General features: G+C 42.3%; 4 protein-coding genes and 1 long non-coding RNA gene across 10 annotated transcripts in view; 2 read left to right on the top strand and 3 right to left on the bottom strand.

The window, feature by feature from the left end:
* Window positions 1-7,889, top strand: part of LOC109907409 (uncharacterized aarF domain-containing protein kinase 5-like) — an 8,363-nt gene extending 474 nt beyond the window's left edge. For 2 of the 3 annotated variants that reach the window (XM_020505350.2, XM_020505351.2), the window contains exons 2-15: window positions 1,308-1,387; window positions 1,586-1,723; window positions 1,835-1,910; window positions 2,228-2,428; window positions 3,210-3,350; window positions 3,503-3,616; window positions 3,769-3,900; window positions 4,154-4,237; window positions 4,324-4,405; window positions 4,569-4,647; window positions 4,786-4,877; window positions 5,017-5,269; window positions 5,405-5,521; window positions 7,042-7,889. In XM_020505350.2, coding sequence (XP_020360939.1) covers window positions 1,308-1,387; window positions 1,586-1,723; window positions 1,835-1,910; window positions 2,228-2,428; window positions 3,210-3,350; window positions 3,503-3,616; window positions 3,769-3,900; window positions 4,154-4,237; window positions 4,324-4,405; window positions 4,569-4,647; window positions 4,786-4,877; window positions 5,017-5,269; window positions 5,405-5,521; window positions 7,042-7,144 — 1,692 coding nt within the window. In that variant the 3' untranslated portion in view covers window positions 7,145-7,889. The remainder of the gene's footprint in view (window positions 1-1,307; window positions 1,388-1,585; window positions 1,724-1,834; window positions 1,911-2,227; window positions 2,429-3,209; window positions 3,351-3,502; window positions 3,617-3,768; window positions 3,901-4,153; window positions 4,238-4,323; window positions 4,406-4,568; window positions 4,648-4,785; window positions 4,878-5,016; window positions 5,270-5,404; window positions 5,522-7,041) is intronic. The other variant, XM_020505352.2, reaches the window with a different exon arrangement.
* A 1,574-nt stretch (window positions 7,890-9,463) lies between these two features.
* Window positions 9,464-26,215, bottom strand: LOC109907408 (cleavage and polyadenylation specificity factor subunit 1). Of its 2 annotated transcripts, none has more exons than XM_020505349.2 (35): window positions 25,959-26,215; window positions 25,422-25,584; window positions 25,248-25,275; window positions 24,835-24,968; window positions 24,557-24,637; window positions 24,337-24,485; window positions 23,920-24,066; window positions 23,569-23,708; window positions 23,357-23,467; window positions 22,297-22,390; window positions 22,004-22,091; window positions 21,638-21,790; window positions 20,904-20,955; window positions 19,237-19,331; window positions 19,056-19,130; window positions 18,764-18,844; window positions 17,994-18,230; window positions 17,649-17,790; window positions 17,315-17,493; window positions 17,001-17,143; window positions 16,620-16,812; window positions 16,115-16,321; window positions 15,898-15,987; window positions 15,646-15,801; window positions 13,835-14,195; window positions 13,626-13,710; window positions 13,333-13,474; window positions 12,967-13,119; window positions 12,549-12,725; window positions 11,458-11,524; window positions 11,317-11,364; window positions 10,963-11,118; window positions 10,627-10,756; window positions 10,307-10,445; window positions 9,464-10,154 (listed from the first exon to the last, which is right to left on the bottom strand). In XM_020505349.2, the coding sequence occupies exons 2-35, from the start codon at window positions 25,563-25,565 to the stop codon at window positions 10,107-10,109; spliced, it is 4,425 nt and encodes a 1,474-aa protein (XP_020360938.1). In that variant the 5' UTR covers window positions 25,566-25,584; window positions 25,959-26,215; the 3' UTR covers window positions 9,464-10,106. The 2 variants fall into 2 exon arrangements, with proteins under 2 accessions (XP_020360938.1, XP_020360937.1); XM_020505348.2 differs by having other exon boundaries at window positions 26,037-26,215.
* A 1,958-nt stretch (window positions 26,216-28,173) lies between these two features.
* On the bottom strand, window positions 28,174-44,935 carry LOC109907405 (protein mono-ADP-ribosyltransferase PARP10). The gene is made up of 12 exons (XM_020505344.2): window positions 44,241-44,935; window positions 42,419-42,594; window positions 41,957-42,199; window positions 40,286-40,516; window positions 37,499-38,556; window positions 37,001-37,216; window positions 33,636-33,762; window positions 32,760-33,423; window positions 31,877-32,286; window positions 31,549-31,682; window positions 31,277-31,451; window positions 28,174-31,054 (listed from the first exon to the last, which is right to left on the bottom strand). Exons 2-12 carry the CDS (start codon window positions 42,591-42,593, stop codon window positions 30,756-30,758), a joined length of 3,732 nt encoding a protein of 1,243 aa, XP_020360933.1. The 5' UTR covers window position 42,594; window positions 44,241-44,935; the 3' UTR covers window positions 28,174-30,755.
* Window positions 44,936-49,372: 4,437 nt separating this feature from the next.
* Window positions 49,373-93,493, bottom strand: LOC109907403 (CMP-N-acetylneuraminate-beta-galactosamide-alpha-2,3-sialyltransferase 1-like). Of its 3 annotated transcripts, XM_020505343.2 has the most exons (9): window positions 93,212-93,493; window positions 83,928-84,007; window positions 73,688-73,889; window positions 73,066-73,569; window positions 68,948-69,141; window positions 55,963-56,142; window positions 54,259-54,304; window positions 53,916-54,035; window positions 49,373-53,093 (listed from the first exon to the last, which is right to left on the bottom strand). In XM_020505343.2, exons 4-9 carry the CDS (start codon window positions 73,354-73,356, stop codon window positions 52,920-52,922), a joined length of 1,005 nt encoding a protein of 334 aa, XP_020360932.1. In that variant the 5' UTR covers window positions 73,357-73,569; window positions 73,688-73,889; window positions 83,928-84,007; window positions 93,212-93,493; the 3' UTR covers window positions 49,373-52,919. The 3 variants fall into 3 exon arrangements, with proteins under 3 accessions (XP_020360932.1, XP_031649351.1, XP_020360931.1); XM_031793491.1 differs by having other exon boundaries at window positions 73,066-73,889; XM_020505342.2 differs by lacking the exon at window positions 83,928-84,007 and having other exon boundaries at window positions 73,066-73,889.
* LOC116354381 (uncharacterized) lies at window positions 59,542-61,321 on the top strand. Its single transcript, XR_004203573.1, has 2 exons — window positions 59,542-60,086; window positions 60,954-61,321. It is a non-coding gene; the product is annotated as an uncharacterized LOC116354381 (long non-coding RNA).
* Window positions 93,494-144,179: the final 50,686 nt, after the last annotated feature.

Genomic DNA, 144,179 nt, shown 5'->3' with positions numbered 1-144,179 from the left:
TTCCATGAACTACTCTCTCTGACTCCCAGGAAATGAGCGTGGACACACAACGTTAAATTCCCCTGATGCAATGTATAACCGCCATACTAAAATCAGAGCTCGATTTACAATCTCGCTAAAAGACAGTGTGATGTGCCCTAATTTTGAGATTATGGTTTACCCTCCATTATTTATAAGTTGTCACGTGTTTTGTTCAATGCCATGGAAAGTGTGTGTGTGTGTGTGTGGCTCTCTCATTAGGCAGGATTAGGTGGCTGCCTATGGCGGCAGCTTTTTCTGAGCTACACTGACCAAGACGCATCTCTAGCAAGACCTGAAACCTCACATAATTCTGCCCCACAACAATGTCCATTTCTCTCAACCAGTGGCATATGAGATTTTTTTAGGTGAGCGCTGATGCGCCCTGTGATAAGAAGTGGCCACTTTGTCAGAGTCAGGGATGCAAAATATGTATCTTGTCCATTCCCAGTGTGCCTCTCCAGGGTGCTTGTTGGAGAGTAGAAGCACTCCACTGACATTCCTTTATTAAACATAATGTAACACAAATCATGGAGCAGATATAGCATATGGTAGAAAGAGTGAGGCCTTTAATGTAGCCTACAGGGTTTAGGAAAAAATGTAATGAAACTTTTAACATCATGCAGGTTTCTCTGATCAAATAGCCTAACCTAAATGGCGCCTGATCAAATTTAAAAAAATGTGCTAACACGTAAAAAAAAAAAAAAAAAAAGGTCAAAGTAAAATGGACACTCAGGCTACTCACAACTGCTGTCCATGAGTTTCATCCTGTGGGCTAAATGGTCATGATCAGTGGTTTCAAGTTTGTATCAGAAAGATGTGGTTTCAAGTTTGTATCAGAAAGATGTGGTTTCAAGTTTGTATCCGTACATTTTTTTACGAGCTGATCATAGCGGAAAAAAGGGTTGTCTGCAATTTATTTTTGTCTCGTCTAGGGCGGCAGAACGGCCAGGACCGGCCCTGGTGTGTGTGTGTGTGGTCAGGGCCCTGACATAGAGCCTCTATTTATACATCTATTAGTCTGGAAACAGTTTGTCCTGTGAGAGACTGTTAAGAACAACAACAGTGTGTTCTAGCCTATGGAGAGTGACCTTGATGCAGTCCACACCACCAGTCTACATGTTGTTCAACTTAACCTCATAACATGAAGATTTTTTGTTTTTCTCTAGTTTTCTAGGGATGAAGGTCTTTCTCAACAAGTCTACTGTAACTGGCAAAAACAGTGGATTAGTTTAAAGTTGATGCTTCAAAGTGACACTGATTGTGGTGGTGTTTTCATCTTTCTGTAGTTAAGGTTGTGTCATTTGGCCCTGCTGGGAAGATGTCCCCGTCCACAGCTACAACTGTACAGATCCTTCAGCTCACAAAGGTACTTAAACTAACTAGAATGGTCCATCTCCTGTTTCTATAGTGTGAGTCAGCTTGATGTACAAGTACACCCCTGGACAGGACACCGAACTATACATGCTGTTACTTAAATACTAACCTTCTAGGCAGCAACTGCAAGATTGGTGAAGACATGAGCATTTCAGCAACACTGTATGCTGTGCACATTTCTTTCCGTCAGGCCAAGGAAGAGTCTAGGGTTGTTCTGGAAGATGTTTTTGGGTGTTCCCGTGGTGGTGGGAGTCCAGTACGCCCTTGTGGAACCTAGAGAGAGACGGAAGATGAAGATCTTGGTGAAGGGAGTCGGTCGCTTCTGTAGGTGGGTCCCATCATAACAATAATATCACCATCCTTTTTGTATGTGATCAAATGTTTTGAATAATTTCCTTTTGGAGTTACACTCAATCCATGTCTCTCTCTGTCTCTACAGGTCTATATATGTAGGACTCTATATCTCAGTAGATTATTGGTGGACCTCCAATGTGATGTTACGTGGTTTGGACAAGGTAAGTTTGACAGAAATATTGGGTGCGTTCCTCTGCCCAGGCATCGCTGAAGCATTCCAGATATTACAATGGCTAGATACGTAAAATACCTATCAGCTAACCACATATGTTATAGCAATCTGGTGCCTGACCGCATAGTCTAAGACGTGGCACGAAACCATTGGTTGACGCATGCAACGTCTGAGCAGGGCAACGGGACCATTATGAATTGTGACAGGTCTATCTGTGTATGTCTGCTAAACAGTGGCGTGAGTCTGCAACGATCTCAGTAGTTCAGTCAGGACACTCACGTCATCTTCCCCTCCCTGTTTTGCCAGAGCAGCCCATCGTTTGTGGCAGGGATGTCATTGTGCCATCAGAGGGCAGCAGATGGCATGGTGGAGGGAGCGGTGCAGAACGGGGGGATATACGTTAAACTGGGACAGGGCCTGTGTGCTTTCAACCACCTGCTGCCTCCTGAGTACGTCAAGACACTGCAGGTCCTGGAGGATAAGGCTCTCAACAGGAGATGCAAGGAGGTGAGACCTGCAGTACTTTGTCTTGTCAAACATTGAAGAACAGTTAATGCTCGGCATCTGACCGTAAGGTGCTACAGAGGGTAGTGCTTACGGCCCAGTACATCACTGGGACCAAGCTTCCTGCCATCCAGGACCTATATACTAGGCAGTGTCAGAGGAAAGCCCCAATAATTGTCAGACTCCAGTCACCCAAGTCATAGACTGTGTTCTCTCTGCTACCACACGGCAAGCGGTACCGGAGCGCCAAGTCTAGGGCTAAAAGGCTCCTTAACAGCTTCTACCACTCAAGCCATAAGACTGCTGAACAATTAATCAAATGGCCACCCGTACAATTTAAATTGACACCACCCTCCATTTGTTTTTTACACTACTATTCCCTGTTTATTATCTATGCATAGTCACTTCACCCCTATCTACATGTACAAATGACTGACTAACCTGTATCCCCGCACATTTACTCTACTGGTACCCCCTGTATATAGCCTCTTTGTTACTTATTATTTTTGACTTAACTCTTTCTTGAACTGCACGGTTGGTTAAGGGCTTGTAAGTAAGCATTTCACAGTAAGGTATGCACCTGTTGTATTCAGTGCATGTGACAAATAGTTTGATGAAGCAATACGATACAAGATGCTGTAGTGAAAGTGATGAAGCCATGCTTGTAGTTTTGTCACAGCTTTCAATGCCTCTTCACCATTCGTAGTGTGAGGCTAGAACAAGCCATTTTATAATGAAAAGTGTTGAACATTCTTCCATTAAATTACCTGGTATATTCTACCAGGTAGATGCTCTGTTCATAGAGGACTTCAACACGACTCCAGACAAGATGTTTAAGAAGTTTGAGTATGAGCCCATCGCAGCAGCCAGTCTGGCCCAGGTCCACAAGGCAGAGCTGCAGGACGGGACTCCTGTTGCTGTCAAAGTGGGTTCAGGTTAACTATACTACACATTCAGCCACAGAATTAAAAGTATACTGTGCTTGATTTACACTATTAAATAGGGGTCACCTCACCTGGTTAAACCAGGCTAGGTGTATCTCTCCTGATTCTGAATAGTAACAACTCTCTTCTCCAGGTGCAGTACATAGACCTCAGGGATCGGTTCGACGGTGACATCAGGACTCTGGAGATCCTACTGGACGTTATAAAGTTCATGCACCCCAGCTTCGGCTTCAGATGGGTCCTCAAGGTAAGGGCTCAAACTTGTCTGCCAACCTGGTCAAAAACGGTATTTTATTTTATAGGACATTTATCAGATAATACCTGCAGAGCATGATTAGAGACAGCCCTAGACATGGTCCCCTAAACTAACCTAATGCTGGCATTCTCTGACGATTTTAGGACTTGAAGGGGACATTAGCTCAGGAGCTGGACTTTGAGAATGAGGCCAGGAACTCTGAGAGATGTGCAGAGGAACTGAAACACTTCAAATTTGTCGTCGTGCCAAAGGTGTACTGGGACCAAACCAGCAAGGTGAGAGACGGAACTACGTAGTCACTGCTGTAAATCACGATGGCTGCATTCAGGCAGCCCAATTTCTTTTCCTTTTTTTGTCTCTTTTGACCAATCACATCGACTCTTTTTTTCTGATCTGATTGGTCAAAATACCAATTAGTAATTAAAAAAAAATCATTATTGTATTGGGCTGCCTGTCTAAACACAGCCTTTGATACCTTTTTGACCACTTGTTTTATTGTACTGTAATAAACAAAACATTTTCCTTTAGAGAGTGTTGACTGCAGAGTTCTGTGAAGGCTGCAAAATAAACAATTTGGAAGAAATCAAAAGACAAGGACTTAGCTTGAGAGATGTAAGTGCCTACCGTGACACAATAACCTTTGTCTATTATCATTAGTACTCCGATGAATGTAGAAACCGTTTTCTCTGGCTTTTCAGACTGCTGACAAGCTGATCCGTACATTTGCAGAGCAGATATTTTACACTGGCTTCATCCACGCTGACCCTCACCCTGGCAATGGTAGGGTTCAGTTTCTACTGAACTCTTAACATGCTCATTTATTAATTTGTGTAACTTGCACCAGGGCATTGGTTCACGTTGATAATAAATAACTACAGTACAACAATATTTGCTTAAAATGACTTGATGACCTTGAATGCATGTTATCTGTACCATGTCACAGTGCTTGTGAGAAGAGGTCCAGACAAGAAGGCAGAGCTGGTACTGTTGGATCACGGCCTATATGAATACCTCAGTGAAATGTAAGGGTCATAATATGCCATTTAGCAGACACTTTTATCCAACGCAACTCACAGTAGTGTGGATACATTTTAGATCCTGCATGTTTTAATGGTACAACTTGTATGTTTTACTATCAACTCTAACCTTTGACTCTGTAGTGACAGGGTAGCGCTGTGTAAACTGTGGAGGTCCATAGTCCTGAGAGACGATGCTGCCATGAAGAGGTACTCCAACAGCCTGGGGGTCAAAGGTGAGAGGACCGCTGTCATTTAGGCTTAATAAAGTGATTTTATTTCAAGCGAATTCCTTCATTTAAACTGAAGTCATATGCCTTGAACAAATCCAGTCTCACAACAAAGACCTGCTTACAATATCCTGTATCCTATCAGACTACTTCATCTTCTCTGAGATGCTGCTGCAACGGCCAATCAATATGCGGGAATTGGGCCTGTCCAACATCCTGAGTCGTGAGGAGACAACCTATATGAGGGACATGGCTGTCAATCACTTTGACAACATCATGGTTGTGCTCAAGTCCATGCCACGCCCCATGCTGCTGGTGTTCAGGAACATCAACACTGTCCGCAGCATCAACATCACACTGGGAGCTCCTGTAGACCGATACTGTGTCATGGCTAAGAGGTTAGTAGCAGCAGCAACAACATCAGGCTGGGGGCTCCGGTAGACCGATACTGTGTCATGGCTAAGAGGTGAACAGACGAGTGTTTCACATAGCAGTAGTTGTAGATGCTTACTAACCTGTTGTCCTGTCTCCAGCGCTGTGCAATGTTGGGGGCGGCTCCAGGCAGAGAGGCCGGGTGTCCTTCCAAGGTTCAGGGTGTTGCGATGGGTGCGGGCCACCTGGGAGAGCCTCAAGTTCGAGTGTGCCCTGAGGTAACGAATTATCCTCAACACTATACCCTCAGTAACCACATTTCCATCCACAGTTTAAGGCAATTAAAGTCATACAGTATAAAAAATCTAATAAATTACGACAGCTGTGATTGGAATTGGACGCTTCGGTGCAATTTTAGAAATGCCGACAGATAATTTGTTAGTTCGAAGTGGTGGGATCTTTGTCGATAACATTTATTACGCGAGAAATGGCAGTGGAAACACCTTTATGCGAAAATACTGATAACCATATCGAAGTCAACTTTGGAGTCACGCGATATGGTGTGTGTGTGTGGTCTGCCCACTACGACTCGGGGAAAGCATGACATTTATTAGGCTACAGATGAAATAATTTATGACCTTCACAGGGTGGGTAAATAGAGGGTCCTTTTCTGGTGACATGATCGATGCTTGACTGCCGTTTGACAAATGCAAAAATTCTCGCACTTATCCATAAATCTCATGTAGACTAGCCTAACCACTATGAGCTCTAGTGTCAAGACCAGTGTAGGAACATTTGCTATTTAAACACCATTTGTGACAACGCGATGGAAACACATTGAACTTGAGATTTTTATTTATTCGGTACATGAAAACTGAAGTGGAAAAAGTACATTGTGTGCAATACATCACATACTGAAAAGGTATCAGCAACAAGTCAGTTTGGAAACACCACCGGTAGGTAAACACTTTTTTAATTTGGATTATTGAATACTTGCATGAAAATCTGTTGCCAATTTGATGGAAACATAGCTAGTGGCCAGTTTTCGGTACCAGGTCTTGACCCTCCCACCGTACCTGCCTCCAGATCACCATGTATTCTTTTGGGTATGGAAACGTTTCATAATTGGTATCAAGGGACTTAACGTTCCCTACACCACCACTAACAGCCTGTTCCGTTAACACCAGGCATGATGAGGTTGAGTCATGCTGCTTACTGCCGGTAGCATAACGCAACAGGGATTCGTCAGACCAGGTAATTGTCCAGTGTTGGTGATCGCGTGCCCACTGCAGCCACCGCTTGTTTTTAGCTGATAGGCATCAAACCCGGTGTGGGAGTCTGCTGCAATAGCCCATCCTTTACAAGAACCAACCATTCGTGTGTTCCAAGATGCCGTTCTGCACACCACTGTTGTGCCATTATTTGCCCGTTTTGTGGTCCATCTGTTGGGAACTGTCATGTGTGCGAAGCCCAGGAGGCCGACCGTTTCGGAAGATACTGGAACCAACGAACAAACCAGGCTCAGTCGCTTGTTTTGTCAATTCTAATGTTCAAACAGTAACTGGATGCTTGTCTGTCTGCATTATATACCAAGCCATGGCCACATGCCTGTCTGTAGGCGCTAACCATTTCTGGGAAAGGGGTGGTGCACCTAAATAAACTGGCCAGTGTATAGCAGTAGACCCGGCTGGGTAGGTCTTGCTAAAAACATTCCCAAAAATACATAATTTGGCATTTTTAGTTCCTATAAAATTGCCTACATTTCTTACCATTAACTTCAATCATTATATCTTCCCAGGTCTGAGATGGCGATGATGAGTCTGACAAGATCCCTGCTGTCTTTGTTGTCTTACTTCAACCTCATATCGCTGGACGAGGAAGTTTACCAATACCTGAAGTAGAGGCCAACAGCCCATACCTCAGCTGCATACCTGATACTAGTGACTCCTGTTTCAAGCTCAAGAAATGCAACCCGTTTGACAGGACATGATAGTTGTCAAATGGATAGATGTGCTTCCAAAATGGTGCTATGCATTTCCCACGTCTACAGATTTTATGATGTAGAATTGTCTTAATCAGTCAGGACAGAAAACGCAGTAAACACAGCTCCAAGCCAAGGACTTGACTCACCAGCAGTCATTTCATCGAGGAGCACTGTCTCAGTGCTGCCAAGGAATATGTGAACTGACATGACATTAACACTATTTTATTAAACACAGAGCCATTTAATATTTGACCTTTCTTTCACTGAGGTTGAATTTGATGGCAGTATGTGATTCCTGCTGTGACCAGTCAAGATTGTGCCTTCATTGACTGAGTCTTATTAATAGCCCGTTTAGGCACTGAGCACATTCAGGCCTTTCAACCCTCCTGTTGTGTTCATTTCATGTTCGTTTCGTGTTCCCGGTCCAAAATGACCACCCCATTATAAATCCATGAAAAGATCTAAGAAGTTGAACTTCCATTTATGGCCTGTAGGCCTCATTGAACTGAGCTCATTTGAGTAAAAAAAAAAATGTGTGGATTATAACATACTTGGATGAAACGGTGCTGTTTAACAAGGACTCTCTCCTCACCAGTGTCATGATCAAGAGCCTCAGTATATACACTGCTCAAAAAAAATAAAGGGAACACTAAAATAACACATCCTAGATCTGAATGAATGAAATTCTTATTAAATACTCTTTACATAGTTGAATGTGAATGACCTCCCTACAACGCCTGGGCATGCTCCTGATGAGGTGGCGGATGGTCTCTGAGGGATCTCCTCCCAGACCTGGACTAAAGCATTCCGCCAACTCCTGGACAGTCTGTGGTGCAACGTGGCGTTGGTGGATGGAGCGAGACATAATGTCCCAGATGTGCTCAATTGGATTCAGGTCTGGGGAACGGGCGGGCCAGTCCATAGCATCAATGCCTTCCTCTTGCAGTAACTGCTGACACACTCCAGCCACATGAGGTCTAGCATTAGGAGGAATCCAGGGCCAACCGCACCAGCATATGGTCTCACAAGGGGTCTGAGGATCTCATCTCAGTACCTAATGGCAGTCAGGCTACCTATGGCGAGCACATGGAGGGCTGTGCGGACCCCCAAAGAAATGCCACCCCACACCATGACTGACCCACCGCCAAACCGGTCATGCTGGAGGATGTTGCAGGCAGCAGAACGTTCTCCACGGCGTCTCCAGACTGTCACATCTGTCACGTGCTTAGTGTGAACCTGCTTTCATCTGTGAAGAGCACAGGGCGCCAGTGGCGAATTTGCCAATCTTGGTGTTCTCTGGCAAATGAAAAACGTCCTGCACGGTGTTGGGCTGTAAGCACAACCCCCACCTGTGGACGTCGGGCCCTCATACCACCCTTGTGGAGTCTGTTTCTGACCGTTTGAGCAGACACATGCACATTTGTGGCCTGCTGGAGGTCATTTTGCAGGGCTCTGGCAGTGCTCCACCTGCTCCTCCTTGCACAAAGGTGGAGGTAGCGGTCCTGCTGCTGGGTTGTTGCCCTCCTACGGCCTCCTTCACATCTCCTGATGTACTGGCCTGTCTCCTGGTAGCGCCTCCATGCTCTGGACACTATGCTGACAGACACAGCAAACCTTCTTGCCACAGCTCGCATTGATGTGCCATCCTGGATGAGCTGCACTACCTGAGCCACTTGTGTGGGTTGTAGACTCCGTCTCATGCTACCACTAGAGTGAAAGTACTACCAGCATTCAAAAGTGACCAAAACATCAGCCAGGAAGCATAGGAACTGAGAAGTGGTCTGTGGTCACCACCTGCAGAACCACTCCTTTATTGGGGGTGTCTTGCTAATTGCCTATAATTTCCACCTGTTGTCTATTCCATTTGCACAAACATCATGTGGAATTTGTCAATCAGTGTTGCTTCCTAAGTGGACAGTTTGATTTCACAGAAGTGTGATTGACTTGGAGTTACATTGTTGTTTCAGTGTTCCCTCAATTTTTTTGAGCAGTGTAGTTTGGTCATTGAGCTGCCACAATGTGTGCGCAAGGCCTCAAAAGCATCATATACCAGAACTGCGAGAAAAGGTCTATATATTGAAAAAATGTTGCGATTATGAGAACACCAACAGGTGTGGAAGCCAAGTGCTCAAACACACATGCATGTGGGGGTCTGGCAGAGGAAGTGTGTCCATCTGAATGGGCATGTGCCTGAACTCCATTTTATACCCATTCATTTCTGACCGGTAACACCACAGATGTAAAAACTAATGTATTTTGTGTGGACAAAGTCATGGAACCTTAAGACAGAGAACTTGTAAATGGGTCCAATTTGACCGGAACACAGCAGGGCGGGTTAACCTTATGTTGCATTACCCGGATAATAGCACATATAGATTCTGAGATTACTAAACTACATACCTGCAGTGATAGTCATTAATTTTCATAATTTCAAGGAAATATTGGGTGCATTGCTCAATATAATGTATAAAATGCTGCAAAACTCCAAAAACAAGTGCATGATACTGCTGAATAAATATAAAAGGTAAGAGTTTGTCAAAGTACCCCCCCCCTGGATTTCTTTGGCACCTGTGTAAATTATGTCCATCACAGATTTGTGAGTTACATGTGCGGATCTCAAATTATTGAGCCTAAAAGACCAAGATGGTTATAACATTTTATAAAGACCCATACAATTCAGAATTTATCATATTTTGTTGAAAAAATATTCTAAGAAACATGATTAAACACCTTTATGACTGAACAAAATTGACTAAACACAAGCTTACGTTTCCATAGAGAAAATAGATACCAAAAAGCCTCCTTTTCATTTAATATAAAAAAATGGGTGAAGACCCTGGGTCTCACATGCTGAGGGGGTGTGGTCAAGGATGCTGCTCTCAGAAATGAGCAGTCACCCTGTCAACTTCAAGAAGATCATCCAAGACCTAAAATGGACACAGAGGGATACTTTATTCAAATATCTCAACTAATAGTTATTTGCTCCAAGTTGATATGGACTGTAGATTGGATTTCGCTGCATTGGCTTGCATAGCTAGTTTTGTCAGAGAACGAGGCCAAAGGGACTAATAATACTCACTATATCAGAGGTGGTGCCAATCTTCTTGGCCAACTCACTACGCTCCATGGTGCTGAGGTACAGGTATTTGTTGAGTAGCTCTCCATCCAGAATGTTCCGCACCGCGTTCTGGAGCTGCCGCCGGTCAGCATGCAACATCCTGGTGGAACGAGATCCAAAAACTGGCATTAGTCTTTACCCAAAGTGTCAAATTTCTAAAAAGCCACTTAATGTTGCCTCAAAGCCTAAAAAGTATTTAAGTGTTGCCAACTCAAGATTTTATGGGGAAAATACTGATAACCCAACCAAAAAAACTTCAGTGACCTTGTGTGGCAAGTTACCTGAATGCCTTGGGGTTTAATCCTGCGTGGTGTGGCAGCATTGTGGTAAGAGCGTTTTGCAACATCAGCAATCTGCGGTAGGTCTTCTCCTGCATGGGCAGCAGCAGCCCAAGGCCTCCATCTAGAGTTGCTGGAGGGAGGGAAGAGGATTAGTTACTGCTGAAGCACCTGGAAATCCTCTTATTAGCTACTAACACCATGTTGATCCTTCTGAGAGCAACATACCAAGAGGAGAATTTGATCACATATACTGAAGGAAGATATCAGACAGCTCTTTATTCACATTCCCTACTCCTACCCTGTATCTGTCAATACAAAGTCAAAGTTGTGTCCTACCAAACCATGTGATGTGCTTGTTGTCCCAGGCCAGGGTCTTTTTGGTGGCTGTGTCCAGTGCCCCTCGACAGGGCATCCTCCAGAAGGCGTTGACATGAGCTCCCACGTTAAAGTCTGCCCTCCTCAGCAGACGCATGCCTCCGAAACTCTCCTTAGCTTCAGCAGGGCGCAAAGTAACACTTCCGTGATCATGACACGGTGGAACAGCAGTTTTGTCATCACACATGACCTCTGTCTTTATTTGATATTCGGGTGTTTGTGGGATAAGCATTACAACATTTGTGGTTAACTTGAGTATTCAATATTCTCCATGTTTGTAGGAGAAGTATTACCAATGTTTACGGTATAACTCACCTTCAGGTAGATACATGTACACCGACAGATTCTGGTCTCGGTCCGACACTGAAACGTAGAGAAAACAGGTTTACTTTGAGAGGACTAGGCTCTAGCCTGGTACAGCGTTCTCCTGATTAGCTACCAAAGTTATAACCTTACCCAGGAATCCCAGCTGGTTGTTATCCACCATAAACTCTACGCTGTAGACCTCCAGAGGCTTGGCGTCCTGGGGAACCAAACACCGAAACAAAACCATTAAGACAGGGCTCCCCAATTGCAATTTTCCTTGAGTGGAAGGTCGGGTGGCCAGAACATAAGTTGTACACTACAAATTGACCGCTAGAATCCCAAACAGATATAGTATGACAATAACACAATTTGAAACCTTGATTACATTGGAATACGATCACATATGCCTCTCCATTTACATGTGGGAATACATTTCCCAAAATAAAACTGACCTCATTTCCTGGTGATTTTACAGTCTTATGTACAAGAACTACAATTATATACATACACACACTGAACAAAAACATAAAACGCAACATGTAAAAAGTGTTGGTCCCATTTTTCATGAGCTGAAATAAAAGACCCCAGAAATGTTCCATTTGCACAAAAAGCTTATTTCTCTCAAATTCTGTGTACAAATTTCTTTACATCCCTGTTAGTGAGCATTTATCCTTTTCCAAGATAATCCAGCCACCTGACAGGTGTGGCATAACAAGAAGCTGATTAAACAGCATGATCATTGTGCTGGGGGAAAAAGGCCATGCTAAAATGTACAGTTGCGTCACAACGCCGCAGATGTCTCAAATTTTGAGGGAGCGTCCACCAGAGCTGTTGCCAGATAATTGTATGTTCATTTCTCTACCATAAACTGCCTCCAATGTCATTTTAAAGAATTTGGCAGTACATCCAACCGGTCTCACAACCGCAAAACACTGACATGAAGATCGAACAAGAACGAGCCTGATCATTTAAACATCCCCCCCAGCACAGCTCTCTAGAAGATAAACTCAACACAAGACACCCTGGGATCCAACAGGGGAACACAGGGGGGAAAAAACATAGTACTTTCTTTCATTCATGAACAGAAACACTCATCTGGGATGTACAGTTAAATCCATAAACAACAAACTAACATGGAACAAAACCCCTCAGGGAATGACAAATCAGAAGAGACTAAATCACATGTTACTTGAACACAGTACTTTGAAGTTGACGAAAAAAAGAAAAAAAAGCTGTCTTACCCTGCTAATTAGCGACAACGTCTTACTCTCAGGCTGGTATCTGAGCAGAGAGATGCTCTTCATGACATCAGCTGCCAGGATAAAGTTCTTGATGCTAAACATCTGGTGGATGTAGAGCTGGGTGTCGATGAAGGCCATGCCTGTCAGGTCGTTGTCCTTCAGGCTCCACAGAAAGATCTAGACGGAGAGAGGGATAGATAGACACGGTGAGCACAACCAGGACTGTGTGTCAGGGATACAGGAGAGATGGTTGACATACTCATAATAAATGGCTAATTCAATAATATATTCAACTGCAACATGTTGGCCACACAATGAAAACAATGTCAATCGGAACAGAATTATATTGAGAGGTGGGTGGGAAAATGCATCTAGACTGAGACATCTGTAGTGGTATAATCAGAGGTGAGTCTGTCACCTTCTGTCCGATGGCAGAGACCAAGTATCCACTGCAGTGACACAGAGCTGTGACCGGTCCCTTCTGCTCCTTCTCATACAGAACCTTGAATTTGTTCTTCGTAAGGGGCTGACCCGGTTCCGGGACCACCTCAATCACATCCAGGATCAGGATCTGGACACAACAGTAGAGAGAGAAATAAGTCCAAACTAAAATCCACATCATGATTTCAAAAGGCATCATCTGTCTGTCGGTCCTGAGTTTCCTGACCCAACTAGGAGAAACTCTGGACCCCTGCTCTAGACTATAACTTAGAGCATAGAACTTGGGGCCTAAAAAAGGTATTCCTGGCTCTAGTCAGTAGTCACAGAAGTGTTGGTGACTCACCCGGCCCCTACAGGTGACCTCCTCCCCCTGCATGAGACAAGTCCCGGCAGCTACGTATCCCTTCAGCCCAGACACGGTCTCCTGACTCCTCAACGCCACAGTCTTCATACAAGTCACATGTTCCCACTCCTCCAGGTCAATCCTGACCAATATCACATAGGGGAGGGAGGTCAGAACAGACACCCAACTACTGTGGCGTAGATGCTTCAATATAAATATGCATCAGATCTATAATGAATATGCCTCATGTTAGAGGCTATGCTCCAGATAGCTGCAGTAGCTACAGTTATTACCGTGTGTTAGGGATGGCCTCCCAGCTGACAGGAGATATGAGCTGAATGGAGAAATTCTCCTGCTGAGGAGGAATGTAGCGTTCGTCTGAGGAGAACACAGCACCAAGGAATTTTAATGGTGGAAGAATGAATGAAAGAACGGAGAAATAAACCAATGAGAACGTGAAGCGCATGTCATGGAGACAGTCTAATGCATATACTGGTCCCACCTCTGTCTATGGTCTCAAACTCCTTCTCCTCTCCGGTCATTCTGGGGATGCGAGTGCAGGGGTCCTTTACGCTGGTGCACACTGCATACACCTTGGACTCTACATGGTAGGACACATAGTGAACCGTGCACCTCAGAGGAATCTTCCTGACAGGCCAGGGGGCGTCATACGACAGGTACGTGGGTAGAACACTGATCCTCAGCTCGCCCTGCTTGTTGAAGTAGAGGAAACCTTTAGGGCAGTTGATGTTGTGGAAGGGGGAGAAGGACTCGATTGGTCCGTCAATCGTCATGGGGTGGAGCCTCATCGCCCCCCGTGATGTCACCAGCATCCAGTGAGGGGAGGGGCCACAGATGAACACCTGACACACAAACCAGAAAACGACACATGAGTACACACAGAACTACAGTAGATATGAAGTCTGCGTGCACAGCAGTACCTCTCCAAGATTTATCTTGCCCCTGGCCTGGTTACCCATGATGTACAGTGCTTTCGGAAAGTATTCAAACCCCTAGACTTTTTTGTTGTTATGTTACAGCCTTATTCTAAAGTTGATTAAATAGCCCCCCCCCCAAAAAAAAAGAATCAATCTACACACAATACCCCATAATGAAAAGGAAAAAACAGGTTTAGACATTTTTGCAAAATTATTAAAAATAAGAACATCAAATATCACATTTACATAAGTATTCAGAACCTCAGTACTTTGTTGAAGCTCCTTTGGCAGAGATCACAGCCTAAAGTCTTCTTGGGTATGACGCTACAAGCTTGGCACACCTGTATTTTAGAAGTTTCTTCCATTCTTCTCTGCAGATCCTCTCAAGCGCTGTCAAGTTGGATGAGGAGCGTCCCTGCACAGCTATTTTCAGGTTTCTCCAGATGTTCGATCGGGTTCAAGTCAGGGCTCTGGCTGAGCCACTCAAGGACATTGAGACTTGTCCTGAAGCCACTCCTGTGTTGTCTTGGCTGTGTGCTTAGGGTCATTGTCCTGTTGGAAGGTGAACCTTCACCCCAGTCTGAGGTCCTAAGTGCTCTGGACCAGGTTTTCATCAAGGATCTCTCTGTACTTTGCTCCGTTCATCTTTGCCACGATCCACGGTCCATGCCGCTGAAAAACATCTGGAAAGTTCTCCCATCTCCACAGAGGAACTCTGGAGCTCTGTCAGAGTGATCATCGGGTTCTTGTTCACCTCCCTGACCAAGGCTCTTCTCCCCGATAGCTCAGTTTAGCTGGGCGGCCAGCTCTAGGAAGAGTCATAGTGGTTCCAAACTTCTTCCATTTAAGAATGATGGAAGCCACTGTGTTCTTGGGGACCTTCAATGCTGCATAACTTTTTTGGTACCCTTCCTCAGATATGTGCCTTGACACAATCCTGTCTTGGAGCACTACGGACAATTCCTTCAACCTCATGGATTGGTTTTTGCTCTGACATACACTGTCAACCTTATATAGACAGGTGGGTGCCTTTCCAAATGATGTCCAACTGAATTGTCCACAGGTGAACTCCAATCAAGTTGTAGAAATGGAAACAGGATGCAGGGGAGCTCAATTTGAAATCTCATAGCAAGGGATGGGAATACTTACGTAAATAAGGCATCTGTTTTTAATTTTTTATACATTTGCAAACATTTCTAAAAACCTGTTTTTGCTTTATTATTAGGTAGTGTGTGTAGATTTATGAGGAAAACATTTAATTTAATTCATTTCAGAATAAGGCTGTAACGCAACTAAATGTGGGAAAAGGGAAGGGGTCTGAATACTTTCCGAATGCACGGTGTATATATAGTCTTGTAGGAAAATAACCTCTTACCCCAGAGTAGCCTGAGATATCCTCAAAGTATCTGAACCTGGCCACGCGACCTTTGACCACCGTTGGCCCCTCCTCGCTGAGACCAGCCTGACCCTCCGCCTTCTTGTCTTTCTTCACCTTCGACTTCTTCTCCCGGAAGTTGATGTTGTGGGGCATCTGAGACGAGACAGGAGAACAGTTAGAAGACATAAATCATCAGTGTTGAATGGGAGTATTAGGACTCGGCTTGTCCAATGGCCTTGCTCTTCTTACCTTCTTGAAGCGGACCTTCAGGTTGCTCTGAGCCTGCTGCTGGTCATATGGGAATGCTTCATAGATCAGAAGCTCCTGTTCAACATGGACCTGGGAAAGAAACAGAACATAGAGCCAGATATATCTAAAGCAATTTCCCAAATTTGAATCAATGAAGCACCACTGCGACACATTCTGGTGTTGTCATTCCACTTTAATACCGGTACTGAAAACTCACCAGCAGGTAGGGTCTGCAGTGGTTGTTGCCGAGCGACACCAGGGCCACCTCTTTGACCAATGGGATCTCTCCCTGTCGTGTCACTTCCTCCTTTTTCCCCTCCCCCTGGGCTGCTGATTGGCCGGCGGAGCTGTCAACCAACACTCTCTGGCCAACAGGGAAGTTCTTGACCAGGAACACCAGTCTCCAGTCAGGTAGCTGGTAGATCTAGAGAACAGGAGGAAGTTGTTTTACTATAGCTCTACTGTGTAGAAAAAGTTCACCTGTCGGTTGTGGTGTCACTCATTACTATGGCCACTGAGTTCCTGTGAATTTCTGAGCATAAGACTAAAGTTCCCAGGTTTATATCCAACCTCTAAACAGCACCATAGTATAAATGTTGTCTTTTACCACAGTTAACCTCTTACCAAATGTGTAAATTATGTAACCTCAATGATTACAATACAATGTGTATTGATACGGCTATTGTTAATATGATGCTGATAAACTAGACATCGATCCTGACCTCCATGACGCCGTTCTCGCGGACCATCATGCACCAGTGTGTAGGTTCAGCTCGTCCCGACCTCCCCTCGGAGCCCCCACCCAGGGCCCCAGAGGAGAGGCGGTAGCCGGGGTGGGACTCGTCCTTGGTGGGGGTGATGCCTGCTGGGTTACAGTCTCCATACAACATCTCCTCCTCATCATCCACTGTGTTACTAAAGAAGAGACACGGGAGAGAGGTTGACTAATAAACACTGAGGTGAGACAGTGCCTTCACTGACTACGAGACCTCCCCCCATATAATGTCCAAGGGGAAAGTTGGTATTGCTCTCATTCTTCAGTTCAAAACAATATACTTTATTCAAAAACATCCTACCTGAGGTCCTATATGATTGCCTCTTACCTGAGGTCCTGTAGAATGGTCTCGGTCTCCGATAGGCTCTTGAACATGCTGTCTTGATCCTCAGTGTGACAGGTCTGCTTGTTCTCGGTGGTGAACATCCCGCTGACGTCACGGAACGCACACAGCGTGATCACACGGGGTTGCTGTAGGGGAGAGAGAGTCACCGGTCTGACAATCCGATTTTTTCACTCATTCATCCATCGGGTTGTGTTGTAATACTGCCTGGCTTAGTTGTGCAGTGCAGGATATGACCGTGACTGGGCCAGGCTGTAGTGTAATGTGTTGTGTTACGTAGTGTCGTATCAGTGACTCACAGCAGCTATCTGTGGTTTCTGCAGGGCCAGGCGGTGGGTCTTGCCCATGTAGGAGTCGGTCTTCAGGACGAACATGGTGACCACTCCATCTGCCGTCATGATGACCACATAGGGGTCCGCTACGGAGCACTGCACTATGGGAGAACCCAGGTCCACCGGGATGAAGTGCAGCTGGGTCACTGGAAGGAACATCAAATCAAAAGTATTTCCAAAGCCCCTTTAGCTGTCACAAAGTGCTTGACAGTCAGTGAAAGAGAGGATGAGTGACGGGTAGGGACACAGAGGATCATGGATTATTTTCTTATTTTATTGAAAGACGGACAGATCTCGCTACCTCCTTCCAGTAGCCGTATACCCATGGGGGAGACCTGGATGATGTATTTGTTGTCTCCGATGTTCCCAGCGAACACAGTGGGCCCCTGGGTGGCGAAACCACTGGTGTCCAGCTCCATGATCTCCTGGCCCGTCTGCAGGATCTAGAGAACCACACAGGAGGGGTTCCAGTTACCTTCAATAGACCTCAATCATTACCCTTAATCAACATTACACACTCAATCTAAACATGCTGGAGCTAGGGAAGGAAAAAGCTCCCTGTCAGACTGCTGTGTAGAGCGGAGTGTGTCTAGGGGTGCAGTGTGTACTGTACTGTGTAGAGATGTGGTGGGAGGTGTGGGTGTACCATGGTGGAGTCCTCTCTGCTGAGAATCAGAAAGCCATGCTTTTTCTTATCGTCCTCCACTGGCGCAGGCACCGTCTTCTCCTCTTCTTCCTCCTCAGGGGTCTCACCTTCTCCCTCAGCTGCAGGGGGCTTGTCTTTCTCTTTGACTTTCTCCTTGACCTCATTGGAGATGACAGTCCACATGTCATGGCAACCAGGCAGCTCAAAGGTGGTGACCACCTGGGGCCGGATGCTTCTCTGGGAGGGGCCAGGACAAAAACGATCATCAATTATCAATAACAGAACAATGACCCCTAGGAGTAAGTGACCACCTGGGGACTGATGCTCCTCTGGGAGGGGCAAGGGGCCACACAAAACAGTCATCAATAACCACAGAACTATGGTCAGAGGGAACAACTGAATCATCCACTCTCAAAGCTGACACTGAAAATGGGTTTTTTCTTCTTCAAAATGTTTTTTTAAAATCAGTGCAGTAATTTGTATGTCTTCACAATGTTCTTTCCATGAATAAGTGTGTCTGAGTGGTTTATAAGCTGCTCCATTAATCTCTGAGGCAGCAGCCCTGGTAAACCCAGAGTGGTTATTCTCTGTAGCACCGTCACTGAACCTGAGGTAGACAGGCCTCGCCACCACAGGTCTTAGAACAGTGCATCCACAAGCATGCACTTGCACAGAAACACAAAAGACAGGCAGAGTAGAGTACTAACCAGGCCGAGTAGAGTATTAACCAGGCAGAGTAGAGTATTAACCAAGCAGAGTAGAGTATTTACCTGAAGCACAGACAGACCTCCGTTCTTCCCAAAGCCAGAACACACCACTATCTCCAGGTCAGGTTCTGGGTTGGTCTGGAACTGTGGACACAGAAATACCAGACACAGTGCTTAATGTGTTTTACTGTTTACATAGCAACAGCTTGAGAAAATACCTTGGTAGTGGTATTAGATATTGATCAGCGCTTTCACAAATAGAACACAGCCATGATGGACCGGAAAGACTCTTAAAAAAGGTTAGAAACCTCTTTTGCGAGGGTGATCTGGAATGAAAGTTAAAGTGTTTAAGTACCTCTTCAGAGAGGAAAGCTGGCTCCCCCATGGACGCACCAGCACAAGGTCCGATGTTCAGTATGCTGTCACACACCTGGAGGCAAACATACCAAAACCATAATGTAAAGACTACAATAACCAAGACTAGAGTATGAATAATTAAGTGATGAAGCGTCAACTGGGGTAACAAGGGGTCCTACCTCAAAGGAGTAGGTGGCCAACTGTGTGCCAGATGCCGCCTCGCTCCCGTACACCTCAATTTCATCCACCTCATCAGGCAGTTGGTTCTTACCAGCTGGATACGGGACATGGGAGGAAACGCGTCGTTCATAAATAGAAGAACATTATTATAGATCACCTTATCACCTTAGTTAGTTCCATACATACGGTGCCATCGGAAAGTATTCAGAGCCCTTGACTTGTTCCACTTTGTTACGTTATAGCCTTATTCTAAAATGGATTAAATTAAAATTAAAAATAATCTTCAGTCTACACACAATACCCCAAAATGACAAAGCAAAAGCAGATTATTAGAGATTTTAGCAAATGTATTAAAACTGAAAAAACAGAAATACCTTATTTACATAAGTATTCAGACCCTTTTCCATGAGACTCGAAATTGATCTCAGGTACGTCCCGTTCCCATTGATCATCCTTGAGATGTTTCTACAACTTGGAGTCCACCTGTGGTAAATTCAATTGATTGGACATGATTTGGAAAGGCACAGACCTGTCTCGATTAGGTCCCACAGTTGACAGTGCGTGTCAGAGCAAAAACCAAGCCATGAGGTCGAAGGAATTGTCCGTAGAGCTCCGAAACAGGATTGTGTTGAGGCACAGATCTGGGGATGGGTACCAAAAAATGTAGGCAGCGTTGAATGTCCCCAAAAATACATTGGCCTCCATCACTCTTCAATGGAAGAAGTTTGCAACCACCAAGACTCTTCCTAGAGCTGGACAAACTGAACAATCAGGGGAGAAAGGCCCTGGTCAGGGAGATGACCAAGAACCCAATGGTCGCTCTAGAATTCCTCTGTGGAGATGGGAGAACCTTCCAGAAGGACAACCATCTCTGTACCACTCCACCAATCAGGCATTTATGGTAGAGAGGCCAGATGGAAGCCACTCCTCAATAAGCCACTCCTCAATAAAAGACACATGACATCCTGCACCTAAAGGCTCTCAGACCATGAGAAATAAGATTATCTGGTCTGATGAAACCAATATTGAATTCTTTGGCGTCACGTCTGGAGGAAACCTGGCACCATCCCTACGGTGAAGCATGGTGGTGGCAGCATCATGCCCTCAGACTGGGGCGAAAGTTCACCTTCCAACAGGACAATGACCCTAAGCACATAGCCAAGACAACACAGGAATGGCTTCGAGACAAGTCTTTGAATGTCCATTAGTGGTCCAGCCAGAGCCCGGACTTGAACCCAATCAAACATCTCTGTAGAGACATGAAAATCGCTGTGCAGCGACGCTCCCCATCTGACCTGACAGTGGTTGAGAGGATTTGCAGAGAAGAATGGGAGAAACTTCCCAAATACAGTGTGCCAAGCTTGTAGCGTCATACCCAAGAAGACTGGAGGCTGTAATCGCTGCTTCAACAAAGTACTGAGTCTGAATATTTATATAAATGTGATACGTCAGTTATTTATTTTTAATAAATTACCAAAAATGTCTAAAAACCTATTTTTGCTTTGTCATTATGGGGCATTGTGTCTAGATTGATGAGGTATTTTAGAATAAGTCTGTAACCTAACGAAATGTGGAAAAGGTCAAGGGGTGTGAATACTTTCCGAAGGCACTGTATGTAAAGGGTAATATGCAAGACAAAACCAAGACATTGTAATACACCAAATACCTGTCAACTTGGTAGAGGAATCACCCCTCTTCTTTTTACTAGGAGGTTCCTCCTGGAATTATCATCAAGGTCATTATGTATTTTATATCAGAATACACACAGAGGAATGTCTATCAGCAATTCATTTAGCATTTCTATTTACAAAATGGACAATGGGCAGCAGGTAGCCTGGCGGTAGGAGCGTTGGGCCAGCTACAGAAGACGCTAGTTCGAATACCCGAGCCGACAAGGTGAAGAACCTGTTGATGTGCTCTTGAGCAAGGCACTTAACCCTAATTTGCTCTAGGGGCGCTTTACTACTATGGTTGACCCTGTAAAACACCACATTTCACTGCACCTATCTGCTGTATGTGACAATAAAACACTTTTTTCAGGGGTGAACTATAACATGCGACATCATCACATATCATGTGTCATATTTCCACATCTGCTTGTCAAAAAACAGTCACAACACCAGTTGAAGTGCTGAAAATGTGTTTATAGGTGGAACACGAGCACAGAAGCTACTCAAGGACAACGACTGCTACTTGTTTTTGAAACCATGAAAGAATCCTCTTTTGGCGACATCAACATCCATTTACAACTGGCTACATTTTGATGCTCAATCTGATCAATTACGCCTCAACTAATCTATGGAATCTTTACATTTTTGACAGAATCACACACAGCAATATGCCACAAGGACCAGACAGAGGAGCATATATACATATGAACTCAAACCCAAACCAACTCACCTGCTTCTCCTCATCGGTCTCCTCTTCCTTCTCTTTGTCCTCCTCCACAGGTGGTTTCTCTGGATTCTCCTGGTACTTCTCTGTGTATTTCAGCAAGAGGCTGTTTCCCAGCCGGGACCCCAGGAACAGATACCCAGGCTCCATTGTCATCATCTGGGAGGGGAGGGGGGGCTGCTGTCAGCACATATTATCTGTGTGTGTGTGTGTGTGTGTGTGTGTGTGTGTGTGTGTGTGTGTGTGTGTGTGTGTGTGTGTGTGTGTGTAATGCGTCTGGAACGGCATCTGTCCATAATACTTACACCGGTCCTCATAGTAAACTCATGCTGCCACACACCCCCACCCCCACACACACTGTATGCTACTTACACAGGTGGTGAGAACGCTGGCAGCAGCCTTGTCTAAGTGGAAGGCCCGGACACTCCTCATGCCATCAGTGATCAGGGTCAACACATAGCTGAGGAGAGGGGACAGGCACACAGTCAAAGCATGACTCTTACAAGGTCATGAATACAAAGCCGTTCCAGCTGTAGTTATTTCTACTACGCCACACCGGCTGGAGGGCACAAAACATCGCTTTAACAAGGTCTAATTAAGCATTTACGGCAAATAAATACACACAGCTAATAAATCCCAACACAACTGTTCTGTGCTCTACTCACATCTCTCCTCCTTTCAGAGAGATGACCATCTTGTCAGAGCCGATGAAGGAGGACTGGGAACAATCTAGAGTGATCTTCACCTCCTCCTGTATACCTGAAACACCAACACACAGCCTTATTAGAAGACAAAGGCTCATACATGCTTCCGACACGTTATGAAGCTTTATACCTGCAGGTATATTGCAGCGTAAGCACGACTCCAACACCATCATTAGGTTTGCTTGACGACATAACCTTGGTAGGCCTTATCACCATCAACGATTAGACAGCCTATAGGGATGTCCGAGACCTAGCAGAGAAAGGAGGGCCGAACACGCCCCCATTCACATCGACGGGGCTGTAGTGGAGCCAGTGGAGAGCTTCAACTTCCTTGGTGTCCACATCACCAACAATCTATCACGGTCTATTCAACGCCTATTCCCCCTCGGGAGACTGAAAAGATTTGGCATGGTCCCTCAGATCCTCAAAAAGTTCTACAGCTGCACCTTCGAGAGCATCCTGACCAGTTATATCACCGCCTGGTATGGCAACTACTCCAAAAGTATTTAACAGCTTCTACCCCCAAGCCATAAGACTGCTGAACAATTAATCAAATGGCCACCTGGACTCTTTGCATTGACCCCCTATTAGCATTTTTTTTTTAACATTATTTTAACACTGCTGCTACTCATCTATGCATAGCCACTTTACCCCTACCTACATGTACATATTACCTCAATTACCTCAACTAACCTGTTCCTCCGCACATTGACTCAGTACCGGTATACCCTGTATATAGCCTCGTTATTGTTATTTTGTATAAAAAATCATTTTGTTTTTTTACTTTATTCAGAAAAATATTTTCTTAAAACTGCATTGTTAGTTAAGGGCTTGTAAGTAAGCATTTCACGGTAAGCATTTCACCTGTTGTATTCGGCGCACGACAAATACAATTTGATTCGACCAAATGACTTTCCTAGGCAAGGTATACATTTCTTAGAAATATTAACTAGGCTGCTTTGCTTTCTATGTGGAGCGAGCTTGAGAACAATGTGTACCCCTGTCCTCAGTCAGTACATACGCAGGGGGAAGGCGGTGGTCCCTGTGGTCTGTGTGTTGAGTGACACGCCATATGGAGGAACACTCTGGTTGAGGTATAACAGGGAGTTGACAGCAAACACCACCACACCACCTAGAAACACAACAGGAATACATTCATATTCTAAACTGATCACACAAGTCTCCATGTGTACCGCTGAACACACAGTATGAACCCAGTGAGCGAGGGATTACCAATGGGCTTGGGCACAGCCATGACCTGTGTGCAGTCAAAGGGCAGGTTGCTGAGGGACCAGATGACAGGATGAACCTTCTGCATGATGTTGAGAGAGATGGCTACGATACTGCAGGTGTCCTGTCTCACTGCTACACGCCTGGAGGAGGGGGACATGGTCAGTCTAGAGTTACACACCACAATATTACCAGTCATAAACGGGTCTGAAAAAGACATAGCTAAGTTCCTGGAAGGGCGGGATAAGTTCCTAGCCTTCTTCATGTTAAGTCGTCAGCAGACTTTTGTTTCGGGGGGAGGACTCCTTAGACAGACGGAACAGAGGAGGACAGGTGCTGTTGTGGTGTACTAACCCAGGCCACGTCTGGTTGGGCTCATACAGGATGAGCAATGTGGGCTCATAATAACCGTGAAGGAACTTCATATCTACGATGTTCAGAAGCTTCTCATCCAACTCACGGACATCTATGATGTAGCTGGGAAGAAAGCTCGACTTGGGCCTGCATGTGTGGTAAAAGAAAAAACACGAGGCTGATGATAAATCGTCAAATCCAAAACCCATCAAAAAACGTATTACAACTCAAGTGTTTATTTGATAATAAAAGTGATTTTATTTGATAATAACCTACATGCATTGCTATAGGTATCCTAAATATCACTACAAGATGCTATGGATTGTAGGACTGTAAAAAAAGAAATGTGGCAAATGTTACTGAAGGGACTATCCTAGCGAAATAAATCAAACGATGAAATTCAGTATGCCTACATACCCTTCCACTACTCCCTCCTGTTCGTCAGTAAGTGTGTCCTTTCTGAATGGCAGCACCACCAGCTGAGTTCCATACACCAGCATCACAGCACAGCGGTTCTCTGGGTCCACACGAACCATGGGGATGTGCAGGTTCTGGACAAACCCATCCTAGAGATAGAACAATTATAGATTAAGATACAACTTTGGATGTTTTTCGAGCACAGTTCATTTCCTCTTACCCTCAGCTCTGGCTCCTCAAAGAAGTGAAGTGAGAGAGTCTTCAGATCATGTGTTCCTGGATCATACTCCACCACTGACAGCTGGAGTAAACACAACCAGGACATTGTAAACAGCAGTCAGAGACATTTTATAGGCTAGACTGCTTGCACCTACTACATATAGCTACTGACACATGATCAATTGATATTGAAATAATAAAGTAGGTCAAAGTAACCTGGAATATGAAAGCTTTGAGTTTAGGATTCTGTAAAACAATCAATTGAGACGTCTCAGGTACCTTAGCATCTTTGAAGCTAAGCAGGAGAGCGTCTCTGTTGGCTCCTACTAGCTGAACAGAGGCCATGGACATGACGTTACCGAACAAGGAGAAACAAGCCACCTGCTCCAACTTCTCCTTACGACTCTTGACATCTGCAGAGGACAAGGAAGAGATCAAGGAAGTGTCAAATAAGAAATCAGGTGTCGGAGATGGTCTGAAATGTTGACACGTGCATGTCTAAGGAAGGCTGACAACATCATAATAATAGCATACAGTCAGTGGTTCACTAGTCATTCTAAACAGACAGGTTTGCATCCCACAGTGTTGCAGCATAGTGGAACTGTTGCCCAGCCCATAGGTCTCGGATTTCCACCAGACTAGCTCTTCTCTCATCAGAATGTTGCTAGAGTGCAAGGCAGTTTTGGACATACCTGGTGATTTGTCTGTCTTTGAGGCATTCTGAAATATGAAGAGGAAAATGTGAACATCAACTGGATTTCAAGAATAAAAATATGCCCACGACAGGTAGTTACAATCTTTGTCATTGTACTTTTTAAATCAGTGATCGAGAAATGAAAGATGAACATAGCTAAAGGTTCCTTCACCTCCACATCGTGGATGATCCTGTAGACGTAAAGCTGAGACGTTCCAGCGACGACCAGGTTTCTCTCCACGTTGGAGATGAAGTTACAGTAGACAGAGAACTCGATGGCGGTGGGGGAGTGGGCTTGGCGGTATACGGCATACATCCTGCAAGCCCCTCAGCACCTTAACGTTACAGCAAGGATCAGTTATTAGCATATGCTCGATGTTTATCTGGACAAGCATTTATTAGAAGACACGTCTATGGGTATTGCACCAGTAACGTTACTACTTAGCATGCTATACTAAATAGCTACGTTGATACTTTGTAACGTTACACTGTGGATCAACATATTGGGTGTCAGGCTTGAATACAATCCAGGTAGGGATGATTGTTAGCGTTTCAGGAACGAAGCACGTCTTCTACTTGCTGTTACTTTATTTGGGAGAATACTAGCTACAGTATCTTTCCGATGAGTTAGGCATTTAGATATGTAGCTAAATATTTGTTTTTAAATAACGTAGGTCAGCTAGGTAATTAGCATATCCGTTTGTCTTACTTGCTAATTAATGCTCCACTCGCGTCTGTTAGCTACCTTAGCTTCAAGGTGTTCCAGTATTTTATCACATAAACCTACCGATCATGAATAAGCTACGATAGTTTCCAGTTAGAGTCTTGCCTTTCACTTTTATTACAGCATAATTCATACGCTCCAATTTCTAAAAAATAACTGGCTTTAGTTATTTTTCATTCAATCATTTCCCAGACATCCATTCCACCAACGTGAGCAGCTAAACTGAATTCGGCAAGAACTAACGACCACACAACACTAGTTCCTATCTTTATAGAAAAATGTGTGTACGGTTTGAAATCTCACCATGTGTGCATTGCAGTTGTGTACATAAATATGACAGGACACGTTTAATTGAACACAAAGCTTCAATTACAGCCACCTTTTTACTAAATAAAAAGTAAATGTAAACACCATGTCTCAGAGGGAATACAATAAATATAAAACGTAATTTTTTTTATTTCACCTTTATTTAATTAACCAGGTAGGCAAGTTGAGAACAAGTTCTCATTTACAATTGCGACCTGGCCAAGATAAAGCTAAGGCAACATGATAAGTAAAGTAACTATTTGGCTTCGCCAGACATATTACCAGTTAAATGCATACATTTCACAAGTAACATTCCATGTCACACCACTGGAGGTCCGTTGTTAAACTGATTATAAACAAACTATACTGGAAACAATATGGTTCCAAACTATTACATTCATCTAATTCGCATGCATTACAATCATATTATTGATATGGATACGAATGAGCATTTGTAATCATTGTACAGTAGGAGGCTGCTATAGTGTTGTCTTAGAAATAAACAGTAGCGTCGTAAACACACAAGTTACAAAAATTCGATTAAGACGCATATTACGTGCCAACACCAGAGGAGCTGCTGTTCGGAGGATATAGTGGCATGGGTGTTCTTATGCATCCTGTTTCCATTGATCATCCTTGGAGATGTTTCTACAATTTGATTGGAGTCCACCTGTGGTAAATTCAATTGACTGGGCATGATTTGGAAAGGCACACACACACACACACCTGTCTATATAAAAAGGCCCCACAATTGACAGTGTACACTACCGTTCAAAAGTTTGGGGTCACTTAGAAATGTCCTTGTTTTCCATGAAAACATACATGAAATGAGTTGCAAAATGAATAGGAAATGTAGTTGACAAGGTTATAAACAATGATTTTTAATTGAAATAGTGTCCTTCAAACTTTGCTTTCGTCAAAGAATCCGGCATTTGCAGCAATTATAGCCTGGCAGACCTTTGGCATTCTAGTTGTCAATTTGTTAAGGTAATCTGAAGAGATTTCAACACATGCTTGCTGAAGCACCTCCCACAAATGAGATTGGCTTGATGGTCACTTCTTACGGTCAAGCTGCTCCCACAACAGCTCAATAGGGTTGAGATCCAGTGACTGTTCTGGCCACTCCATCATACACAGAATACCAGCTGACTGCTTCTTCCCTAAATAGTTATTGCATAGTTTGGAGCTGTGCTTTAGGTCATTGTCCTGTTGGCGTAGGCAAAATGGAGTGATAGCCTTCCTTCTTCAAGATGCCTTTTACCCTGTACAAATCTCCCACTTTACCACCACCAAAGCACCCCCAGACCATAACATTGCCTGCACCATGCTTGACAGATGGCGTCTATCACTCCTCCAGAATCTTTTCTGTGTCTCACAAATGTTCTTCTTTGTGAGCCGAACACCTCAAACTTAGATTTGTCTGTCCATAACCCTTTTTTTCCAATCTTCCTCTGTCCAGTGTGTTCTTTTGCCCATCTTCATCTATTATTGGCCAGTCTGAGATATTGCTTTTTCTTTGCAACTCTGCCTAGAAGGCCAGCATCCCGGAGTCGCCTCTTCACTGTTGACGTTGTGACTGGTGTTTTGCTGGCACTATTTAATTAAGCTGCTATTTGTGGACTTGCGAGGGGTCGTTCTCAAATTAGACACTAATGTACTTGTCCTCTTGCTCAGTAGTGCACCGGGGCATTCCACTCTTTCTATTCTGGTTAGAGCCAGTTTGAGCTATACTGTGAAGGGAGTAGTACACAGCGTTGTACGAGATCTTCCCTAGTCTTGGCAAATTCTCTCATGGAATAGCCTGACGAGTTTCAGAAGAAAATTATTTGTTTCTAGCCATTTTGAGCCTGTAATCGAACCTACAAATGCTGATGCTCCAGATACTCAACAAGTATAAAGGCAGACAGTTTTTTGCTTCTTTAATGAGGACAGTTTTCAGCTGTGCTAACATAATTGCAAAAGGGTTTTCTAATGATCAATTAGCCTGAACCTGTATTAGCTAATACAACGTGGCATTGGAACACAGGAGTGATGGTTGCTGATAATGGGCCTCTATACGCCTACGTAGATATTCCATTAAAAATCAGTAGTTTCCATCTACAATAGTCATTTACAACATGAACAATGTCTACACTGTATTTCTAATCAATTTGATGTTATTTTAATGCACTTTTGTTGCTTTTCTTTAAAAACAAGGACATTTCTAAGTGACCCCAAACTTTTGAATGGTAGTGTATGTCAGAGCAAAAACCAAGCCATGAGGTTGAAGGAATTGTCCGTAGAGCTCTGAGACTGGATAGTGTTGAGGCACAGATCTGGGGAAGTGTACCAAAACATTTCTACAGCATTTAAGGTCCCCAAGAAATTTGGAAGCACCAAGACTCTTCCTAGAGCTGGCCGTCCAGCCAAACTGAGCAATCGGGGGACAAGGCCTTGGTCAGGGAGGTACCCGAGACCCCAATGGTCACGGACAGAGCTCCAGAGTTCCTCCATGGTGATGGGAGAACCTTCCAGAAGGACAACCATTTCTGCAGCACTCAACCAATCAGGCTTTTATGGTAAAGTGGCCAGACGGAAGCCACTCCTCAGTAAAAAGCACGACAGCCCGCTTGTAGTTTGCCAAAAGGCAGATAAAAGACACTCATACCATGAGAAAGAAGATTCTCTGGTCTGATGAAACCAAGATTGAATTCTTTGGCCTGAATGCCAAGCATCACTTCTGGAGGAAATCTGGCACCATCTCTATGGTGAAGCATGGTCGTGGCAGCATCATGCTGTGGGGATGTTTCTCAGTGGAACGGACTGGTAGACTAGTCAGGATCGAGGGAAAGATGAACATAGCAAAGTAGAGAGAGATTCTTGACAAAAACCTGCTCCAGAGCACTCAGGACCTCAGACTGGGGCGAAGGTTCATCTTCCAACAGGACAACGACCCTAAGCACACAGCCAAGACAACGCAGGAGCGGCTTCAGGACAAGTCTCAATGTCCTTGAGTGGCCCAGCCAGAGCCCAATCGAGAGACCTGAAAACAGCTGTGCAGTGACACTCCCCATCCAACCCGACAGAGCTTGAGAAGATCTGCAGAGAAGAATGGGAGAAACCTCCCAAATACAGGGGTGCCAAGCTTGTACCATCATACCCAAGAAGACTCAAGGCTGTAATCGCTGCCAAAGGAGCTTCAACAAAGTACTGAGTAAAGTGTCTGAATACTTAAAAAAAAAAATGTAAATCACATTCACATATTTTTAAATACATTTGTATAAAAAAAAAAGTCTAAACCTGTTTTGCTTTGTCAATAAAGGGGTATTGTGTGTAGACTGAGTGGGATTGTTTTTATTTTATCCATTTTAGAATAAGACTGTAACTTAACAAAATGTGGAAAAAGGGTCTGAATACTTTCCGAATGCACTGGATATTGGCTCGACTTAAGTCTCTGGCCTAACAACATCCGTGTCAATATATCCGCCAAATACCTGCTTCTTGGGCATTATCACAAACACAATACACAGTATATTCTCAGAAAGCTTTTTCAAATTGAATTCCCATTAATCAGTCAAGAGCATCCGGACTGGTTGCATCACTGCCTGGTATGGCAACAGCTCGGCTGTTGGACCGCAAGGCAGACCAGACCGCAACTGGGCGGGTGTTGGACTAGTTACCGGAAGGTTGCGAGTTCAAACCCCAGAGGTGACAAGGTACAAATCTGTCGTTCTGCCCCTGAACAGGCAGTTAACCCACTGTTCCTAGGCCGTCATTGAAAATAAGAATTTGTTCTTAACTGACTTGCCTGGTTAAATAAATCAAATAAAAACGCAAGGCAGTACATAGGGTAGTGCATACGGCCCAGTACATCACTGGAGCCAAGCTTCCTGCCATCCAGGACCTCTATACCAGGCAGTGTCAGAGGAAGGCCCTAAAAATTGTCAAAGACTCCAGTCACCCTAGTCATAGACTGTTCTCTGCTACCGCAGAGCAAGCGGTACCGGAGCGCCAATCTAGGTCCAAGAGGCTTCTAAACAGCTTCTACCCCCAAGCCATAACACTCTTGAACATCTAATCAATTGGCTATCCAGACTATTTGCATTGCCCCCCCCCCCCCTTTTACGCTGCTGCTACTCTCTTTTTATTATCTATGCATAGTCACTTGAATAGCTCTACCTACATGGACATATTACCTCCATTACCCTGACTAACCGGTGCCCCCGCACATTGACTCTGTACCGGTACCCCCTGTATATAGCCTCGCTATTGTTATTTTAATGCTGCTCTTTGACTACTTTTATTTCTTATTCTTTTTGTGTGTTTGTTTTTTTAAGACTGCATTGTTGGTTAAGTGCTTGTAAGCATTTCACTGTTGTATTCGACGCACGTGACAAATAATTTTTTTATTTGAATCCTCTTTTCTCAATACGGAGAAAACCAACAAATAAAACACTGACCAAACAGTTTTTTGGATATCAATCAACTCCCACTCCCTCAGCGGTGAATCTTCTGACATGTGATGAGATACTCAGGGTAAGCCTGTGTGTCGTTGAAGATCACAAACAGAGAGGGGTTGTCCGTCTTATCTGCCACGCTGTCGTATCGGAGGGGTATGTCAGAGCTCTCCTTCAGAGGAGCCGTCTTCATGGAGTGACTGCCTTGAGTGAAGTCCCCAGTCAGCACCTTGGTCACAAACACAAACTTGTGTCCGTCTGCGTTGGGGGGAGAATATTGATCCTGGATGGACAGGGCCGAGTTCACAGCAAAGTAGACCCCCTGACCGTACACAGTGGCTGCAGAGAAAAACCACAACGAGAGACCAAATTATTACAGAAAGAGATACAATAGGCCAAATTAGTAAAGTAGAACACCTGACAGTACACAGTGGCTGCAGAGAACAGCATATACAAAAGAGGCCACATTACTACAACAGTCTACATCTTCTACAATGAAAATAATGATGAAATGAAAACGCTGATGAACTAGAGCCTTTTTTTTATATTAGAAGGCCTCACCATTCTTTCCACAGAAGCTTCTATTGAAGCCATGAACACAGATCTCTTTCACGCTGGTCTCGCTTGTGCCGTGGTACAGAGTCCGCTCCACTTCTGGGTCAGTGGTACTCTGATTTATACTAGCCTTCTTCAGTCTGTACTGGTTGTACAGGAGCCTATTCATCAGCTTCTCAACCTGGGAAATAAGATTAACAGAGCAATGGACTCCGACATCACTGATACAATACGAAGTTAATGGTTAGCTGCTGTAGACGTCGATAGATACCACATACCTTAATGATTCGGATTTCGTTGTGGAACTCCTGTATGGAGTCGTAGAAGTCTTTTACAACATCCCGGAACTCATCAGAATCCTTGTTCATTCTGGACGCTTCAGGCAGGTTGGACAGTAGACTGTAGTCCTCATCTGAAAAACAGAAACATATCGCAACAACATAAGTGCAATATAGCTTGAAGGAAAACGGTGCAACATTAAATAGCTTTGTTAATATTAAAATAACAGGGATATTGCATCAGTAAAGAAATAGCATCTCACAACTGTAATTATTATCCCCCCCCCATAACAATAAGCTCAAATACAGTATTTGCTAAGGTCTTTACCTCGCATCTCCGAGTACACGTCATCGGAGCTCAGCATCTTCCTGGAGATGGTGACGGACTTCCCAGAGGCCACGTTGTACTCCTGCATCTTCTCAAAGTCGATGATGTGCGGCAGGTTGTTGAGCAGGATGTCGATCTTTTCCTGCCTCATCTTCCAGGCGTTCTCCATGAACACTGTCGCCTCCGGAGCGTACGGCGTCTCCGTCCCTGACGACGCCGGGTCGTGCCACACCCATTGCACTGTCCGCAGGATGTCAGCGTCTGACGTCGTTGTGGAGATCCTCCTTAGCAGCAGCTTCATGTCCGGCATCGCACCGGTAACAAAGTCCTTGAACCCGGAGATGATTGCCGTAGTTCCCTGGATGGTGACCTCCACGGCGTGTTTCCTCTTGATGAGGTCCAGACACCACCTGATTGGTTGATTTAATTGACAATGAAACAATTCAAAAAGTGGTGGGCACCAATATTGAAAATTCCATATGATATTGTTTAATATCGATATGAGCAAGGCATATCGTAAGAGGTGTATTCTTCCTGTTAACCTACACTATTCTGTAAAAAGCATACATGACTGCTTCTGCATGCACAAAACCCTCTCACAGTTACCATGCCTGCTGATGGGCCATCAACTGCCGATGGGCTTCCCATCGTATTCAAATTGGTTAGGTAGGTTTTATGCTACAATAATATTCACACCTGGCCCAATGGGCAATCTGCAAGCAGTTGTCTGAACTTTACAAAAAAGTTAACAATCACACTGTTGCAAAGTATTTTATATAAACCAATATGATATTGAACTCAAAATCGGGAAAAAATGCGACTGAATTCAATATAGATTTTCCACAAATAAAATACATAGTACACTGTACACACACACACGTACCTGTGAAACGGAGACAGGCTCCTCAGGCTGCGGTGCACTAGCTTCTCCTTATGCTGTTTATTACTGACCCTCTTGTTCAGGGCAATGTCCACTCTGACCAGGTCACAACTGTAGCCTGCGTACACAAAGATTGTTGCCGAGTTGGCTGACTGAATGGCCTCCTGCAGAGATACCTGGACAGCCTGATCGAGGTGGGAGCGAGCAGTAGAGAGGGAACCGGTAGGCATGGCACCGCCATCATCCCGAGTCATCTTCGTCATCTTCCTGGACAGCTCTAGAACCTTCTGCAGCTCCTCCTCCTCGTCAGCCAGGGACCTCTTGGTGGTCTCCATAGAGTACTGGATGGCCAGGGACATCTGCGCCTCCTCCTCCAGGGTAGTGGAGAGTTGCATGGCCCGGGACATCTCTCCATCCTGAGTCACCACAGGAGCAGTAGCACCCACATCGTCACTATCCCCTCCCTCCACCAGGGGCAGTGGAGCCTCTTCCTCCACCTCAACGTTAGCGCTGTCCCTGTCTGGGCCCTGGTCAGAGCTCGGGGCCATGGGTTTCTCGGCCGGAAACAGATCCTCCTCCATGTCAGTGGTTCCGGTCAAACCGGAGAGGCCAGAGTCCACCGTCTCATCTATGGCTGAGAACAGCCTCTTTGCCTCCTCTATATGACCTGGGATCAGTACGTAGGTTTTCAGTGAGGAATTGCAAAACAACAATCCCAATAGAATAACTACCTTCTCTGAACATTATTCTGGCCACCATGCTTCCATATGCTCTATAGAGTCCAGGATGGGTTACTGTGCATCACTGTGACAAATGTTGTAAAAAGGAATTTACAAAAACATTTGATTGATATGAGAAGAGTAAAATTAAAGTATGCACCTCTGTCTAAAGCTGAGAGGCTGTTGGAAGTCTGGATAGTGCGAGTCAGAACTGATGTTGAGGCCTGTAAGGAACTTCTCTGGAAGCTCTGATGGGACGTCATATTCCACGCAGCCTCAAAGATGTCCTGTAGAGAGATGACAAAACTAGAATACACAACATACATACCAGAATACAGTGCAGTCGGAAAGTATTCAGACCACTTGACTTTTTCCACATTGTAACGTAATAGACATTTTTTCCCCCTCTCATCAAATCGACACAATACCTCATAATGACAAAGCAAAAACAGGTTTTAAAAAACGTAAATACTTTGAAGGAACTTTGGCAGCATTTACAGCCTTCTTGAGCATGACGCTTGGTACACCTGTGTTTGGGGAGTTTATCCCATTTTTCTCTGCAGATCCTCTCAAGCTCTGTCAAGTTGGATGAGGAGCGTCCCTGCACAGCTATTTTCAGGTTTCTCCAGAGATGTTTGATCGAGTTAAAGTCCAGGCTCTGGCTAGGCCACTCAAGGACATTCAGAGACTTGTCCCCTAGCAACTCCTGCATTGTCTTGGCTGTGTGCTTAGGGTCGTTGTCCTGTTGGAAGGTGAACCGTCACCCCAGTCTGAGGTCCTGAGTGCTCTGGAGCAGGTTTTCGTCAAGTGTACTTCACTCCTGACTAGTCTCCCAGTGCTAGGCTTCCTCTAGATGTGACACTTGGCATTCAGGCCAAATAGTTCAATCTTGGATTAATCAGAACAGATAATATTGTTTTTCATGGTCTGGGAGTCTTTAGGTGCCTTTTGGCAAATTCCAAGCTGGCTGTCATGTGCCTTTTACTGAGTGGCGGCTTCAGTCTGGCCACTCTGCCATAAAGGCCTGATTGGTGAGGTGCTGCATAGATGGTTGTCCTTCTGGAAGGTTCTCCCATCTCCAGAGGAACTCTGTCAGAGTGACCATTGGGTTCTTAGTCACCTCCCTGACCAAAGCCGGGTGGCCAGCTCTAGGAAGAGTCTTGGTGGTTCCAAACTTCCATTTAAGAATGATGGCCATTGTGTTCTTGGGGGGCCTCCAATGTTGGTACCCTTCCCCAGGTCTGTACCTCGACACAATCCTGTCTCAGAGCTCTACGGTCAATTCCTTCGACCTCAAATCTTGGTGTTTGCTCTAACATGCACTGTCAACTGTGGAACAGAGGGCCTCCCGGGTGGTGCAGTAGCTGTGCCACCAGAGACTCTGGGTTCCCGCCCAGGCTCTGTCGTAACCGGCCGCGACCGGGAGGTCCGTGGGCGACGCACAATTGGGCGCGGTGCGCGCTAACCAAGGTTGCCTGGTGCACGGTGTTTCCTCCGACACATTGGTGTGGCTGGCTTCCGGGTTGAATAGCGCTGTGTTAAGAAGCAGTGCGGCTTGGTTGGGTTGTGTATCGGAGGACGCATGACTTTCAACCTTCGTCTCTCCCGAGCCTGTACGGGAGTTGTAGCGATGAGACAAGATAGTAGCTACTAAACAATTGGATACCACGAAATTGGGGAGAAAAAGGGGTAAAATAAAATATAAAATAAAAACAACTGCGGGACCATGTATAGACAGGTGTGTCCAAATCGTGTCCAACCAATTTAATTTACCACAGGTGGACCCCAATCAAGTTGTAGAAACATCAAGGACGATCAATGGAAACAGGATGCACCTGAGCTCAATTTCAAGTCTCAAAGCAAAGGGTTTGAATACTTATGTAAATAAGTTTATTTGGGGGGAGAAAAATTCTATAAAAACATGTTTTCGCTTTGTCATTATGTGTAGATTGATGAGGAAAAATATATATTTGATCCATTTCAGAATAAGGTTGTAACGTAACAAACTGCGTAAAACGTCAAGGGGTCTGAATACTTTCCGAATGAACTAATACATATGTCTCTGAAATACACCATAGGCTTAAAGAGATTCTCCAGTACTTATACCTTTTAGCCGGTAGTTCTCAAAGTAGCACTCATGACCCAAAATTGATCCTCAAAAATGGTTTAGTATGTCATATATCCACCACGTTATTGCTCTCTGTGCATCTTGCTATTTGTCACTCAAAATGGCAATGGACTGAAGCTCATTGGCTAGGACTCGAATTGCTAGGGGTGCTGGCCCGCGTGGGGGAAAATGACTCAGCAGTTTCTGGAAAAACAGGCCCTTTCAAAGTAGGGATTTTGTGGCTAACTGAGGTAAGACACTAATTCTGTTCATACAATGAACAAAAATATACAAGCGTTGGTCGCATGTTTCATGAGGTGAAATAAAAGATCCAAGAAATGTTCCGTACGCACAAACAGCTTATTTCTCAAATAGGTTTACTTCCCTCTTAGTAACCTGACTGCAGCTCGGCGTCATAACCGACTTCAGTGGGCAAATGCTCACCTTCGATGGCCACTGGCGTGCTGGAGAAGTGTGCTCTTCGTTGATTAATACCCAGTTCAACTGTACCGGGCAGATGGCAGACAGCATGCATGGTGTCGTGTGGGCAAATGGATGTCAATGTTGTGAACAGAGTGCCCTATGGTGGTGGGGTTATGGTATGGGCAGGCACAAGCTACAGACAACGAACACAATTGCATTTTAGCGATGGCAATTTCAATGCACAGAGATACTGTGTTGAGATCCTGAGATCCATTGTCGTACCATTCATCCGCCGCCGTCACCACATGTTTCAGCATGATAATGCACGGCACCCATGTTGTAAGGATTTGTACACAATTCCTGGAAGCTGAAAATGTCCCAGTTCTTCCATTGCCTGCATACTCACCAGACATGTACCCCATTGAGCATGTTTGGGATGCTCTGGAGCGACGTGTACGACAGTGTGTTCCAGTTCCCGCCAATATCCAGCAACTTCGTACATCCAATGAAGAGAAGTGGGACAACATTCCACAGGCCATGATCAACTCTATGCGAAGGAGATGTGTCGCACTGCATGACCAACAGATGCATATCTGTATTCCCAGTCATGTGAAGTCCATACACAAGGGCCTGATGAAGTTATTTTAATTACGGAGTTACAATTCATATAAAATCTGTCAAAAATCATAGAAATTGTTGCATGTTGTGTTCATATTTTTGTCCAGTGTAGATTACGCATGTATCAACTACACATCTAGCTCAAAGCGGAAGGTTTAAAGAAATACTTAGTAGTTACAAAAGTTCCAGAGCATGTCTTTAACCATACTTATCCCAATAAAAAAAACTTTAAAGAATCTATCAAATGTAGAGGAACAAATCCATGGCACAGAAAACAAATCCCTGTCTCTGTGCAGATTGTAATTTGGCTACCATATTCACTAGTTAATTAGTAATGATACAGTCTATATTAATGTCTTTATCATTGAGCCAACTACCTCGTTGTCCAGGGGTTCCCAGTGCACCTTCTCCATGTTTATGTAGACCTGGAACTTAGTCTGCATCTCCCTGAGGATGCTGGTCCCCTCCCCCTCCTGGATGAGGAACCGCGCCACGCCCGTCTGTTTCACCGTGATGGTTCTGGTCTCGGTGGACAACACCACGCCCCTCAGAACCTCATCGGCCATTTGACATGCCGCAGCATTGCCTTGGATCTACCAATCACAGTCACATGGATGATTAAAAGGAGGTGGAAGGTTTATAAGGCCATTTACCAAGACATCTGATACCCTTTTCACGATAGCATGCACATTTTAGCCGTACTATACTGGCTGAGATTTTCTTTTCACATTGTCCTCTCCAGCATGTGTAACCAGTATAGATCAGCTTGACTCGGGAGAGTGAAAAGGGTATGAGAGAATTACAGCATATACTGTGTTGAATTTATATAATACAATGCATGCTTTTATGATTTTTCTAAAAAGTAAAACACCTACTCTGAGTCCACAGACGCCATGTGCGTCTAGAGGGAAGATAGACACCTGGTTCATATCAGCCAGTAGCTGATGATGGTGGGTCTGGATGTACTTCAACATGCCTGGCTCCATAGAGATGATAGCCTCCATTTCAATGGGTGTACTGAGGAACTCCACTATCTTAGCCTGCTTGTCCTCCTCCAACCCTCTCAGAGTCAGGACATCTATCTGTCCTCTTTCGGACACCTTAGCTGAGCAAAGAGTCAGAGACTGGAGGAAGCCAGTCCACTCCTGGGCATACAGCATACACTCGTACGCTCTGTCCACAGGGATACTGAAGTCAGACAGCAGAGTCTTCAACATGCTACATGCCTGGCTCACCAAGCTGGGAGACAGAGACGTTACCATGACGACACAGTCCGACACGGTGTACATGGACGGCAGCCCGTTTTCTTTCAATGTCTGTAGCAGCCTGTCCTTTACTTCCTGTTTGGCCAGGAAGTGGGCCTTTTCTGGGTCAAAGGTGAAATGAGCCTGGGCCACGCCCCCAAGGAACTCCAACACAGCGTTCTTCAACTGCTCCAGCGTTGGCCGGTCAGGCCCGGCCATGTGGACCCCGTCCTCCCTGATCTGGACGCTACAGCCTTGGTGGGCCAGCTGGAGGCTCTGGGGCAGGGGACTGGCCTGGAGCAGGGTGAGTTTCACCGGGTCTGGGACGGAAATGTGGCTAGACATGGGCTCTGGGGTCGAAATTAGGTCACCCATGCCTCCCTGGGCTGCTGCTGCCTGGGACACTGGGGGGGACAGAGGGGGGACCAGAGGCTCAGAGGTAGCCTTGTGAGAGGACTGAGAACGGTCACTGGTACTGTCTGCAGGGAGAGAATCAGTCTGTGATTGACCACCACTGTCTGTCTGCTGTGTGTTCGTTGTGCTACCATCTGATGTTCCATTCACAGAGGTCAGGGGAGAGGTCAGGGGTGAGGAGGAGCTGTCCTCTGATTGGAGGAAGGAGAAGTAAGGCCTGACCATCAGATCTGTCTCCTCCAGTTTATGTGATTGTTTAAGGACACGTTCCACTGCTGTTAGATGCAATAACAAGGAAGGGAATAAAATGCATTCAACAGCTGCATAGAATTTGCATGCTTTATAACCCGGCTTTATAGCTTTTATGTTGCATTGACATACACTACCAGTCACAAGTTTTAGAACACCTACTCATTCAAGGGATTATTTTTTTTTTTTTTTTTTTTTTACATTGTAGAATAATAGTGAAGACATAAAAACTATGAAATAACACATATGGAATGATGTAGTAACCCAAAGTGTTAAATCAAAATATATTTGATATTTGATATTCTTCAAATAGCCACCCTTCACTTTGATGACAGCTTTCCACTCTTGGCATTCCTCAAACAGCTTCACCTGGAATGCTTTTTTTCTTGAAGTAGTTCCCACGTATGCTGAGCACTTGTTGGCTGTTTTTCCTTCACTCTGCGGTCCGACTCATCCCAAACCATCTCAATTTGGTTGAGGTCAGGGTAATGTGGAAGCCAGATCAACTGATGCAGCACTCCATCACTCTCCTTTTGGTAAAATAGCCCTTACACAGCCTGGAGGTGTGTTGGGTCATCTTCCGATTGAAAAACAAATTATAGTCCCACCAAGCGCAAACCAGATGGGATGGAGTATCGCTGCAGAATGCAGTGGGAACTACACATGCAGAGATCATCCGTTCACCTACTCTGCGTCTCACAAAGACACGGCGGTTGGAACCAAGAATCTCCAATTTGGACTCCAGACCAAAGGACAAATGTCCACCTGTCTAATGTCTATTGCTAGTGTTTCTTGTCCCAATCAAGTCTCTTCTTATTGGTGTCCTTTAGTAGTGGTTTCTTTGCAGCAATTCGACAATGAAGGCCTGATTCACATAGTCTCTAAACAGTTGATGTGGAGATGTGTCTGTTACTTGAACCCTGTGAAGCATTTATTTGGGCTGCAATTTCTGAGGCTGGTAACTCCAATGAATTTATCCTCTGCAGCAAAGATAACTCTGGGTCATCCTTTCCTGTGGAGGTCCTCATGAGAGCTAGTTTCATCATGGCGCTTGATGGTTTTTGCGACTGCACTTGAAGAAACTTTCAAAGTTCTTAACATTTTCCAGACTGACTGACCTTCATGTCTTGAAGTAATGATGGATTGTCGTTTCTCTTTGTTTATTTGAGCTGTTCTTGCCATAATATGGACTTGGTCTTTTACCAAATAGGGCCATCTTCTGTATACCCCCCCCTACCTTGTCACTACACAACTGATTGGCTCAAACACATTAAGGAAAGGAATTCCACAACTTTTAACAAGGCACACCTGTTAATTGAAATGCATTCCAGGTGACTACCTCATGAAGCTGGTTGAGAGAATGCCAAGAGTGTGCAAAGCTGTCATCAAGGCATAGGGTGGCTATTTGAAGAATCTCAGATATATTTTTATTTGTTGTACACGTCTTTGGTCACTAAATGATTCCATATGTGTTATTCCATAGTTGTGATGTCTTCACTATTATTATTCACTATTATTCTACAATAAATAGTAAAAAGTAAAAATAAAGAAAAACCCTTGAAAGAGTGGGTGTTCTAAAGCATTTGACCGGTAGTTACAAAATCTAACATATTTACTTTAAAAACAGATACAACAGCTAAAATGTAACCGCTTGTACACAAACAGATGAAGCCCTTATGGATGACGTCCTTAATAACTTACATCCAAACAAACATTCGGTAGAGATACAGTACATAAAAACATTTCTAAACCTACAGTCAAAGTCCAGGAAGGAGACCCTGGCAACCCCCTCTGACATCATGGTGACCTCCTTAACTTCAAGGCGCCCGCCCCGTTGGCTCTCCAGGTACAGAGTAAGCATGTCTGCTGTGATGCTGGGGTGCACGTTCTCCATTAGGATGGAGTCAGTTTGATCGATCTGTTCCAGAGTGATCTGCGCTCCATCCAGAGGCTTCTTAGAGATCTTTGAGCAAAGCTTCTGGAAGTCTGTGCATGCAAAATAAGGAAGAATTCACAAATTAACTATATTGTAAGCAAAAGCATAGCCAATTATAATTACAAATATATTGTATTGTTTCCCCAAATCATGAGCCGTCCTCAATTACTTAAAATCTACGGTTTGATTGTGATGATACTTAACTTTTATCCAAAAGGGGGGGGGGGGCTCAACTCCCCTGAATGAGATGTGCTTGTGACTCTGTGGTCGAGCAACTAGTCTCTCCTTGAGTAACAGGGGGCGTGGCTTGTTGTGTTCAACAGCATTAAGCAGCAGCAGAAGGGAGAGATGACAGAACTATAGAAAACGAACAATATAAAACGCCGGAGTTGTGGATCACATTTAACAAACCAAACCTTGAAATTCCATTATGGAAGGTAAAGTAAAAACTCTAACCGGTCTTTGCATCAATACCGGTATTTTGTCAAATATGGTATACCGCTGAGCCCTAGTTGCGTTTTTATATTTGTTCAGTATACTTCCATAAAAATGTTTGAACTGGTATCCGGGGGACCTTCAAATGAGTCTTGTAAGTACTGTGGTCATCCTATAGCAACACAACTGACATGTAGCCCAAAATGTTCGGACACTAGAGACAGAAGTTGGCAGATCAGCAGTACCGACTTCAGACAAGTCCCTCTTGTGTTGGAGAGGGGTCATAATAGTTTGTAGGTCAAACCGTTCGGACGCTAGAGAGAATTTTGGGAGAAGACCAATTTTCTGGATGTCTCATGCTATTTTTGGGTCTCTCCCTGCACATGGCTACATGCATCTTTCACTTTGATCTCAAAACAAGCGCGTCTACGCATACTGTAAACACAGTCCAGTTCAAAGTGAATGGCACAGATCCATATATGGCAATGGTTTATTTGCATATAGGCCTACTGCAGTTCTGATTAGTTGTGTCGCACCGGTCTGTGTAATGTTCAGGCTGAGTCGTGCGTGTCAATACAATCCTACTCAGATGCGTTCTGCCTACAAGATCTCTTGCATAGTTAGTTTTGTTTCGATATGTTGCATTGAAAGTGGATAATTCAACCGCGTTAATTCGATCACAATTGACACAGTAAAAGGGAAACGTTTATTGCGTTAACTAAGGGGGAAAACTCTAGAAAGTTTAGTGCTACTCTGGCACGGGCTGATATTTCTTCTGCATGGCAGTTCCGGTGAGCTGCGTGCCTGCCGCAGCTTAGATGGAACATTGGTCTCATGGTCTAACAAACACCGCTCTGGCTCTGTCATCTTTAACCGCAAATGTGGAAGTGTGACATCGGTGGATGCGGTGGATTGAGGCTCACCCAATGAAAATAAACATCTCTCTAGATTAAACTGGCAGATTTTTATGGAGATACATTTATGCTAATTAGATTTCCGCAGGACTGCGGGAAATTGACTCTAGGGGATTCATTCTTAATAGGAAAACCCCAAACCTTTATTGAAGGCCTGATGGAAGTGTACTAGGACCAGGTCCCTGCCAGGAGAGGGGTATAGAGTGTAGTCGTGCATGTCCATCCCCATCATGTTCTCTACATACAGCTCCACCAGCTCCTGACAGCTGGATGGGTTAACCCCCCGCAGCAGCAGCCTCCGTGGATCCTTACACGCAGGCTTCCTCACGGTCATCTCAGCATTGCTCAGGACATGTGCTCTTTTAGACAGGACCCTTGATGCAACTGTCAATCAAACAAAGACATAATCAGCATGCCATGGATGAATATTTTTTGGGTGCAATATCATCATGTATTTGTGGACCACAGGATGCCTAGTTGTTGCTAAGACATCAGACTTCAGATAAAGGAAATCTGATTATGATGTGTAGGTTCATAATGTGAAACGTATTGGCCTTAAACATATCAGATCCCAATAATTACACTGACTGAATGCATTCTTACCCTCCGCCTCTTCAAACAGCAGTAAGGCGCGGCTCCCTTCCAGCTTCACAGACACCAGATTACCTCCCCCAGAACGACGCTTGTTCTCAAAGTACAAATACAACAGCTCATCCTCCACCTCCTCTGGTACTCCCAGCACCTCCACTGTCCGGTTCTCTTGGCTTTCAGCAGACATCCTGACATACAGGCACAGGAATAATCAATGGGATTATAAGTATAAGTATAAGGTGTAAGTACACACACATCTACAAATGTATGTGGACACACATTCAAATTAATGGATTCAGCCATTTCAGCCACACCCGTTGCTGACAGGTGTATAAAATCGAGCACACAGTCATGCAATCTCCATAGACAACCATTGGCAGTAGAATGACCTTACTGAAGAGCTCAGTGACTTTCAACGTTTCCATGGCCGAGCAGCAGCACACAAGCCTAAAATCATCATGCACAATGCCAAGCATCAGCTGGAGTGGTGTAATACAAATATCAAAATAAGCTTCAAATGTAGTCCTCATCTACAATACGCTTCGTAAGAGACTGTACTTTATCAAAATGCTGGGATCTTTTATTGTACAATACTGACTGTTTTACAAATCTTTCATTGAGAATATTTAAACTTTTTGCATTGTTTGATGGTTTGGCATCAGCCAGTAAGGTACTTGGAGTCAGACAGGATTGGATGAGTCAGACATGCTTGGAGCTCAGCAAGGCTCACAAAATAATTTTAGACCCAAGCCACCCCCTGTACCCAGACTTGAACTACTCCCCTCTTGGGTGCAGTGAAAGGGCACCCCCCCCAGCAGGAAAGACAGAACTAGACAATTTGCACCAGGTGTGATATCCCTCCTAAACAGCTCAGTCAAATGAACTCAGTAAGGCCAGCAGGCTAGTCTCTTTTATTGGTACGTAAACATGAATTTTGTATAGTCAATTTGTCATCTACTGCATTTAAAGGCTACTTTATGTAAATTACCCCCTTTCTACCGACATGGTCTCATCGCTGCAACTGTCCAATGGGCTCAGCGGAGGCTTCCTCCGAAACATCACCACCTAACCGCACTCCTTAACACCCGCCAGCTTACATTGGTTCAGCTGGCTTTCAGGTTGTCAGAGAAAACACCATTCAACTGGTGACCGGCACCCGGCCCACCTCAAGAAGTAGCTAGAGCGCGATGAGCTAAGTAAAGCCCCACTGGCCAAACCCAGACAACGCTGGGCCAATTGTGCGCCGTTCTACGGGACTCCCAGCCACAGCCGGTTGTGGCACAGCCCGAGAATGAACCTGGGTCTGGAGTAATGCCTCTAGCACTGAGATGCAGTGTCTTAGACCACTGCACCACTCGGAAGGCCCTAAAGGCTACTTTACTTTCACCCACTCCATATTAATGCCCATGATTTTGGAATGAGATGTTCAACGAGCAGGTGTCCACATACTTTTGGTTATGTAGTGTATGTAATGTATCATAGCCAGCACAGACAGGGCTAGTATGGACACACCTACAGCCAGGTGTGTATTGATTGTGTAATGTGCATTGATCACTAAATGTATCCTACTTGGCTACAAAAGTCAGGAGTTAAGTTGACTTAAATACAAATAAAACAAATACATTGCTGAATATAATAGAATGTGGTGGATTTTATGAACATTAGTCACTCATTTTCGATGAAATATAAACAAACTATCCACGGCGCACAACATCGCAAGTAGCACAAAGAGCAAATGGCACAATTACATAAAGGACTAATAACTCTCGCTGGGTATATGAATTTGCCCTTAGCTTTGAAACACCTTTATTCGCAGTTTAAAGGAAAAACGTACCTGGAATACAAGCATTCTCAGATCACGACGCACAGAAATGGCTTCATTGGCGATTTCTTCTTCTTTGGGATTGGGTTGGCGGATCGCATACAATTTAAGGTGCATACACTGCCACCTACTGTACTGGATTGCGAAGCCAGACACAGCCTACATACATTACATTCTCTTAATTTTTCCCGTTCCTCGAAGGTGAAAGAGACTTGACACCACTTCCCTCCCCCCAATACACCACCCAAACCCCATCCAGCCTCTCCAACCCTTTCACACAATATCTCCCGATCTACATCATACAGTTCACAAAATATCAGCACATGCTCCACCATTTCCTCCTCTAAACACTCCACAGACCTGTTTCATGTCTCCCTACCATCCACAACATGGCATTCAAACCTGTGTTCTCAGCCCGTAGTCTACTCCACCCAACTTCCTCTTCTACATCCCATACACCCAACCTCTTCCTTTAATGACCAGAGCACACAATAAAATTGCCTCCCCTTACTACTAATATCCCACTCCATTTGCCAAAGATTAAGCCCTTTTGCCCTGATCAAGGACTTCACTTCCCTGCGGCCCAGCGGGACCTGAATATCTAACAACTTCTTCTTCTTCTATGATATCATGGTGGTCCGCAAACAATGGTTTAAGTGCATGCCGCCACCTACTGCTCTGGAATGTACGATCAATCACGATCTGCCCAATTCTGTACTAGCATAAAGAAAAGTATTAAGTTATCTAAACCAAATAAATCCTTAACTTCTACCAAACCCTCCCCCCTCCCCACAAAACCCCTCCACTACCCCATTAAACATATATATCATGCTGAAACACTGCGCCCTTAGGATTGTTCAGCATGTCAATAACCATTTATCAGTAACATTTACCTGTTACCCCCATCTGTTTTACCGCCTCCACAATAACCTTCAACCTGGCATTTCTGCTTTCCTCAACCCGAGTCGTATTGATAACCTTACCAATAAACATCATGACTGATCCCGTATCTCTGAGTCTCTAGCATCTCTAGATCTCTTGATAACCTTACCAATAAAAGCTATGAAGTCAACTTCATTCATTATCAAAGTCCTTTGACACCGCACATTCACGAGCACAAGATTTCTGAACTGGGCCTCCACACTGCCAGGACCATCAGAAGCACCAGCCCAGACAGTAGGTCCACTTACTACAGGTACATCCATGTAAGCTCCATCAGTCCACACGGTAGTTCCATCAATCTATTTTATGGCCTCTGCATTCGATACATCATGACTGATCCCGTATCTCTGAGCCTCTAGCATCTCTCTGTACATGGCATCCAACAAATGCTGCACTTATGTTCTGCCCCATAATTACAGCACTTAACCTTCACATTATTTCCACATTCACCGTAACCATGTGCCCCTCCACACTTGGCACACATTTTCTTTCTTTTACACTGAGCAGCTACATGTCCCATTCTTTGTCATTTAAAACACCACAGTGCACATGGGACAAATTCTCTAACATTGAAACTAAGGAATCCTATCTGTGCTTTTCCCAGCAAGACTTTCTCAAACCTCAGCATCACTGATAAGCTTTCACGATTTTGATCAACCTTTAGGCTTAAATCACTCTGCCTTCCTTCACATTTTCTTTAATATCATCTGTGGACATACATATTGGGACCCCAGTGGGACTCCCCTCAACCTAGCATAAGCACCAGGGACAGACATGGCTTTTAATCTTCTTCCCATTAAGCTTTTCCATTTTAAAAATCTTATCTTGTTGAGCCTGGCAGCCACATAATATTAACAATCAACCATTTCCAATGAGCCGAGCTAATTTCACTTCACCTGCATCTTTCTCTACGACATTAGTTAGTCTGATAGGGTGTAAGTGAGGCCCTGTGGTCTCATCAAACACTATCACCACTTTCCACTCCAATACATTATTACTCTTGCTTCCTACCTTGGCTCTCTTCATGATTTCTTTACTAGACGCTCCACTGCTTTCTGTACCATGATCTCTCTTCTTCCTGTGTCTTGTCACTACCGACCATTCCGGTCCTTGATCAGAACTAACATCCGTATTGTTTGCATTCCAGCACAACTGTTTCTTCAAACGCTTTCTCCATTTCCTCCACACTACACGCCGCCAATGCCCCGCTTCCGTGCTACCGTCTTTGCCATTGAGCAATCATATCTACCCTCTCTCCCACACACACTCTCAGGACCTTTGAATGTATCCTATCCCGGAGTTTTGGCTGCCGATCCATATACAAAGCACCCATAATCCAAAAATGACCTGATCAATACGTGGTACATATACAACAGTGTTTGTCTAACTGACCCCCAATCACCTTACTACACTTAATATGCTCAACATGTCTCTTCGATTTAATCCTCTCATCAAACCACATACCTAAATACTTAAACTCAGACACCCTACCTATATCCTGACTGTATATTTTCAGCATAACATCTTTAACCGTCCTGCTAGAATACACCATAAAGCAGGACTTGGCCACAGACATCCTAAACCCCCATGTGAGAGACCAATCTTCCACAACTCCTACAGCTTCTTCCTCATCACATATTTCACATTCCCACTTCTTTTCTACCCCATTGACAATTCTGACCCCAACATGACTCGATCGAACAGGAAGTCCATGATCCAGTTATGCAGACGTCCCCCAATGCCTAATGCACTCAACTTGATCAACAACCCTTCCCTCCAAATGGTATCGTAAACTTTCTCAATGTCAAAATACACGACACTCATCACCTCTTTGGCTATCTCTGTACTATCTCTGTACTAACTGTCACCAGGGCCTTCATGGCTCTACTGAACCCACTCTGTGCCACACTCATCACACCCCTAGCTTCCAAGAGATACATCCTCCTATTCACCACTGGCAACTTCCTGGTTGTTCTTCATGTGCACCAGGTAGTGGTGCTTCTGCGTCAGCTACAGGATTTATGCATTACATTTTCAGTAGCAAGGCCACTTGAATAAGCAGGCCTAATTAGTCAGAATATCCTAATGGGTTTGACTAAATATGCACATTTTCATGGAACAGGAGGTCATGTGGAGGGGGAGAGAGTCAGAGGACACTTATGATCCTAGCGAGGTCATTTAGTAAGTTTGTTCATGATTGTAATGTAGTCCTACACTATCACTTGTAGCCTAATGTATGTATCCATACATGTTTATAGCTTCAACAAGAGAGACTCAGGGGAACAAAGATGATATTCTCATTATGATCTTGTAAAGCAGAACCATTGGCAAATAAAACAGTTTATCCATTATCCACTAGGTGACAGTGTCCTCTAATGTACTGTTACATGACCTGTGTGTGTGTGTGTGTGCATAAAAAAATGTGGAGCATGTTATCATCACTGATATTCAATTCATTGACCATCAATAATTATACTCCTGGTCTCCTTTTTTAAACAAACACATCTTTATTAAAATTAAACATGTTACATGGTCTCAAAACTTGCAAAATAAATTATGGAAAGATCTCAATTGCATACTCATGTCCTCTCTCCGCATCTCTTCTCAAAACCCATTGGAGGAGAAAGCCAGAGGGGAAGGACCTCTGGCTTTCTTATCCAATGGGTTTTGAGAAGGAAACAAGAAGCGAGGACGTGAGGAGTATGCAATTGAGATCTTTCCCACGGCTCAAAACCATTTATGTGTGTATGTGTGGAGCAATAAAAATATCCATTGACTGGCAGAGTTGTCTCAAGGCACATAACACAGAAATACTGTTAAAAGTCATAATGTCCCAAAACATAAATAAATCACAAAAGCATCCTTCAGCTTATCTCATGATACTTTAAATACAATAATGCAGGAATATCAATTATCTTACCATGCCATTTCTCCTGTGAGAATTTTCTTTGCCGGCTAAAAGGTTCAATGAAAATAAACAAGAGAAAGAAATCTCAAATGTATTTAAAATGTATGAATGAGTGCAATAGCATAAGATTCAAGCACCCCATGTAAAATAAAAAGTTGAGTGGTTCTGAATCTGACTGTCTTTAATGATATCACATTTAATAAACTTCAAACAAATATTCCCCTCAGTGCTAGGTCACTACAGTTTCCCATCATCGTTAAAGGTCTGATGCATCTCTCTGTGTCAGAGCCCAACTAGTAGAGCTGTATTTGGAGAAGTCCCTAAACATCTGAGAAACCTGTAATAAAACATAAAACATTTGGTCATGAGTTACTGCAGAGCCTTGATGAGCAGCAACTTGTAACACTGTACATGTTAAATCATTTATCAAAGAATATTGCACTGATTCCTCTCAAGAAGATCATAGGCACTTTGGATCTGTTTAACTAGTAATATGAATATCACGGATAAGGCACTTAATTTAAAATGGACACATTATCATTAGTCAGTCATTTAGTCCTTCTACTTTGTAGAATGATACACGGTACGATCCACCAGACATTGGTTATTTGAGCAGCAAAGATACCTTGACAATAAAGCAGATACTGGTTGTTGCACTATTCCCTCATAGGACGGCCATTCAGTCAATGCCACACCCGGTGGCCAATTAAGATGGGAATACTGTATATACTTTAGAAGGGTAGCTCAATACAGAGATGACAGACGCTCCCACCAGCAGCAATCTGGAGACATTTGCCTCGGCCAGGGCTGCAGTGAGGCAATGAGCTAGAGACCGCTCTCATCCTCATGATCATTGGACCTGACTTCCCAGACAGGTGTCTGTGGTCTCAAGGAGGTGGAGGGGTGAGGGTGGGAGGGGTAAGGGGAGAAGTCAAGTTTTGGTTTTGGATCAACACATTACAGAAGGTCACTTCATTGGAAAAACACACTTCTGTTTTCTGGGTTTACTTCTACATATAAATCATGAGGTGGCTAAATGTGAATATTGTGAAATGTGAATGTGAAAATTGTTTTGTTTCAGTCATCTGTATGAGTCAACCAGCATCAGCTCTGTATCAAAACCATACCCACATCACAAAATGTAAATGTGGAAAATTGGGTAATATATGGTTGAGATGTTGCTCAATGAGATTACAACCTAAATTCACTCTCAAAAAGAAAGCAGAAACGTTGTTGAATTCCCAGTGTGTTATCACTATGCTTTCAACCATCTAAAAGCACAGCCAAATTCCAATGGAAAAACAATGTCTGGTTTTTGGTTGAGTGGTCAGCTACAGTGCTTTCAGAAAGTATTCACACCCCTTGACTATTTCCACATTTTGTTGTGTTACGTGGGATTAAAATGGATTTAATTGTCATTTTTTTGTAAACGACCTATACATAATACTCTGTAATGTCAAAGTGGAAGAAAATGTCTAATATTTTTTTGAATTAATGGAAAATAAATCACTAATATATTTTCATTACATAAATATTCAACCCAGATGTGAGTCTTTCTGGGTAAGTCTCTTAAATTGCTGCAAATCTGGAGCATACAATATTTGTCCATTATTCTTAAAACAATTCTTCAAGCTCTGTCAAGTTGGTTGTTGATCATTGCTGGATAGCCATTTAAGTGTTGCCATGGATTTTCAAGACGATTTAGGTCAAAACTAACTAGGCCACTCAGGAACATTCAATGTTGTCTTGGTAAGTAACTCCAGTGTATATTTGGCCTTGCGTTTTAGGTTATTGTCCTGCTGAAAGGTAGATTTGTCTCCCAGTGTCTGTTGGAAAGCAGACTGAACCAGGTTTTCCTCTAGGACTTTGCCTGCGCATAGCTCTATTTCTTTGATTTTTATCCTAAAAAACTCTGAAGTCCTTGCCGATGAAAGCCTACCCATAACATGATGCGGGCACCATCCTGCTTGAAAATATGAGTGGTACTCAGTGATGTACTGTGTTAGATTTTCCCAAACATAATGCTTTGTATTGAGGACAGAAAAATGTATGTCCTTGCCACATTTTTTTGCAGTATTATTTTGATGCTTTATTGCTAACAGGATGCCTGCGTTTGAGTACGTGTATTCTGTACAGCAGGGATCATCGACAACATTCAGCTGCAGGCCTGGTCAGGGGGTCAGGGGGCCTGAACATAATTACAAATAATTTGGAGATTGCAAATTGGCCGTAAGAAGACCCAAACGGATATATTTGACTAAAACATAATCAATTCAAACCTTGCTTCCATTTGTAGACGATCACATCTCTCTATTATGTTTATTTTTTAAATTTATTTTACCTTTATTTAACTAGGCAAGTCAGTTAAGAACAAATTCTTATTTTCAATGACGGCCTAGGAACAGTGGGTTAACTGCCTGTATGTGTGTGAACACTTTCAAAAATATTTCCAAAATTAAAATCACTTGGAGCTGATTAGCTTATTTATTTTTTATTTACTTGGGAGGGGCAAATAAAATCAGCTGCGAGCCAAAACATTCATATTAAACAACATTATTGCACACAGTGATAGTCCATGCAACGTATGTGACTTGTTAAGCACATTTTTAGTCCTGAAGTTATTTAGCCTTGCCACAACAAAAGAGTTGATCACTTATTGACTCAAGACATTTCAGCTTTTCATTTTTTTTTTTATACATTTCTAAAAACATAATTCCACTTTGCCGTTATGGGGTATTGTGTGTAGATCAGTGACACAAAATATAAATCATTTTAAATTCAGGCTGTAACAACAAAATGTGGAAAAAGGTTGTGGGTGAATACTCTCTGAAAGGCACTGTAAATGTGTATCACTGCACCGAAGACCATTTCATAGCACAACAAATGGGAATACAATGTCAGATATTTTGTTTATTTATACAACTTAATGTGTTATCCCTGTTCTTCTTCTAATAGCACAACCAAATAACATGGATTGCAGTTGAGAATATATTACATTAATAGTACATGGTGCAAGTGATCAATGCCGTTTATTATAGACATTCATTATAAAAATTGTGAAGATCTCCACAGACCTGTGATCTTGAACATGCACTCTTTAATTGCTAAGACATTTATAGTTACATTAGCGTCAAAATGTGGCTATGGATGTGTTACCCATTTGAATAAATACTGTTCCATTAGTCTGTAAGTTAGCCTTACCTTTAGGCTACTGTATTACAAAAGTAACAGTGAATTGTGTTTGGTTGATAACACAACAAATAACCAGCATTTAAAGAAGATTAATCTACTGCTTGAATAGTTTAATATGTCCCACTGACTTAGTCGAGCTTTAATTCCATTAATAATTGTTATGCTGTCTGAGGCACTGCATCGCAGTGCTAGAGGCTTCACTACAGACCTGGGTTCGATCCTAGGCTGTATCACAACCGACCATGATTGGGAGTCCCATAGGGCGGCACATAATTGGCCCAGTGTCGTCCGGGTTAAGGGAGGGTTTGGCCGTGGGGCTTTACTTGGCTCATCTGGCTCTAGCGACTCCTTGTGGCGGGCCGGGCGCTTGCAGGCTGACCTCGGTCGTCAGTTGAACAGTGTTTCCTCCAACACATGGATGCGGCTGGCTTCCGGGTTAAGCGACTGGGTGTTATGAAGCACTGTTTGGCGGGTCATGTTTCAGAGGACGCATGACTCGAACTTCGCCTCCTGAGTCCATTGGGGAGTTGCAGCGATGAGACAAGATCGAATGAGAAAGAGGTGGCAAAATACCCCCCCAAAAAGTAAAAAAAAATCTAATAGTAATCAAGATGTTGGATTTACTTCTCCAACTCGACCAAAAATCAAACTTAAAGAATAGGACAAAATCAAATCAAACTGTAAATGGAATTTAAATGAAGTTGGATTTAGTCCTATTCTTTAACTTAGATTTTTGGTTAAGATGGAGACATGAATCCAACATATACAGTACATTATTAACTTTTAGATTACATTTAAAATCAACCAAAGCTTTAAACCCTATGCCTATATGTATTGTCTATTTTTAGTTGAATCCTGGGTTGAATTGAAACAATAGGCCTAAATAGCATCATTGATGGTATATGAATAATAAAGTATGGTTCCATTTAATTTGCTTTGTTAAACCTACCCCTTGGAATGACTTCCGATAGCAAAAGTGAATCTATTTAGCTTGTACATTTTTACATTTTAGTCATTTAGTAGACGCTGTTATCCAGAGCGACTTAGTTAGTGCACTCATCTTAAGATAGCTAGGTGGAACAACCACATATCACAGGCAGAGTAAGTACATTTATCCTCAATGAAGTAGCTATCAGCAAAGTCAGAGCTAGTAAGGGGGAACAAAGTAAAGTGTTTTGTTTGGGGGGGGGGGGGGGGTGTTGTCAGTGACATATCAAAGCTAAGCAGGGTTGGGCTGGGTTAAAACCCAGGATGGGAGACCAAAGGAATAGCTATAGATTGCTGTAGAATTTTCCAGAAGGAGGTGCTGCCCAGCTATAGTTTTTTTTTCCTGATAGTGGATATAACATTGAATATCTGACATTGTTTCAAAAGGTACAAATTCAACATATTTTATACAAGCTTTGTCTATGTTGAACATTGGTTACAATGATGACAAAATCCTGTGGTTGAAATTTCACCCTCAAAACAACAGTTGATTACTTTTTGCAAATCCAATGAATTTTACACAGATTCCACGTCACAATACGTTGACAAATTACGTTGAAACAATGTTGATTCAACCAGTTTATGCCCAGTGGTTAACCTCTGAGTCGACAGAATGTCATTCAAGAGGCTTGATGGTCTCAGGCCAGTAACATCTCCAGACATCAGAAGCCTTTGAAAATCTTGATCTTGTGTTTGTCAGCCAGAAGCAGGGTAACGTTGTACTCATAGTCAGCATCATGCACCCCGGTGTGGCGGAATGCGCCTCCCTGGTGATTCTCTTCCCAGTAGTGGTGCCAGTTCCCGTACTGATCCGCTCCGAACCCGTACACACTCACCTAAATGATACAACACACCATTATACAGAGGTACTCGTCCGCCCCGGAATTGGCCATCATGGTGCCAGACTGTTCTATGTGACTTATATGCTTTGGCCTAATGCCATGTACCACAGAACTGATGAGGTGGAGTGTTGCTGTACTGATTGATGCGTTGATATGATGTTCTGGTACTCTGACACATACAGTTGACTTTGTAGAGCTAATTTCTCCAGTTGCAGGTTTTTTTCGAGAAACTTACAAAACATGCCTATTGATGATGCTTTAACTCTAGATGACAGTATGCAGATACTAGAAAAACGTCCTTATACAGTAGGATTTATTAGGATTTATTTTTCTTCTCTTCTAAATGACTCAGTTGACCTCTATGTAACAACTACAGGACATTGGGATGCCGTCTGCATCACTTGGGGCAACTGTAGAGTTTTTCTAGAGTCAACCTCTTTCAGGTTCTAGAGAACACCTTTTTTTCTAAGAGTGTAGCACATGGTAATTGCCTGCATTTCACACCTCCCGTGTAGATGCAGATAATAAGCAGAACACTCAGCGCTCTGCCCCTCTTTCCCACCCAAAATGTGTTTGTTTGTAGAGCAGTGGCGGGTGGATAACACAGTGCTGCACAGCGTGTGGCCATTTCGCAGACGCAAGGGGTTACTTCATTTCCATCAGCGGTTACATTTTTTGGGCACTTGGGACACTTTTTCCGGCTTTAAACTCTGTAAAACCTCAGTGTGAACCCAACGCATGCTGTGCAGTCACAGAACACTCTCATAATGTACAGAACTTTGTCAGACAGACACAAAAGGAAGTGGGTGGGCTCACCTTATCACAGATATGAATGGAAAACAATAGGCTGAGGAAGCCAGTGGAGGGATACCGGCCATGACTCTCCAGCCATGCGTCATAGACATATTTAAAGAAGGTCGGGCTGTATATCAACACCTGCAAAACATAACAACAGCTTTGACCTTGTGACAAGTGAAAAGAATTCAAATCTTGAACGTTATCAATCAATGAACCAGCCAACCAATCACTAGCTCTTCAAAATCTGCATTATATTGTCTCCAGGTAAGGTAAACTAAAGCAGATTAACCCATAGGGCTTTGGTCAAAAGTAATACTCTACTTTAGGGCGCCATTTTGGAAGCAGCCAAGGGTTCACTCACCCTGTTCTTGTTTGCCTTAATCCTGGACTGGACAGGAATGTACGTGCTGCAAGAAACAAAAGACGACATAATATAAGAAATATCAAAGTATTATCACAGATAAAAGGGGAAACCAAAGAACCTTTGGTACTGTCAGTTTAAACCACCATCGTTGATCAAATTCACCTTATTTCTGACAGAGGCGGCGCCATCTTTGTTTACTTTGTGGTGGCCATCCGGTTGGCTATCAGCATTGGCTAACATTAGCCATACTGACTATGAGCTCCTCACGACAAACTAGTAGCCTATACCGGTAATACGTTCAGTAAAAGGCTGTCACGTCTGGAAAAGAAACCCCGATTTCAGGTTAGAAAATATATGTTACAGTTCACAGTGTATTTGTGATACTGATACTGTTTTGGTTAGTGTTTTGATACTTGTTTTTTTATGTTTGTGTTGGTATAGTAACAGTTTGCAAACAAAGTCATTCTCACATGATTTATGTTTTTACAGATGATCACAGTGACAGATACAGATGCAAACAGCAGAGGCTTGTTTCCCATCAAGGTCAAGGGTCATACGCTATTGTGATGTGTGAGGTCATATAACCAATATTGATTTGGGAATGATTTGATTTGTACTACAGGTATGCTATTCATACAATCTACCCACCGGTAGGGTAGACTGTATGAAAAGAAAAGCTGCACAGTCTAGGTCAGATTAAATAAGTGCAATAGATAAAGTTTCGACAGCTATGCTGCCTTCATCAGGATTCAAGCTGTGCTGTGATATAACTATAGCGCTAATAATTATTGACAATCTGACCCATAACGTTATTAGGCTACAGTTCAACCCTGATCCTCAGGGCTGGACTGGGACCAGAAATCAGCCCTGGCATTTCTACCACACTGGCCCATTTTTTTCTTTGAGGCCCCCAAACCAGTCCATTTTTCCCCCTCGATGGCCCACACTGGCCCAGTTCTTACTTGAGGCCCCCATTATTACAGCGATAAGGATAATTTTGTGCAGAAAACACAAGTTAGACAGGCCCACTGGGCAAAGAATGGGCCAGGCCACCCCTGCTGATACTCAAGGTGCCAGTAAAGATTCCTACAGGCAGCTAAGCACTTCCACAACCTCCTCACTCTCCTCCTCCCCTTCCTCTTCCTCCTAACATCCCACTCATCCTCAGCAGTCATTAGATCATTAACACAGGAACGTCACCATAAGGATGTAACTGTCAAAAGCTTTCCAGCTGAAGCCATATTTATGACCCAGTTGAAGGACTGTGTTACATATCCACACACTAAGAATCCACATGCTTAGAAGCTTAACTTGTGGAAATAATGAGATGATTAATTGAGATGATTCATGTAATGTGTAATAATTGTCTAACACAGAGCTTGAGAACATCGGCCTTGTGGTGCTGGAAGAGGTCTATATCAGTACGTGCCAACATGTGGATACTTGTGGTTATGACAAACAGCCCTGAAGGAGGCACCGGGTGCACTTCTACAAAGACTGTTTACACAGCATAAAGGATACCAGACCTCACGGGATGAGAACGTAGTTTGCGGTTTCATCTTTCCATTCATTACAAACAATTCCACAGGCATCCACTACAGTTCGCATTGAAGGTTTCGCTAAGGTGCACTTACTATACTTTCTTAGGTGAACTTGATGAACGTGTAGTGACTGTGTGGCGCGTGGTCATTGATCACTCACTGTTTGATGGAGCCTGTAGTCAAGGCGCTGGTGATCCACTGAAGGTCCAGAGTCTTAAAGGGGATGAGCAGAAGACTGGTGGTGTTGTCCAGATCTATGGCGCTCTCTGGGTACATGACGTGATGGGTGGTCCGGCTCCCAACATCCTCCTCATAGCCAGAGGTAGGAGCCATGTTCATTCTGCAGGAGCAGGGTTACCGTTAGAGTCAAAGTGGGTTGTCCTGCATTATAACAACTGGGTGGTTTTGAGCCCTGAATGCTGATTGGCTGACAGCCGTGGTTTATCGTACCGCATACCAGGGGTATGACAAAACAGGTATTTTGTATTGCTCTAATTACATTGGTAACCAGTTTATAATAGCAATAAGGCAATATACCATGGCTAAGGGCTGTACCTAAGAACAGCCCTCAGCCATGTACCCCACACCCCTCTGTGCCTTATAACTTAAATATAACAAATGGATGACAATGCTTTCACATACTAATCAACATATCTGCTTTGTTGAAGGTGGGATGCCAGGAGGTACAAAACTGGAATTTGTATCTAAATGACATTTCTGTCATTTGGAACTTGAATGTGGTGATGAACCAGCGGCTTACTGTATATCCTCAACATCAGGCTCTGGGATTAACCGTCTTCATGACATTCCTGTAAATATCTACTGAATACCTACATCCTAGTAGTGCCATGGTATGTGACAGTTTGTGGAATTCCTGCTTCTCCACATCATACAGTTAATATTTGCGGACGACACAACAGTGGTAGGCTTGATTACCAACAACGACGAGACGGCCTACAGGGAGGAGGTGAGGGCCCTCGGAGTGTGGTGTCAGGAAAATAACCTCACACTCAACGTCAACAAAACTAAGGAGATGATTGTGGACTTCAGGAAACAGCAGAGGGAACACCCCCCTATCCACATTGATGGAACAGTAGTGGAGAGGGTAGTAAGTTCTAAGTTCCTCGGCGTACACATCACAGACAAACTGAATTGGTCCACCCACACAGACAGCATCGTGAAGAAGGCGCAGCGGCGCCTCTTCAACCTCAGGAGGCTGAAGAAATTCGGCTTGTCACCAAAAGCACTCACAAACATCTACAGATGCACAATCGAGAGCATCCTGTCGGGCTGTATCACCGCCTGGTACGGCAACTGCTCCGCCCACAACCATAAGGCTCTCCAGAGGGTAGTGAGGTCTGCACAACGCATCACCGGGGGCAAACTACCTGCCCTACTGGACACCTACACCACCCGATGTCACAGGAAGGCCATAAAGATCATCAAGGACAACAACCACCCGAGCCACTGCCTGTTCACCCCGCTATCATCCAGAAGGCGAGGTCAGTACAGGTGCATCAAAGCTGGGACCGAGAGACTGAAAAACAGCTTCTATCTCAAGGCCATCAGACTGTTAAACAGTCACCACTAACATTGAGTGGCTGCTGCCAACACACTGACTCAACTCCAGCCACTTTAATAATGGGAATTGATGGGAAATGATGTAAAATATATCACTAGCCACTTTAAACAATGCTACCTAATATAATGTTTACATACCCTACATTATTCATCTCATATGTATATGTATATACTGTACTCTATATCATCTACTGCATCTTTATGTAATACATGTATCACTAGCCACTTTAACTATGCCACTTTGTTTACATACTCATCTCATATGTATATACTGCACTCAATACCATCTACTGTATCTTGCCTATGCCGCTCTGTACCATCACTCACTCATATATCTTTATGTACATATTCTTTATCCCCTTACACTTGTGTCTATAAGGTAGTAGTTTTGGAATTGTTAGCTAGATTACTTGTTGGTTATTACTGCATTGTCGGAACTAGAAGCACAAGCATTTCGCTACACTCGCATTAACATCTGCTAACCATGTGTATGTGACAAATAACATTTGATTTGATTTGATATTTGTGTCCCAGTTACAGTGAGTGCATTGAAGGGAAAGCTATAGCTGTGATTCTGCCTGTTTAATTAATATAGTTAGTTCGTTCTTCCAAGGGGAGATCTTTGTGTGTGTGTGTGTGTGTGTGTGTGTGTGAGTTAAGTGAGTGTGGGGTGAGCAGTATAATCAATTTCAGCCAAGGACTTCCCTCCTAATTCACACACTGATAGTTGGTCTGGCTCCTCATTGAAAAACATAGCGCAGAAATCCAATCTAAAACTGGGCTTTTCACTCACAGATGTGAGGTGCATAGCTATCACTACATCTGTTGGGCTCTAGGATCCAACCTAATGAAGTTACTTGCCGAGGCTTTACCCCATCATACACGGATCAGAAGTTGATTGATGTTTAATCCACCGCTGATCCAACGCTGTAAGCGTCTTATACTCCAGACAAGCTAATTATGTTTGAATAAAAGAACCCGGTGCATCTTTGACACCTGTGATATAGCAGCTCTCATAGAACCAGAATAAATAGGCTCTTTTTTTTTTTTAAGTGTGAGGGGTTTTGCCAGTAAATATTTATCATTACATGAAAGGGGATGGGTTCTATAAATTGACATTACCTTGGGCTATGCGCTTGGTAGTGGGTCAATGCTGTCAGTGTCTTATTATCCAGACAAGCTAATCATGTTTTAATCAAATATCCCGGTGCTTCCTTGACACCTGTGATATACCAGCTCTCATAGAACCAGAATAAATAGGTTTTTAACAAAAAAAAACAAAAAAAAGAGTTATGGATTTTGCTGGTAAATATTTATTTTCATTACATGGAACGGGATGGGTACTATAATTTTGAAGCAGAGCACATACAACATGTTTTTCATTTGCAGAGTCGGGTCTGGCAATCGAGCGTTCATCTAAGTCACTGGAGTAGCAGCACACGGGCTCCGTCCTAAATGGCACGGTATTACCTTTATAGGGCACTACTTTTAACCAGGGTCCACAGGGGATGCAGGATGATATGAACTGTACATAATTCCTGTGCTTGTAAGCCTGTACTGCAGAGAAGGATTGTGTTAAAAGAAAAGCAATAAGTCTTGCGTCTCTTGTCCCAGTCTCTGCGTAATTAAATCAGCAAGCATGCTGCTCCACAGCATGGGATGTTGTAGAAGATAAGTGCAGTCATACAGCTTTACATTGAGGAACATTTGTACAGAACTGCTGGTGAGTGGAGAAAAACCATACATTTACATTTGAGTTCATATCCAGCGTGACTTACAGGAGCAATTAGGGTTAAGTGCATTGCTCATCAACATATTTTTCACCTAGTCAGCACAGAGATTCGTACCAGCAACCTTTTGGTTACTGGCCCAACTTTCTTAACCGCTAGGCTACCTGCCGCCCGGAGATGTACCAGAGAGCTCATCTCCTGTTTTTCCATGCTTCTGTGACAGCATGGCCAGCACCATTGAGGGCTATCTCCATTTTAAAGTAGTCAATGGGTACCTTCGAGAAGATACAGTGTGTTGCATTATGGGGATAAAAACTGCGCCTACACATCAACTGCATGAACTTTACAAATACCTTGTAAGCAAAGGTAATGCAGTTTTTATTTAGTCGCCTTCAAGTCGCTGTAGTTGCTTCTCACAAACTGTACCATGCAGCCATTACCTGCATTGTGGGATGCACTATTTGTCAACCAATCATTAGGCTGCTTTTGGTTGACCCAAGCGAAAATGGCCAAAGAAGTGACAAACAGGAACCAACATTGCCGTGATTCTAAAGCTACAGGGGACACAAATGAAAGTGATATTTGCGTCCTCTGTCTAACCAAATTAATTGTAGCCTACACACGTTATGTTTTCAGTTCGTGAGTGTGTGTGATATAGTATTGAGGGCTTGCAGTTGATGTATGACACCGCCGGGCGGCCATGTTGGAAGACCACTTCATTACTTCTTCTGACAACAACAGCCGAGTTTCTGCCTCAAACTGCATGATAGCAGTGCCTAAAACTAGTTGATTCATCACCAAGGTCATTTTCTGTGGATATATTTACAGATTCCCCGCAATCATGAAACAACATTGATGACACCAATGAAAGAAGACTCGAGAACTGTCAGAAATCAAGTAAACCTTTTTGCCTGTCAAGACCTGAACCCAGACAGCTGTCAGTACAGGGTCTGCTATGATCATTTCATAACTGGTAAGTCAAGTCTGGTTGATTTTGAGTTTAGTTTATCTGTTAACACCTGCGAAACAGGTGTTAACACTAAATTAGCTAGCTAGATTGTAGTCTAGCTATTAGCATATGTCGAGCTATTTTTTTCACCATAAAATGGAACCTTTATAACAAATGACTGCATGCCCACGATCATCGCATCTGCAGACTAATGTAAGCCTACTGTTCCTAATGTGATGAGCAGATTGGAAAGTGATAATTTTGGCTATTAATAAGCGCGCAGTGACAGAGGTTTATAGGCTATATCAAAGAGATTTCTTTCCTTTGCACAGGAAAAATGTGGCCTTCGATAAACATTTGATGCAATTCTACTACACTTTATATGAATGGAGACATTAGCAGAATATTTTTTTAATACGATGGTAGCCTGGTCCTACTCTACTGACACTGACAACAAATCAATAAAAAACGACCTTGTCTTGAATGCAACCATGTAATCTAGAATATGACATTAATTTGACAAAAACTGGATCCCTTCTAGCCATGACCATGAAAAAAGGCGAGGTGCAAATTATACAATATGACATCCATATAGTCTGGGGTACAAAACTCATATGATAACTCATTGATCATTTGTTGAGAGCTTTATTCATAAAGAGGGAAAATGTATGGACATTACAGCATAGGACAAAGGCCTCCATAGGATAGGTCAACCTGCTGTGTTGACTATTGGTTGTTCCAGCCCAACAATAGATTTAATCTTTATATGACACTAAAACACCTGAATGAGTTAAACAACCAAACGATGAAGAGCCCCGATGGTATAAGTGACTTAAAGAAGTGCTATTCTAACATCAGGGGTGCTTTTCATTTGTTTATGTACTGCTGTAGGTTCAACCAGCTGACCTCTGTCAAGACACCCACGTCGACTGGATTCCCAACGTGAAGATGAGCAATGCTGCAGCAGCATCAGTTTCTACAATCTAGCTATACTTTGTCCCTTTTCAGGTATGAAAGGAGACATTCCTTAGTCATACGAGATGGTTGTCATATGCTGTGCTTTGGTCAATCAATGATTCTGTTGTGCAATTTGAGCAGAGAACACCTTGCCGTCCTGACAAAAGTGCCCCCTTAAACCATATGAATATATTAAATGTAATTTGGAACGTGTAAAATACTTCTGTTTATGATATTGTAAACATACTGTAGATAATACGCTATAATGCTGTCTGGGTGAAATTAAAAGTATTGTCATCTCTGCTTTGCCTAGCCCCATTGAATAAAAACTGTTTCTTATAGGCCAACTATTATTCTTTATTTTACCATTTAAACACATTTGGCAAAGACAAACGTAATTGTTGTGGTAGTCTTAGGCAAACCATCTTCATTGTCAACAGTAGCCCGACTAAGTGACACTCAGACCTTCTGGGATAAAAGTATCTGGCATTGAACTTGGTGGTAGTAGTTGTTTGTATGTTTGAAGAGAAGGACCCCCATTATCTCCTGTTTCCAGACATTTCATCACCTAGATTACAAGGGTTGGGTTTGCACTAAACAATTTCATGTCAGCACAAGGCATGTACAAAAGTCTAGTATGTAAAAAATATATATATATATTTCACCTTTATTTAAGGTAGGCTAGTTGAGAACAAGTTCTCATTTGCAACTGCGACCTGGCCAAGATAAAGCATAGCAGTGTGAACAGTCAACAACACAGAGTTACACATGGAGTAAACAATAAACAAGTCAATAACATAGTAGAAAAAAAAGAATCTATATACATTGTGTGCAAAAGGCATTAGGCAATAAATAGGCCATAGGAGTGAATAATTACAATTTAGCAGATTAACACTGGAGTGATAAATGATCAGATGAACATGTGCAGGTAGAGATACTGGTGTGCAAAAGAGCAGAAAAGTAAATAAAATAAAAACAGTATGGGGATGAGGTATGTAAATTGGGTGGGCAATATACCGATGGACTATGTACAGCTGCAGCGATCGGTTAGCTGCTCAGATAGCAGATGTTTAAAGTTGACGAGGGAGATAAAAGTCTCCAACTTCAGAGATTTTTGTCATTTGTTCCAGTCGCAGGCAGCAGAGAACTGGAAGGAAAGGCGGCCAAATGAGGTTTTGGCTTTAGGGATGATCAGTGAGATACACCTGCTGGAGCGCGTGCTACAGGTGGGTGTTGCCATCGTGACCAGTGAACTGAGATAAGGCGGAGCTTTACCTAGCATAGACTTGTAGATGACCTGGATAATGATTAGCCTCATACTTTGTCTACTGTTATTGTTTTTAAATTGAGAACCTAGAGCTTAACAATGTGTAAACAATGTGTGAGTTAAGCTATTCTCTGCTTCAGATGCACATTGTCAAGGAGTCTTTTGCAAATGCCCATAAGGCTAATGCGATCATACTGTAGGCCAGTTTACAATTAAAACAAGTTTAAACACTAAACTTCAACACTATCTCATATTATTTCAAAGTGTACACGTAAGCTAACTCATATGTAAAAGGTTAGACATTTTTGTAACAAGTAGGCTATTATTACTAAAGCATAATTTCAGGTGAACAAAAGAAAGTCCATATCAGATCTGGCCAATCTCGCTCCACTGATCCGTGATCTAATGGGGAGCAGACTTCTGTTCGAGCCAAGCAATAGCACACTTGATTATTAACTCATTCATTTTGATACATTAAAAATCAGGTGTGTTAGTGCTGGGCTGGAACAGAAACCTGCACGCCCAGCAGAGTTGGCCTGCTCCAGTTGTAATAGGTTAAAACATTGTGTGTGACTTTTGAACTGTATTTCTGTTCACAACATGTGCTAACATAGGTACACATATAATCCATGGTATACAAGGATGTACCCTTATTCTCTTGGGACATTCACTGGGACCTCTTCATCTGCAGACAGAGTTTCACAGCTCTCTGTACCTGAGAACAGAAAACATTCTAAAGAAACAGGCTGCATTATACTCAAATTAGACAGCACTGAATATTATGTTACTATATCTCTCTGTCCTACGTTTTTCCTCGCTATTGACTAGAAATGGAGAATATTTTCAAAAATGTCCTCCCGCAAAAGGTATCTTCCCTATCCAGAGTAGCCTACTCTCCCTTCTCTGACAGCTTGAATTGATAGCTAATCTTTCACCCTCTTCCATGTCTGTTAGCTAGCTACAAATGAATTTAGTTAAAACGATAAATACATCAAGATAGCTAGCTAATTAGCTAATATGACGTTAGCAAGCTGGTGATATTTAATTCACTGAGCTAGCTATACAGTTAGCTAAATAGCGAACATTACATTAGCAGCTAATTTGAGTCCGCCTGCACACTTAAGTTTCTGTAGCAAGCTAGCTAAAAACAACCATTTTCAAAAAATATTTACTTACTTGAATAGGTTCTCACACTGCCGTTTTCTGGGTCCTTAGAAAAACAAAATAATGGGCAATCTTCCCAAAGTTTCCGATGGTAGCAAAATTCAGCCAGCTATGTTTGGAGAATTGGAGAACTTAGTGTCAACTGCATTTATTTTCAGCAAACTTAACATGTGCAAATATTTGTATGAACATAACAAGATTCAACAACTGAGACATAAACTGAACAAGTTCCACAGACATGTGACTAACACAAATGGAATAATGTGTCCCTGAACAAAGATAGGGTCAAAATCAAAAGTAACAGTCAGTACCTGGTGTGGCCACCAGCTGCATTAAGTACTGCAGTGCATCTCCTCCTCATGGACTGCACCAGATTTGCCAGTTCTTGCTGTGAGATGTTACCACATTCTTCCACCAAGGCACCACCAAGTTCCTGGACATTTCTGGAGGGAATGGCCCTAGCCCTCAACCTCCAATCCAACAGGTCCCAGACGTCCTCAATGGGATTGAGATCCGAGCTCTTCGCTGGCCATGGCATAACACTGACATTCCTGTCTTGCAGGAAATCACGCAAAGAACAAGCAGTATGGGTCGTGGCATTGTCATGCTGGAGGGTCATGTCAGGATGAGCCTAAAGGAAGGGTACCACATGAGGGAGGAGGATGTATTCCCTGTAATGCACAGCATTGAGATGAACTGCAATGACAACAAGCTCAGACCGATGATGCTGTGACACACCGCCCCAGACCATGACGGATCCTCCACCTCCAAATCGATCCCGCTCCAGAGTACAGGCCTCGGTGTAATGCTCATTCCTTCGACGATAAACGTGAATCTGACCATCACCCCTGGTGAGACAAAACCGCGACTTGTCAGTGAAGACCACTTTTTGCCAGTCCTGTCTGGTCCAGCGACAGCGGGTTTGTGCCCACAGGCGATGTTGTTGCCGGTGATGTCTGGTGAGGACCTGCCTTACAACAGGCCTACAAGCCCTCAGTCCAGCCTCTCTCAGCCTATTGCGGACAGTCTGAGCACTGATGGAGGGATTGTGCATTCCTGGTGTAACTCGGGGCAGTTGTTGTTGCCATCTTGTACCTGTCCTGCAGGTGTGATGTTCAGATGTACCAATCCTGTGCAGATGTTGTTACACATGGTCTGCCACTGCGAGGACGATCAGCTGTCTGTACTGTCTCCCTGTAGCGCTGTCTTAGGCGTCTCACAGTACGGACATTGCAATTTATTGCCCTAGCCACATCTGCAGTCCTTATGCCTACTTGCAGCATGCCTAAGGCACGTTCATGCAGATGAGCAGATGAGCATCTTTCTTTTTGTGTTTTTCAGAGTCAGTAGAAAGGCCTCTTTAGTGTCCTAAATGTTCATAACTTTTACCTTAATTGCCTACCATCTGTAAGCTGTTAGTGTCTTAACGACTGTTCCGCAGGTGCATGTTCATTAATTGTTTATGGTTCATTGAAGAAGCATGAGAAACAGTGTTTAACCCCTTTTACAATGATCTGTGAAGCCATTTAGATTTTTACGAATTATCTTTGAAAGACAGGGTCAAGAAAAAGGGATGTTTCTTTTTTTGCTGAGATTACATACACACACACACACAAAAGTATGTGGACACCCCTTGAAATGATTGGATTTGGCTATTTCAGCCACACTCGTTGCTGACAGGTGTATAAAATCGAGCACACAGCCATGGAATCTCCATAGACAAACATTGACAGTAGAAGCCCGTACTGAAGAGCTCAGTGACTTTCAGTGTGGCCCTTTCAGAGGATGCCACCTTTCCAACAAGTCAGTTTGTCATATTTATGCCCTTCTGGAGTTTCCCCGGTCAACTCTAAGTACTGTTATTGTGAAGTGGAAACGTCTAGGAGCAACAACTGCTCAGCTGCGAAGTGGTAGGCCAAACAAGCTCACAGAACGAGACCACCTAGTGCTGAAGCACATACAGTGCCTTGCGAAAGTATTCGGCCCCCTTGAACTTTGCGACCTTTTGCCACATTTCAGGCTTCAAACATAAAGATATAAAACTGTATTTTTTTGTGAAGAATCAACAACAAGTGGGACACAATCATGAAGTGGAACGACATTTATTGGATATTTCAAACTTTTTTAACAAATTAAAAGCGGAAAAATTGGGCGTGCAAAATTATTCAGCCCCCTTAAGTTAATACTTTGTAGCGCCACCTTTTGCTGCGATTACAGCTGTAAGTCGCTTGGGGTATGTCTCTATCAGTTTTGCACATCGAGAGACTGAATTTTTTTCCCATTCCTCCTTGCAAAACAGCTCGAGCTCAGTGAGGTTGGATGGAGAGCATTTGTGAACAGCAGTTTTCAGTTCTTCCCACAGATTCTCGATTGGATTCAGGTCTGGACTTTGACTTGGCCATTCTAACACCTGGATATGTTTATTTTTGAACCATTCCATTGTAGATTTTGCTTTATGTTTTGGATCATTGTCTTGTTGGAAGACAAATCTCCGTCCCAGTCTCAGGTCTTTTGCAGACTCCATCAGGTTTTCTTCCAGAATGGTCCTGTATTTGGCTCCATCCATCTTCCCATCAATTTTAACCATCTTCCCTGTCCCTGCTGACGAAAAGCAGGCCCAAACCATGATGCTGCCACCACCATGTTTGACAGTGGGGATGGTGTGTTCAGGGTGATGAGCTGTGTTGCTTTTACGCCAAACATAACGTTTTGCATTGTTGCCAAAAAGTTCAATTTTGGTTTCATCTGACCAGAGCACCTTCTTCCACATGTTTGGTGTGTCTCCCAGGTGGCTTGTGGCAAACTTTAAACGACACTTTTTATGGATATCTTTAAGAAATGGCTTTCTTCTTGCCACTCTTCCATAAAGGCCAGATTTGTGCAATATACAACTGATTGTTGTCCTATGGACAGAGTGTCCCACCTCAGCTGTAGATCCCTGCAGTTCATCCAGAGTGATCATGGGCCTCTTGGCTGCATCTCTGATCAGTCTTCTCCTTGTATGAGCTGAAAGTTTAGAGGGACGGCCAGGTCTTGGTAGATTTGCAGGGGTCTGATACTCCTCCCATTTCAATACTATCGCTTGCACAGTGCTCCTTGGGATGTTTAAAGCTTGGGAAATCTTTTTGTATCCAAATCCAGCTTTAAACTTCTTCACAACAGTATCTCGGACCTGCCTGGTGTGTTCCTTGTTCTTTATGATGCTCTCTGCGCTTTTAACGGACCTCTGAGACTATCACAGTGCAGGTGCATTTATACGGAAACTTGATTACACACAGGTGGATTGTATTTATCATCATTAGTCATTTAGGTCAACATTGGATCATTCAGAGATCCTCACTGAACTTCTGGAGAGAGTTTTGCTGCACTGAAAGTAAAAGGGCTGAATAATTTTGCACGCCAATTTTTCAGTTTTTGATTTGTTAAAAAAGTTTGAAACATCCAATAAATGTCGTTCCACTTCATGATTGTGTCCCACTTGTTGTTGATTCTTCACAAAAAATACAGTTTTATATCTTTATGTTTGAAGCCTGAAATGTGGCAAAAGGTCGCAAAGTTCAAGGGGGCCGAATACTTTCGCAAGGCACTGTAACTCCTTAGAAATCGCCTGTCCTCGGTTGTAACACTCACTACAGAGTTCCAAACTGCCTCGAAGCAACATCAGCACAATAATTATTTGTCAGGAGCTTCATGAAATGGGTTTCCATGGCTGAGCCGCCACACACAAGCCTATGATCACCATGCACAATGCCAAGCGTCGGATGGAATGGTGTAAAGCTCGCTGCCATTGGATTCTGGAGCAGTGGAAACTCGTTCTCTGGAGTGATGAATCACCCTTTGACGGGTGCCAGGCGAACGCTACCTGCCCCAATGCATAGTGCCAACCTTAAAGTTTGGTGGAGGAGGAATAATGGTCTGGGGCTGTTTTTCATGGTTCGGGCTAGGCCCCTTAGTTCCAGTGAAGGAAAATCCTAATGCTACACCATACAATGACATTCTAGACGAACTTTGTGGTAACAGTTTGGGGAAGGCCCTTTCCTGTTTCAGCATGACAATTCCCCCATGCAGAAAGCGAGGTCCATATAGAAAAGGTTTGTTGAGATCAGTGTGGAAGAACTTGACTGGCCTCCACAGAGCCCTGACCTCAACCCCATCAAACAACTTTGGGATGAATTGGAATGCCGACCGCGAGCCAAACCTAAATCGCCTAACATCAGTGCCCAACCTCACTAATGCTCTTGTGTCTGAATGGAAGCAAGTCCCCGCAGCATCCCAGAAGAGTGAAGGCTGTTATAGCAGCAAAGGAGGGGACCAACTCCATATTAATACCCATGATTTTGGAATAAGGAGGAGCAGGTGTACACATACACTACATGACCAAAGGTATGTTGGAAAATCACCAGTGTTCAACTTTCGGCTGTCGCAGATGCACCTCCCCCGGTTTCACTCTCCGACCTTCGTCTACAGTCGGCTTCATTACCCTTCCTGCTCTAACCCTAACCCTATTTCTTCTTCTCAGAGTGTATTGGCAGGTCCCAATCACTGCACTATTGTCAGCATAAAACAGTCAAATCATCTCAGGTATCGAGTTAAACTGACCCATCAACGTCGTACAAAAAGAGGGCTTGCAATTTAAACCAATCGCTGCACATTATCCGCATAATATGGTTCAATCAAGCCACACAAACAAACGTTTTCCCTCATCAGCGCATTTTCGCAACAAATTGGCCAAAATCATTGCATATTGCCATGGAAAAATAAAGCATTTTTGCCCTCAAATAGAAAAAAAAGGGACGAATTGGCACTTACCCTACCCCCATCTATGTCCCGGAGCGTGTATAGTCTGAACACATAAAACCAAGGGTGATTAACTGCCACTTGCAGTTAAGGAAAGTTTTCTCAGGAGTCAATTTCATTAGCTGACCTGGATGGAATTATGTGTTTCTTCCTTAACCTATATCAAGTCCCACCCAGTTGACTACTACAAAATAGCGAAAGCCCTAAATCGCATGGCACCTCATGCTAAAACAGGTTTTTGGGCCAAGTGGCTTTGACTTCTATGAGACAAACTGACATGGGAACAACAGGTAGGGCACCTGAAAGGTGTGACATGATGGGAGGAACGGTCTATGTTAGGGTGAAATCATATTGACATCAAACCAAATGGGGCGTCTACACCAACATGTCACAATGATCAGACTTGTGTTTGTTCCAATATAACCTTTCATGAGCTATTTTGATGATAATTGTAGGCTTTAAACGCCTTGATAGAACAAAACCGTTTGTATCCCTGCTCAGGTGTAATCTTATCAACGGTGGGGGTGGGAATCAAGAAACTGGACTACAATGATTACACTTGTAATTAACACCAAAGCCTAGATATTGGTCAGGCATGAATGCTATACAGAACAAAATCACTCTTATGTGGCTTTGCAGTTCAATTCCTAACATAATGCTTTATGTAACTCATAAACAAAAAACAAGCTTGATGATTCACCTGATGACGACATCACTGGAGTCGATGAGGGCTCCGTAGCGGGAGCCCTTAAGGTTCCCAGAGTTCCCCACCACAGCACAGGTCCTACAGCGCTCAGGGCCCGCATCCATGTAAAGGTCAGCATCAGGGATGACCTGGAACAACTTCTCCACCACCTCGCTGAAGTTGGCCGGCTCTTGCTCTGCCTGCAACCACTGGAGAGAGAGGGAGACCTTCAAGCCTTTCAGCTCAGCCTTTAACCATTCGGGCCAGAACAGAGACAGTTGAGGTAGAGACACAGCAGAGACAGGCCAGCCAGCACATAATTATCTGAGAACCATATGTTTCTTAGTGCTTGGTGAGAGAATGATTGTCATATGGTTATTTTGCATACAACCTTCCCATAACGTTTCCTACAGGTTTCCTCATGGTTCTATTTAAAGAAGGTTTTCAAAACATTAGTAACGTTTAAAGAACATTCTAAGGATGTTATTTAAAAACATACTTTCAGTTCTCAGCATTAAAAAAACTTGTTAAAGGGACACATTTGGATTTCGGCAATGAGGCCCTTTATCTACTTCCCCAGAGTCAGATGAACTTAAAGATACCATTTTTATGTCTGAGTGCAGTTTGAAGTAAGTTGCTAAGTAGCATTAGCGCAATTGCTATCTAGCGTTAACACAATGACTGGAAGTCGGCTAATATGCTAGCGATACCCATAGACTTCCAGTCATTGCGCTAATGCGAGTTAGTATTGGCTTTCAAAACAGTTATTTATCCCGGAAAAAGGGAGTGGTTTTGGGAGTAAATCCCAGTAAATCTCAGTAACCGGTTTACCACCATTCAACCCTAGCACACACCAAGACACTTTTTTTTAACAGAGACAGTAGATGGATCAAGACAGTACTCATCAATCCTCACCTCTTATGAAACAAGTTATGAGTAACAGGATGTTACCTTCTAGTTAATATTCCATCTACTCTTACATCTAATTGGTCAAGGTGAATGTGATAACCTCATCTCCATAGAACCCCCTCAGGGCATGTGATACTTCCACCTCCAACGTGTATCTCCGGATTTAATTTAATGGAGTCACGATGGTGGCAGCCACTGGTAATAGCCCCAGGATCAATTCTAATTTACAAGAAAGTGTTCCTAACTGACTTCTAAGAAGGGTGAATGGACTTTTGATGTTTGAATTAAAACGAACAACGGCGTACCATTTGACTGTTAGACGTTGTAACCGGGCTGTTCCTAAGTGATCGGCAGCTCATTCTTCATTGTACGTGACCTTGCTATAGAAAAACCAAGAATAAACTGACAAATTGTGATGCAGGGTTTCACCTCTTATGAAACAAGTTATGAGTAACAGGATGTTACCTTCTAGTTAATATTCCATCTACTCTTACATCTAATTGGTCAAGGTGAATGTGATAACCTCATCTCCATAGAACCCCCTCAGGGCATGTGATACTTCCACCTCCAACGTGTATCTCCGGATTTAATTTAATGGAGTCACGATGGTGGCAGCCACTGGTAATAGCCCCAGGATCAATTCTAATTTACAAGAAAGTGTTCCTAACTGACTTCTAAGAAGGGTGAATGGACTTTTGATGTTTGAATTAAAACGAACAACGGCGTACCATTTGACTGTTAGACGTTGTAACCGGGCTGTTCCTAAGTGATCGGCAGCTCATTCTTCATTGTACGTGACCTTGCTATAGAAAAACCAAGAATAAACTGACAAATTGTGATGCAGGGTTGAGGCAAGAATAATTTAGAGCTCAACATACCATCGGCCTACGCTTTGAACTCAATATGGCCACGGATTAGGTTCAAAAATAGAATATCTCTGGTCTCTGAAATACTGACGTGTAACGTTTTTTTCCCTCAGGTTTATTGGATCTAGACTTCTCTAGTGTTGAATGGTATTCATTAAGTAGTCATTCAGTTCTATCTGGTGGAATCTTAGAAATTAGCCACCTCAAAGTATAGCTGACTAGGAGATGGTATCGTTCATGGGCATTGGTACGTACAGTATCATTAATATTGTCGTCATGGAAACAATGTTTTCTTCCTTGTCCTGATTATCATTAGGAGGGTTAACCTGATGTGACTGAACCAAACTCACCTGTATGGTTATTCACCTGTAAGTCTCAGAACCTGACATCACCTGTACGTGTCATCAGCCAGCAGACTGTTCCTCCAGGTCATCAGAGGGTGGAATAATCCAAACTCTCTAACCCTAGCTTCATGTCCACATCCCGGTTTAACCCTAACCTCAACCCTAGCTTCATGTTCACATCCCGGTTTAACCCTAACCTCAACCCTAGCTTCATGTCCACATCCTGGTTCAGCCCTAACCCTAACTTCATGTCCATATCCTGGTTCAGCACTAACCCTAACTTCATGTCCACATCCTGGTTCAACCCTAACCCTAACTTCATGTCCACATCCTGGTTCAACCCTAACTTCATGTCCACATCCTGGTTCAAACTAACCCTAGCTTCATGTCCACATCCTGGTTCAACCCTAACCCTAGCTTCATGTCCACATCCTGGTTCAACCCTAACCCTAGCTTCATGTCCACATCCTGGTTCAACCCTAACCCTAGCTTCATGTCCATATCCTGGTTCAGCACTAACCCTAACTTCATGTCCACATCCTGGTTCAACCCGAACCCTAACTTCATGTCCACATCCTGGTTCAAACTAACCCTAGCTTCATGTCCACATCCTGGTTCAGCCCTAACCCTAACCCTAGCTTCATGTCCACATCCTGGTTCAAACTAACCCTAGCTTCAGGTCCACATCCTGGTTCAAACTAACCCTAGCTTTATGTCCACATCCTGTTTCAGCCCTAACCCTAGCTTCATGTCTACATCCTGTTTCAGCCCTAACCCTAACCCCTAACTTCAAGTCCACATCCCAATTCAACCCTAACCCTAGCACAACCCCAACCCTAGCTCCATGTCCACATCCTGGTTCAGCCCTAACCCAACTTCATGTACACATCCTGGTTCAAACTAACCCTAGCTTCATGTCCACATCCTGGTTCAGCCCTAACCCTAGCTTCATGTCCACATCCTGGTTCAGCCCTAACCCTAACTTCATGTCCACATCCTGGTTCAACCCTAACCCTAACTTAATGTCCACATCCTGGTTCAAACTAACCCTAGCTTCATGTCCACATCCTGGTTCAACCCTAACCCTAGCTTCATGTCCACATCCTGGTTCAACCCTAACCCTAGCATCATGTCCACATCCTGGTTCAAACTAACCCTAGCTTCTTGTCCACATCCTGGTTCAACCCTAACCCTAGCTTCATGTCCACATCCTGGTTCAACCCTAACCCTAGCATCATGTCCACATCCTGGTTCAAACTAACCCTAGCTTCTTGTCCACATCCTGGTTCAACCCTAACCCTAGCATCATGTCCACATCCTGGTTCAAACTAACCCTAGCTTCTTGTCCACATCCTGGTTCAACCCTAACCCTAGCTTCATGTCCACATCCTGGTTCAACCCTAACCCTAGCATCATGTCCACATCCTGGTTCAAACTAACCCTAGCTTCTTGTCCACATCCTGGTTCAACCCTAACCCAACTTCATGTACACATCCTGGTTCAAACTAACCCTAGCTTCATGTCCACATCCTGGTTCAGCCCTAACCCTAGCTTCATGTCCACATCCTGGTTCAGCCCTAACCCTAACTTCATGTCCACATCCTGGTTCAACCCTAACCCTAACTTCATGTCCACATCCTGGTTCAAACTAACCCTAGCTTCATGTCCACATCCTGGTTCAACCCTAACCCTAGCTTCATGTCCACATCCTGGTTCAACCCTAACCCTAGCATCATGTCCACATCCTGGTTCAAACTAACCCTAGCTTCTTGTCCACATCCTGGTTCAACCCTAACCCTAGCTTCATGTCCACATCCTGGTTCAACCCTAACCCTAGCATCATGTCCACATCCTGGTTCAAACTAACCCTAGCTTCTTGTCCACATCCTGGTTCAACCCTAACCCTAGCTTCAAGTCCACATCCCAATTCAACCCTAACCCTAGCACAGCCCCAACCCTAGCTTCATGTCCACATCCCAGTTCAATCCTAACCCTAGCAGTGGTAACATCTCACCTGCCACCAGCGGTATGTGTCGTCAGTCAGCAGGCTGTTCCTCCTAGACATCAGAGGTTGGACAGACAGGTTGAACCTCTCAGTGAACCAGGGGTCGTCCTCCAGCTCGGTCATACACTGTCGACAGCCACACTGGCCCTTAGAGAAGAAGCTGTCCGACTTGCGGATGGCGTATTTGAAGAAGTACAGAGAGGGATCTCTCAACGTGTAACTGAAGAGGAACGTGGTGAAAGTTACAATGCATGAAAACACAGTAAATGCCCTGATCTTCCTCCACTTCGATAGAGACATGGTGTAGTGGTAGATTAAAAACTTAGTTGTCTGGGAGGTGGAAGGAAGGGAAAAACAGAGAAAAACTTATTGAAAATTCCAATTTCCAAGTGATGTCTGAGAATATTTCCTCCCCTGGAGATTTCGTGGCTCTAACAGGCTGAATGCCGGGTTCCTCTGATGAACAGAAACAGTCCCTGTCTTCCTCATCACAATTACAGGCTCCTCTTCACTCTGTTGGAAAACAACAACATCTCAGAGTAAAAAAGCTGACCAGAATACTAGTTCCTTATATTTTGAAGGGAAAGCCTTGGCATTCTGTAGAAAAAATGTTCGGTCAGACAAAAATCACATAGATGAGGAATCCTTGTGTATGTCCATGACACGTCTGCTGAACAATAACACCGTAGTTAAATGGTGGTCCACAATCCAGGATGGTCCTGTCAGCTTAACGATGGCCGAGTAACTGCATCCAGCTGCTCTTCTGCGGTTGACAGTGTGAGGTCAGTGACTTGTGCGTCTAGCATTCACTGCCTGTCCAGTCAATCATTTCCCTAGACAGCAAACAAACAAGAGACATGAATGTAAAATACAAACACCGCCGAGTAAAGGAATGATCATATGTGATTAAAAAAATTCCCTTCAACAGCTTTCAACTTCCAGTATTCCCAGAACCAACTCTAGCTGTATACTAAAAACAGAAAAGCAGGAAGACCCCCTGGGATCTATTTCTACATGAAAGGACATCAGAGCTCCACCATCCAGCAGAAAGGTCTGGGTTTACTGTTAAATTCACAGAAAACACAGAACATTTCACCGTATTGTTCACATTCAGCCAAGGCAAGTCTATGGCCATTCTCCACTCCGAAAATGCTCTTGTCAAATTATAGGCCAAGGTGATAAAATTAGGATTTAGCACACAAACATACTAACTTCACCTTTTTTCTCTTTACAATCTGTGGCATGTCAGTCTAGCATAGATCTCCAAAAGGACACAAGACACCAGAGGTTGGGGGTGTTTTTTTGATGGTGTCAAGAATGAACAAAAATGCAAGAGAAAGGAACAGACTTGAATGTAACACTTAACTAGTTGTCTTGAATGCAGCTTCCTAGCAATTTAACAAGCAGTAGCTGCTAACTATTGCCAATCAGCCTCAAAGACCGTTTGCAACACTAAACTAGTTGTCTTGAACGTAACTCCTCAAACAAGTTCCAGCTGCTACTAACTGCTAATCAGCCTCAATACCTAGTCTCACTTTCCTTAAGCCCCTAGAGTCGATTGTCGCACTGGTGCAATCTTCTACCCCCAAACCATAAGACTGCAGAACAATTTATCAAATGGCCACCCGGACTATTTACATTGACCCCCCCATTGGTTAAGAGCTTGAAAGTAAGCATTTCACGGTAAGGTGAAACACCTGTTGTATTCGGCGCATGTGACAAATACATTTTGATTTGAATCTAAGTAACATAATAACAAAATCCCCATCAAAATCCGTCAATTTAAGCTAGATATGTCTAGCAGAGCTAGACTGGTGTTTGTCAGACTATGAGACGTCCCCAAAATCAGTCTTCTCACAAAAAAGTCTGTGACGTCCGTACAGGTTGACCTACAAACTATTATGACTTCTCTATGGACACGGAGATGCTCTACAACCCACACAAGTGTCACGGGACTCATCTGAAAGTAACTGGTACAGAAGTATGAAGGTAGTTTTGTGCCAACCCCAAAAAGGGGTTAAATGTGTATATAAAAAAAGGAAACTAATTTCCTGAGCTTTCTTATATCTCCTAGATATAGGGCAGACACTTCAAAATCTTCTTTCTTATGATACATTTTTTGACAAAGTTTTTTGTCATTTATGAATGTGTTGTTCAATGTGTTTCTCTGGGCTATTGTAGTTCAGGCCATATAGTAGTAAAGCCCCCCCCCCCAATGGCTTAGACCTTTAAGAATGAATCACCACTACCATCCTACTTTAATCTGACGAGTCATTCCTCCTGTTTTGTGTCACATCCCTTCTCCCCCCTTTCCCCACCTCCTTTCTCATTTGACTTATGTTGCCTTTACCACACCAGCCTAACTACCACGGCCTGACAGTGATGTCTACCTGAGACTCCAAGCCAGACCCTACTGAGTCAGCCCCTCTGGATCCTTCATCTGCAGCCCTCGACTTCATCCAGTTCATTTTCATTTCCCAACTGAATCCTCATTCTCACATCCATTCCATTTCCTTAATAAATATTCTTAACCCATTTCACGTCTGGTCCTTAAACTCGTGAAATTAGGAATCGACCAGGAAACCCTGGGTCTGCCCTGCAGGGAGAGACGGGGGACCAGTGGTGGTGAAGGGTGTCTGGGTGTCAGGCTGTGTGCGCAACTGGTCAACTGGAGTCAGGTGCAGGAGAGCAGAGATGAGTGAACAGGCACACTGTAATTGGCAGAAGCAAAACAGTCGGACGCAACAGCGTCACAACACTCCAGCCAAAGGCAAAAGCAAATAGCGCACTTAGTCACACAAAATAATGTACAACAATACAATACCACGTGTTCAAAACAATACCCGGATAAAAACAGTCTGACGCATCACACAAATAAACGTAACGAACAATTACACACACAGAGTACAGGTGCATCAAAGTTGGGACCGAGAGACTGAAAAACAGCTTCTATCTCAAGGCCATCAGAATATTAAATAGCCATCACTAGCCGGCCTCCACCCAGTATCCTGCCCTGAACTTAGTCACTGTCACTAGCCAGCTTCCACCCGGTCACTCAACCCTGAACCTTAGAGGCTGCTGTCCTATGTACATAGATATGGAACACTGGTCACTTGACTAATGTTTACATACTAATTTGACTAATTTCGTAGGTTTATACTGTATTCTAGTCAATGCCATCCTATTCAACTGTTGCTGTTCATATACTATTCCAGCCTATGTATTCTATCTACATATGGTCCATAATGTCTATACATCCCATCACATATATACTGTATACTGTGTGTATGTACTATATATTTATAATCCGGACTCTGAAATTGCTCGCCCTTAATATTTCTGTATTTCTTAATTCCATTATTTGACTTTTAGATTTGTTGTGTATTGTTAGATATTACTGCACTGTTGGAGATAGGAACACAACCATTTCGCTACACCCGCAATAACATCTGCTAAACATGTGTATGCGACCAATAACATTTGATTTGACAATCACAGCTGAACTGCAGGCCTCAGCGCATATCCACCTAAGGATTAAACGAGTCTTTGTAGGAAATATGTGTGTGTGTGTGTGTGTGTGTGGTGGGGTTAATGGACACATTAATGTGAGAGGTGGTGTATTAAACTCAGGGAGTCCTTGGAGGCATAAGGCCAGGTACCGTAGATGACAGACTGAACAGACTGTATGCTATAACAGATGGTGGCTGACTGTGTTTGACAATGGTGTGTGTCGTCTAGTTTCCTGACCTTGTCCTGCTGGAGGTTGGCAGTTTTGGATTGATCAAAGTTCCCAAAGCTGAAACAACAGAGCATCTGTGGCCTAAACTTCAGAGCATGAAGGAGGAAGGAAGGGAGGGGAGAGGGAGGAAGGAAGGGAGGGAGGGAGAGCTGGAGGGAGAGAGAGGGGGAGGGAAAGAGACAGCGAGGGGGAGAGAGAGAGAGAGAGAGAGAGAGAGGGGGAGGGGGGGAGGGAGGGAGGGAGGGAGGGAAAGAGACAGAGAGGGGGAGAGAGAGGGGGAGGGAAAGAGACAGAGGGAGAGAGAGAGAGAGAGAGGGGGAGGGAAAGAGGGAGAGAGAGAGAGAGAGAGAGGGAGAGAGAGAGAGAGAGAGGGGGAGGGAAAGAGGGAGAGAGAGAGAGAGAGAGAGGGAGCGAGCGAGCGAGCGAGAGAGAGAGAGAGAGAGAGAGAGAGAGAGAGAGAGGGAGAGGGAGGGAGGGAGAGAGCGAGGGAGAGAGAGAGAGCGAGCGAGAGAGCGAGAGAGAGAGAGAGAGGGAGAGGGAGAGGGAGAGGGAGGGAGCGAGGGAGAGGGAGGGAGCGAGGGAGAGGGAGAGAGAGAGAGAGAGAGAGGGAGAGGGAGGGAGCAAGCGAGGGAGGGAGGGAGGGAGCGAGCGAGGGAGGGAGAGAGAGAGAGAGAGAGAGAGAGAAAGCTGTGAAGGCTGAGGAGTTCTAGAGGTTCTTTCTCTAATCTCAGGCTTATACAAGTCATCAACTTTACAGGATGGAGCAACAGAAAAGTGCTCTGGATTGTGTTTTTTTCTCTCATGCTTCCTGTGAGCAATTTCATGTCTCAAACTTTTGCAGAGATGAGCCCTTGAATCTCTTTTTTATTACTTGTCTGACAGCACATCTGTAGTGTACAAAAAAAGAACCCCCACCAAAACATAAAGCTATTAACCACATTACATACTATGTAGTGAGTTCCCTCACTCATGGAAATGACATTCAGATTTATGAGTTTCTCTTACAGTCATTTACAAGACTTTGATTAGGTTGTTTTTACATCCCATCAAAATGTTACTTTGATAGAAAATTCAAATTTGGTCAGTTTTAGGAATGATAAGCATTTCCCAAAGTTAAAGCTTTTAGACCAAGCAAGATGGCTGCCTCCCAAACATGTTATCTAGGCTTGCATTCCAAATGGCACCCTATTCCTTATTGTGCACCACTATGGGCCCTGGTCAAAAGTAGTGCACTATATCGGGAATATGGTGCCATTTGAGACGCAGCTTAGACACAGGATAAGATGGATGTTTCCGATTAATCTTTGGAAGGGAGGGAAGTAGAGAACACCTCTCATTTTAGAGAGTGTTAGTCAACAGTCTTTTCCGACAGGGAAAAAAAAAATGTTATTTTCATCAGACTGACGGTAACCTCGAATATACACAGTTTATTTGTCACTTTAAAACCCAAGGTCAACATAATTTAAAAGGTTAGTTTAAATCATGTTGAAATTACATTTGCTGACATCAACATCAAAATTAGATGTGGATTTGCCCGGAAAGTATGCTTGGTGTTGGCAGAACTTGGCATAGCTGGGATGTTGAACCACATCACACACACCACCTTGTGTGTGTGTGTGTGTGTGTGTGTGTGTGTGTGTGTGTGTGTGTGTGTGACCAGTACGACCATACATAATCTGGGCCGACAGTCAAAGGCACTTGCTTGTCCATCCTTGGGGGAACTGTTGATCTACTGTTAGGGGAAGTATGTCTTGAGTGACTTCCCGTTATTCTGGCCCCTATTGTCCTCACTCAGTTGTAACAGACTGAGGCCACCTTTTCACCTTTTCACCTTTTCAAACATACAGATACATAGTGTCACATGTTTTGCATATGCTTGCATTGGGTAGCTTGACTATATAAATGATCCTGTTCTCTCTGTACAGGACGCTCTCACTCCATCTCACCTGCGTGGGTGGGGCGACCAGCCTCCTTATTACGATACGTTTTTAATAAAAGTAATACCTTGATTGATTATTGATTTGAACTCTCCTCGTTATTAGTTAAAGGTAGAATTAGTTCACAAATGTATAGGTGTATTTTACTCCAATAATGGTTGAATTGAAGAAGCGTAGGCTAAATTGCCAATCAATCGTTGTTTTTACGACCCGTGGACACCCAGTGAAAAATGCGCTCTTGCAAAAGCTGCATAGTGCAGATCCCAGCCTATGGAGTAAAAGTTTGAGGGAGTTCCTCTCAGGTAATAAATAAATAAAGATGGCTTTTTTGTTAACTAACACTAGCACTTGTAATGCACTGTAAATGTTGTAAACTCCTCTTTGGTACTGTGCTCCATACATACACACTTTTTATAGACTTCCACATCTGCATATTATTGAGATATCAAAGTATCAACCATAGAGATCCTATTATATTAGGCATTCTAATTCCTAATTCTATGGTGTCACCAACAAAAACATAAATAATAGGCCTAAATGCAGCATATGCATTCATTTTTCAGGTCATGCAAATAGCACTTTTCAGTAGTGCTCAGAAAATGCCAATCCAAGAGAGCAGCATTTCTTTTTCAACCATGTTTTGAAGCAATGAGCCCAATCATTCTTCCATGACAAAAACATAAGCTAATAAATCCTTAGTTTTGGGGTTATTTTCAGGTATTAACAATTAGAATAATCTACATTTCCATATTTCCAAGTCATATTCTTGATGATGAAGGGTCATTTAATTAATTGGAATGACTGGAAATCTGACAGACTGGTTTTAAATGTAAATATACAGCCTACTTGTTTTATTATCTGTATTGAAGTAGAAAGTAACAGGTTAGAAGCCTACATGACCTATTAATGCAATCGATATGCAACTTTGCAGGGTAGTCAGGAATCAATATACACAGTCAGTTAGGAAAGCTAAGGCTAGCTTTTTGAAACAGAAATTTGCATCCTGTGGTACTAATTCCAAAATGTTTTGGGACACTGTAAAGTCCATGGAGAACAAGAGCACCTCTTCCCAGCTGCCAACTGCACTGAGGCTAGCAAACACTGTCACCACTGATAAATCTACGATAATCGAGAATTTCAATAAGCATTTTTCTAAGGCTGGCCATGCTTTCAACCTGGCTACCCCTACCCCAGCCAACATCTCTGCCCCCCCCCCCCCCCCCCCCCGCTTCTCCTTCACCCAGATAGCTGATGTTCTGAAAGAGCTGCAAAATCTGGATCCCTACAAATCAGCTGGGCTAGACAATCTGGACCCTCTCTTTCCAAAATGATCCACCGAAATTGTTGCAACCCTCATTACTAGCCTGTTCAACCTCTATTTCGTATCATCTGAGATCCCTAAAGATTGGAAAGCTGCCATGGTCATCCCCAAACTGTTACAGACCACGCTCAAGGTCCTAAACAATATCATAACCGCCATAGATAAAAGACAGTACTGTGCAGCCGTTTTCATCGACTTGGCCAAGGCTTTCGACTCTGTCAATCACCACATTCATATCGGCAGACTCAATAGCCTTGATTTCTCAAATGACTGCCTCGCCTGGTTCACCAACTACTTCTCAGATATAGTTCAGTGTGTCAAATTGGAGGGCCTGTTGTCCAGCCTTCTGGCAGTCTCTATGGGGGTGCCACAGGATTAAATTCTCGGGCCGACTCTTTTCTCTGTATTTATCATCTGATCCACCTCTACGCAGACGACACCATTCTGTATACATCTGGCCCTTTCTTGGACACTATTAACAAACCTCCAAACGATATTCAATGCCATACAACACTCCTTCTGTGGCTTCAAATGGCTCTTAAATGAAAGAAAAACTAAGTATACACTCTTCAACCGATTGCTGCCCTCACCTGCTTGCCCGCCTAGCATCACTACTCTGGACGGTTCTGACTTAGAATATGTGGACAACTACAAATACCTAGGTGTCTGGTTAGACTGGAAACTCTCCTTCCAGACTCACATTAAGCATCTCCAATCCAAAATTAAATCTAGTATCGGCTTCCTATTTCGCAACAAAGCCTCCTTCACTCATGCTGCCAAACATACCCTCGTTAAAACTGACTATCCTACCGATCCTTGACTTCGGCGATGTAATTTACAAAATAGCCTCCAACACTCCACTCAGCAAATTGGATGAAGTCTATCACAGTGCCATCCGTTTTATCACCAAAGCCCCATATACTACCCACCACTGCGACCTGTATGCTCTCGTTGGCTGGCCCTCGATTCATATTCGTCGCCAAACCCACTGGCTACAGGTCATCTATAAAACTTTGCTAGGTAAAGCCCCGCCTTATCTCAGCTCACTGGTAACCATAGCAACACCCACCCGTAGCACGTGCTCCAGCAGGTATATTTCACTGGTCATCCCCAAAGCCAACAATTCCTTTGGCCGCCTTTCCTTCCAGTTCTCTGCTGCCAATAGCTGGAAGAAATTGCAAAAATTACTGAAGCCGGAGACTCGTATCAACCTCACTAACTTTAAGCACCAGCTGACAGAGCAGCTTACCGATCACTGTACCTGTACACAGCCCATCTGTAAATAGCACACCCAACTACCTCATCCTCATACTGTTATTTTTGTTGTTGTTGCTCTTTTGCACCCAAGTATCTCTTTTGCACATCATCATCTGCACATCTATCACTCCAGTGTTAATGCCAAATTGTCATTATTTCACCACTATGGTCTACTATGGCAGACTCCCTCTGCCGACCCAAGGACGTCAGAGGACAAAAATCAGTTAACCACCTTACTGAGGAACTCAATTTAACCTTGCGCAATACCCTAGATGCAGTTGCACCCCTAAAAACAAAAAACATTTGTCATAAGAAACTAGCTCCCTGGTATACAGAAAATATCCAAGCTCTGAAGCAAGCTTCCAGAAAATTGGAACGGAAATGGCGCCATACCAAACTGGAAGTCCTCCGACTAGCTTGGAAAGACAGTATCGTGCAGTATCGAAGAGCCCTCACTGCTGCTCGATCATCCTATTTTTCCAACTTATTGCGGGAAATAAGAACAATCCAACATTTCTTTGGTGCTCTTTCATGCTGTCCCTAGGAGGGGTGCATCACTTGAGTGGGTTGAGTCACTGACGTGATCTTCCTGTCTGGGTTGGCACCCCCCATTGGTTTGTGCCATGGCGGAGATCTTTGTGGGCTATACTCGGCCTTGTCTCAGGATGGTAAGTTGGTGGTTGAAGATATCCCTCTAGCGGTGTGGGGGCTGTGCTTTGACAAAGTGGGTGGGGTTATATCCTTCCTATTTGGCCCTGTACGGGGGTATCATCGGATGGGGCCACAGTGTCTCCTGACCCTTCCTGTCTCAGCCTCCAGTATTTATGCTGCAGTAGTTTATGTGTCAGGGGGCTAGGATCAGTCTGGTATATCTGGAGTACTTCTCCTGTCTTATCCGGTGTCCTGTGTGAATTTAAGTATGCTCTCTCTAATTATCTCTTTCTTTCTCTCTCTCGGAGGACCTGAGCCCTAGGACCATGCCTCAGGACTACCTGGCATGATGACTCCTTGCTGTCCCCAGTCAACCTGGCCGTGCTGCTGCTCCAATTTCAACTGTTCGGCCTGCGCCTATGGAACCCTGACCTGTTTACCGGAGGTGCTACCTGTCCCAGACCTGCTGTTTTCAACTCTCTAGAGACAGCAGGAGCTGTAGAGATACTCTTAATGATCGGCTATGAAAAGCCAACTGACATTTACTCCTGAGCTGCTGACTTGCTGCACCCTCAACAACTACTGTGATTATTATTATTTGACCATGCTGGTCATTTATGAACATTTGAACATCTTGGCAATGTTCTGTTATAATCTACACCTGGCACAGCCAGAAGAGGACTGGCCACCCCTCATAGCCTGGTTCCTCTCTAGGTTTTGGCCTTTCTAGGGAGTTTTTCCTAGCCACCGTGCTTCTACACCTGCATTGCTTTCTGTTTGAGGTTTTAGGCTGGGTTTCTGTACAGCACTTTGAGATATCAGCTGATGTAAGAAGGGCTATATAAATACATTTGATATGATATTTAATGCCTTACCTCCCTAACCTTACTACATTTGCACACACTGTACATATATTTTTCTATTGTGTTATTGACTGTACATTTGTTTATTCCATGTGTAAATCTGTGTTGTTTTTTTGTCGCACTGCTTTGCTTTATCTTGGCCAGGTCATAGTTGTAAATGAGAACTTGTTCTCAACTAGCCTACCTGGTTAAATAAAGGTGAAATAAAACATTTAACATTTAAATGCAACATCCATTTAAGGCCAGCTATGTAAACTCTGACATAGATTTATCTTGCAATGGATGTTGACAATTGGTAATATTGTATTTTCTAATCCCTCTTAAGGGGAAAGTAAAAAGTAACAAAGTAATCTGATTACGCTACTGAGTTTGGGTAATCCAAAAGATATGCTACAATTACAATTTAGGACAGGTAACTAGTAACTGCCCAAAGCATCACTGGGTGCACACTGCCTGCCTTCCAGGACACCTACATCACCCGATGTCACAGGAAGGCCAAAAAGATCATCAAGGACATAAACCACCCGAGCCGCGGCCTGTTCACCCCGCTACCGTCCAGAAGGCAAGGTCAGAACAGGTGCATCAAAGCCGGGACCGAGAGACTGAAAAATAGCAGCTTCTATCTCAAGGCCATAAGACTTTTAAATAGCCATCACTAGCTGGCTACCACCCAGTTACTCAACCCTGCACCTTAGAGGCTGCTGCCCTGTATACATAGACATGGAATCACTTGTCACTTTAATAATGGAACACTAGTCATTTTAATAATGTTTACATACTGCTTTACTCATTTCATATGTATATACTGTATTCTATTCTACTGTATTTTAGTCAATGCCACTCCGACATTGCTCATCCTAATATTTATATATTTCTTAATTCCATTTCTTTACTTTTAGATGTGTGTATTGTTGTGAATTGTTAGATACTACTGCACTGTTGGAGCTAGGAACACATGCATCTGCTACACCCGCAGTAACATCTGCTAAATATGTGTATGTGACCAATCAAATTTGATATGATTTGATTATAACAGATTACATTTACTCACTCGCTCACCCCTCACAGCTAATACAGCTATGACAGATAATCAAATTACTCACCCAGGTTCAGGTGCAGCTTGTTTGAGTCCAACAGCACACAGCAGGAGGTGTTTAGAGCAAGTTCACATAGAACAAGTAATCTATGTGAAAGAGCAGAATTACAGAGTTTAGGAGTGACATCTACTCAGGCACCTATTGGCCACCTAGCTGGTTTTTCCAGTGACCATTTTAAAAACAGTAATGTGATGACTAACGCCGTAGAGTGTGCAAAGCTGTCAAAGGCAAAGGGTGGCTACTTTGAAGAATCTCAAATATTGTCACACCCTGACCATAGTTTACTTTGTATATTTCTATGTTTTGGTTGGTCAGGGTGTGAGCTGAGTGGGCATTCTATGTTTCATGTCTAGTTTGTCTATTTCTATGTCTGGCCTGATATGGTTCTCAATCAGAGGCAGGTGTTAGTCATTGTCTCTGATTGGGAACCATATTTAGGTAGCCTGGGTTTCACTGTGTGTTTGTGGGTGATTGTTCCTGTCTCTGTGTTTTCACCAGATAGGGCTGTTTCGGTTTTCGTTACGGTCTTTGTTTTGTAGTGTTTGTATTGATTCGTGTTTTACGCAATCTACACGCCGCATTTTGGTCCGACTCTCCTTCACCACAAGAGAACCGTTACAAATATAAAATATTTTGATTTGTTTAACACTTTTCTGGTCACTACATGATTCCACACGTGTCATTTCATAGTTTTGAAGTCTTCACTATTATTCTACAATGTAGAAAATAGTACAATAAAGAAAAACCTTTTGAATGAGTCGGTGTGTCCAAACTATTGACTGGTAATGTACATGTCAGTACATACACACAACAAGGAGGTCACATGGGGGAGAGGTGTTCGTTGAGCTGCGTGGTGTTGCTTTATTTCATTTTTTTCCAACTAAGTTTGCGGTTCACAACGTATGCGTGTACCAAATATCCCCCTATTCTCCATAGGCCTCTGGTCAAAAGTAGTTTACTATATAGGAAATTCCACCATATGTGGCAGCCTTTCTTCAATTATGTACAGACGCTACAATTCCCCTCTACTCTGCAGTAAACTGCCTGTGTTCGTTTGGAATTGATTTACCGTTGTAAGTGTTTTGTTTGAGTCTGACTTACTACAGTGGTCCTCTGTAGCGTGACTGCAGGTCGCTTTGGATAAAAGCGTCTGCTAAACAGCTTATATTATTATTCTCCATTTTGAAGACCAACTGTGTTTTGTTTTGTTGGTGGGTTGTTGCGTGTACAGTATGTTATGCTGTTGCTGACATTGTTATTTATACTTGGTTTCACATAGGTTCTTACCTCCCTAAAAAAAAACATGTTCTCATATTATATAGGACGTATAATTTAACATGCACCAACTCAGTGGTCTTGTGATTAGAGCGTCTGCCCTGAGATTGGAATGTTGGGTGTTTGATCCCTGGGTGAATCATACCAAAGAGTCCAGTGAAATGCCTTTCTTGTGAACTCTTTTTATTTCGGCATTTGTTGTTCGTGTAATCGGTTTGTAATGTTGCAAAGTACATCTTGTAAATGTTGTAAAGCAAGTCATGTTAACATCAGCCTCCACTCCATGGCAGCGCAGTGAAAGTACTGTGCTGAGTTGGCATTCTCTTCTCCTTCTATGAAAAGGAGTGAACCCTCTGTTCTCCTAGATTGCTTCACTTTATGTCCTATAAAGTGCACTGCTTTTGTTAGGGCTATAATCAAAGTAGTGCACTAATAGAGTGCCATTTGGGACAAAAACCTAACGGGTAAGAATGTTTGTTCTCTGTATGTGGTCTGAGATGGAGAAAACACATGGTAGTACAGCCCAGGGGCCAAACCATGGGGCCCAACACAGCTGTAGCCCAGCTTAACAGGGGAAATCTACAACAACACTAAGGCCCTTGGCAACAGCAATGGACCAATCCGTTCAGGTTGCCACCTTTATTTCACCCATAGGGATTCCACCATCAGCTTCCTTGGTCTGACTTCTGAAATCCTTTATCCCCAATAGTCAGAGTTTTAGAAATGGGGCTCTGCCAAACACATTTAATCAATTATAATCTAGTTCTAGTGTAAAACAAAAACTAGGTGTCAGTTAAACTAGCCTACTTGAATGTCTCTACTTTTTCAAACCTAAAACTGTCCCAAATGGTACCCTATTCCTTGTGTAGTGTACACTCCTTGATCAGGACCTAGGGGCCTATACGTTGCGATGCTGCTGATCCAAGCCACTGGATTCAGACCCAGACACAAAGCACCCTATTGAGTTTTTTGGGGGTGAAAATACAAAAAGTCCTTTGTCATAGAGAACAAAGACAACAATGCCGCAATATCATTATACCAAATCCTTCAACATTCGCTCTGTTTTCTTCCACACAAAACCAAACCATGGCAGATCTTCCAAACACAAACGGATGGGTTATGTTTGCAGCCTGCTGTACACAACAACACACCCAATATTCAGATCAGATGGATGTCATTCTTGTAGCTTAGAGACTCGTAATATAGACATTCTTATGATCGGTGTCACCACCCCATTTAGAAAACATGTAACAGCCATGTGAGTTGAACTAGTCTCACAAAACAAAATTTACTTTGAGTGCTGACAGACTTTGTTTATTTTATTTTTTAATTGAACCTTTAACTAAGTCAGTTAAGAACAAATTCTTATTTACAATGACGGCCTCCTGGGGAACAGTGGGTTAATTGCCTTGTTCAGGGGCAGAACTACTGCTTTTAACCTTGTCAGCTTGGGGATTCAATCCAGCAACCTTTCGGTTACTGGCCCAACACTCTAACCACTAGGCTACCTGCTGCCCCAGACTAGGGGTTTGATGATGTGTGTAACCAATAGCAGATCACAGAAGAGGTATTTGATGATGTGTGTAACCAATAGGATTACACTGATCTCTCAAACAGCAATGGTTGTTCCATCAGCTTCACACCACTCCCGGTTTAGACAGATACACAAGCAGCAGTATGGTTTGTACACAAACAACAGTATGGTTTGTACACAGGCAGCATGGTTTAGAGACGCAGTGTGAAACAACCCTGTTTTGTATCACCTTTCTGAGGCAGTTGGCAGATATGGCATTTCATGTTTAATAATTTGTCCTTATATTAAAAAACCGCATCTGCTTGGAACCTTAAGGTCTGGGGAAGCACCTGGGGCTGGGATGTTAAGGGGGAACATCTGGCTGAACCATGGTTTTAAAGGGGAGGACAGGTGGTGCTCAGCTTTGACTGTCAATTAAAGTCGTGACCATATGAAGAGCTGGGAGCTGAGAGAGATAACTCCTAATTAACAATACACCTCCGAGGCATGACAATTAGCCGCTTTCTAACAAACAGAAAGCAGGACAGAGAGGTGGAAGACGGACACATTGGGGAGCACCAGGACATACAGTGCCTTTGAAAAGTATTAAGACCCCTCGACTTTTTCCACATTTTGTTACGTTACAGCATTATTCTAAAATATATTACATAAATACAAATCCTCAGCAATCTACTCACAATACCCAATAATGACAAAACAAAAACAGGTTTTTAGAATTTGTTTCTAGTTTATTAAAAATAAAAAACAGAAACACTTTATTTACATAAGTATTCAGACCCTTTCCTATGAGACATGACATTTAGCTCAGGTGCATCCTGTTTCCATTGATTACCCTTGAGATGTTTCTACAACTTGATTGGAGTCCACCTGTGGTAAATTCAATTGATTGGACATGATTTGGATAAGGTCCCACAGTTGACAGTGCATGTCAGAGCAAAAACCAAGCCATGAGGTCGAAGTAATGTCCGTAGAGCTCCGAGACCAGATTGTGTCAAGGTACAGACCTGGGGAAGGGTACCAAAAACATTTCTGCCGCATTGAAGGACCCCAAGAACACAGTGGCCTCCATCATTCTTAAATGGAAGAAGTTTGGAACGACCTAGAGCTGGCCGCCCGGCCAAACTGAGTAATCGGGGGAGAAGGGGCTTGGTCAGAAATGTTTTGGTACCCTTCCCCACATCTGTGCCTAGACACAATCTGGTCTCGGAGCTCTACGGACAATTCCTTCAACTTCATGGCTTGGTTTTTGATCTGACATGCACTGTCAACTTTGGGACCTTATATAGACAGGAGTGTGCCTTTCCAAATCATGTCCAATCAATCGAATTTACCACAGGTGGACTCCAATCAAGCTGTAGAAAAATCTCAAGGATGATCAATGGAAACAGGATGCACCTGAGCTCAACATTCGAGTCTCACAGCAAAGAGTCTAAATACTTATGAAAGCTATTTGGGTTTTTACATTTTTAATACATTTATTAAAATTGCTAAACCTGTTTTCACTTTGTCATTATATGTTGTGTGTAGATTGCTGACGAACTTGAAAAAAAAATGCTCTCAATAGTGCAGCTGTAAAAGTTCCTGAGGATCTGAGTGGCCATGCCAAATCATTTCAGATTCGTGAGAGAGAAAAAGCGTTGTCATGCGTTCTTCATGACTGTGTTCTGGTGTGAGAGGACCATGTTCAGTCCTCAGTGATGTGGACACTGAGGAACTTAGCTATTGACCCCCCCCCCCCCTCCACACACACACACACACACTGCCAGTTCTCTTACCTCCTCCCTGTATGCTGTCTCATCGCCGTTGGTGATCAGGCCATAGAGGTCTTATGTTTATAAATGTATGTTCACACATGACAAAGTAAATGGAATGATTCTTGCTGACAGGAAAGGCATAATTTATTTAAGATTAGTGAAGGCCTACAGTATTTCTATGCACATCCTTTGAAATGATGTGTTTATTGACCTTACATTGTACTGTACAGTATGTCATGTGTGAATTCTATGTACAGTATTAGAAGCAAACAAAGGCCATGTAACTATTGCCCTCAGGTGAAGGTGATCAGAAAGTGTTCAGTATTATTTATTTTTTAAACGAGTGTGAAATAAAGACATTCCCACAAACTGAGGAATGCTGCTATAGTTGATTGTGCAATGTTTCCACTCAACGATCTTTGTCAGGCAGAATGTGTGCTATTAAATGGAGTCAGTCTATAATAGGAAGTATAAATGTGTTTCATTTTATCTGACAGACAGGGTCCGGGTCTGTGTGACCTTTTCAACATGACTTTAAATAAGAATAAAAAAGTTCAGGAAGAAGCTTTATGTAAGCTTTGGCCTATTCACAAGACCACACACGATGAAATAATGACACGAGAATGGCTACGCCTGACAGTGGGTGCTTCCCAAATGACAACCTAGTGCACCCTAGTGCCCATAGGGTTCTGGTCCAGAGTAAGGTATTATAAAGGGAATAGGGTGCCATTTGGAACGCAGACATCAGCCTGATACAAGTCAAGGACAGAACATCTGTCCACCTAAACGAGAGGAAAAAAACATCAGTCTCATCTCATTCCCCGCAGCAATCTATGAAATGTGATGTGAGGGCATCAAAAGGATACAACATCTGGTGGTATCTACAGTTCTACATAATGCATCCATACAGCCTGAAACTGAGCAGCTGTATGAAGCCTTTTAAACACGTCCTCTCCTTAATCAGCTGCCCGTCTTCTAGTGTGATCAAAAGGGCACCGCATTTGTTTATTTGGAGACAGAAGTTTTGTACTATTCAGTCTTAATTGAGAGACGTGGTTCACTTTGATTGCATTGGTAAAAACACTTCCAAGAAACAGTGGTTAGTGCCAAGGAAAACAGACATTTGGTCATTCTCTCAACACAACAGCAGTTTATCACCGCTTATTAAAATATTCAATACAATAAATTGCATGTGTCATGCCATGACGTCTGGGAAAGAGGACAATGATACGTTAATATGTATTTTTTATGACGTCAGTCTGCTGTAAAAATCTGTGTACTGGTATGTAAAGTGTGCCACGCAGGACGCTGTGCTTTAAATGTGTGTTTGGCAAAGAGCCAAGACTGTAAATGAAAACAGAGGGTGAACCAAAATCCCGGAGAGAATTCCTCTTGAGAGAAACTGTGGAGGGAAAATAGTGTCGGTGACCGCTCTGAGTGGTTAGAATGGAGACAACTATGGCGTTGCTGTCTGGAGGGAGACTCTGATGTGTCCCAAATGGCACCATATTCCCTACTAATATAGGATCTTAATTTGAGCCAGTTTGCTATAGCAGGAAAATAATCCTGCAGCAACAGGAAATGAGATTATATGGATTAGAACTATTGGACGTCTTTGTAGCGGTTTACACATTTTTCATAAAAGGAAAATCAAGTCTGATTCTGAAAGCGCTTGAAAAAGCAAAACAAGCCCCCAAAAGATGGTGACAGTAAAGAGGGAAACGCATGTCTTGATCAAAGGGAGGTGGTAAACGCCGGGAGATGAGCAGGTCATCCGGAAGCCAGCAGCACAGTTCCCTTTCACCGGCGCCTTGCCGTCCCCGACGTCTGGCTACAACTTCTCTGTAGCCGTTGACTCTCTCTGGTCTTGCAGAACAAGATGAAGTTTGTTTTTTAATAATGAAGACGGTGGTAGCCCGCTCAGAACTTTGGAGGAAACCTCCTTAGGGATGCAATCGCCACTGTCAGCTTGGCATGCATTGAACTACTCCTCATTGTGTCAGGAGGCCGTAGGAATAACAGAAATAGGCTGGTGCATTCAAATCAAAATACACTAGCTAGCTAGCTTGGTAGCATAGCTAGCTAGCTATCATGAGAAAACTGATTTGCCATGAATTCACGGTCAGGAAACAAATAGATGTAATCCATACACATGTGGCTATTCAAAACAAAAAATAAAGTTCAAAGATTCAAAGAACAAATACCTAAACACATTTACAAAATGTACAGGAGCTCTCTGCCGAGGCGACCTTACGGAATATATATTCCTATATAGGGAATGTGGTGCCATTTGGGTCGCAGGCTCTGGTTACTAGGGAAATATACCACCTCACAAGCTGTTTGTAACCACTTCACATAACCACATCCAGGAACCACAGCTATGAGGTCTGACTGTTCACAGGATGGGTTTCTCTCTTTTTCCGTCTCCTTTGCAGCAGGGTTGGTGCCCAGACCAGACCGTGCAATTACAGTACAATATAATGATGTGCTGAAACGCTCTGAAAGGCTCTGTGGTTAAAGCATGGCGTCTCCACAGTTTAGGATGCTGAGCTGCATAGACCACATGAGTTGGCTCTTATGACTACAGTGCTGACTAGATGACAATGTGACTTATGACTACAGTACTTTTTTCAGCATAACAACTGTACTGAGTCGGGCTCAGCCTACAGTAGTCTCGGGAACATAGTTGTTTTATCAAAGGAATAAATTATAGTATCTTGGGAAAAGTTTTTAGGCCGGTACCTAAATGTGTAATTATAGCTTTGTGTCTAACTGTATGGCAACTACTGTAAATCTAACTCTTTATGCTCATCAGACAGCTTGTCTTTTTCTCTGGTTACATTTGACGTTTCATTCATTTAGCAGACGCTCTTATCCGGTGGATCCATTTTTCATACTGGTCCCCCATGGGAAAAAAAATTCACAACCCTGGCGTTCCGTGCTCTACCAACCGAGCCGCATGAGTGATCGACAGTTGGTGAGGGTTATTGTGCCGAGTTTCTCCAACATCAGCAACATTCTGAATTGTTTTTACCACCAGTTACATAGGGCCTACTGTAATTACACTGTACTCTTCCTTAATATGAAATGACACCTGGCCTCCACTTCCATCTCTCTGAGCACACACTGGTCCACCAAGGTCACTCCGTAGCCAGTCACATCACAGACGGAGAGCAATATCCCTGGGGCCAATCTTCCTGCCATCCAGGACCTCTATACCAGGCGGTGTCAGAGGGAGGCCCCCCAAAAAATGTAAAAGACTGCAGCCACTCAAGTCATAGACTGTTCTCTACCGGTACCCCCTGTGTATAGCCTTGTTATTGTTACTTTTAATTGTATTTTTTACGTTAGTTTATTTCACAGTAAGGTCTACATCGGTTGTATTCGGCGCATGTTACAAATAAAATGTGATTTGATATACAATATATTGGCAATGACATTGTACTTCCTTATTACTTCTAATGGAGATTGAATGAAAAAGGTAACCCTTCTAACGGACACACTATCATTAGTATACATAAAGGACCTCAGTCATTACTCCAAATAGAATGGGAAAGACAATTAATAATTCAGATGCAATTTCAAATAAATTTCTAGAACACATAACCATAACATAACCACCCTGGGTTTTAATCCCAGTAAGACAAAGAGGTCTATAATAGCAGCATTTAGAGTGAATCCGAAATATTCCCTATATAGTGCACTACTTTTGACCAGAGCATCGGCCATGGTCAAAAGTAGTGCACTATATAGGGTATAGGGTGCCATTTCGGATGACAGCATAATGTCTGATGTTCTGTACTATTGTGTGTACTGAATGCAGAGAGAGCAGCATTATACCCTACTACGCTAGAGATAATACAGTCAACAGATGTTGGTCTGTTCTCACTGTCATTACCGTGCCATTGAGCAGTTAAGAGTAAATTGTCAGAGATATTACAGAGATATTAAGCCATGCAGCATTACAGCTGGCCTCTATACTAGTAAAGATGTCTACATTTTAAAAATGTTTTGCCTCTAGCCCAAGAACACAGTTCTTGAAAAGATAGCACTGAGGCAGTAGAAATGTCCATACAGTTTGCACTGCTGATACTAACTAGATAACTCTACTGGTGACTACTCAACATAACTAAACACTACTCTCAACACTACTCTCAAAGAAATGTATAGGCTACATTGCGTTTAGGAAATAAATACATTGTTGCAACAATTTCAATTTCATCTAATCAGTACGGGGCGGCATGGTAGCCTAGTGGTTAGAGCGTTAGAGTAACTGGAAGGTTGCAAGTTCAAATCCCCAAGCTGACAAGGTACAAATCTGTCGTTCTGCCCCTGAACAGGCAGAACAAATAAGAATTTGTTCTTAACTGACTTGCCTAGTTAAATAAAGGTAAACATGAAACTCGAAGGTATGGTTAGGCTGTAAAGCCTGGGTACCGTTTAAAAGGTGACAGTATTTGATCGTTTTTTTTAATAGACTTTCTATCAGATGAAAAAAAAGTTTCAATATTGAAGTTTGAACATTGGTTTGAAATACAACGAATAGGAGAGTTGCCCAATACCCTTGCAGTACAAGGGTATAAGCTATAGATTAAAACAGATTATTTGTAAATTGACAGATATTATTATTTGTCCTGTGATAATCTGACTAATTATTTCAAATCAAAGAACCACAAAATGCATATTTGATCATGCAAAACGCTTCAATGGCTGGATAGGCTACTTACTTTCATTTCCAAGACAGCTCTGATCGGAATGGTAGGGAGACCCGTTATCCAGAGCATCCACACAGCACAGCGATAAGGTTATCCAAGCAAGGAGCTGCTGAGCGAAACCACCCCGATATTAATCGAATACAGTAGCCTAGTTTAAAAGACCGAGCAGTGAACGTCGAAATGTTCACACCCTTAAGCTACTAAAAAGGTATATCTGCGAGTGGATGGCTGGAAGCGGCAAGTCCGTTATTATTCAGTGATACCTCCCCGACGCATGGAGAGCTAGTGGACGGCTATTCTCCTACTGGTGTCGATCAAGCGGTTTTGCGGCCATGTGGATTGGCGAGGCACAACAGTGCAACGCAACGCCCCTTTTCATCCTGACTAGGTATAGCGGTTTGGACAGAGGTGTAATAATGGGGTTGACTGCATAGGATGTGTTGGAAACATTGAAATAAGCAAACGAAAGGAGTAGGCCTAGGCAACTTTTTAATTTCCAGTAATGATATACTATGTCTTTGAAAAACAACTCAAATCATAGAAAAAGGTTTTTCTAATTCTAGTTATGCCCCTGGGCAAAATCGGTTTAAATCATGTTTCTAGGTCATTACAACAACAAAAATCCCTGCGATGACGTTAAATCAACGTGGAAAACTGATTGGATTTGCAAAAAGTCATTAAAGTAAGGGCATTCGTCTCTTTTTCACGCATCTTTTTTTTCAATGACATGGCGATTATTTAGTTGATTTCATATTATTTGAGAACTAATCCAAAAGTAAATCAAAACTAGAGGTTGAAACGACCTCTATGCCCCGTGGAATGTGACGAATGGGTGGACTGGCAGCCATATGGTGTACTCAACTGTAACGAGTGCGCTGAGAGTCGGGAAGCAAGTTCAGGGAGTGTTGTTAATTTGACATTGTCTGCATCTGGGTCTTACCTGAAAAATGATATTAACTGTAGATAGGTATGTAGAGAGTAACAGCCGCGTATGTGAAGAGTGTGAATAAATATGAATGTACTGTATGTGTGTGTGGTGTCAATATGCATGTGTGTGTTTTGTGTGAGTGTGTGCGTGTGTGTTGGAGTGTCAGTGTAGTATGTCATGAGTGTGTGGTCCAATGAGTGTACATCGAGCCTTTAGAAGCTGTTAAGGAGCCTTTGGTTCCAGACTTGGCACTCCGGTACCGCTTTCCTTGCTGTAGCAGAGAGAACAGTCTATGACTTGGGTGGCTGCAGTCTTTGACCATTTTTAGAGCCTTCCTTTGACACCGCCTGGTATAGAGGTCCTGGATGGCAGGAAGCTCGGCCCCAGTGACGTAATGGGTGGTATGCCCTAGCCTCTGTAGAGCTATGGTCAGATGCCAAGCAGTTGCCATACTAAGCGGTGATGGACCCGGTGATGGTGCAGCTGTGAAACCTTTTGAGGATCTGAGGTCCCATGCCAAATTTCAGCCTTCTGAGGGGGAATAGGCATTGTTGTGCCCTCTTCACTACTGTGTTGGTGTGTTTGGACCATGATAGGTCCTTAGTGATGTGGACACCAAGGAACTTGAAGCCCTCCTTTTCCTGTAGTCTACGATCAGATCCTTTCACCCTTTTTCAGCACCACAATGTAAGTTACTCGAATCTGGCTTATTGTGAGGTCAATAACTCTGATAAATACATAAAATTAGCAAGAAGCATATTGTTTTGAATAAAATCTATTACAGTAGTAGCAAACTATCAAAGTTGACCTCTGCTCCTCCTCATCTTCACACTCCTTCTCAAACTGAACAGAACATAGGCTATAGGCTTGTCCACAAGCAAGATAGTGATTTTGGGGGGAATAGGCCTAATCCAAAATGATTTTTGTAAGAAGCCTTTGACTGACCTGCCACCTTAGGCCTACAGAGCACAGCCATTGGTTAGTTAGCACACACAAAAAATGCAAGAGCAAAGCAGGCCGGGGCTCAGGGTTGGAATATCCACTGTGGTGTGTAATGCAGCCTAGTTTATTTACACCATCCCAGCATCAATCTTTGAAATGCAACTTTGCTCTGTGCTTCTCCAAACATGCACTTCGTAGCCTATATGCTATGGATAATTTGATTGAGACCACACTAAATAGCCTACAGGCACACTTGTTATTGCACACCCAGGAGGAGAATCAGAGATGAGGTGCGGCATCACATCGATATAAAGCCTAATAAACAACTAATTCTAAAACACTAAGAAATATAGACATTTCATTCATTGGTCTTCTCGCATGTAAGCCTACAGGTTGTTTGGCACATTTTTTAAATCTAATGTATAGTTTAGGCCTTTGCTTTTATTTGTGACGTTAAATCAACGTGGAAAACTGATTGGATTTGCAAAAAGTCATTAAAGTAAGGGCATTCGTCTCTTTTTCACGCATCTTTTTTTTCCAATGACATGGCAATTATTTAGTTGATTTCATATTATTTGAGAACTAATCCAAAAGTAAATCAAAACTAGAGGTTGAAACGACCTCTGTGCCCCGTGGAATGTGACGAATGGGTGGACTGGCAGCCATATGGTGTACTCAACTGTAACGAGTGCGCTGAGAGTCGGGAAGCAAGTTCAGGGAGTGAGTGTTTTAATAAATAAAATGAACACGAGCCACAAACAACCACATGAAAACAGAGTCAAGGGGAGTGACGGATATGGGGAAGATAATCAAGGAGGTGATGGAGTCCAGGTGAGTGTCATGAGTCGCAGGTGCGCGAGACGATGGTGACAGGTGTGCGGAATAATCAGCAATTCAATTAAATAATTGAAACGAAGTGGATAGCAGAAAACATGTCTACCATTTACCCTCACTTCTTAGACAGACCAGAGCCTTATATATGCAGTTTTAGAAACTGTTCTTTGTTTTATTATTTTGATAGAACACAGGGCTGCGGGCCAGAAGGTTCTGGGTTCGCAGACCACCGTTCTCCTTTATAGTAAAAGCATTGCATGAATCTATCATTGTATTTGCAGGTCCAAGAAAAACATACGTTCTACAAACAATTAAATCAATTTACATAATTAGCAGAATATTTAGATAATGCAAACTTATAGTAACCCAAAGGTTTCGAGTTTGAATCTCATCACAGACAATTTGAGCTAATTAACAACTTTTCAACTACTTACTATTTTTAACTACTTTGCAACTACTTAGCATGTGAGCTAACCCTTTTAGCCAACACTTGCCCTAAACATAACCCCTAATCCCTAGCTATGGTTAGCCACCTAGCTAAAATTTGTAACATATAATACGTTTGGCAAATTCGTAACATACTGTACGTTTTGCAAATTAGTAACACATTTTGCGAATTTGTAACACGTACGTATTTCAAATTCGTAACATATAATACAAATTGTAATTCATGACTTATCATATGAAATGGGTGATGGACATCCACCAATTCATACATACCATACGAAATTGAGTGTCTCGGATTTACGTTAAGAATAATACAAAATGCTCTGAAAACAGGTTGCTGATCATGGTACTTTCAAAGTTACGACTACTTTTCCACCCCAGACAGAATAGGCCTACTGACACAGAAAAATGTAAGCATTTACTGCTGGCTATTCTTCTTTCATGGCTTGGTCACAGGTGTTTCCCTAAAAGCTATCTTGGTTTAAACATAATCAATTGATAGTGACAGAATTAGATTGCTTTCCAATCAAAGTACATGTTTTTTGTAGATTGTAGCTCAGCCTCTGAATGTCAAAGAAATAAAACAATGATATTCCATATACATCAGAGTCACGTCATTCCAGGGTATTTTACAGGTTGTTTCTAGTAGAAAGCATCTCGGACCAAAGCGCTGTTATAGATCACTTTATATAACAGGATCCGCTATATTTTCTTCCAAATCTTAGACTAACGAAGGGTAGGCCTGTGCCTTTTTCCATTTTCTTTAATAAAATAACCTATGGCATACCCTGTCAAACCCCTTCAGTTCGAGTTTTGGTTTGAACTTAACAGCGCTTCACTGACATGGAGGTAGGCGATTTAAAGAGTGCATGGTGGGTGAAGGAATTGATCAACAAAAGGAGTGCATGGTTTGTGAAGGAATTGATCGACAAAGGAGTGCATGGTGGGTGAAGGAATTGATCGACAAAAGGAGTGCATGGTGGTGAAGGAATTGATCGACAAAAGGAGTGCATGGTAGGTTATGCCTACTGTAGATTCAAATGATTTGTTTCAGGCGCCAAACTTATGCTGCCAGGTGAGACACATGAAGCTCAGTCTATTTTAGTAAATATCTTCTTGAAGCGGCTGTGAAGTGGAAGAATAATTTAAGCAGCAGCTGGGTAGGTACCTTGCTTTGTTTATAAGCATATTTATTGCTAGCCAACGTTAAATTGCTGCATGTTTCCTTAGCTAACCTAGCTAGATAGTTGGCTAACGTTTGTTAGCTCAAGTTGACAAAAGCCATTTCGGTCTGCTCTAAATTGCTCGTAGATATCTAGCTGTGCAACATAGAAAACATCACTGAAAGAATATTGTGATTATATTCTGTATCTCAGCCTCTGAGTGCTATAAAGAATACTCTTAGTGCAGACTCGTGACCGTTATGTTTCCACCATTACTACAGAGAAAATGGCTTGTTTCTAGCAGTTCAAAGGATTACCCATATTTTTTCGGATTGACGGGCCGCATTTCACACACAAACCACGCTATGGGCCGTACTCATAAGCCGCTAAAGCTGATGCGAATGAACCATATTGTATCGAGGTGAATTTTCCCCTCCCAGGACACAAATTACTAATATTGGTAGCCATCTAGATGTCACCGTGATATAGTCTACTCAATGGGAGAGCATAAATGGCTAAAACACCGGGACACCGTGTCCTCCTTAGCTGTCACAATCCTATGTTTGATTCGGTTCACTTGGCCCTCATCTGCGCTACATAAATCATTGTTTTGTAGGCCAGGATTGTCCATATTGCCTCTCCCGCTAACCATTTAAAAAATTGTAAAAACATTGTTCCATAATGTTACAGTATTTGCTCAACTTGTTCACTTTACCAGTAGTTCGCAATCACTTGGTGGCACAGTGAGAAAGGAAAATGTTGTGAGTCTGGTAAAATGATCTGTGATATTGTGTAGGGCAGGCTATAGTCTTTTTTGTATTTATTCAATTAATTTCATAAACTATATTGTATCAGAGGGTGATACACGCAGCCGAACGCACCATTGGGTGCACATTGCCTGCCCTCCAGGACACCTATAACACCAGGTGTCACAGGAAGGCCAAGAATAACATCAGGTACCTCAGCCATCCGAGCCATGGCCTGTTCTACCCGTTTCCATTACTCAGACGCGGGTAGCATTATGGCAAAAACTGGAAGACTGGCCAATAATTTCTACCCCCAGACCAATACAACAGACCAATACACCTTACCGTGAAATACTTACTTACAAGCCCTAAACCAACAATGCAGAGTTTTAAAAAAGTAAGAAAGAAAATGTTGTTAAATAAACTAAAGGAGAAATAGTAACACAATAAAAGAACAATAACGAGGCTGTGTACAAGGGGTACCCGGGTCAATGTGCGGGGGTATGGGCTAGTCAAGGTACATGAGGTAATATGTAACTGTCACACCCTGATCTGTTTCACCTGTCTTTGTGATTGTCTCCACCACCCTCCAGGTGTCGCCCAGCCTCCCACTATCCCCTGTGTATTTATACCTGTGTTCTCTGTTTGTCTGTTGGCAGTTCGTTTTGTTTCATCAAGCCTACCAGTAGTTTCCCCTCTGCTCCTGTCTCTCGATTATTCCTGTTTCCTAGTTTTCCCACTGTTGACCATTTTGCCTGCCCTGACCCTGAGCCTGCCGTCCAAGTACCTTTGCCCCACCTATCTGGATTACTGACTACTGCCTACCCTGACCCTGAGCCTGCTGTCAAGTACCTTTGCCCCACCTATCTGGATTACCAACCTCTGCCTGCCCTTGACCTGTTTTTTTGCCTGCCTGCCCCTGTTTGATTAATAAACTGTTGTTAATTTGACATTGTCTGCATCTGGGTCTTACCTGAAAAATGATATTAACTGTAGATAGGTATGTAGAGAGTAACAGCCGCGTATGTGAAGAGTGTGAATAAATATGAATGTACTGTATGTGTGTGTGGTGTCAATATGCATGTGTGTGTTTTGTGTGAGTGTGTGCGTGTGTGTTGGAGTGTCAGTGTAGTATGTCATGAGTGTGTGGTCCAATGAGTGTACATCGAGCCTTTAGAAGCTGTTAAGGAGCCTTTGGTTCCAGACTTGGCACTCCGGTACCGCTTTCCTTGCTGTAGCAGATAGAACAGTCTATGACTTGGGTGGCCGCAGTCTTTGACAATTTTTAGAGCCTTCCTTTGACACCGCCTGGTATAGAGGTCCTGGATGGCAGGAAGCTCGGCCCCAGTGACGTAATGGGTGGTATGCCCTAGCCTCTGTAGAGCTATGGTCAGATGCCAAGCAGTTGCCATACTAAGCGGTGATGGACCCGGTGATGGTGCAGCTGTGAAACCTTTTGAGGATCTGAGGTCCCATGCCAAATTTCAGCCTTCTGAGGGGGAATAGGCATTGTTGTGCCCTCTTCACTACTGTGTTGGTGTGTTTGGACCATGATAGGTCCTTAGTGATGTGGACACCAAGGAACTTGAAGCCCTCCTTTTCCTGTAGTCTACGATCAGATCCTTTCACCCTTTTTCAGCACCACAATGTAAGTTACTCGAATCTGGCTTATTGTGAGGTCAATAACTCTGATAAATACATAAAATTAGCAAGAAGCATATTGTTTTGAATAAAATCTATTACAGTAGTAGCAAACTATCAAAGTTGACCTCTGCTCCTCCTCATCTTCACACTCCTTCTCAAACTGAACAGAACATAGGATATAGGCTTGTCCACAAGCAAGATAGTGATTTTTGGGGGAATAAGCCTAATCCAAAATGATTTTTGTAAGAAGCCTTTGACTGACCTGCCACCTTAGGCCTACAGAGCACAGCCATTGGTTAGTTAGCACACACAAAAAATGTGCAGCAAGAGCAAAGCAGGCCGGGGCTCAGGGTTGGAATATCCACTGTGGTGTGTAATGCAGCCTAGTTTATTTACACCATCCCAGCACCAATCTTTGAAATGCAACTTTGCTCTGTGCTTCTCCAAACATGCACTTCGTAGCCTATATGCTATGGATAATTTGATTGAGACCACACTAAATAGCCTACAGGCACACTTGTTATTGCACACCCAGGAGGAGAATCAGAGATGAGGTGCGGCATCACATCGATATAAAGCCTAATAAACAACTAATTCTAAAACACTAAGAAATATAGACATTTCATTCATTGGTCTTCTCGCATGTAAGCCTACAGGTTGTTTGGCACATTTTTTAAATCTAATGTATAGTTTAGGCCTTTGCTTTTATTTGTGTCCTTTGCATTCATTCTTGATGTCATTGCTTGCTTTTGCGGGTCTAATTTCTATTGACAGATATACAGCTTTTCCTTATTAGACAGGTTTAGGGACAATGAGGTGACGCTGACTGGCGGTAGCCTTCTGCCCATGGTCCTGAATCGATGGCTATGGTGTGGGCCGTTAATGAGCGCAGCTGGAGCTACCAGTCTTCATGGGGCTTCTCTTCAACATTGAGTGCGTTCTTGTGTGCAAAATGACAGTTATTGTCAATATGGCTGCATTTCAGATAGTCCTACATTTTTGTACATATTGTTTGTAAGACCAATACCATGTGTAGCCTACTAAAACAAGTAGGCAAACTTTCACTCCTGTCATTAATTTGCATTACACAGTCATTGTGTGATAGGCTACTGTAAAAATGATGTCAATACTATGAAAACGACACAGCTTACTTTTGCGCACCCTCTGCTCTCTTGTTATAGCGTGAGTGTGTGTCTGTTGCTCTTGGAACGGGCATTTACTTTTATTCGCAGCAGATTCAAATGAGCTACTGTCATGTAGGAAACGTCACATAAGCACTCTCCAACACAGACAATATGGCGCACCTGAAGAAGTGGCGTCTTAGTGTCACAAATTCCTATAGTTCTAACGATTGAAGTTTAGGCTATGAAGCCTGTAAGAATCTTAGATTAGCTAGTGGTGCTCATCCTGTCGAGCTGATCTGTGTATGTTGTAGCGACTGCATGTCTTTCTTGTGTTACTATAGAAAGTGATGGTTGTTGATGTGTGCGGCTACATCTCAGATGCCTTGTTGTACGTTTGATCAGTAGTAGGACCAATCTACTCTGTGTTATTGGGGCTCTAGTTGTGCTCCCTCAGGCATGTCTTCCTGGAACCGCGCCTGTGTAGGCCAACATTGTACAGTACAGAAACACCGCTAACCAAATCATCTCTTGCTAGGTGCAATTGAATTAAAGAACAGCTACTCCCCACAGTAAAAATATATTTTTTGACTTTTTCCCAGACCTCAGAAATGTTCTCCTGGTGTAGTTTAAGCATTGTTGTGGACTTCTTTTAAAAAAAGACACAATAACATGTCATTCAGATAACCGGGCCTAGTTTTTTTCTCTCTTAAAGGTGTCTCAAATCTTTGAAAATAATGATTGAAATGGATTGTAATAATATTAATTTACTTATCATGTCTTCATCTTTGATATTCCTAATCTATCATGTATTTTTATTTGTAATCGATTGTGTAGATTTTAACAATTACTTTTATGATGTATTCATCTTTTACAAAAAAAATCATAAACTTTGCTTAACTTCTTAGGGCTGTAATCCCGTTAACGGATTGATATGACAACAGCCAGTGAAAGTGCAGAGCGCCAAATTCAAACAACAGAAATCTCATAATTAAAATTCCTCAAACATACATGTATCTTATACCATTTTAAAGGTAATCTTGTTGTTAATCCCACCAAAATGTCCGATTTCAAATAGGCTTTACAGCGAAAGCACCACAAACGATTATGTTAGGTCACTGCCAAGACACAGAAAAACCCAGCAATTTTTTCCAGCCAAAGAGTCACAAAAAGCACAAATAGAGATAAAATGAATCACTAACCTTTGATGATATTCATCAGATGACACTCATAGGACTTCATGTTACACAATACATATATGTTTTTTTTTCGATAAAGCTCATATTATATATAAAAAAATCTCTGTATACATTGGCGCCGTTATGTTCACTAGTTCCAAAAACATTCGGTGATATTGCAGAGAGCCACATCATTTTACAGAAATACTCATCATAAATGTTGACATGGAAATATAGATACACTTCTCCTTAATGCAGCCACTGTGTCAGATTTGAAAAAAACTTTACGGAAAAAGCAAACCATGCAATAATCTGAGTACAGCTTTCAGACAACAAAGCAGCCAAAAAGATATCCGCCATATATTGGGTAGTCAACAGAAGTCATAAATAGCATTGTAAATATTCACTTACCTTTGATGATCTTCATCAGAATGCAAACCCAGGAATCCCAGTTCCACATTAAATGTTTGATTTAGTACAATAATGTCCATCATTTATGTCCAAAGAGCCACTTTTGTTAGCACGTTTGGTAAACAAATAAAGTCATGAAGCGCGTTCCCTAGCTGCAGACGAAATGTCAAAAAGTTCCGTTACTGTCCGTAGAAACATGTCAAACGATGTATGGAATCAATCTTTAGGATGTTTTTAACATAAAAACGTCAATAATGTTCCAACCGGAGAATTCCTATGTCTGTAGAAAAGCTATGGAACGGGGAACTGACTCTCTCGTGACCGCGCCTCAGAGCCTGTGGCACTCTGCCAGACACCTGGCTCAAACAGCCCTTATGAGCCCCCACTTCACAGTAGAATCCTCAAACAAGTTTCTAAAGACTGTTAGTGGAACATCTAGTGGAAGCCTTAGGAAGTGCAACATAACCAATATCCCACTGTGTATTCAATAGGGGCTGGGTTGAAAATTGGGTTGGGTTGAAAATTGACCAACCTCAGATTTCCCACTTCCTGTTTGGATTTCTTCTCAGGTTTTTGCCTGCCATATGAGTTATGTTATACTCACAGACATCAATCATTCAAACAGTTTTAGAAACTTCAGAGTGTTTTCTATCCAGTACTAATAATAATATGCATATATTAGTAACTGGGACTGAGGAGCAGGCCGTTTACTCTGGGCATCTCTGGGCACGTTTCATCCAAGCTACTCAGTACTGCCCCTGCAGCCATAAGAAGTTTTAACATAGTCAAAACATCCAGGTGTTGTAAGATCTGGCAGGCGTCAGCAACATCTGAGCAGAGGAACAGTGTCTTCTTTCAAACTTCTGAAAAACTTTACTCATTGCAGCTCATTATCATGAAAGAGTGCATTGTTATTCAGCCCTGATAAAGTGCATTATAGGTATACATGATAGGTTACTTCTGATAAAGTTACAACATTGGCATATTTGTCCATGGCTCTTTGTACGGAAAGGCTGTATGAGAAAATGAAGGAGATTGACACAGTTATAGCAGCAGTGTGTGTGTGTTTTTGGTTTTACTGTCCTTGTGAGGATCAGTAGTCCTCACAAGAACAGTAAAACAGGGAACATTTGGACAAGTGGGGACATTTCGCTGGTCCCCACAAGGAAAAAGGCTGTTTTAGGCTTAGGGTAAGGGTTAGGTTAAGAGTAAAACTTGCTGCATGCTCATTCCGTCTGCTTTGGCCGTTCAGCATTTATGATGACACAGCCTCTGCAGAAGTCTTGCGCTCCGCAGAGAAGCGCAGGGCTATTGTGAAGGACATACCACACCTACCTACCTTCAAATTAAATCAAATGCAATGTAAATAGTCCGGGTGGCCATTTGATTAATTGTTCAGCAGTCTTATGGCTTGGGGGTAGAAGCTGTTAAGGAGCCTTTTGGACCTAGACTTTGCGCTCCGGTACCACTTGCCGTGCAGTAGCAGAGGGAACAGTCTATTACTTGAGACAATTCTTTGGGCCTTCCTCTACAACCAATCATGTCAATGTGGAGCTATATGGAGCCCTACGCATTGTTAAAACATTTGAGAGGCGCACAGCGATGCAGTACTGAGTATTGAGCATGACTCTGGAGACTCCGCAGTTATGTCACACCATCCATAAGGCGACTCCGACCACATTTTTGGATCAAGCATACATTTGCTGTAAGGGTTATGGGGTTAAGGTAAATAGGATTTTGAATGGGAATAATTTGTTTGGTCCCCACAATGATAGTAAAACAAACGTGTGTGTGTGTGTGTGTGTGTGTGTGTGTGTGAGTGAGTGAGTGAGTGAGTGAGTGAGTGAGTGAGTGAGTGAGTGAGTGAGTGAGTGAGTGAGTGAGTGAGTTAGTGAGTGAGTGAGTGAGAGAGAGAGAGAAAGAGAGATGTGAACCAAAACTCTGTCTCCCAGTGTGTAGCATACAGGCCTCTGGTTTAACTACTGAGCAGCATGTAGCCTACAGCCCTTTGGCAATACCCTTTTCACTGAGCACCAAGGTCATCTGGCGAACTGGCATCTCTCTTCTCATCTCATCACAACGCTGAAGGATTAACAGTATTGTGCCAAGCCTCTCTTCATGAGTGCCTCCTATTCCTCCCCTTCATCCTTATCACTGTGCTTTAAATTAACAGTCCCTTCAGATGGATGAATATTATTGGTTGGTTTCTCCTCTCTTCTCCACTTTGGTCCTGTACTGTTGCCTCTGTGCTGTCCCTCAAACCAGGTGCTGGTTCTACTTAAAGTAATATTCTAAAACTGCTTCATCCCTTGGATGAGATGATACTGTATATCAGAGAGCATTGACATGGCAATGTTCACCAGCGACTAGTGAGATTGTTGAGGTGAAGTTTGTCTTGTTTTTATGAGTCTGTCTGTAGGCTGCTTCCAGACAGAGAACTCAAGGATTACTGCCTCGTCTAGTCAGTCACACTTGAACTGTATCTCCTACATTCTGTAACAACCCGCTGTAAGGAAATCCCAGAGGACTCCATTCCGTTACGGAGGACAAAGATACAGAATTCAGAGTGTAAAGTCTCTAATCATGTGTTTACACGCTGTTGTTTTGTGGCCATGTTTTCTGGCGACTTTGTCATTAGGATTAGACAGCTTGAGATCCAGGCGGCTGTGGCCCTGAAAACGTCTCAGCCAGCCTGGCGCTGAGCTCCATGATGAGAGAGGAGAGGCGGATGAGCGAAAAGAGGAGACCACAGAAGCCTTTAAAAGAGCAGATCATCAATTCACCGCTGACTGCCAGGAGAAAAGCTAGCTATCCACTGGGATGTGCCGTTATTTGAAATCTTTGTCCAATTATATTCCAATTGCAGGAAAGAAAGAGAGAGGGGGAGAGAAGGGAAGAGGGAGAGAGAAAATATGAATTTTAAAGTAGCATTTAATGTACAACACAAATCCTTCTTGAAAACCAGTGAAGAAAGCTCCCTCTTGTCTCTGAGGAGGCATGATGAGAGAAGGACGAGCCTCCAGGGAGGGACAGACACCAAACACTGTGATTTGTTCCTCTGCTGAGGACCAGGTGTTACTACAGCATCCTAAACAACAGCATTCAGACCAAGGGGGAATGTGTCTACACCCCAGATAAAACCTTGGGTTCAGACACACGTCTGGTGTGTGTGTGTGTGTGTGTATCTTCCTCCTTTGATGTTTGGGCCAGGAACAGAATCTCTGTGGAGGGGAGAGCCTCAGCCAGGATTAGGATTGAGGCAATTACATTTTTTTTTTCATTATTAAATGAGATTCATTCGTATGCTCTGTCTGATCTGACACAGTGGAACAGAGTGCAGGTGGTTCTGTCAAGAGACCTGCTGTGGAAAAACACGGTGTTCGGCCGCTGAGCGAAAGTCTATAGGCATTGGCTTGGGGAGCTAACGCAAGTCTTCATTGAACCACCTTCGTTACAACAGCATTGTGAATATTGTGTACTGTTTTTAATGGACATTTATGAGACCTCCAGTTTAAGTTTATTATGCTATTTGTTACTGGGAGAATGGTGGCTGTTTTACAAAATTACCAGTCTGTAATGGTCACGCCCTGATCTGTTTCACCTGTCCCTGTGATTGTCTCCACCGCCTCCAAGTGTTGCTTTTCCCCCCAGTGCATTTATCCCTGTGTTTCCTGTCTCTGTGCCAGTTCATCTTGTACGTTCAGTCAAGTCAACCAGCGTGTTTTTCTCCGTACTCCTTTTCTATTCTCTTTTTGATAGTTCGCCCGGTTCTGACCCCTGCCTGACTCTGGACTACTTTCCCGCCCGCCTGATCATCCTGCCTGTCCTGACCTTGAATCTGCCTGCCCTTCTATACCTGTTGGACTGTACGTTGCTTGTGCACCACCATTCTCTTGCCTAACCCTAACCCTAATACACATTTTACTGAAACCTTTTAATCGTTTATTGAAGAATAATGTCAAGGAAGTAGAAAGGGACAACAAGTCACTGTGATTCTCCTTATTGTGGTAGTTATTGACAGCACCACAGGTTGCCTGTGCTTGCCACATGACTGTTATTTCAAGGTTTACATTCAAGAGAGAGAAACGGAAAGAACATAATTGCCTTCCTTTTGCGTGAAAGTGAAAATAATATTATTTATTTGTCCCCAGGTTTTTGTTCTCTTTCTTATTTAGGATTCAAATGCGTTCTTTTCTCCCATGCACATAAACAAGGTATGGCCTAATGGCACCGTTGGATACATGTGGAGATATGAGATAATTACTCTCATGGAGACAAATCAGTAATAATCCTAACAATTCTCATCGTCCGCTCGGCTCCATCTGTTCAGTAGTTCTTTACTATTCTATATAATCACTGCCACAACGTGATCCTCGTCTGTTTTACCCTTCTATATAATGAATGAGGAATTAAAAATGCAGTAACTGAACAATATGAGTAAGGGGTATTATTATTGTAACGAGGTGTTTTATGACGGGTTTGAAACCAGGATTTAGTTTTGGAGGATAGCACAGTACAATAGACAGTGCAAGTTCAGCATGTGTTATTACAATGGTAAGCTGCACTAAAGCTCATCATCTATTATTAAAATGGAGAGTTGCAGTGGAGCTGTCAAGATTGTCATGATTGTGAGGAGACCAGAATTGTCTTGACAGGACTGAGGATATAAACGCTTCTTAACAGATCTATTCCCTCGACAGCAGCATCTTTCACATAACATCAGAGAACATAAGCACCAACCCCTCCTCCTTCTCCCCCACTCTTCTCCCCCCACCTCCCATCCTCCTCTCCCTCTCCTCCTCCCCCTCTAAGAACTGTTCTACTCTCAAAGGAGCACCAGCCAGGAGTCTCTTTCTTTTTCAAGACCATCTCTCAACTTTCAAAAAAAAAGAAAGAGACTACTGGAAGTGCAGCAGCAGTAATTCCTAAAATGTTCTTTCACCAGATGGGTGAGAACATCAAAGTGTGTTTGACGTGTACACCTGGGAAGGAGGGAGTCCCTGGTAAGAAGGGAAGGAAGCAGCAGCAGTACGCTAGGCTAGGCGCTAGTAGCTTCACACAGAGACCTGAGGACTGGCCCGCTAGTAGCTTCACACAGAGACCTGAGGACTGGCCCGTTAGTGGCTTCACACAGAGACCTGAGGACTGGCCCGTTAGTAGCTTCACACAGAGACCTGAGGATTGGCCCGTTAGTAGCTTCACACAGAGACCTGAGGACTGGCCCGCAATAATAACAGTGCTGGGTGTTCATTGAACCAGTATCTGTGCGTTAGAGAACTAGCTAACTCCCAGGAAACTCTGATTCAAACTCCCATTCACCGGCTCTGCAAGCATTATAATGTCAAAACATGTTCGTTGATCACCAAATATGGAGTTTCGCTGAGCAACTATCTTCATTTACTCCTGTTATGGCCGGCATGTAATGCCAAAAAGGTCTAAATAAAAATGTACAAGGAATTGTAAAAATGAACCTCCAATGTATTCTGTGCCTTCAGAAAGTATCCACACCTCTTGACCTTTTCCACATTTTGTTGTCTTACAAGGTGGGATTAAAATGGATTTCATTGTCATTTTTTGGTCCACAATCTATACAAAATACACTGTAACGTCAAAGTGGAAGAACAATTCTAACGTTATGAAAAATAAAACACTAATATATGTTGATTACCATAGATCTTGACATAGACTTCCAAGTCGATTTAAGTTTGAACTGTAACTAAGCCACTCAGGAGGATTCAATGTCATCGGACGTGGCCACAGTATCTCCTGACCCCTCCAGGCTCAGCCTCGAGTATTTATGCTGCAGTAGTTTATGTGTCGGGGGGCTAGGGTCAGTCTGTTATATCTGGAGTATTTCTCCTGTCTTATCCGGTGTCCTGTGTGAATTTAAGTATGCTCTCTCTAATTTTCTCTTTCTCTCTCTCAGAGGACTTGAGCCCTAGGACCATGCCCCAGGACTACCTGGCATGATGATTCCTTGTTGTCCCCAGTCCACCTGGCCGTGCTGCTGCTCCTGTTTCAACTGTTCTGCCCTCGGCTATGGAACCTTGACCTGTTCACTGTGATTACTATTACTTGACCATGCTGGTCATTTATGAACATTTGAACATCTTGGCCATGTTCTGTTATAATCTCCACCCGGCACAGCCAGAAGAGGACTGACCACCCCTCATAGCCTGGTTCCTCTCTAGGTTTCTTCCTAGTTTTTGGCCATTCTAGGGAGTTTTTCCTAGCTACTGTGCTTCTACACCTGCATTTCTTGCTGTTTGGGGTTTTAGGCTGGGTTTCTCTACAGCACTTTGATATATCAGCTGATGTAAGAAGGGCTATATAAATACATTTGATTTGATTTGATCTTAGTAAGCAACACTGAATATTTGGCCTTGTGTTTTAGGTTATTGACTTACTGAAAGGTACATTGTCTCCCAATGTCTGTTGGAAATCAAATCAAACTGTATTGGTCACATACACATGGTTAGCAGATGTTATTGGTCACATACACATGGTTAGCAGATGTTATTGTGAGTGTAGCTAAATGCTTCTGCTTCTAGATCTGACAGTGCAGCAGTAGCTAACAGGTAATATCTAACAATTCCACAACAAAACCTAACACACACAATCTAGTAAAGGAATGGGATGAGAATATATAAGTACAAAATATATAGATGAGCAGTGACAGAGCGGCTAAGATGCAACAGATAGTGTAGGATACAGTATATAAATATGAGATGAGAAATGTGAGATATGTAAACATTCTTAAAGTGGTGTTATTAAAGTGACTAGTGTTCCATTTATTAACGTGGCCAGTGATTTCAAGTCTGTATGTTGGCAGCTGCCTCTCTATGTTAGTGATGACTGTTTAACAGTCTGATGGCCTTGAGATAGGCGCTGTTTTTCAATCTATCTGTCCCAGCTTTGATGCATCTGTACTGACCTCGTCTTCTGGATGGAAGCAGGGTGAACAGGCAGTGGCTTGGCTAGTTATTGTCCTTGATGATCTTTTTTGCCTTCCTGTGACATCTGGTGTTGTAGGTGTCCTGGAGGGCAGGTAGTTTGCCCCCGGTGATGCGTTGTGAAGACCGCACCACCCTCTGGAGAGCCTTGCCGTACCAGGCGGTGATACAGCCCGACAGGATGCTCTCGATTGTGCACCTGTAAAGATTAGTGAGGGTTTTTGGTGACAAGCCACATTTTTTCTGCCTCCTGAGGTTGAAGAGGTGCTGTTGCACCTTCTTCACCATGCTGTCTGTGTGGGTGGACCATTTCAGTTTGTCTGTGATATGTACGCCCAGGAACTTAAAATGTTCCACCTTCTCCACTGCTGTCCCGTCGATGTGGATAGGCGGGTGCTCCCTTTGCTGTTTCTTGAAGTCCATGATCATCTCTTTTGTTTTGCTGACATTGAGTGAGAGGTTAATTTCCTAAAGTCACCATTGGCCTCATGGTGAAATATTATTTATTTTCTCTCCTGTAACGGAGTTAGGAAGGATGTCTGTATATTTGTATTTACTGGGTGTATTGATACACCATCCAAAGTAAAATGAATAACTTCACCATGCTCAAAGGGATATTCAATGTCTGCTTCTTAAAAAAACATTCACCCATCTAACCATATGTACCTTTCTTTGCGAGGCATTGGACAACTTCCCTGGTCTTTCTGGTGGACTCTGTGTTTGAAATTCCCTGCTTGACTGAGGGATCTTAGAGATAATTGTATGTGTGGGGTACAGAGATGGGGAAGTCATTTAAAAATACTATTATTGTACACAGAGTCCATGCAACTTATTATGCGACTTGTTAAGGACATTTGTACTACTGAACTTATTTAGGCTTGCCATAACAAAGGGTTTGAATGCTTATTGACTCCAGACATTTCAGCTTTTCATTTTTAATTCATTTGTAAACTTTTCTAAAACCATAATTCCACTTTGACATTATGGGGTATTGTGTGTAGGCCAGTGACACAACATCTCTATTTAATACATTTTAAGTTCAGGCTGTAACACAACAAAATGTGGAAAAAGTCAAGAGGTGTGAATACTTTCTGAAAGCACTGTAGACTTCCGACCTACGCATGGCAGTAATTAGTCATTTAAATTGGTGCCAAAGAGATATTTCTTACAGTGGGTTGTAAAACTTTTATTTATACCTTTTTTGAAAGTACATACCGGCCGTAATGGGAGTAAATGAAGATGTTCAGTTAACCACCATATTTGATCATCAACAAACATATTTTTTAATTATAACACTTGCAGAACTGATGAATGGGAGTTTGAAGCTGAGCTTCCTGGGCGTTTGAGGTCCCTTAGGGATCTCAAGTTTAATTATATTGAGGGATACCGAGAGAAAATCCGACCTCTGAAATGAAAAAGGACAGCCCTCCCTTCAGTAAAATCTATTTTTACCCGACCCTCCCAGAATGCTAGAAAAATAAAAAATCAAGTAAAACATAATGTGGATAGCAGAGAACATGCCTACCGTTTACCTTCACTCCTATGACAGACCAGAGCCTTAGATATGCAGTTTCAGAACCTGTTTTTCGTTTTGTAGGCATTACATGGCAAAGTAGCCAGAAGATTGTGGATTAGCAGACTACCGTAGACTAGGGTAGGCATGAAAATATCTCCATTATAATATCATCTTCTTTGCGGTTCAGAGAAGAAAAAAATGCATTTTTATAAATGTATTTCATGCAATTCTCTGTAATTTTACATGACTGGAGACAACAGAGCATGACAACGAACGAGCGCATGCTGCAGCACCAGAGACGTTTTGATTTCTATTCAGGCTATTGTTAAATAGGAGGATACTGTACAATTTCAATTAATAACCCTGGAATTTATTTGCTTAAATCGCTGAACACAACAGGCTCTTATTAAAGACAGGCTTCTATTTGAGCCAGGCGTCTATTTCTTTAATGCACATGGCTTTTGATCATTTGCACAGTTAATTGTTTAATTCCAGCATTCGGCTCCAGCATTTTAATTACTTTCTTAATTTCTTGCCCTAATGTGTTATCATTTACACACTGTGTCATGTTTCTTTTGTCTTAGTATGCCTCAATTTATTGTTAAATGTCCTTGACAGAAAAAAATATGCATTTTTTCCCCTTTTCTCCTCAATTTCATGATATCCAATTGGTAGTTACAGTCCCAGGAGTCGCTAGAGCACAATGGGAAAAGGACAACCCGGCCGGTCAAACCGGCTGGGCCAATCGTGCACCGCCTCATGGGTCTCCCGGTCGCAGCCAGCAGCCAGCTGCGACATAGCCTGGGATCAAACCAGGATCTGTAGTGATGCAGCTAGCACTGCAATGCAGTACCTTAGACCGCTTCACCACTCAGGAGGTCCCGGGCAATTCTTACTTTTGCCACTAGAGGGTGATCGGTCGATTTCTAGGGGTCTGTACTCCCTATGTTGTTGACTGATTGTATGCTTGCCAGTTAGCTAGCAGTTCTCAGCTGTTAGCAGACAATGGCTAGCAGTCTCGTACTGGATATAAAAACGGATGACAAATCGAACATTAAACTTTCTAAACAATTCATGGTGATTCATTGTAACCTCCCAAAAAGTTTTCTCGACCTGGCATTTATTTGAAACAGGTGTTTATTTGCTGAAATGTGTGCTGTTAAAAGGGACAGGCAGCTATTTGAGACTGAGCTTAATTCAAGTTTTACGGTACTCTAAGTTTGAAATGGTGCTAAAGTTGTCTATCACCTGTCAAAATGGATTACAACAGAATCAGCTACAACTGAAGTATCTGATCATCAATGAATTAGAGAAAAAGCCATTTGTTTTTTTAACACAGCCGTCACATATAATAGGCCTACAGTGCATTCGGAAAGTATTCAGACAAATGGACTTTTTCCACATTTTGTTACAGCCTTATTCTAAAATGGATTAAATAAATAATTGTCCTTATCAATCTACTGCACACACAATACCCCATATGACAAAGTGAAAACAGGTTTTTAGAAATTGTTGCACATAAAAATAAAAAAATCGAACAGAAATACCTTATTATCTTATTAACTATTCAGACCCTTTGCTATGAGACTTGGAAGTTGAGCTCAGGTGCATCCGGTTTCATTGATCATCCTTAAGATGTTTCTACAACTTGATAGGAGTCCATCTGTGGTAAATTCAATTGATTAGACATGATTTGGAGGCACACACCTGTCTATATAAAGGTCCCACAGTTGACAGTGCATGTCAATGCAAAAGCCATGAGGTCAAAGGCATTTTCCGTAGAGCTCCGAGACAGGATTGTGTCAAAGCACAGATCTGGGGAAGGGTACCAAAACATTTCTACAGCATTAAAGGTCCCCTAAAAACATTCTCCTCCATCATTCTTAAATGGAAGAAGTTTGGAACAGCCAAGACTCTTCCTATAGTGGGCCGCCCACACCAGGGAGGTGACCAAGAACCCAATGGTCACTATGACAGAGCTCCAGAGTTCCTCTGTGGAGATGGGAGAACCTTCAAGGAGGACACCCATCTCTACAGCACTCCACCAATCAGGTCTTTATGGTAGAGCGGCCAGATGGAAGTTGCTCCTCAGTAAAAGGCACATGACAACCCATTTGGAGTTCGCCAAAAGGCACCTAAAGGACTCAGACCATGAGAAACAAGATTCTCTGGTCTGATGAAACCACAATGGATTTTTTTGGGCTGAATGCCAACTGTCATGTCTGGAGGAAACATGGCACCATCCCTATGGTGAAGAATGGGTGGCAGCATCATGCTGTGGGGATATTTTTCAGCGGCAAGGACTGGGAGACTAGTCAGTATTGAGGGAAAGATGAACGGAGCAAAGTACAGAGAGATCCTTGATGAAAACCTGCTCCATAGTGCTCAGGACCTCCCTTCCAACAGGACAATAACACTAAGCACACAGCCAAGACAACACAGGAGTGGCTTGGGACAAGTCTCTGAATGTCCTTGAGTGGCCCAGCCAGAGCTCGGACTTGAACCCATTCAAACATCTCTGGAGAGACCAGAAAATAGCTGTACAGTGATGCTCCCCATCCAACCTGACAGAGCTTGAGAGGATCTGCAGAGAAGAATGGGAGACATCCCAAAATACAGGTATTTTTAGCGTCAAACCCAAGAAGAATCAAAGCTGTAATCGCTGACAAAGGTGCTTCAGAAAAGTACTGAGTAAAGCATCTGAATACTTATGTAAATGTGATATGTTTTTATTTATTTTAATAACTTAAAAAAAAATGCTTTGTCATTATGGGGTATTGTGTGTAGATTTTTGAGGAAAAATTACTATTTAATCAATTTTAAAATAAGGCTGTAAAAAGTCAAGGGGTCTGAATACTTTCCGAATGCACTTGCAACCTTTTTTCATTTGGGAAACTATCATTTTCTAATGTATTCTATTTAATTAAATTGTTTTGTTACAAAATAGATGTGTTGACTGTGATGACGACATGGGAATATAAGAGCATATTAGGTAAGCTTAAAAACCTAGGCATGCATAGCTCCCCGCATGATCCTTAAACCAAAGACTGGCCAAACACACATTTCTAAAAGTGAATTCAAAGGCACTGTAGAATGACTGTATAGCCTAATAAGGCATCGTTTAGTTATTATATGACTCTAAGAATGAATTTGTATATTTATTGGATTTTATACAGCCTAAATGCGTAATGTATAGGCATGTTGATGAAGTGCTGTTGTTGACTGTAGCATGTCACACATGCTTCACAATGTATTTATTAAATGGCAGGTTATAGTCTTATTATTATTATTTCATAGCCTAAATACTTCATTTTTGTTCCTTCTTAGGCTACCTGGCTTTCTCTTCACTGAGAGTTAGAATGTTGTTTGATAACATGTTGAAAAAAAGCCACAATACCCTCACATACTCATCCAATCCAAGCCCCGGTTTTAATTGAACACACCAAGCCCTTCACTGACACTGAGATATTTAAGGAGTGCACGGTGACGGAAGGCAAAATCTATTGATAATAAACTATCATTTGGTCTTTCAAACAGGTAGATCTACCTTTTAGTTCTTGAATAGGAAGAAATAGGCTCCAACAGGAAGCCTTCTTGTAGTTAGTTGCCTAAAGTTAAAATGAAGACTGTTTTAAATTAAGTAGGCCTTCTCAAATGTGCATACTTTTTGTACCCATGTGCTGTCCATCTCCGCGGCTGCCACCGTTTCATAGTGCTGTAAGTTACTCAAATATGGCTTATTGTGAGGTCAGTAACTATGATAAGTAGATTTAGAACGGGCAACAAAACATATTGTTTTTATTCAAATCAATTATAGCATTAGCAAGCTTACCTTCGGTCTTCCTTCTCATCTTCACACACTCTCCCTCTCAAACTAAACAGGACATCAGTAGGCCTAGTCTGAGCGCACTGATATTGCTCTTTAAGAAAACATTATTTTTTAAAATAAATAAAACATTCTGGTAGAAGCCTTTGACTCGCCTACTGAAGTGCCACCGTACACAGCACAGCCATGGTTAGGCATCACAAAATGTGTTTACATCAGTAAGAGCAGGGCAGGCCAGGGCTCATGATTGGGATAGCCTATCAATTTCAGCCTAGTTTTATATACACACCATCCGAGCAACACACAAAAAGGAAGGAAGTATATATATTTTTAAATATAACTTTGCGCTATGCTTCTGCGAGCATGCGCTTCGTATAGGCTAAAGGATCATTTTACTGAGACCGCTACAGGTGCACTTGACATTGCACGCCCAGCAGAGAATCAGGAATGAGGGGCAGCATCGGGCACACATTGAGATATAATAGGCAACTAATTATCAAACACTAAGCAGTATAGACATTTCATGAATTACTAATTACATCACCCTCCCTGAACTAAAGAAAAATATACTAAACCCTCCCCCTGACTGAAATTGACAATGTATGACCCTCCCCCATTTTCCTCCGGGTAACAATTGACTAAATGTCGACCGCTCCCAAATGCACAAATACTGGTTAAGGTGTTTCTACACCATTAACATTCAAAGGAGCAAGCACTCCACTTCGCTCTTACACAGCCTGTTTGAATTAAATATGTGTCATCGCTGTCTGTCACAACAGCTCTGTATAATGTAGGATGAGACAGGGTTGAATGTAGGTTACTCTGTTAGGATGACTGCTGCGGTACAGACACACTTCCTGCTAGTTATAGGGTTTGTAGGCTTCACATATTGAGTCATGGTTTTTTTGCATAAGAAATTGGATTATTGTATGTTTTAATGAGAAGTTCTATAGTATTTTCAGTAGAAATAAAAATGTATTGTAGCCTACAGTATTTGCACTGTTTGGTTTTATGTGTGATGTGTGGAATATATTTGACTCTGATTACTTGGTTGTCGTGGCGTTCTGAGCAGTGATGAATGGTGAAAAGGTAACCTTCCATGACCACCTCCACTTCACCTCCACTACTTTCACAATACATGGGTAGCCAGCAGACCATAGGGCTTTCAATCTGTTAGTGTATGTCCCAAAATGAAACCCTACTTTAGACCAGAGCCTATAAGGGACAAGGCTGTAACTATAGGAGTTTCGTCAAAACTAGTGCTCTATAAAGGATATAGGGGCCATTTGAGACAGATTCTCAGTCTACCAGCGAGCAGCGTTCTCTAAATCTTGTCTTTTTTTCATCCCTGTCTATTCAAGCATTTTCTTCTCAATCCCCTCTTTCTACATTTCATGGTGCTTTCACAATGGGCATCCACTGTTTTTTTTGAGAGATATGATTGAAGGTAGGGATCTATGAAGTATACTTGAATATAAGATTACACAAATGAATAGGTAATTCATTCACAGGCAGTAGGAGCTTATTTTACAATAAAATTATAAAGTTGTTACAATAAACTCAAGACAAAATAAACACATTACAAAATGAACACCCAAGACAAAATGAATACATTATAAGTGTAGCCACCCCTAAAAGCTAACCAAGATTCTCTGCTGGATTTCAAATGAAATGTTTAAGGTATTTTCAGATTTTTATTGACAAGAGATAGGATGACATCCTATGACGTTGTCAACAAATTGGATCCATACTTGCTTTTCAGGTTTAGTCTAATATTCCTCACCCTTAGGGAGAACCATGTAGGATCCTCTCGGGGAGAAACTGCAGCCTATAGAGATGATGTCACGTGATACTCCAGTATCATGGACTGGTTTCATGAAGGTGTCATGCATGTATAACCCCCTTCAAATAAAGTATTACCCTTGGAGTCGCAAGTAGTCTACTGTGATTCCCTAAAGACAACGTCGTATAAAATGTATTCGGTTATTTCCATGAGCCATATAATTACATAGAATCTTATGTACCTATGTGTGAATTACATAATCATATGTACAGTACCGATATTTACTGTCATGACTGGCCTGTTCGGGTCAGGTTACCGTGGATCACAGTCCTACAGAGGGGGGGGATTGGGGGGGGGGGGGGGTGTATGAGACCTTTATGAGAGATACCCAAGGGAGACCTTCAACAAGTAATTGCATCATTAGAATTCTGACCCATAAGAGCGGCAGTTCGGGGCAAGGTGTTAGGGCTAAAACTAAGCATCGTTTACAAATGTATCCAAGTGTGCTTTTCTCTCGTGCACTCTCTCTCCCTTTCTAAATCCCCATCTTGTGTAATACGTGTCATATTCTGTTGGTCCGCTAGGGACCTGTTTCATTGTACTAAGTTCTAATCAATAACCTAGACTGTGTGTTTGTGTATGTGTATCTTATATTATAATTTAGCTTGTTAGTAAATAAATAATCAACTCAGTTGGTGTGGTATAGAATGAATTAGTGAGACCCAGGTTTGTGCAGATTTATGAATTATGCGACGTTCAGGATGAGACTGTAGAGGAAATTCATGAATTAGCGACTGCTTTAAAATAGATATTCTGATATTCTTTGTGTTCATTTGGGAAACAGAAACTCATTAAACTAACTTTTCCCATGTTGCCCCAGGTTACTGAGTTAATGATTACCTCATTAATATAATCACGTAATTATAAACAGTTAATTATTCGATAAACAGCAGTCGTCACATTAATGATACAATATTACGACAGTACGTATTCTGTACCTGTATGTGAAGTAAATAATCCTATGTACAGTACCGATATGTATGTATCCTGAACCTGTATGTGAATTACACAATTATATGTACAGTACCGATATGTACATATCTTGTACCTGTATGTGAGGTAAATAATCATATGTACAGTACCGATATGTACGTATCCTGTATGTGAGGTAAATAATCATATGTACAGTACCGATATGTACGTATCCTGTATGTGAGGTAAATAATTATATGTACAGTACCGATATGTACGTATCCTGTATGTGAGGTAAATAATCATATGTACAGTACCGATATGTACGTATCCTGTATGTGAGGTAAATAATCATATGTACAGTACCGATATGCACGTATCCTGAACCTGTATGTGAAGTAAATAATCATATGTACAGTACCAATATATATATGTATCCTGTATGTGAGGTAAATAATCATTATGTACAGTACCGATATGTACGTATCCTGTATGTGAGGTAAATAATCATATGTACACTGAAGATCATTACATAATCCTATATCTCTATGCCGTGAGCAGTAAATGAACTGGAAGTAGATGTTCTGTTCTCTCATTTGAGTGAGTGAGTGAGTGAGTGAGAAACAAAAGAGAAACGAAAGAGAGAGAGAGAAACGAGAGATAGAGAAACGAGAGAGAGAGAGAGAGAGAAACGAAAGAGTGAGTGAGTGAAAGAGAGAGAGAGAGAAAGACAGGGGGAGATACATTTTCTATATTTACAATTTAGAATTTTCCAAACAAGTTCAACAATTTGTATTCCTGAATGTGAAAAGCACTTTGACAACACTGCGACAAACATGATCTGCATCGTAGTTAGTGAGGTCAGTAGCAGCAATGAAATGGAAGGGTTTGGAAGAGAGTGGCCTATTATAGAAGTGTCTCCCAGTCATAATTATTACTCTACCTCCAAGGCTAAATAAAATAGCTCTCTCTCTCCCAGCACTACTGAGTAAATAAACACAATCATTAATCCTCGTGCTTTCACAGGGGACAGACATGTAATTGATGGAAAAGCAAACCCAGATCAATATTTACTCCATTACGCTTGATCCCATATTATCTCCCCCAAAATCGTTTTGACAAACATTTAAACAGATGTTCCTATCCAGAGCAACCAGGGTTAAGTGCATTGCTCAAAAGGCACATCAACTAATTTTTCACCTAGTAGGCTCATGGATTCAAACCAGCGGCCTTTCGGTCAAACCAATTTTTCAGCCTGAGTGTTACCTTAAGTAGAGGTATATCTATAAATCCATGTGTAGCACTTGTATTTTCGTCAACATTTATGATGAGTATTTCTGTAAAATTGATGTGGCTATGCAAAATCACTGGATGTTTTTGGAACTAATGAAAATAATGTGCCAATGTAAACTCAGATTTTTTTATATAAATATGAACTTTATCAAACAAAACATACATGTATTGTGTCACATGAAGTCCTATGAGTGTCATCTGATGAAGATTATCAAAGGTTAGTGATTCATTTTTATCTCTATTTGTGCTTTTTGTGACTCCTCTCTTTGGCCAGAAAAATGGCTGTGTTTTTCTGTGGCTTGGTGGTGACCTAACAATCGTTTGTGGTGCTTTCGCTGTAAAGCCTATTTGAAATCAGACACTGTGGTGGGATTAACAACAAGATTACCTTTAAAACGGTATAAAATACATGTATGTTTGAGCAATTTTTATTACGAGATTTCTGTTGTTTTGAATTTGGCTCCCTGTACGTTCACTGGCTGTTGTCATATCGTTCCCGTTAACGGGATTGCAGCCCTAAGAAGTTTTAACAATTTACTTTGAAGTGCAAAGTCTAGGAATACAGATGAAATCAGTCATTGACACCGACATGGTGGCGTAGCAGGAAGTTAAGAATGTCATGAACCAAGAGGTTGTGAGTTCAAATCCCAGGTGAGGACATGTTGAATAATAATTACTGTAGAACTAAACATGCACAATGTAATCATGTATGTCAAACATGTACATAGACCATTTTATAAGCACTATTTTAATGTGACGGGTGTCACTAGCCTATGTTTTTTGAAGTTGGAGCTACGTTTAGGCTAACAAAAATTTAAGTTCAGGTAACACTGACAGAAAAGATGAGTAAACTAAAAAAGGCTGTGGAACCAGTTAACAGTTTACTGTATATGTGCTTTATGAAAAGGTACATTATTTAATTGAGGATAAGTGTCTTGTTTTTACTCTGCATAATTAGTTTACATTAACTTTGTTCAACCATTCCTTGATCACCACAGATATAATATTTGATCATTTGAATATTCGCTTCAGAACAGATATCTGGAAGGTTGGGTATATTTACGTTAAGAGAAGAGGACCCAAAAATGATCCTTGAAGAAGCACCCGTTCTGGCCTGTACGTCTGGTTTTATTGATTACCACAAGGGATTGACAGTTCACCTGGGGTATGTGAACTGAGTGGTCCCACAAGTTGAGCTGTGAGGATGCCCCATTGGACAACCAAACTGCAAAGAATTCCATTAGCCTAAAACTTTCTGGTTCTTCTCCATTGTTTAAGTGAAGGACAGGCAAGTTATGGCTGTCAGGGAAATTGAGCCTGCACTGAGAATTGTGTTACTGATAACAACCAGTAGTGATCTTTCTGATTCCTCCCCCACAGTATGTGTAGGTGAAAGGGAAGTAATAGTAAAATGTTGTATTGGATTTTCCCCAAACTTTACATTTGTATTTGTATTCAGACCAAAAAAGTAAATTGCTTTGTCACAGTTACTTTACTGCCTTGTTTCAAACAGGTGCATGTTTTGGAATATTTTTATTCTGTACAGGCTTCCTTCTTTTCGCTCTGTCCATTAGGTTAGTATTGTGGAGTAACTACAATGTTGTTGATCCATCCTCAGTTTTCTCCAATCACAGCCATTCAACTCTGACAACAACATGTGTAAAGGGGTGTAAATACTTTCTGAAGGTACTGTAAATGGCTCATTTACAGTACACATACAAGAATCCTGTGCTATGTGCGTGTGAACATGTTATTGAATGTATTCTCTGGTCTATCTGTCCAATGCACTGAATGTACAGGTTTACAGACAACCAGGGAACTTCCTCCTCAGATGTCGTTATCATGGACGTGCTCATTAGTTAATTGGATTACTGATACTCTGTTCATCTCTTAATAACCCACATCTGCAGAGGGAGGGGGTAAGAGAGAGAGAGGGAGAGGGAGAGAAGGTTCACATGGGGTTTAGGGAGTGTATTCCCATGCTGATTCTCCCTCCCTCCCTCCTGCTCTTCTCTTTCTCCTTTCCCATTGGGCTTGGGGGACCTTAGGGAAACTCTCTCTGAGACTCCAACCCAGGGGAAGAGTCTCATGGTCTTATCAAAACTCCATTACACACTAAAGAGGAAGGAAGGCCATTGTAAAACCTTTAGAGTGACGTTCATTATACTTTTATATTACACCCAATGTCATCTTAAAGTGCTTCCTTGGGTTGTGAATATGTGACACAATGTATGTAATCGAACATGTATCAGGATAGTCAGGGACAATTCCACTAATTGTATCATTCTAAGGTTCCTCTCCATATTATGTAAATAACATTGATTCTGTCCTCTCAAGTCAATTATCATACAGTTACAGTTTTTCAATTCCTACATTTGACTCACCTGAGTAGGGATTGAAATACTACAGCTTCCTGTCTGTTTTAAGCATACTGCATAAAGGTTAACCCTCCGTTTTCTCTGTTTTACCAGGATACCTGAAGATAGCAAAGAGTCTTAGCCACACGCTGGAAGCCAGGCCCTCTGGTCACAAATCCACCACATAATCTGCTGCTGGTACTGTAAATACCTGCAGATGAGATGCATAGCTATGGCAGATGAGCTGCGGTACAATCTGTACATGCACTGTGCCTGCAGTTGCAGTTGCCGACTACTATAGCTGTATATTGCGGTCACCATAGCAGCATAGACAGAGCCCAGCAGTTGCTTTTCTACTTCTCTGCTCAACTCTGGAATTGCAACCCCCCCCCCCCCTTTCCCTCCTCTCTAGCTACTCTGCAATCTCTCCGTCTTTCCCCTTAGGTTATTGTCCAACAACATCCCATATACCCCAGTATATACAGCATATTATACCTCTGTTATATCCCATATACCCCAGTATATACTGCATATTATACCTCTGTTATATCCCATATACCCCAGTATATACTGCATATTATACCTCTGTTATATCCCATATACCCCAGTATATACTGCATATTATACCTCTGTTATATCCCATATACCCCAGTATATACTGCATATTATACCTCTCTTATATCCCATATACCCCAGTATATACCTCTCTTATATCCCATATACCCAAGTATATACCTCTCTTCTATCCCATATACCCAAGTATATACCGCATATTATACCTCTCTTATATCCCATATACCCCAGTATATACAGCATATTATACCTCTCTTATATCCTATATACCCCAGTATATATGCTCTGTCCCTTATTTGTAGGAGTCCTCTACCAGTTTTTCAATATCCTTGATTAATTATGCATTCTCCCCCAATCGAGAAAAATATAATAATATGCAAAATGATCATGTGTGACCTATATTTCCACAGAGACTTGTTCCTCGTCCATTTCTCTGTAACTAAGTTTGTTTGTTTGCTTTCTTTCAACATGAACTGCCTCTGAAGAAGAGAGGGTATAGGCTAGTCTCCTTTGGCAGAAGGGTTGCCTCCCGCATTAACAATGTTTCAGCATACATGTCGTTTGGGTTGGATGTGCAGGAAATCCGTCCAGGGCCTTATCCATTTGTGTCCTGGCCTTAACAACAGCACCGGACACAGCTAAATGGATATTGTCAATGAATGTATTTTTTGAATGTCCGCATGCGTCCTTCTCTGTCATGTTTCCAAGGGGATTCTTTTTCATGAGCACAATTCCCTCTTGCATTTTAAGCCCCCCCCTACCCAAACTTGTTATTTGTTGGGAGAGTTGTCTGTCTGAAGAGCAGCCTCCCCAGATTTATTTTCGCCTCTTTTGAAGTGGCCAAGAGAATCCCACAGTTTCCTCAGACCTAGTACTGTTGCCATAGGTCTTGGATTTCCAGGTATAGTCTCAAAATAATCCCTGTTTCATGGTGAGGTCCACAGGGAGTTGTCACAACAACAAAGAACAGCAACAGAGAGATATGTGCTTTAGAACAGAGTTTGTCTGGTGTTAATAACATGTTCTCCCAGTAATAACCTTCTACCGTTTGTTAACCTCTCTAGTTCTCTCGTCACCTATAATAAAGGTCTGGATCCATGTACATCACCTTATCCATACAGATCACATGTCTACTCTGACCTTTACTGCATGTAGGCTGGGCAGCCTAATTTTATCTGCTCTGATTTCTCTGAGTGTAATGCTGATATGTCCTTTTCTAACACTGTTATGAACAGGACAGGACAGGAGATGCCTGCCGAGGACATAACGGGACAATTAGGAGGCCATTGAAATACTGTATGTGACCCGTTTCAGGAAGCTAGGCATATGTCGCACGTCACTACCTCCCAGCAGAGGCTTTTAAAAAAAATCTAAATTCGTTTTTTGGCAGAAATACCTTCTGGAACATGTGAACATTCATGTGCCTTAATAATAAACTTGTATGCCATCTGTAAATATGAAAACAACTTAAATTATGAGCCTCGTTGGTTTAGCCACAGAAAAAGACAGGAACCTTCCCGCTAGCAATGATTGGCTGAGATAATGGGTGGGCTGGACATGCCAAGAGATGAGTTTGGATTGGTCTGCCATGTGGCATTCTTCTATAACATGAGCTGCTCAGTATGTGTAGATATTCCTTGCTACCGTGGCTTTAAAAAATATATATATATAACGTTAGCCATGGAAAACTACAAAAGTGTTGCTACTGCTCTCAACAACATTGCTGCCCTGAATTTAGCAGGCGCTATCACCAAAAATCAGTGGGAAAAGTTGTGATGGACTACTTTCTGCACAAGGTCAGTGTGAACCATAGAGACTTGACACAACGCGGGCCAAACAAGTTGTACAAACAAAATGGAGTTAAAGGGTTTCTAGTCTGCCGTGAAGTGTTCATCCATGTATAAGGGTAAGAGTTTAGCTACATTTTCAGATATGATACGTTTATAGTTTTGTCAGAAAGTCATTTCCATTGCAGGTTAAAGCGTACTGTTAGCAAGCTAGTGAATATTAGCTTGCTGGCTAATTAGCTAACGTTACGTGCATGATCTGTGCAGCCATTTTCACAAAAGTGGGGTTACAAGATTATCAACTTTCAAAGCAGAATTGCTTTCCCATTGTTCCTCAACTGCAGTGTATGATATACCATGTTGTAGCTCTGAGTCTCTACTTTTATCCAATGTAAAAAAAAACACCATTTCAAATTTTGCAACATAAGTCCAAATCGAGATGGTCGGTCACATATAGAGGACAAAATAGAAGTACAGGATTGGTCATTGACAAACCGTATAGGGGATAAACACTGATATGAGGGGGTTGGTTTAAAGTGTGGTAGACATACAGTACACAGTGCCATAGATGAAGGATTACTGCTGCATTGACTTTAACCTTTGCAAATCTTGAAGTTTAGATGTAAAGTGACTTTCAGGAAGAAAAGAACTGGAGTGTTTAGTGTGAATAGGAAGATGAGGAGGAGAGGTTGGAGGATACTCAAAGGAGACTGACGGCAGGAAGTACATTATTATCTGAAAAAACATTGTGGGTGGTATTCCTTTCCAAATCTATTTTGCTACTGAAGAACTAAGACTTTGAAGGCAGTCAACTCAGGAAGTGATTTTAATTTAACTCAATAGCTTCTACATTTCATTTTATAGGGAAGTCATTGAAAGTACTAAATTACTAAATAGAATTTTCATTTAACTTTCTGATTTGACTGCCTTCAAATCTTTATGGCGTAAAATGCCTGCTGGGTATGCAAATTCTGAGAATGAGATTTTCTGTCTAATAGATTGCATCACAAATGATACATTTGTGACTAAAAGCAAGGTTCTAGGGTCCTAAAAGTCAACCCTGGACCTCGAAGCCAGTTCCACTGCATTTTTCACTGTTCCCCTCTTATCAGGGACCAGACCTTATAGGGTAAGAGTTGAATACCCCTGCTCTAGGACTTCCAAATCTTCAAGATAGACTTTTCAGAAACATTTTACCCCTAGTTTTCAAACTACTGTAGTACTGGTACATAATATACTCTAATCTTCAATTTTTCAGTCAGGCTGAGAAACACCAACCCCAGGCAGTACTGGATAAGACAATCAGAGAAAAACAACCATTCAAAGCTTTCATTTAATTTCCTCTTCTAAGGAATGTTTTAGTTTGTTAACAAGGCAGCTGTTTCTCTGCTCCCGCCCCCACATCCCTCCCACCCCAGCTGTCCAGTCTCCTTCTCCAGTAGTCGGTCTACCCTCCATTAAACACCCTGCTTGATGAAATCTCATTAGTTATCAGAACTCTTGACAAACAATGTGACAGGTAATCCAGTCAAGTCCCAGACTGAACCACCGTGCTGCTTCCATCACGCTGCTCCATTGGCTGGCTGGGGACTGAATATTCTATTTACTGCTGAAATAAAACATTGGGAGAGGGGGGGTGCCAAGTGCATTCCTTAATGCCTGTGGTTGGTTGCAGATTGGGGTTACTATAGTAAACGAAAATTGAAACAAAAACGAAAACTAATCGATTTCGCAAACTGAAAAAAAAATGATTAACAAACCTGTTTGAAAAACTAAAACAGTTATATTTGACACTCCAAAACAAACCAAAATAAAATAAAAACCATAATGAATTATGTTCAGTTTTAGTTTGTTTTCTTCTAAACTTGAGATTTTCAAGCTTCTTTTTCAAAGTCGAGGCTGCGGAACCGCCCCACGTTCTGCTCATGTGTTTCTTTACCTCTAAGCATACATTTTTGTGGTCACCCTCCCTTCACATTTCTCACTGATCATTAATGATAATTCTTCAGGTTTTACCATGAAACATCCATGCAGCCTGCCAACCATTTGATCTCAATCAGTTTCATGGGGATATGCATTTAGATGTTCTTGAGTTAACACTGTTGTTTCGAAGTAGGCTATGTTGTTGTTTTGAATTATGTACAGAGAGTGAATTTTAGAGCAGGTGGTGTTAAACTGTGGCATACCTGTATTTATACTGAACAAAAATATAAATGCAACATGTAAAGTGTTGGTCCCATATTTCATGAGCTAAAATAAAATATATTTTTATGTGTAGGGAAAATGGTATTTTGCTCAAATGTTTTGTTTACATCCCTGTTAGTGACCATTTTCTCCTTTGCCAAGATAATCCATCCACCTGACATGCTGCATATCATAATTATGTTGTATATCATAATTATACAGGTGCACCTTGTGCTGGGGACAAAAGGTCACTCTAAAATGTGCAGTTTTGTTACACAACACAATGCCACATATGTCTCAAGTTTAGGGAGTGTGCAATTGGCATGCTGACTGCAGGAATATCCACCAGAGCTGTTGCCAAAGAATTTAATGTCTCTACCATAAGCCTCCTCCAACTTTGTTTTAGAGAATTTGGCAGTATGTCCAACCGGCCTCACAACCGCAGACCATGTGTAAGCGTGCCAGCCCAGGACCTCCACATCCGGCTTCTTCACCTGAAGGATCGTCTGAGACCAGCCAACTGGACAGCTGGTCTCTATCTGTAATAAAACTCATTCTGATTGGCTGGTCCAGGCTCCCCAGTGAGTGGACCTGGCTCCCAAGTGGATGGTCCAGGCCCACCCATGGCTGCGCCCCTGTCCAGCACCTCTTTTTCTAAGAGTGTAGAGGACAGTACTCTTTGTTTTGTGTTTGCTAGTGCTCTGTTGACCTTGGGTTGAATCCCTTTCATGAACTAACATAATACATTCTAGATGCTGCCAGGTTTACAAACCTCTCAACCTCCCAGCAAATATATTCCATTACAACACATTTCCTTCACTTAGCTATGTCTGAAATTCTGACACAACCTTTGAGAATGGCAGTCCTCAGACACCATTGGTCCTCTTTGGCACAACAAGATTAACTGCATTTATTTTACTATCTTATTTCCATTCCTTTATTTCCCATCTTCTCCCATTTGGTGCCTACATCTTCACACTGAAAACGCTTGTGTTGTAGGATCCCCTCCCCTTTATACCGTATAGATAAAGGCATTCAAATAACTGCAAAATTAAGCTGTTATTTCCTACCGTATCACCACCACATGTGAAACATTTCTCACAGAGTATCTCCTCCATATCCAATTACGAATTATAATATAGAACGTATATCATTTCTGACCCATGAATTAGTTAGTAAATTGTGCTGCTTGACCTCAGAGAGAGTGGTGGTGCGTTTCATGTTTGTTAATTATGAGGAATAAATCCTCGGGCCAGGAGAGAAAGAAATACACAATTTGCTGCAGCACAGGAATGACATTCACATTGTTAGGTTGTGTAAGTTCAGCCCTGATTGTGGATTCAACTCATGTCTTTTCATTCTCACAGAAGCAGACCACACACACATCCACACACTGGGGGAAGGGACATCTGAGCTTCAATTTTCACAGTAGATTGAAAGCCAACATAGAAGTCAGCTCGGAGAAATAGTTTCAGCAATTGAAAGGAGTTGTTGATGGAAATCAGGGGGAGCGAGGCAGACTGACAGATGGGTGTCCTGACTGCTGGGTTGAGGGTTCAGCAAACAGAAACTAGTCACTACCCACTGGGAAAACACTGGTTGAATCAAATCTGTTTCCACGTCATTTCCATGAATTGATGTCTGTGCCTAGTGGGAATGCTTTATTACTAGCTGAAGATGCTTTTCCACAGGATTTTTCTATTTGAAAGACAACCAGATAATGGGCTAATGGAAAGATGAAATGGTTACATTTTACAATAAGGCCTAGATCGAGGTGTAGATCACATTTCACATCCCAGTGTTTGTACTTGTAAACAAGGCTGTTAATGAGAAGCTATACAGCCAATGGCCATGTCCGCTTTAGGTATAATGTCTAGAGCCAATTGGGGATTTGACAGCTCTAACAGCAGTTCCACCTCTGACACCATCAAAACAACTGCTATGCGGTAGTTGGCTAAAGCGGATTGAATAAAGCCCTAAGGCTACAGTAATTAACATACATATTGATAAGATCTTAATCAATAGACATAATGGTGAAATATTTACCCCTTACTATGAGCAATTATTTTTATAACTGGGTTTGTTAAGATCATCATAGCCTCATAAACACATAAGTAGTTCTATGTTTTATAAACGCGTCAATGTTTTCTATCATTTCAGCCTGTCATTTTGTGAAAGTAGTGCAAATGAGACAAAATGGCCCGTTCAATATCTTTATTTAATTATTCCTTTGTGATAGCTACATTCAATCATGTTAAATAATGAATGGACATTGTAAGAGTTACTTGTGAGGAATAATTTATATGCACTGACAGTAACTGAGTCCTAAATAGCACTCTATTCCATATATAGTGCACTACTTGTGACCAGAGACCTATGGTCAAAAGTAGTCTACTATATAGGAAGTAGGGTACCATTTGGAATGCAACCAGTGTTCACCAGATTTATGACCTGATTGTAACATGATGGCATGATGCAATCTCCTTCGCCTTGCAAGCTTTATGTTCTATAAAACATGAGACTTGTCATCCATTACATCAGTAAAAGACCTATTCTGTTCTCTCAGTTATGCCTCGTTCTGTCTCTCTGATATATTATAAACCCAACGTGCGTCCAATATGGCACCCTACTCCCTGATTAGTTCACTACTTTTGACTATCGAGAGTAATGCTCTACATAGGGAATATGGTGCAATTTCAGACGCAGCCCCAATGATTTAACCCAGCCAGCTGCCAGAAAGATTCATAAGACACCACGGCCTTTTAGAAGAGGAACACACTTGGCCTTGAGAGATTTCCATAAATGAAATGCTCAGTTTAAAATTTGCACTTTCATTTTCCTCACATCAATTTTAATTTTCTTCTCTGTCAAGATTTGTTTATTTTTAATCTCTTTTGTTATTCATCATTTTTCAAATCTCACTGCGTTTCTCTCGAGGGGCAGGGAGATGTATAGGCCAGGCTAATTAGAATTTGATAGGCTAAACCATTCAAGAAGACGGAGAAGAAGAAGAAGAAGAAGAAGAAGAAGAAGAAGAAGAAGAAAATACGGAGAAGAAGGATAAATAGACGGAGAAGAAGTAGACGGAGAAGAAGAAGAAGACGGAGAAGAAGAAGAATACAGAGAAGAAGAAGAATACAGAGAAGAAGAAGAAGACGGAGAAGAAGAAGAAGAAGAATACAGAGAATAATAATAAGAAGAAGACGGAGAAGAAGGATAAATAGACGGAGAAGAAGAAGAAGACGGAGAAGAAGAAGAAGAAGACGGAGAAGAAGGATAAATAGACGGAGAAGAAGAAGACGGAGAAGAAGAAGAATACAGAGAAGAAGAAGAAGAAGAATACAGAGAATAAGAAGAAGAAGAAGACGGAGAAGAAGGATAAATAGACGGAGAAGAAGTAGACGGAGAAGAAGAAGAAGACGGAGAAGAAGAAGACGGAGAAGAAGAAGAATACAGAGAAGAAGAAGAAGACGGAGAAGAAGAAGAAGAAGATGGAGAAGAAGAAGACGGAGAAGAAGAAGAATACAGAGAAGAAGAAGAAGACGGAGAAGAAGAAGAATACAGAGAAGATGAAGAATACAGAGAAGAAGAAGACAGAGAAGAAGAAGACAGAAGAAGAAGAAGATGGAGAGGAAGAAGACAGAAAAGAAGAAGAAGAGAAGAAGAAGAAGATGGAGAGGAAGAAGACGGAAAAGAAGAAGAAGACAGAAGAAGAAGAAGATGGAGAGGAAGAAGACAGAAAAGAAGAAGACAGAGAAGAAGAAGATGGAGAGGAAGAAGACAGAAAAGAAGAAGAAGACGGAGAAGAAGAAGAAATAGGATAAGGTCACTGGTAAATAGACTATCTATGTTGACTTGTTAAAAAGACATTGTCTTGTGATTTGTATGGGCACTTCTATTTAGTTAAAAATAGATGCAGTGCCTTTTGCTATTCAGACCCCTTGGATTTCTTCAAATTTGATTGTGTTACAAAATGGGATTAAAATTGATTTGTCTTTGTTTTTGTCAACAATATACACAAACTACTATGTCAAAGTTTTTAAAAAAATACAAAAATGTAATAACTAAAATATAGCCGTTGCATAAGTATAAGTACAAATGAAAAAGCATATGTTTGGGGCGAATCCAAACACTGATTAACTGCCTCCCTATTTATAAGCATGGTCGTGGCTGCATCATGATATGGGTATGCTTGACATCGGAAAATACTGGAGTTTTTCAGGATAAAAAATAAACGAGATGGAGCTAAGCACAGGCAAATCCAAGTGCAAAACCTGCTTCAGTCTACTTTATACCAGACACTGGGAGAGGAATTCACCTTTCAGCAGCACAATAACCTACAACACAAGGCCAAACCTACATTGGAGTTTCTTACCAAGAAGACAATGAATACTTTTGCAAGGCACTGTAATGACGTATTCCAGCTGCATACTGGGGCGTGTTGTAGAAGTGACTGACAGGACAATGCTTTGTTAGAATGGTGGTTTTATAACAGCTTGTTACACACTATCAGCTCCAGCCACACTGTATTTAGAATAATAATAATAATATAATTTGGTGGGTGCTTATATTTGTCTTATTTCACACATGTAGACCTACAATTGTGTATTAAACGCATGTGTGAATAAAAAATAAATAAATTGCATAGGTGATCCTAAAGCATGTAGGCTTAATGGCCTTGCCCAAAGGCACATTGACAGATTTTTCACCTTGTTGGCTCGGTGATTCAAACTACCAACCTTTCAATGACTGGCCAAAACGCACTGACCACTAGGCTACCTGCCTAGTTAGGTGTTGATGGCTCACATACAAAAGTTGTCCTATGATTGGTATGGCTCTGATATGTAAAATCTACTACTGTTTGGACAAGAAAACGTTTAAACTTACATACACTAGTTGTGAGCTAGGGGTGTGTTGTAACAGAGAACTTGTCACTTTCCAAGTGAGATGACTATGTTAGCGTAACCCAGCAACGGCCACTATATTGTTCCAAACGGTATCTGTGTTTCCCCCCGATAACGTACCAGACATATTCTCTATAGTCTAAGGACAGCAGTGTGTCTCCTCAGAAACACTTGGGACCCATCCAAAGCTAGATAGTGTTATCATCCTACACCACACCACCCAGGCCTTGATTTGGACCGGACGGGAATGATTAAGGACGGGAATTATTAAGATATGCAACAACACAACCCATAGACAACATATACAATAACCTATGGCCAACATATACAATAACCTATGGCCAACATATACAATAACCTATAGACAACATGCACAATAACCTATGGCCAACATATTGTAACGGTTCTCTTATGGTGAAGGAGAGTTGGACCAAAATGCAGCGTGATGATGATATTTTAATGAAGGGAAAAACTATACATGAAGAAACTACAAAACAATGAAATGTGAAAACCGAAACAGCCCTATCTGGTGCAAACACAAAGACAGGAACAATCACCCACAAAACACTCAAAGAATATGGCTGCCTAAATATGGTTCCCAATCAGAGACAACGATAAACACCTGCCTCTGATTGAGAACCACTCCAGACAGCCATAGACTTTGCTAGATACCTCCACTAAGCCACACACCCAATAACTAACAAAACCCCAAGACAAAACACACCACAATAAACCCATGTCACACCCCGGCCTGACCAAATAAATAAAGACAAACACAATAATACTTCGAACAGGGCGTGACACATATACAATAACCTACACAATAACCTATGGACAACATATACAATAACATACACAATAACCTATGGACAACATATACAATAACATACACAATAACCTATGGACAACATATACAATAACATACACAATAACCTATGGACAACATACACAATAACCTATGGACAACATACACAATAACCTATGGACAACATATACAATAACATACACAATAACCTATGGACAACATATACAATAACATACACAATAACCTATGGACAACATACACAATAACCTATGGACAACATACACAATAACCTATGGACAACATATACAATAACCTATGGACAACATATACAATAAGATACACAATAACCTATGGACAACATATACAATAACCTATGGACAACATATACAATAACCTATGGACAACATATACAATAACATACACAATAACCTATGGACAACATATACAATAACCTATGGACAACATATACAATAACATACACAATAACCTATGGACAACATATACAATAACATACACAATAACCTATGGACAACATATACAATAACCTATGGACAACATATACAATAACATACACAATAACCTATGGACAACATATACAATAACATACACAATAACCTATGGACAACATATACAATAACCTATGGACAACATATACAATAACATACACAATAACCTATGGACAACATATACAATAACATACACAATAACCTATGGACAACATATACAATAACCTATGGACAACATATACAATAACATACACAATAACCTATAGACAACATATACAATAACATACACAATAACCTATGGACAACATATACAATAACATACACAATAACCTATGGACAACATATACAATAACATACACAATAACCTATGGACAACATATACAATAACCTATGGACAACATATACAATAACATACACAATAACCTATGGACAACATATACAATAACATACACAATAACCTATGGACAACATATACAATAACCTATGGACAACATATACAATAACATACACAATAACCTATGGACAACATATACAATAACATACACAATAACCTATGGACAACATATACAATAACCTATGGACAACATATACAATAACATACACAATAACCTAACATATGGCCCAAAAACAACCTTATGTTGTAACGTATGAAATTGTACATTAACATACACAATAACCTATGGACAACATATACAATAACATACACAATAACCTATGGACAACATATACAATAACATACACAATAACCTATGGACAACATACACAATAACCTATGGACAACATATACAATAACATACACAATAACCTAACATATGGCCCAAAAACAACCTTATGTTGTAACGTATGAAATTGTACATTGGTACACAATAGTTTGAGACCAAAGAGAGAAAGAAGAAGTTAATCAAAGATAATCACATATTTTCACATTCAAGTTCAAGGTTTATAAATCTGAATGTTGGCGTGGATTTTGACATTAATAACACGATTTATGATCAAATCTGTGCCTAAGGACATACATTTTTTCATAATGAAGTTCCCTGGGGGAGTAATTTTCTGTCTTATTAGAATAACTGTTTGGGTTAGCTTAATGGAACTATAAATATATTCTTATGTAATCATAGAAAGCCTGCATATTCAAGACGCAGGTTGGCATTTATTGTCATGAGTCTTGTCCTTGAGGCAGCTCTATAGAGAGGATACTAGCTGGCACAGCCACAAAGTCATAAAATATAATGTTAAACATATTAAACCACACTGCTAACCCTAATGCCAAACCTTAAATTAAGACCAAAAAGGGAATTTGTGTTTTCATGAATTTTTACAATATAGCCAATTTTGACATTGCAGCTGGCTCATCTAGCAGAAACCTCTCAGTTCTGCCTCCAAGGCAAGACTCATGTCAATAAACATCAACATGTTCAAGATAACGTGACCAGTGTAGATTGTGTTGTGTTTTTATTTTTATAACCTTTAACTAGACAAGTCAGTTAAGAACAAACTCTTATTTACAATGCGGCCTAGGAACAGTGAGTTTCCTTGTACAGGGGCAGAACGACTGATTTTTACCTTGTCAGCTCGGGGATTCAATCTAGCAACCTTTCAGTTACTGACCCAATGCTCTAACCACTAGGCTACCTGATCTGCTTACATATGATCAACAGATCAGGGTTGGTTTTGATCTTTAATTCTCTGATAAAGAAACAAACATCCACAAAGGAAATGTTGTGCTGGTCTTATGCACCAACTCCTCTCTTCCACATGGATACAGTAGAAAGGGTAAGAATAACAATCTAGTTTGACAATGATATAATATAATCCAATGTACTTTATAAACTGGGTGGTTCGAGAATGCTGATTGGATGCTGATTGGTTGACAGCGGGTATGACAAAAACACGTATTTTTACTGCTCTAATTACAATGTTAATCAGTTTATAATAGCAATAAAGGCACCTCTGGGGTTTGTGGTATATGGCCAATATACCACGGCTAAGGGCTGTATCCAGGCACTCCACGTTGCGTCGTGCATAAGAACACTTGGCATACCTGATAAAGAAACAAACAACATCCCATCAATGAAATGTTGTGCTGCCCTTAAGCACCAACTCCTCTAGTTCAATAACGACATGAACAGAGAAAAGCAAATCAAATAAAATCAAAATCAAATCAAATCAAAAGCACAGTAACTAGTTAGAATGTACAGTGTCATGAATGACCACGAGAATCCAAATAGGTCAGATCAGGTTTGCAATGAATAACTTCAATCAGACCCCCTTTCACTAATAGAGGGGGAATGAAAGAACTAGCTACCCTTTGCCTTTATGACAGCGTTGCTCACTCTTGGCGTTCTCTCAACCAGCTTCACCTAGAATGCTTTTCCAACAGTCCTGAAGGAGTTCCCACATATGCATTTCCTTCACTCTGTGGTCCAACTCATCCCAAACCATCTCAATTGGGTTGAGGTTGGGTGATTGTGGAGAACAGATCATCTGATGCAGCACTCCATCAATCTCCTTCTTGGTCAAATAGCCTTTACACAACATGGAGGTGTGTTTTGGGTCATTGTCCTGTTGAAAAACTGATTATAGTCCCACCAATCGCAAACCAGATGGGATGGTGAATTGCTGCAGAATGCTGTGGTAGCCATGGTGGTTAAGGGTACCTTAAGTTGAAGTCGGAAGTTTACATACACTTAGGTTGGAGTCATTAAAACTCGTTTTTCAACCACCCCACAAATGTCTTGTTAACAAACTATAGTTTTGGCAAGTCAGTTAGGACATCTACTTTGTGCATGACACAAGTAATTTTTCCAACAATTGTTTACAGACAGATTATTTCACTGTATCACAATTCCAGTTGGTCAGACGTTTACACACATTAAGTTGACTGTGCCATTCAACAGCTTGGAAAATCCCAGAAAATGATGTCAAGGCTTTAGAAGCTTCTGATAACCATCACGTAACCATCCTACCGCTCAGGAAGGAGACGTGTTCTGTCTCCAAGAGATGAACGTACTTTGGTGCGAGAAGTGCAAATCAATCCCAGAACAGCAAAGGACCTTGTGAAGATGCGGGAGGAAACAGGTACAAAAGTATCTGTCTCCACAGTAAAACGAGTCCTATATCGACATAACCTGAAAGGCCGCTCAGCAAGGAAGAAGCCACTGCTCCAAAACCGCAATAAAAAAGCCAGACTATGGTTTGCAACTGCACATGGGGACAAAGATCGTACTTTATGGAGAAATGTCCTCTGGTCTGATGAAACAAAAATAGAACTGTTTGGCCATAATGACCATTGTTATGTTTGGAGGAGAAAGGGGAGGCTTGCAAGCCGAAGAACACCATCCCAACCGTGAATCACGGGGTGGCAGCATCATGTTGTGGGGGTGCTTTGCTGCAGGATGAACTGGTGCACTTCACAAAATAGATGGCATCATGAGGACGGACAATTATGTGGATATATTGAAGCAACATCTCAAGACATCAGGCAGAGAGTTAAAGCTTGTTTGCAAATGGGTCTTCTAAATGGATAATGACCCCAAGCATACTTCAAAGTTGTGGAAAATTTACTTAAGGACAATGAGAAGGGGTGTCCATACTTTTGACAGGTAGTGTAGATGAGGTTTCAATACTATCGGTTGTGCATGTAATATGACAAATGATGAAAGTGGTTTTGTTAAGAGAGGGATGTGATTTGAGAAGTTATAAGAAACAATTGTTTTCCATAACTTTGCACAGTGAGGTCACAGTGACCTCCCGAAGTGAGGTCAGGGAGCGTGCCAGCCTGCCATAAGCACCCCTTTCGAGCAAGAGGTATAAATGATGGTTTAAGAATAAACACATTAGACCAGAAAAGTGTGAAGCTGCACCTGCACATTTAAAATGGTTTGATCTTTGAATCACAACACGAGGTGGAGACAATAAACATCTTCCGGACTGTCACTGGTACGGCTGATTAGCTGTCCTAAATATTGTATCTTTGACTTGAATTTAAGTAGGACCATCCTGTTACTTTGCTCAAACCATTGTATTACGCTACACTCATCACCCCACTGGGGAACTATCGATACAGCTGGCTAGCCTATCTTCAAAGAGGCATCTTCAACAGCGAATGGAAGGAAAATCAACTCTGTTCACGATTACATGACAAGTCACCGGATACCCCACAACTACGAAGAAGGACAACAGGAGAAGAGTTGTTTGAACCATTTCGGACCCAACCCCCTTTACCGAAGGATCCCAGGCATTTCACGTAAATACATTCATGATTTCTTGCTCAAAGCGGGCAGCGGTTCGTGTGCAATGTTTACGATTATTGTAGGTGACAGTAGTTTCTGAATGTGGCAATGTTAAGTGTCTCTGTATCTCCCTCTCCATCTCTTCTTTAACAAGCATCCATTTGGTTGTCATTCAACTAGGGACCTGTTTTCAGCATATTAAGTCTCCAGTCAATAACTTGTAAAGAGTATATGTGTTTATCCTGTGCTCCCATTTAATTAGCTAGTAAATAAATAATTAAACAAATTTCGGTAGTTCTGAAACTTAAGTAAGGCTCGGGTTTTTGCAGATGCAAGTATGTTACGACTGTTCAGAATGGTGATATGATACGAGGTTATGATTAATGAGTTACCTGTTTATAGATGTGATCAGTAAAGACCTTTTAGAGTTGAATTCGGGAGATGGTAACTCTTTAAAGAACCTCTCTCGTGGTGCCTCAGTTCATTATGAGTTAATTATTACATAATTAAGTTAAAATCGGGCAACAATCAAACATAGTTAATTAATTTGTTAAATAACAGTCTCTAGATGAATGTTAAAAAGTCAAGCCACAACAACAGCATTCACAAATCAAAAATATAACAACTTCATAAATGCATGAAATGCATAAATATCACAATATACTGGTAGAAGATCATAATATCACAAGGTCAGAGACAATATAAACTCAATATCTGTCTTTTAACATGTAGGATTGATTGATTTTCATGGGACCATTTTTCAGTAACCTACCTCTTCCACATGGGTACACAGTAGACAGGGAAGAGGTAAAGGGGTCAGGATGTTTATGAGGGGGAATACAGAAGGAGAAGAAAGTGTGTTAAAAAGGGCACTTACAACATCAAAAGGTATGTGCACTAATATTAGGCATGGGAAATATTCAGAATTTGTGTAATTATACAACATGAAATTCAACACTTGTTACACGTGCAAAGGTTGCAGGTCTGTGGAGATCTTCACAATTTCTATAATTATTTGTGCAGAATCTTGAACAGCATTGACCACTTGCTCTATTAAGGCTACTTTTAATGCAATCTCAACTGCAATCCAGGTCATTTGGTTGTTTTATGAGATGAAGCACAGTGATAACATATTAAGTTGTTCAAAATTCTAAATATCTGACACTGTATTTTCATTTGAATGTGGTTGTGCTTTATACGGTTGAAAGCGCAGGGATAACATTTAGATGACAACTAAACAAAAGAAATCGGACAATGTTTTACCTTTGAAATTTGGTTGTACTTTTAGATGGTTAAAAGCATGGTAAAAGCATGGTGAACATGGTGAACACATTGGAAATTCAACAAAATTCAACAAAATTCTGTTGAAATCTCATTGATCAACTTCTCTACCAAATATTATCCAAATGTACACGTTGAAACGATGTGGTGTGCCCAGTGGATCAATGCCCCAGGGACGCTGCTCTGCCGCAGCCCCCATGCTGCTCCCAGCCTGTGATGTGTGTGTTGTGTATCAGTTTGCGTACTGTAACACAAATTTGAGAATATCCGTGCAAATGGACCAATAATGCAGGTATTGTAATGCAAGTATTGTATTTCTCATACAATATTGTTGTGATTTACTCCCTGGCTCAGTCAATGTTTCCTTTTTAAAATTTAACATGGAGATAAAGGTGCCTGTCAGCAGTGTATTGTCCCTCTACAGCGTGAAGGCTGCAGCTTCCCTATTGAATGATCCAGACTGCCGTCACGCAAATCAGTCAGCCAGATGACTCGGACATTGCCGGTGAACTTTACAGCTGCGAAGCCTAATTAACGAGACAACTGCCTCATCCTGTTTAGCAGCTTCCATGATTACTCCTTAATGAAGAACAAAAGAAACTGTCTCTTTAATCTTTCTGTCATGCTGGGTTTTCTGTTGCTGCTAGCTACAGTATGCCTCCACTGCAACCAGCTATAAAGGAAACAGAGTGATAAATGTCCCACTGACTGTTAATCAACACATACCAGTCTCCATCCCAAATGGCACCCTATATAGTGGGGCTTTCAGGAAATTGTGCACTGTTGGGTACATGGTGCCATTTCGCACACCAGTGTTTTTCTTGTATTATACAACGAGTGGGCCTAATCCTGAATACTGATTGGTTAAAACCGCATTCCAGCCAGTGTCTAATCCACAAATGACCACTGGCTAAATCTAGGATGTTAAAATGCCTATTTTCTCTGTTCCATCTGACTGCGCAATCCATTGTCTCATCAGTCCAGCCAAGCAACTTATAAACTGGATCTCCACTATAAAAAGCATCTTGACATTATCTCACATTTCTTTTAGACAAAAATTTCAATTTTGTTTGCAACAGCGGAGATTTGTACAAACCTTGCTGTCTATCTCTCTGACATTTGCAACATTGTTTCAATATTCTAATTCGATCTCCTGCTGTCCCATAGTAATGAACGTGTCGTGAGTCGGGACGAGACAGACAAGCAGCCAGCGTTTCTCAGCCAGTCAAAATCCTAATTCAACTGGCATCATTTTTATGGATATATACAATTTTTTTTTTTAAGGTAAAATGAAACACAGCTAATTGGCAGTCTTTCCAGCTTCAGTTTGAAGTGATTGTGTTACCGTAGCTGTGTTGTTGGCTAGCTCCTCTGAACAACAGGATCCTGACGAGTGAGTCCATTTGCTTTGTCAGGCGAAATCGAGCCTCATCGGCTTATTGTTATGGATGTATCCAAATAAATGTCACTAGAAAACAGCTTTAACAAATGCAAATACAGCTACAATATATCCTCCCATCACCGGCTTCTCAGGCATGATCACAAAGTCCTGAAGTTATTTCTGATGCTGCCACTTATTTGAAACACATTCAGTGCCAGAGTCAAGTAACTATGCCAACAAGGTTGGAGTCACACCCATTTAAATTCCAGTGAATTCAAAAAGTTAGCCAAACTCATTGAAAAGCATCGAAGAGAATAGGAATTATAATTTTTGTGTACTTCCTGAATTTATTGGAATTGACCCCAACCCTGCATGCCATACTGTCACTGCAAGACTGTCATTTTCTCATGATCATATGTTATATGTTTCACTTGCCCCTCGGCAACATAGCACACATGATCTAGGGAAACTAGCTCTCTGATTATACATCTAAAGCACCTTGTACACTATGCACACTGATACACTTTGCTGTCTGTGTGATCATGACAGTCTTACAAACCTGTATGATTCAGTCATCCCCTGTTACAATGATATCCCAGGAATTACAGAGTCATTACAGATATAGATAGATAGAGAGACCCCAGAAGCATGGGAGGTCCATTATCTTGTGGTTACTTCTCACCAGCCGCTCTAATCAGCCTGCAATGCAGAGGTGGGCAAACGTTTTGGCTTGAGGGCCACATCGGGATTTTGAAATTCAATGGAGGGCCGCATTTTTGGGGGGACCAATTGTTTGTTAAAATCTATTTGCGAGGGCCTCTTGAGTGGCACAGTGGTGTAAGGTACTGCATCACAGTGCTTGAGGCTTCACTACAGACCTGGGTTCGATCCCAGTGACTGGGAGACTCATGTGGCGGCGCACAATTGGCCCAGTGCTATCTGGGTTAGGAGAGGGTTTGGCAAGCCGAGTTTTCCTTGACCCACCGCGCTCTAGCGACTCTTGTGGCGGGCCGGGCGCATGCATGCTGACACGGTCGCCAGGTGTACGGCGCTTCCTCTGACACATTGCTGAGGCTGGCTTCTGGGTTAAGAGGGCATTGTGTCAAGAAGCAGTGCGGCTTGGCTGGGTCGTGTTTCGGAGGACGCAGGGCACTCGACCTTCACCTCTCCCATGTCCGTACGGAAGTTGTAGCGATGACAGTAACTACCAATTGGAGAGATACCACGAAATTGGGGAGAAAAAAGGGGTATAATAAAAAAAGACATATACACAGTTTATGTCTCGCGGGCTGGATTTAAGTGCCATACTTTGTCCCCCCCCCTTGCTGTAATGGAAGATCCCTCTGCTCTTATTTATAGACTAATAGCCCTGACGGTATGCTACTGAGCAGCAGTAAGAAAGGTTTGAACGGTGCGTTGCAGCTCCAGACTCAGCGATATGGAGCTAAAAGAGGTCTATACATACAGTAGTTATGTGTCTCAACACCTGCAACATCATTATGTTTCTCTATTCCTATTTTGTGAGGGCAGGAATTGTGTCTGAAATGCAGTAACACATGTCAGGTGTATTCACACATCTTACTCCGTGTGTCAATTAGTAAACAACAGCTTCGTTTAAATGCATCCTTATGGCTACGCTAGATGTCTACAGTGCTGCTGCCATTACATATAGTCTTACTGTGTACATGTTTAAAGGAAATTAACTGTGCATACAGAGAGGCACATGCCGACATGCCTTGAAGCTACACACACCTTCACTATGGATTCTGAGAAGGAGACAAATGAAGGCTGATTCAAACCAAACCAGTTTCAGACTCTGTCTTGGTGAGAGAAATATAGCATGCTTTACATACTGTGATGACAGTGAGAATAATGCATGTTTGTATTCTTGTAACAAACGAAACAATGCATGGCCTCCGTTTCAAACAAAGAGCTAAAGCCTCGTACTGTATATCGATTAACGATTGAACGTTGTTTTGAGTGAAGAGGCTATTAGGACAGAACACAGTTTCCTGCCTGTGACTCATTTATTCCTCAAGAATATAACTTATGAGTTTAGTGCAATTCAATTGACCTATCGTAACCCAAGATTAGGCTGTTGTAACGGATGTCGTCTGGAAATAGAGAGGAGGACCAAGGTGCAGCGTGGTAAGTGTTCATGTCCTTTTTAATAAACAAACTGAACACTGGAACAAAACAATAAACGGTGTGAACAAAACGAAACAGTACCGTGTGTCCCAAACACGCCCTGACCATACTAAAACAAAGACAAAAACAAATTAACTAAGGTCAGAACGTGACAGCTGTATTACAGTCTCTCGTTCATGTTTTTGTTGTCATTTCTCTGTCTACAAAATTGAGAGTGGTTACATTACCCTAGTCTGCCTCATCTGTCATTTTATCAAACAAAGTGGCAGGATCAGGCTGTTGAAATGGCAGAGTGCCTTTATCCCGCCCTCCCTGTGAGTGAGGGTGAGAGGTTATCATCTCTGACACTGTATTCTGATGCCCAGAGATGAATCACAGCCTGATTGCCACCAGAAACCTCCTGGTGGGTAATCTCCCCCACACCCCTTTCACTACACACGCACGCACACAGGCCTTTCAAACCTGATTGCTGTAGTGAAGACAGAGCATCAGCCACACTGATACAGTCAGTCAGTGAGGTAGAAAGGCTTCCCAGAGACTTTAGCCAGTTCCTGTTTTAAATGCAGCTCATAGATCAGCCAGACAGAGCAGAGCCAGAGCTGCTGGGACTAAGAGACCCATAGGCCCATTCTGTGGCTGAGCTGAAGTGATCCCCACTCTTAACACTGATGGATGTTTCTCGCTCAAGGACTGACTGCAGCCTGCTGGTGCCTTTGTGTTGGGCAGCATATCTAGCCATGCTGCAACGGAATGAGGTACCTCTATTTCTTTCCAAAAACCTGTGCCTTAATAACCGGCAGCTAAATTTGACTTTGCAGCATGGTCATCTAGTGAAGTCCTTTTAGTTGCATTCCTTCATCTCTAAAAAATAAATAGATTTAGTTAAACAGCACAGCTGAGAGGTCAATAAGATGCTGCTCTAATCATTTTTGTCTGAATCTCTCTAACGTTAGTTCTTCCCCAGAGTGTTGGATGTTTATGTTAACCTGCTGAGCTTGCAGAGATGCTAACAGATGTTTTACTCGTCTTAGAAATTCATGGATGAGTCAGTCTCAGATGTACTCAAATGACTTGAAGCTAAACATAAAAAGGTGATTATTTCATCTGTGCAGCTTTGGCTCAAAGCAGAATTAATTTGCAGCTATCAACATGCGAATCGAGATATAACTTGATATAGTAACAGTTATTTTAGTATGCGATTTAAAAGAGAGTAATGTTAATTTACTGTGCAGTGTGTAAATGTGATGTGATTTGTAATCTGTTATTGTCAGCTTCACCACACGACGACTTCCCAGCCTAAGCAACACAACGGTACTGCATATAGGACATACAGCAACACAACGGTACTGCATATAGGACATACAGCAACCCAACGGTACTGCATATAGAACATACAGCAACCCAACAGTACTGCATAAAGGACATACAGCAACACAACGGTACTGCATATAGGACATACAGCAACACAACGGTACTGCATATAGAACATACAGCAACACAACGGTACTGCATAAAGGACATACAGCAACACAACGGTACTGCATAAAGGACATACAGCAACACAACGGTACTGCATAAAGGACATACAGCAACACAACGGTACTGCATATAGAACATACAGCAACACAACGGTACTGCATAAAGGACATACAGCAACACAACGGTACTGCATAAAGGACATACAGCAACACAACGGTACTGCATAAAGGACATACAGCAACACAACGGTACTGCATAAAGGACATACAGCAACCCAACGGTACTGCATAAAGGACATACAGCAACACAACGGTACTGCATAAAGGACATACAGCAACACAACGGTACTGCATAAAGGACATACAGCAACCCAACGGTACTGCATAAAGGACATACAGCAACACAACGGTACTGCATAAAGGACATACAGCAACACAACGGTACTGCATAAAGGACATACAGCAACACAACGGTACTGCATAAAGGACATACAGCAACACAACGGTACTGCATAAAGGACATACAGCAACACAACGGTACTGCATAAAGGACATACAGCAACACAACGGTACGGCATATAGGACATACAGCAACACAGGGGTTCCCAAACGTTTTCACTCAGGGCCCCCCTTCCAGCCTTGGGGAACATCCTGCACCCCTGCTGCTTGCACGCGCCATGTCTATTTCTATGGGCACAATCATTGTTCATGACACAAACTGGTCACACCCCTCTTGTTGGTGAAGAGAATCTTGCAGGTTTTAAAGCTTATTTCCTGTCCTCTTATTTCCTGCTTATTTCCTTATTTCCTTATTTCCATGTTGTCATGGGGTGCAAAGACAATCGTGCCGTCTTAAAGCTGATTTTATTGCTATTATATACATTTTGCCATGTCTAATGTGATATTTGACTGACTAAAAAACGTTAACAATATCTATGGGCTAAAAAACCTGAATAAGAAAAAAGGTTTAGCCGACATGGGCTAGTTGATCTGGACATTTCTATAAAGAGCTCTCTAAGGTATTTTATTTATTTATTTTATTTAACCTTTATTTAACTAGGCAAGTCAGTTAAGAACAAATTATTTTCTTAAATGACGGCGTAGGAAGAGTGGGTTAAATGCCTTGTTCAGGGTCAGAACTACAGATTTTTACCTTGTCAGCTCGGGGATTCGCTCTAGCAACCTTTCGGTTAATGGCCCAACGCTCTAACCACTAGGCTACCTGCCGCTGTATACAATGACTAACATGACAAGAGGAACTGATGATGCACTACCAAATGTTGAAATTGCACTTGGTTTAGGACTAAATGGAATGGTTCCAAACAACTACAGCAGCATATTTAGCCATGAGGCAACGGAATGAGGTACCTCTATTTCTTTCCAAAATCCTGTGCCTTAATGACCGGCAGCTAAATTTGACTTTGCAGCATGGTCATCTAGTGATGTCCTTTTAGTTGCATTCCTTCATCTCAAAACATTAGGACTAAATGGAAGGGTCCCTAACAACTAAACTCTAGTCCCCTATCACGCCAGATGAACTACAATTCCTGAATGAAGCGCAGCAGACACTTCTAGCCTACTGTA

Source organism: Oncorhynchus kisutch, linkage group LG17, assembly GCF_002021735.2.
Source record: "Oncorhynchus kisutch isolate 150728-3 linkage group LG17, Okis_V2, whole genome shotgun sequence".
NCBI classification, from domain to species: Eukaryota; Metazoa; Chordata; class Actinopteri; order Salmoniformes; family Salmonidae; genus Oncorhynchus; species Oncorhynchus kisutch.
Note: the sequence above shows the minus strand (reverse complement) of the source record. Positions and strands in the feature narration are given on the sequence as shown.

What these genes read in the sequence shown, in the direction of transcription:
- LOC109907405 (XM_020505344.2), bottom strand. Translation starts at nt 42,593, where the DNA reads ATGTCTGCTGAAAGCCAAGAGAACCGGACAGTGGAGGTGCTGGGAGTA. An exon ending in AGCCTGTCTCCGTTTCACAG is followed by an intron (nt 32,287 to 32,759) that starts GTACGTGTGTGT and finishes TCAACCAATCAG; the next exon opens with GTGGTGTCTGGACCTCATCA. An exon ending in CGTGTACTCGGAGATGCGAG is followed by an intron (nt 31,683 to 31,876) that starts GTAAAGACCTTA and finishes TCTGTTTTTCAG; the next exon opens with ATGAGGACTACAGTCTACTG.
- LOC109907408 (XM_020505349.2), bottom strand. Translation starts at nt 25,565, where the DNA reads ATGTATGCCGTATACCGCCAAGCCCACTCCCCCACCGCCATCGAGTTC. An exon ending in TGGCCACCTACTCCTTTGAG is followed by an intron (nt 19,131 to 19,236) that starts GTAGGACCCCTT and finishes GTTTGCCTCCAG; the next exon opens with GTGTGTGACAGCATACTGAA. An exon ending in ACCATTCTACAGGACCTCAG is followed by an intron (nt 16,813 to 17,000) that starts GTAAGAGGCAAT and finishes TCTCTTCTTTAG; the next exon opens with TAACACAGTGGATGATGAGG.
- LOC109907403 (XM_031793491.1), bottom strand. Translation starts at nt 73,356, where the DNA reads ATGTCTCTATCGAAGTGGAGGAAGATCAGGGCATTTACTGTGTTTTCA. An exon ending in ACACATACCGCTGGTGGCAG is followed by an intron (nt 69,142 to 73,065) that starts GTGAGATGTTAC and finishes CTCTCTCTCCAG; the next exon opens with TGGTTGCAGGCAGAGCAAGA. An exon ending in ACTACAGGCTCCATCAAACA is followed by an intron (nt 54,305 to 55,962) that starts GTGAGTGATCAA and finishes TGTTTCTTGCAG; the next exon opens with CACGTACATTCCTGTCCAGT.